This window comes from Cyprinus carpio, unplaced genomic scaffold, assembly GCF_018340385.1.
Source record: "Cyprinus carpio isolate SPL01 unplaced genomic scaffold, ASM1834038v1 S000006477, whole genome shotgun sequence".
NCBI classification, from domain to species: Eukaryota; Metazoa; Chordata; class Actinopteri; order Cypriniformes; family Cyprinidae; genus Cyprinus; species Cyprinus carpio.
The window spans coordinates 169,724-313,297 of NW_024879152.1; the positions used below are offsets into that span (position 1 = coordinate 169,724).

At 39.1% G+C, this 143,574-nt stretch overlaps 1 long non-coding RNA gene and 4 pseudogenes across 1 annotated transcript; 4 read left to right on the top strand and 1 right to left on the bottom strand.

Moving 5' to 3' along the window:
• The first annotated feature begins 14,655 nt into the window (after window positions 1-14,655).
• LOC122143642 lies at window positions 14,656-16,342 on the top strand (annotated as a pseudogene).
• Window positions 16,343-18,085: 1,743 nt separating this feature from the next.
• Window positions 18,086-27,874, top strand: LOC122143643 (annotated as a pseudogene).
• Window positions 27,875-30,330: 2,456 nt separating this feature from the next.
• LOC122143639 lies at window positions 30,331-31,810 on the top strand (annotated as a pseudogene).
• A 5,090-nt stretch (window positions 31,811-36,900) lies between these two features.
• LOC122143644 lies at window positions 36,901-64,424 on the top strand (annotated as a pseudogene).
• Window positions 64,425-88,396: 23,972 nt separating this feature from the next.
• LOC122143640 lies at window positions 88,397-91,892 on the bottom strand. The gene is made up of 6 exons (XR_006159294.1): window positions 91,754-91,892; window positions 91,387-91,442; window positions 91,228-91,288; window positions 91,092-91,102; window positions 90,410-90,490; window positions 88,397-89,919 (listed from the first exon to the last, which is right to left on the bottom strand). It is a non-coding gene; the product is annotated as an uncharacterized LOC122143640 (long non-coding RNA).
• Between the last annotated feature and the right edge of the window lie 51,682 nt (window positions 91,893-143,574).

Genomic DNA, 143,574 nt, shown 5'->3' on the forward strand with positions numbered 1-143,574 from the left:
TCATGGTGTTTGATTTGAATGTTTTGAACAGCTTTGTCTCTGCTGGTGGCCTGTCCAAATATCAACCCTGTCATCGTTTAAGGTGCCACATAACACCATGTGTACCAACGTCTTTCTAACCTTGTGAGCTTGCTGACACATCCAAATTGAACAACAATACCCCCTAACATACACGGGCCATCAACAAAGTGTCCAACTGCCACTTCAATGTCATTTGTGTGAACATTTCACCAGACGAAAAGTCAAAGGCAGCAGTAAAGCGTAGAAGCACATTTCTAGCTACAGTATGGTTGTGTAAAAGTCTGTGTCTGTTAGTATCACACACTTGGCACTTTATTACCATCCTTCATTTGAAAAGATTTCACCACATAAAGCCCTCGATATTATCCCCATCGGCAACGCCACGGGGCTTTTCTTTATTAATCTTCATGCAATTTTGTCTGAGTTGCACGATTGCGCTTATGTACATATCCATTGCTGGCACCGATGTATCCGATAATAATGTCTTGTAAGCAAGAGATATATCGATGACTCACATGACAATGGAACAATGACATGCGGCTGGTTTTGGGTATGTCTATGTGCGTGTTTGTGGTCGTGGTGCGCAGGCTGCACTCACCTGATGTTGGCAACATTGTTCCAAGGCTTCGCTCCAGTGATCCCGATCAGTTGGTTATTTAATGTGCAACCAGCGTCAAAGCGAGCAGAAAAAATCAAGGGAAAAAGAGAGAAGAGATAACCGGGAGAGGATTGTCCATTGATGTGTGGGGCATGCTCCTAAATGTCTACTCCAACGCGTGGTCCATGCTTTTATTGCTTTTCTCAAACCTCATGAGTCTAAATACCATACTGCGCTTTTTCTATTTCCATCGTAACCGTGACTGCTGGGCAGTCTGCAGCACATTCATAATTCTCTTAGGTGGACAACAGCACTCACAGCAGTACCGTGGTTTGGTGAAAACGTTAAGGCCCAGGGTAAGCTATCTAACCTTGTTCTCATTTATCTCTCAAACACTCCTGCACATAGCACAACAAGTAATTTTCCTTCATTTTGAAGAAGGAGTATCAATTCCAAACATCCGCAAGGACGCTGAGAAAATCGCGAATTTTACAGTGCAAGACAAATAAAATACAAACATGTAGGCTAAAATAAAAATCCTAAATTTACAACAAGTGACGAAATATACTTCAATGAATGGAACGGTGGGCGGCCAAAAACAAATTGTCATCATGGGACCCAGCTTTTCGCCCTTGGTAGGGCATCTTTTGTCTACACGCATGTCTACTAGACCAATACTATTATGTCCAGATAATGTCAAAACATACGGATAAACAATAAACTAAATCTATACAAACCAATCATAGAGAATCACAACTATTAGCAAAGCACCTCTTGAGGCGCGTCAGTGAGTAATGCCTTTTTTCAAATCCAAGGTACTTAACAGAGCTCTTACCGTGCCGTCTGCCTCCGTTTGAATGAGCCTCTCAGTGTGCAAAGCCGCCCACTACTGCCCTCATGAGAACTGATGACATGGTGTGTGGGGTTACTAGAGCAATTGCATATGGCTTGTATTAAAATTCACCTAAATAAGGGTTTGTATGCTAAAAAAAAAAAAAAAAAATTGTTGAGTATGAAGAGTGAGAAGGTCACGGATAAAGTCATAAAGACAATATCACATACAGTGACAATGAAAGATAGTACTATGGCTTGAGGGAAAAAGTTTGACACTCTGATTTCTGCCCACATGGTGCTCAGTTTATGATAAGCGTACTGATACTGCCACCAATGTAGGTCATTTACCATATAATCAACTGTGGCTCTTTACAGCTGCAAGTGCAATTATGAATTTGTGAGACACTGATCCGAGCGAGAAACACAGCGGTGTGTTAGTGTAAGGTGACAAGACACTAAAGAGAAAGAAAGTCTGTTGGTTTGCTTCTGGCCTTTCTCATGAGGTAAATTGTGGATGTCTGTCTGCTGCCTCACCTTATCAATGGACTCTGGCCCCAAACCTCCGTAACTGCTAGCATTTACAGCTCAAAGGTTAATGGAAGGAGCTGAGCCAGGCTGAAGGTTTTGATGGAGCTCTCAGCTTCCTGCCCAGCTCAGACTTCAGACAACAAGCACGCCTTGATGTCTCCAGCTCAGAGGAATTGCAGACTTACTTAACTGAGGATTAATGTGAGACCTCATGAGAGGATAAGATTATCTTTGGAATTTGCAACAATACAATGGTTGCATGGATAGGTTGTGATAGACAAATGGCATTTTAGCCTGGATAAAGAGCTTTTAGAGCAGATGGTAATCTGTTGAAAAGAGTTTTGCAGATTACAAAGCTTAATAAGATAGGTGTAAGCATGATGCCTTGATTTTAATTTTCAATTGTACATTAGATTTGAACCAGAGAAATTGTTGATATTTAGATTCCTGTCATTGCAGCTTTTACTGATATAGTTGCTGTCAGGAAATAGATCTTCAACTTGAAGAGGGATGATGAAGAAATGGCTTGAAATATTTCTCAAATGATGAAGTGTCTTTCCAATACTATATATCAGCACAGGTGGCTCCCTAAACCAGATAGGTTCTTGGTTTTCTTAAAGTTACTATACTATTTCAATTCTGTGTTATTATAACACACCACACACACACACACCACACACACACACACACACACACACAAACACATCCAAGCTCCAAACCGCTTACCTACATAGGACACAGGATGCTGGGCCTATCCCGGCTTCTCATGCCAAAGCAGTGAATCACCCTAATTGAGTAATAATATTTTATCTTGTAATTTAATTAATAATGCTTCTATAATGTTAATGCATGATCTTCCCTGCATGCCATGGGGGGGGGGCTGCCAAAGCGGGCACCAGTCCCACTGAACACAATGAAATATCGCCATCTGCTTGTGAGTGATACCATCAGCATCTGCGTCGAACTTTCATTCAAAGATATTATGCACATAGGCTACATTTAATTCATATAATCGAATTTTTAACAGTAGTGTACATTACATACATATACTTTGTAATTTTTATTTAGTTTTGTATTTCCTAAACACATTTTGTACATACAGATCATATGAATGGGTTTGTATGTACAAATTTGTCGTGCAAGTACATTTTTTCAGTTAACGTTCAACGTGAACTCTCAGCATTGTTAGAAATCTCATTCTCATTGCGGTCCCACTGCAATTTTCAACATTCTCTGGCGAAAAGAATGAACTAATCTGCAGCCGTTCGGTAAAGATTTGTATACAGGATAAGTAAATTGACAGATGCTGAAGTCAAAAGATCGAGCATAATAAGAAATTAAGCAATTCATTGCCCAAATGGGCACTACAAGGAACAGAGAACTGTGTAAAAAAATAAATGAATGAGCCAATATCCTGAAGTTGTGAAAAAAAACTGTTTTGAGAAGGTAAAAAGTAAAATCTGATTAAAATGATTCATTAATAATTATTATTGATAAACCAACTCCTTCTCTTATTTCTCTCTAATAAAAATTAAAAGCTAATTTTCCATCAGCCGTTTTTCCAGTCTTCAGTATCACATGATCCTTCAGAAATCATTCTTATATGCTGATCTGATGCTGAAGAAACATTTTTTTTTGTTATCAATGCTGAAAATAGTTGCGCTGCTTAATATTTTTGTGGAAACCATGATACTTCTTGTCAGGATTCTTAAATAATAGAAAATTCACATTTATCTGAAATGGAATCATTTGTAACAATACAAATGTCTTTACTGTCACTTTTGATCAGCTAAATGTCGTTGCACAAACAGCTGACTAGTCTGACTGAAATGTGAGATGGTGTCACACTAATGTGAGAAGTAAGATATAAGTTATCACAAATAGCAAATTAATGAGAAAATGGTATCACATCACCAGTCCTTTAAGCCGCAAAGGCTTTGCATATAGCTACAATACTGATCAGTAACCTGATTGCCATTTTTTTTCATTATTTCGATGCCTTAACCTACAGCTATATTTATATATTTAAAAGGAAATACAATGGTAATTTAGAACATTAAATGGTGCTTCCCCTTGGCTCGCGAAGCCATTTTAAAATGATACATACCAAGGTCTCATCCAAGCCCCAAACCAACAGCTGCCAGACGTGTGACAGACCCCTGCTTCCCACTAACCGCCATGATCCCAAAATCACATCCCTTGTGTCCACCTATTGTCATATTCCTGATTATTTAATTCTCAATCATCACATATAGGCATCGAATGTCTGTTTCCTCTATGGAGCATGAATATTCAAATGCTGAATTATAGGCCTGACTAACCCTCCAGCATCCTCCCCTCCCTCCCTCAGTCCTCTCCTCCCCCGCCCCTCCTCTCATTAATCCCCCACCCCCCCGGATACACAGACACCAGCAGAAGCAGTCTAGGGTAATCTCAGCAGACACCTCGTCTTTCTACCAGCCAGTGGATACAGCCACTCTGTACACTACAGTAAGTCTTTTTTCAATCGTAACAATAACCATCCTCAGTCCTCTGCATTGCTTGTGGGTTTAACAATGTGTGGTAAATTGGCTGAGGGGGGCAGCCACAGTGACGAGAGATAGAGGATATCTAAAAATGGATGGCTATTTTCTCCTGCGAGTTGTAGACCTGCAGTCTAGTCCTAAAAAAAAAAAAAAAAACAAGCTGCATGATGCTTAATGACATTAAGCAATATGGAAAAGAACAAAGACATAGACATAACAAAGAAGGCACAATCCAGTGAAATAAAGAGGGAATCTGGCTGTTAGGATAGCACTGAAGTTGGCTAGATGTGCGGATAGCATCCGAACATAACACATGCAGCTGGAACAAGTGGCTACATGCACCATCACACACATTACAGGAGAGAAATACCATTTCTTCCAGACAGAGAGAACATTTCTCCTCTTAGCTTCTGACTGACTTTTAAATAACAAAAGCAATAGCACTCTCTTTAAATATAACATTCTGATGGTTTAACATTTGAAATACCTGTAATATTCTCAGCTGTAATCAAAAACCTTTTAAGACCTTTGCTGGGGAAATGATAAAATGAGTGAAGAAACCAGCATGCAAGATTCCTTTATGGAACGCCTACCATAAGACAAAAGCAAGGTCAAATGCTCCGTAATTCACATCTGTCATCTCTATTGACAGCAACTATGTCTGACAAGCCAGACCCCAGAGAAACGCCTGCCAGTTTGACAAAACTAGCCTAGCAGAAGACTGAGACAAAAAGAGAAGAACCCTCTGCCCACCAAATGAGAGTGAGTGTCCTGTTATATACCTGTGACATTCAGTGTGTCCAATCGGAGTTTGGGTGTGGTGTAGGTTTCTCTAACCCCCCCCACCCCTGCCCCCATCTCTTTCTTGTCTCTGCGGTGATCTGTCTTACCTACCTCCCTTATATTTAACTTCATTATTTTTGTTTTCAGGCCATCTTATTTCTCTTCTTGTTTCTCTTTTTTCTTATATACCCTTCTCTATTTTTCTTCCACTCTCACTCTGCTCAGTCTTTTTTTCGCTCTTATGTTCATCAATGGGTCTCAGCTCAAAGTCCTCCATCAGCATTGCAGTGCAGACCTAAGCATGCTCGCAGAATTTCCCATGTGAATAAGCATCTTATTTGCAATAATGCCACGCTCCCTCATCCTTCAAACACATATCTCTCTTAAAGAAGCTTTACTGGCACAATAAAGGTATTTACGCTTATAAAGCATTAAAAACGTTTACATTTCATCTTTTTCTGTTTTCAGCTATCGAGCAGGAGAGGAAGGCGATGCCACACCATGACCTAAGAGACAAGGAGAAGACAAGCATAAGACATGTTATTCTGACATGGCAGATATTACAATTCCTTTTTCTGTTTAAAGGGTGCGATTTCCCCAGGTAGATGCATGGTTACATGGCGAGTGGAGTCACTGAGCCTAGAATGGAGTGTACTGGAACGGGAATTGACTTGAACAGGTTTTAAATATATATTTTTACCAAATTCTGTTCGTGATTTTTTGTTATTATTTTTTAATAAGGGTTTCTTCTTCATGGAAATAAAGACAAATGAAATGTAAACAAGTAAAATACAACTAGGACTCCGCTTTTTAACTGATTTTTTGTTTAGGTATCGGAAATTATTATTCAAAACACAAGTCAAGTCTCTTGTGCTCACCAATGCTGCATTTATTTGATCAAACATCTAGAAAATATATATAATTACAATTTTAAATAACTTCAAAATTACTACTTTTTTTTTTTTTTTAATGTAATTACTTCTGCGATGGCAAAGCAACGCATTAATCTTGTGTCACAAGATCTTCAGAAATCTTCTAATGTACTGATCTGAGAAACATTTCTTATTATCAGTGTTGAAACCATTTGGGCTGGCTAAATATTTTTGTGGAAGTTTTTTTTTTATTATTTATTATTATTTTATTACAGTGCTTATGAAGAGAAAGTCGTTACTGTCAATTTTGATCAAATTAATAAATCCATCCTTGCTGAATAAATAATTATTTTCCTAATCATAACTGATCCCAAACTTTTGGACGGCTGTGTATTCCATGTGGCACACACTCTGGACACCAATGGTGGGGTAAGCTGTTCGACATTAAATGTGGTAATTGTTCACCATGTACACAGGTTTGAGAAGAATACAGCACTTGATTAAAAGTTTTTTCACAATAATCACCAAAAAAACTTTCACAATCTGCCAGACTTGACCAAAATAAATATATATTGCCATGCATCTTCTGGAGTAAAAGAAGGCAAAGATAGGCTAGTGCTAGAAAGCCTGGATTTAGTGCGTTGTAATAAGTTTAATAGACCTACTTTGAAAATACATGATTAAGTTTAGTGTTAGCTTTGAACATATAGTTTTCAACCTGGCATAAACTTAACAAGTAGGTTGACTCATATTTTAGTTTTCTAAAAATATGACAGTGGGTGCGGGCAGGCAGAGGGGTCGGGGTGTGGTTGGTTGGTGGTTAAAATATTGCCCAAAGTATAGCTATAATCCCAAATATCAAAAACACGCTAAATATGCCATTTCCATACCTAAAATACATACTGTTACAGTCACTGTTATGCATATTGGATCTTAAATACAGCTAAAAAGCTTCTACCAGTGGCCAAGCACAGTTTTATCATAGTAGCAATAAAAAAAATGTGTTTCAATACAAGAATTTCAGTCAAATGAGGTCATTTCATGCAACATTTTTTCAAACCTTGGTAACAGTTTTACAAAAGTAGCCCAATTCCATGGAGGAAAAAAAGGCGTCCTGCATCCAACACGAGCTGCAGGAGTCCGATATCACTGATCACGGTTGAGTGGAGAGATGGCTGACAGAACATGCTGGAGGATTGGCGGCTCAACAGATCCTGAGCTCATTGGAAATATCTGATCATGCCTTTACACAGAGTAGGTGTGATAGCGAAATCGACAAGAAAAAGTTGAACAGTGGCATTCATTCAAAAGGATTTACAACTCTGCAGGGGCTCCGAATCGCAAAATTATATGCAATATTAGAAATGCTTGCGGGAGCAGGCGGAACTGGACCATACGACTGTATAAAAAAACATGGACGTAGTGTCCATGACGTCACCCGTAGACTCCTGAAGAGCGTTTTTGAAGCTCCGTCGCCATCTTGGCAGCAAGCCACCGCACGACTTCTCCGGCTATCGAAGGGGTTGAAGCTGGTTTCTGACAGCCACGCCCACCTAGCTCGACGGGCAGTGTCAGCAGCGACAATCCACCCTCGTCACTCAAGGTGGCTACGGCCTTAATTATGCAGAACTTTTAGGCTTATTATAATTTATAAATGGATGAGTTATAAAACAAATTCTACCCCCCTCACAGTTTGTCAGTGAAGGCTAGCTATAGACTAAAATCGATTTGTTTTGAACCAGGCTTTAAACATGTTTTTTCTGCTTAAAGTTAAGCATTTTAACATTGGGATCGATGGGACTGCCTCCCTTTGCAGCCAGCCTCAAACGGCCCAGTCGATGAATTACAGTTTAAGACACTTCTTGTTGGCTTCACGAGGGAGAGCGGGAGGTTGCCCGCTTGGACTGGACACAAAGTCTCATTAAGAAAACAGTCCCTAAGCAGGGATCTAATGCAAAAATGCACACAATGAATGGCGACTTTATAAAGTCCCGGCGGTGGACACCATTTTTTAGGCAAAACGGACATGTCCGGGAAAAAATAAAACGTATGGTCACCCCGATCTGTTAAATTCAAATGTGCTAATAGAAGGACAATAAAAGTGGAAACATTAAACGGTTTGTCTTGTGGTGTGGGCCAGCATGGGCGCCACGATTAATAATAGCCCACGCCGTTCCTTAATTCTGGTCCTGGGCTCCAAACATCGCTGATTATCCGATACTAGGCCTACGGTTGTATTTTTACATGGCTATTTCTTTGTTTTTACAATTTACAACACGCTGCTGATGAGGTGCTAGAGGACGCGCCTAGATTCTCCTTTGAACTCAATTTATGTTTGAGAATGTTATGAGAGAGCTGGCCTGCGCTCCTTGGCGTCACTGTTCTTGCCACCCATCACCCGCACTCTGAACACCAGTGCTTCTTCGACCCTTACGTTCTTTATTGCCAACTTATCTCTCTGCAAATCTGACATAACTAAAATCCAATAAGTAAAACTGATAAAGACTTACCAAACACAAATAAAAGAAAAACTTGTCTTATACGTTGTTTTAAAATAGACGTATGTTGGCTCGTGCAGTACGACCTAATGAACAGTTCGTGATAGAAAGGATTCGGCGCTCTAAGGTTTAAGCCTATGGATGACGTTAATTCTCGAACCTATCTCTTCGAGAAACCATTAAGTAAAATGTTTTTTTCTCTCTATAACGAATGTTTGATATTCACTTAACTGTTTTGGAGAGTTGTGGCTTCATTAAAAGTCTAAAATACAGAAAAAAGAAGAGACAGCGTTGGCACATAATTGTTTCTTACATCAACAAATAAATATTCACATAATTTATATGTTATATTTTTAAAAAAAACTGAAAACAGTTTAATCGTGCCAAAAAACTATGCAGAGGATATTTATTCCAGGTCATAAGATAAACTTTTATTAATTACCCAAATATTCGACCATTTTATGAAAAGGCGCGTTTTGCAAAACAACACACATTTCAAAGAACTGGTCATATGTGTTTTTATCTTGTCCTTCCTTAATCACAAACACAGGCGAAAAGGAACAAGCTTAACATCATAGACTAATGAACTGCACCTGAGGCCTATGTGAGTGACTAGTCAAAATTGGATCATCGTGCAACAAGTTGGAGCCATGTTCCCCTGGGTTTAAGTCTGGACATGGGGAGTAAACGCTGTGGGTGATGATTCATTTATAGCCATTTGTAATTCCTACTGTGTGATTATTTCTTTATTGCACATATTTTGTTAGTAACATGAATTAAAGCGTGGAAGTAGGCGATGCTCCCTTGCCCTCAGTTTGTTACCCCCATAAAACAATTCTGAGATGGTCTGCGAAGAGAACGTTTATGGCAAACGACGGTCTCATTTAGGTTAGTTTCTGCTAGTACCAGATCATTGTTTAATACTGGTTTTTTTTGTAACATGTAGGTGTGGGAATTTGGGTTTCAGGCAACCGTGTAGACTTGATAATGGCCGATGTTCAAATTAGTGGGGATTATCTTCACTTTGCACGGACCCTCTATTGTCTTTTCAGCCAGGAGCATTGGTTAAACCATGTATCCGACCATCAAATAAATGCTGTTTTGAAAAGGGATTTTGAGTTCCTACCGATTTGATTCGAAGATGTCAATACTTGGTTGTCAACACTTAAATCACACACGAGCAACAATTTCTAAAAATCACAGCTGCCATATAGCGTATTAATTAATCGCAAAAGTCATCGAAAGTAAGAAATTGATGGAAATATAATCGTTCTCATGATGATTCCTCTTGTTTACATTTTGATCCCTTGGTGACACATAACTTGGTGTGAACTGTCCCTTAATCTGTTTTGAATTAGTCTTCATTTAGTGACACAATGATGGAATTGTCACACAGTAGAACTAAGTATGAAAATTGCCCTATTATTAAAAATTTATGATTTAGGCCTATGTGCTCATAATTAAAAGGGAAAAAAAAAAAGAAAAAAAAAAAGAAAAGACTTTTTTTTAAAGCTTGATGTGTACCTTTTTTTGATACCAGTGACATTGAACATATATGGGCACCTTAAAATAAAAAAATACAAATTTGTATACATTTGACACAAGCTCATATGGTGTACATGGGTCAAATGTGGAAAAATCGTTATGGAGCATTAATATTTGGGGACTTAGTTATTATGACATGTGGCAGTCATAAATGCACCGGATACATTTCCAGATCATTTGTTCACCGCCAGAGCTCTTCCCAGGTTGGTAATCAGCCTGGGTCTTCTATTTACACGCAGAGTGTTAGAGGCGCAGACGTGTAATGGTTCTTTGCATGCCCTTAGCGAAACGGAGCCGAATGATTGTTTTAGGTTTGTTTATTACAGCATTAGGGCAGCCCCTAACATTTCAGTGTTATTTCCCGTTGAAAGAACTATCCCAACACGTGACGCGATCATGACTCAAATAAAGAACATCTATAAAGTCAAGACATTAAAACAATATTAAATGGGCTATACTACTATACGGCTAGATATGGTGGAGAGGCTATTTATGTTTTTTTGTGTTTTTTTGTTATTGTGCCATAGACTAGTCTGAGTATTATCTAAACTAATAACCCGAAATTTAGAAAGGCCGATAAAAGGGCGATTCTGATGCAAAAATGCAGGTCCAGTGGTACATGTCCAAACACGGACCTCAACAATCCGCGTATTAATAGCCCTACAGTATAGATTATAGCACTACACAACACCTTTCAACAGATCACTATAATGAAATAGGCTATTAGGACGAACAGTTTGATGGGGGTTGGGACAGTCAATTTCATTCACAATAGTACTTTCAAATCCACAAATATAAGACATTATAAGTTTGAAAGCACTAAATGGTTGAACGGGACAGTAACTTGAGTAACAAACTAAATGAACAAACATGTCGGGTAATAAGTTTTTACTGTGAAACATACTGAACCACCCTCATCATGAACGATGGCTTAACTGAAAGCTAGGCCGGAAGTGCTTAGGGGAACGTGTTTTACGCTTTGAAGTGCCGTTAAGGCCACATAATTCCAGTGACCCTCCTCGACGTTATTTCACAGCGAGCCTTGTCCCGGTTTGGAAGATGCCTGCAGTCAACGTGGGCTGACAGTTACATAACTGCCTTGCTCGTTACGAGGCACTCAAGTCACTTGTCTTCTGTGGTGCTCTTTCCTGGGTATCGCCATCTCAGTGTTTGGTATGCCTTGCATCTCCACAAGAAGGGAGCATCGAAGAATCATGGGGTCGCTCACAGCCAGCAATTGACCCCCTTCCGGGCTTTTTGCATCGTTGGTGATGTCTATATGCTGTAACAGTACTGTCCGACCCCAACAAGCCTGCCGGTTACAGACCTCTTTACAGAACACTTTGAAATATTTTATGATATTGTTGGTTGTTGTTTTTTCCCAACTGGTATTTATTAATACAAAACTTATGTTAATGTCATGCTTTTTTCTTCCTCTTTTGCAGGTACGGTGAGAAAATTCCTGGCTGACAGGAGACCAACGGTAATTGTAGGTTTGTGGTCTCTATGTAGGCCGCGAGGACTTCATTATTTGACAGAGTCCTGGACGTAACCAGTGTCTAATTAATGCCCGTATGTTACATTCATCAGGCTTACCTGACATACCCCAGCAGTGTGCAGGCAGGGGCTACAGAGTGGTATTGAGAGAGTGTGAAACATACAGTTCACCTGCGGACAGGGTGAACTGTCCGGAAAGCGCACTGCAATTATCCTACACCATCACGGCTCTCGGCGACAGTGCGTAAGCACTATTATCGTCGTTGTAAGCAAAATCTGCTTATGTATTGCTGCTTTAATTTTTCTCGTCTTACACCAATGACGCATGCTTAGCGCCCTTGGGTGTTAGGAGAACATTTTTTCAACCCCACCAAGATGTATTTTTTTTATAGCTTGTGGTCAGAGAAACATCCTATATTGGTACCCCCGCGTAAAAGCGCAAGACATCAGGAGAAGTACTTTACGACCCCCATTGGGTGGCATGACCAGGTGTGGGCTAAGAATGCACACTTATTACTTGTCAAGTATGCATCTTGCATTAGCCACATGTGACCACATAACGTGCATGCCATAAGGCTGCTGGATTTTTGTAAACTTTTGATAAAGAAGCTGTAGCACTGGTGGAGACTTCGCCACACTGGTGGCTGTGACGGATGCCAAGCGATAGGAAAAATGGGTAAGTACCATTTTTTTTATTATTTTATTCGCTTGTACTCGTACTCACTAAATCACTTCTAGCTCGGTATACATTAAAATTACTCGAATGTATCTTCCAGACCAAAAGGACACTAGCGAATTTTGATGTACTTGTGTTTGCTTACTTTTGTTGATCAACAAGAGGATAGGACGTTAGCAGGTTGGGTTTGGGGAGGGCTTGCCGTGACACATGTTGAAGGGCACTTTGAGAGACGGCATGCCTCCCCGGACTAAACCACTTTGTGGAGCACTGGAAAGGGCACATGGTCACACGACTCGGCGCTGCGAGTGGAACCTAGTTATAACTGTATTCTCTTATCAACTTTCTCTAGTCAAAACGAAACACATTTTATTGAAGCTTGTGAGTGCATATGGCTAAATGTGAAGCTTTATTTATTCAGGCTGTCAAAGGCACACTCAAAAGGACATGTAAGTGTGTCATGGTGTCTCTGGAAGCTGCAGTATTCAGACATGTTGGATGCAGCTGGCTGATTTCAGAGAAATCGGTACCTATCTGAAAATCAAGTACGATCAAGCACAGAAGCTGGAGATGGACAAAAAAGAAATCGGATGAGGGCAGGTAACAGCGCGGACAATCGCGGCGCAATCGCGACGACACGTTCAGTCTACCGTTGCGCGCACAGAACGCCATTTATGTGGAAGATTCTCCAGACTACTGCACGAAAAACCTCAGCCTGGGACTACATGGAACAGAGGCAGGGAATGCCTACAAAGCGGAAAGAATCTTTCTTCAGTGGGAGAAGAGAAGCTGCAGGCGTCTCTGCCACGAATGTGGTATGAAAGTTGAAGAGAGGATGATAGAGACTGTGAGCAGCTGTAACTGTAAATTTCACACTGGTGTTGCACAGTCAAATGCGAAACATGCACTCAGACTGTGACCAGTATTTTTTGCGGAAAAAAGGCACAAAAACCGTCGGCCGGCACAACAATTCACACAAAAGACAGACCAGCTGCGCGTTACTAGCTGAAGTTCATCACTTTGCCCGTATATTAAGTGTATATTCCAATGTAATCTATTTATAGGAGGATTTTAGATATGCTGCTTGTTCTCTTACTGTATATTATTCGCACATGCTCTAAGCGAAAAATGTTAATTCGAAACCTTACTACATAAGGACACAAGGGTTCTCTTTCCCATGCACTGTCATGTGAGATTGAATAACATCCTACGGTTCTAATTTCACGAAGACCTAAGGTCCTTATTTGCACTTTTTCGTTATCTCCATTAGACACAGATTTACTTACAATTGGTGAAAGAGTGTTTTTGAATACTTGCACCATGTTTTGTGTTTTTCTCTCTCACACAGATCACTTGACACATGTCTAGGATAAATATTGTTTTCACAAGGGCTTGGAAGTGTTCTATGGAACTTATTTAAAGGCAATTATTTTTAAACTATCCCATTGGGTTTATATGATATTACATTGACTTATTATTGTCGTGGGAAGCATTTAAATATAGTAAAAATAAATTAACAAGTCTCCGAGTGGATACAATTTCAAGATGCGCATAGTTTGACAAACTGTAATTCGAAATGTGTTATTGGTGAATAAACGGTGTAAAATCACTCCCAACCACACGTGGATTATGCATCAGCTCCACGACTTTTTAGACCCTGACAACCGTGGAGAGAGAACGCTGTTATGTAGGGAATCCATTTGACGTATCATTGGGAGGCTTTCCTTGACTTGAGCTGGTACTAGGACCAATAGCATGACAAAATCCTTACCAAAAGGGACTACATTACCCCCCTGGTAGGAGATATAAAATACTTACGGGCACATCATCGATCAGTACATTGCCCGATTTAATCCTGTGGATCATAAATATGGCTTATTATTTCTATGGGGCAAAACAAATAAATTTTAATTCTTAAAAATAATCAAATATAAAACGACAGCTCTCCCTGGGACACATGGATGATGCAAATACGAATATATCATACAGTTTGTAGCCGAATGTAAAAAAAATACTTAACGGGAATTTTGTGTTACCTTTTGACTTCCATCGGAACCAAAAATAGAACAAACAAATATGGGCTGATGACACTGACCAAGGGTACTCGATTCTCCTATAGCTTCAAAAACGGCCCCCTTCGTTCAATCTTTACGTGAGATAACCATCGATCTGGTTGTTTGTGGTGCTGCGGGAGAATGTACAGAAAACTCGCATCAAAATCCTACAATATCTGTTTCCTTAGCTCTTCTATAGTCGTGTCCCTTAACACCTATGCAGTATGTGGCAGGTCGGCGCGCAGAGCGGGATACGTGAGTATGCAAGCATCAGTTTGCTTGGGACCGTGTGGAACTGCCCGGACAGCAGCGCTGCAACTTTCTACTCATAAAGGCTTTAGAATTGGTTAGGATATGTGTCATAAGTTGGATCATGTGTATCTGTAAACACTGAAAAACGAAGCCAGAAAAATAAAACTCTTTGTTAGTTTCACACACGACTTTCTCTAGCTAACTCATAGAGACGTCATTTTGTCCTAAGCCAATACCGCGCAGCTGGCTGTACTGTACACTTAAACCAGAAACTGCAGTCTTGGAGATCTGGACGACTGCGGATGTGACAGTTCGAGGAACGGCAAACTCGGTAAAAAGCATTACAGATACACTCACGAATAAGCTCAATAAATCTAGCCAATATAATATGAACTGATTCATTTAAAGCAGAAATACTACAACTATATTTCTGTATTAACAATGCAATAAAAGTATTTGCTGCTTTCAAAACAGTCACGACGCATTTATCTAATGGGATAAACACTGTTCATTTCAGGGGGTCGTGGTTGGCTTTGGGGAGGATGTAGCGCACAACGTGGATTTTGGCGAGAGCATTTCTAAACAATACGTGGATGCGCTTGAGACTGGAAAAGACTCTCGAGCTGCAGTTAATCTTCATAATAATGAAGCTGGACGTTTGGTAAGTTGATCTGAGAAAAACTTTTCATACGTCAAAGTTTTCATACTGTTCTGACAGATTAAACACACCCGACACCTGAAAGTAGAATAAATGATTCTAAAATCCAGTATTAAAAATAAACAAATAGTTTATCATACGGCGACAGAGTTCGCTAGGGGCGCCAAAATAAATTTTGTGTTGTGCAAAACGAATCTCACTGTTAAAAAAAGAAAAAGAAAAAAAGTGATATAAGCTAGTGTTTATATGGCAAACTGTATTAGGGCAATTAAGCAGCTGCTGTTATGGTTACATCTTCACAAAAAAAAAAAAAAAAAAAAAAAAACTATGCAGTAGGCTATTTGTTTAAGAAACTACCTTCTGTGGTTCCTTATATGTATATCGAATACATACACAAAAGATCTGTACATTAACAATACTTTGTGTTTTTAGGCTGTAAAGGCTGACCAATGAAGAGGATCTGTAGGGTGCCATGGCATGTCAGAAAGTTGCACAATGCAAACGTGATTTGGATGCAGCCCTCTGATTTCCAGTGAGATTGGCAATTACCTAAAAGTGAAGCACGACCAGGCCCAGAAACTCGAATTGGATAAGAGACGAATGCGCGCGGGCAATAGCGCAGACAACCGCGTGGCTATGGCAGACGTTGCGTTCGGCTCCATCGCCCGGACTGAGCTCATATATCTGGAGGATTCGCCGGATTATTGCGCCAAGAACCTGAGCCTCGGGCTTACCCTGGCACGGAGGGTCGGGAGTGCGTGCAACATGGGAAAAGTCTCACTCAGTGGAAAGGAGAAGCTGCCGCAGGTTGTAGCCATGAGTGCGGTCTGCGGGTGGAGGAGAGGCGTACAGAGATAGTGAGCAGCTGCAACTGTAAGTTCCACTGGTGCTGCACAGTAAAGTGCGAGAACTGCTCTCAGGTCATTGTCAAACACGTTTGCGCCCGGAGACACGAGAGGCCACAGGCACCACAGACACGCAGACCTCGAGGACCAAAATAAAACACCCCCTGACAAACTCTCTTTTCTATTGAGAACACCTCCACCTGCACTTTTTCTTAATATTTCCATATGTCTGTACATAATTATATATTAAAGTATTTTCATAAAACTCAGAAACTGAAATTGCTTGTGGTCTCGTTTAATGATTATGAACCCAAATACGTCCAATTGAGTCAAACACTATTGAACAACAAAACAACAAATAGGCATGTCCAAATAAGAAATTGCAGTTTAAATCGAAAAAAAAAAGCAACATAAATTATGAAGAAAGAAACATAATATTATAGTTTAGATAAATATAAACAACAGTAGGCTACATGCATGCTTTTAAATCAAGGTTAGAATACAAACGGATACAATTATTAACAAAATAAGCAATTAAATAAGTGATAATCAATTGTGATGGTTGCTACTTTCCTCCTGTCCATGGAGTCATTTGAGCGTTGTCCTATCCCAGACACGCGCCGTCAGAGCGAGAGAGACAGAGAGAGAGAGAGAGAGAGAGAGAGAGAGAGAGAGAACCTAGAAAAGAAAGTATAGGGATCTCAATTAGTACTACAGTATATAGCGTTTATTTAATGAATACTCTTGAGGGGATTAACTTTGGCTCACTTGGCCCTAGGCGCCTCCCTTTCCTAGAGTCTGGCCCACTTTGATATGCGGGCAGTACTGGTGACAAAAAGTGTAGACAAAGCCCGTGGGAAACACGCCACCGCTGGAAGGTGTTTAGCATGTTAATCCGCGCTATCGCTGTGTTGGTGTACATGTAATCACACCTGCGGAAGTCACCGCAATGCATGCAAATAAATCAAATGGAAGGATCTAAATTCCATTATTAGTCACGCTAAGAGGTTGAGAACCCATTTAAATTGTAAAACCAGTCCTACTTCGTGTGTCAACATAGTGATTATGTTTTTTACCAAATTGGATGTTAATGCCTAATCATGACATTTGTCCTTATAGAATTTATCAGCAGATTCTCTACTTGGTTTGCCTATTACCATGCTGCATTTACTCAGTGGGACATGCCATAAATCTGCCAAACTGTCTGGCCTGATGAATGATGGATATTGGCTCCAGTGGGGGTCCTGACTTCGAGGACAGGGGTGGGATTCTCTAGAATATAGTATGTGTACAGTGACTTCATTTGCTTCCCTTGGCGCTACTTCCATGTTATAAGACAAAAAAGTAATTTCACCTTGATATTTAAAAATAGGCTACTTGAGCTTAAATAATAGCTTTTATAACATGTCTATATATATATGATATATAGTTATATATATATATATATATATATATATATATATATATATATATATATATATATATATACACACACACAAACACACACACAGAAATATTACTTCAAAGTACACCAATCAACAGAAACAAACCATTCAACTGGCATTCCACAGAATGCCTATTTGCCTTTCAGGATGCTATGTTTTTTTCCCAGGCCACCCTGCTGAGCTGTGATGATAGGGAACAAAGTGGCCATCCCTCTCAAATACAGATACTATGTTGTTGTCATCTCGGAAGTCATGACCCCCTGTTCCCATCCCTCCTTGTCTCTTATTTTACGCGACCTTATATGGATAGAATCAGGTTGTAATCTAGTGCAGCCTTTGGTTTTATCCACTTCAAAACCCCAGCACTGATCCCAGTCTGCTCCCCTCCACAAAATACCTATTTCCTTTTAGCTTAAGGATTCAACATTGCGCATGAAAAAAGAAAAGACCAGGAATGCGCTGTTACTTCATCAGAAAGACTGCCACACTCTCCGTCAAGCTACAGTAACTACTGACTTTCTGGCACTAGTTTATTGGTTTTCTTTTTTACAAGGACAGGTCAGTATCGCTGACATCATTATTTGATTAAGTTAAATTATTACAAAAGAATCATTCAGTAACACTGAATCAAACATTAAATGTCGAAGCAGAAAGATTGCAAGACACACTCCAATTACCTTTTATTGTTTTATTTAAAATTTTGAAAATCTTTTGAGTCTTGGGGTTTCTTAGATAATGTTATACATATTTTAGGATATTTAAGTGTGGAAAAACAGTAAAGCACGTTATGTTAAAACCACAATCATGAAAAATGTACCTAGAAAAAACATTTTATGGCAACCTATCAAGAATTCATTTAGCACCAATGATTATAAGGTTGACCATAAATGGTGTAGCAAATTAAGTGTGATTCATCCTTAAGATATCTTTAACACCTAAAAAGTTTTGCAATGAAAGTTCCTTCTGCTTTTTATTGGCTACAAGCTGCCAGCCCTATGTAAAGCACCCTGGGGGAAGCAGCTACTTCACTTTGGCAGTCCAGCTGGCCTGCTGTGTTTAACTGCACCTCTCACCTTGGTGTTAGAATGCATGCTGTTCTGTTCCCAAAAGGGATATTTCCTCTTTTTGATTGAAAAAATGCAATGCATAACAGGTGAATAGGTACCAGGGATTGGTTTATTTACAATGATGGAATGCATTGCACTTCCTGCATTTTTTATGTTGTCTGACTGTTTATTTGCCGTTATGGCCTATTTATTTGCTCATTCTAAGAACATGTGAGAACTAAATTTGCTTTTGATAGTGTCCGATCTACAAAGTGTACTGTTGTAACCCCTGCAATGCTTGTAACCTACACATGCAACCATTTGCTTATAATTAAACATGCACAATATATTCAACATGGTATGTTTCTGATACATTTATGTTATAGAGCCTCAAAAGTGCAGTTATGTACCAATATATGTCCTAGTTATCTGAAAGTTTTGACATTCACATCTTTGGTGATGAGGCACTTCCTCTATACAAAGTTACAGGAAACAGAAAGCGCTGAGAGCCTGCTATTCTGTGTCAACAGTATCATCACACTCAGTGTTAGACCACTAGGCTACAAGCAAGAACAAGCGCCATACAATTTTCCAGCAAAGCTGTATACTTTAATAGGGCCAAGCGTCATAGATTCTTAAACAAAACTCAACAGCAAGAAACACCTGCAATTGTAGAACAGTCAATTTACACCGTATTGGAGAAACAACCATTCCAATCACACTGAGTTTTGAAGTGTACCATCCAAGTCAGAGGTGATGGGCTGGAACTCTGGAAACTTGGCGGATTATCTTAAAAGAGAGTGAGTATGTGAAATTCATCTATACTCTTGTTTTCTTTTGACAAGCCACATCAAATTAAATGCATTAAAAAACATCTGTCAACCTTACAAAGCATATCATGTAACCTTCGTGTTCTGTTAATTAGGCACAGTTCTTTTCCTCACATGTGACAGATTATTATTTTTTTTTTTTTATAATGATGCCCTTGACATTAAAATGTCAAATGTGTGACTTTGAATACTCTTTGAGTGGGTAATCTTTTAGAGATCATTTTTTTTACAGTCACACTTGTTCTTCAAGTTGCAGCACTTCAAGTGTGGCTGATTGACTTCCATGCAATGTGGTTTTCTGAACTGTCTTTTTGAGAGTTGTGTAAAGTTTCTAATGAACTCAGTTAATTTATTGCCTTGTTTTTGCAATCATTTGGTCAAATGCACTGTCCATGTCCAAACTGTCCAAAACACATGTAATTAAAAAAAGATAGATAGAAACTTATTGTAAAAAATCTGATTTAAAAGCTCAATTATAGTTGATTTAGTTTATATAAAATTCTAAGCTTTATTTTATCTTGGATAACACATTACTGTAGTATCTGTCCGTTTAACACAATATAGAGTGTTCATCAAATGTGAGTGACCTAGTTTAGTAAATGCAAAGTGTAACTGCATATCTGTTTTCAGTCATCACACCTTTTTTTCTGTTTTCAGTTGAAACTGTTGGGGTGTGACAGAGTGGTGAAAAAAAGCAATATGAGTGGTGCAAGATTCTTGGTAAATTAGTTTTTTTTTCTCTATGACAAATACACTAAAACGCCCAGACCATACTTACCATCAAAACAGATTTCTGTGTGCACCAAACCATCTGTTGTTTGACTTCTTGTGCATACAAAAATCTTACTGGATTATTACAACTAATGGCAAAAAAGAATGTTTGGTAATTTAAACGGAAATCCTACTTGCACACTAAAAAAAGACCTTCTTAAAACATTTTTTGGTGAAAATCAAACAGACTTTCACAGAGCACTGTATAAAACTATGCTCAGACAAGCCAAATCACAATATAGAACAAATAATCTCATGTTTCTATCTTGTTTAGAATATGACTGATAAGGACTTTAAGTTTAGTTCCCCGCAAGCACATATACCGTAAGTTTTAAGCTCAAAACCAAGAACAAAAATCTTACAGAGAAAAAAAAGTGTATAAACTAATATAATGCCAAAGTGCATGTGCCTTCTGGCTCTGCTATGTCTGATTTGGCAGATGCCTTTATCTACAGCAACTTGCATTGCAAGGCTGGAAATTGAATTTATTAGAAGTGTACATTTCTTTTAGTTCATTCCATTGGGAATGCCTTGCATTGCTGTCACAATGCTCTATAGTCTTTTGGGCTACAGAAACACTAATATAGACTATAGCAACTGTCCAGTAAAAAACACTAAAGAGCCTGCAGATAGAATTCTAAGTGAAAAGTCACCACATTTACACAAAAGTATATGTAAATAACACTCGCCTTCAAATATTGGTGGGGGGGGGGGGGCTTTTCGTTACATTGTTCTATATTTATTCTTGTTACATTGTTCTATATTTATTTACTTCTGTTTTTCTATTTGGAAGATTTATCACAAAGATCTGCAGAATATTAATCAGAATACCAAACAAAAAGAAGGGTCTGTTTCATAGGTAAGTAAGATCATGCTTTAAAACGCTTCAGAAATCCACTTACTGTTATCTCTGTAAAAAACAAAAAACTGAGCTGTCTCTGCTTGATTGAGAATTTGCCATTTTAAAACCTTTGCCTTGCCTAGATCAGATCATCGGATGCCTCCAAAAACCAAGGTAACACTTGTACATTTTACATAAACAACTGTTTTTACACTACTTTTAACTCATATGCGCAAAACCTAAAATGTCTCATAATGTCTCCTATATTATTTTCTTTGAAATAATGTAGAACCTAATCCAGGGGGTTGGGATTCTGGATGAATTTGTAAGTCCCCATGTTATATTAAAAAAATAAATTCTCTCACCACTCTTTTTAGGGACTTATTAGGATTAAATGCAAAATGTGCATTTATATTTCTAGGACCAAGAAGGAAGTGACAACGACTATGAGGAGCCAGGCAATATGTAATGAGTGTGAAGACAATTACATATGTGCAGCATCATGTGGTAATGAGGAAGACGTGAATACTGATGATGACTATGAACCACCTCCTACTGAAACACCTTCTGAATTACCGTCTCACTTTCGTGTTGCCAAGCCTCTTGGTTGATGGTGATTATTTAGGTCAATTCACAATACTAACACAAATCACTAAATGGATATAAAGTAAAGAATCCATGTATTTCAATTAGTAAGGTTCACTCACACATTCTGTCGGTATGGTGTTGTGTAGACAGCGGCCCACGTGGTTCTGCAAGACCACCCCCAGGACAACACGGGGTCAGGATCTCTTCCCAGAGGGCTTTTGAATGTAAGGTAAAACTCTTTTTTAGTATAAACATATCCTAATGATTCTTTTTACTGTAAATGCTGTAACTGCAAGGTCATACTGCATAAGATGACTGTCTTTACTTTCAGGACCCCTAAGCCTCCATCGTCGAATAACCGGATCCCTCTCCAACAGGCATTTTCATTCCCTCCAATCAATGTGAGTGATGTTCCAATTTAAATTCCCCTCTAATATGAAGCGCATGATGTTCTGAATGTTCTGTGCAAAATCATATCCACCAATAGGCAAACCTAAATGTGTGCCAAAGGTAGATCGGAGTAAGAAACCATGGCTCCATCTGCCACTGCCAAAAACAAAATATCAGCAAAAGACAAATCAGAATTTACCACTCAGGTTTAATTTGAAATCTTCTTTAAACCTTTTTTGTGTGTGTATGGTCATATCACTTTAAACGTTTATTTATTTTTTTAAATTTCATTTTGCCAGTACTTACAGAAAATAAAACACAAACAGCCTTAGCCCATGGCTTCCAAATAATCAGCAGCTTTACCCACACACAAGGTGTGTATCTCTTTATCAAAAAACTTGCATTGATTCCTATAAAGTAAAAGAGCAGTTAGTGTAGACACCTCGTAACTTAATATTTTTCAATCTCCAGCACAGACATCACATTCAACAGAAGGGATGGAGTTTCCTCCTCCACCTGTAGATTGTGAATGTGATGCAGTGGGGCAGGTGTAGCTACCTATGATGGCATCTACCCTCTAATGTCAAGATGAAAGCAAGCATCTCACAAATACCACAAAACCACCAATGAAACTTGCCAAGCATGCAGATGGACCTGAACAACCACAAGATGGCGGTGTGGTTGACACAGTGGTCCCGTGGTTTCCCTTTACACAATTGACATCTAACACAAAAGAATCACCCAGACCCAGTAGTAGGTGCCTATAAACTCAGTGGTGCATTATTTAAAATCATAGAAACTATAAAATATACTATATTTCCTGCTAGGTAATAATGAAAAGTGAACAACTATACTCGTCCCCCGTGTAAAAAGACTGTCTTAGTTGATTTTAATGCAACCAGGATTTAATGGATCGGCGAGTGTTGGTATGTAGGGGGCAAATGTCACGCTGCAACAGGCCGAAAGTCTCTACTAAGACGATAAATGAATGCAGTGAGTTCCACCACCGCTAAAGCCATAGAATGTTTTAGAGATGAAGCTTAAAGCATACACCCCGGCCTTCAGAATAATTCTGATAATAGTTGAGAACAAATACGCTTTTATGAGAGACGATTACATTATGTATTTGTAAAAAAAAAGTATAGAAAGAAACCAGGCCTTTACCTTAGGTATGATGCGGAGAAAGAACACTACCACTAGCTAGTAAACAAAATAGAGAGAGCAAGGTGTGTATGAAGCCGCAAGTAACACCATTACGTGACGTGCCGCACATTATGTTTTTTTAGGATGGCAGTTTCTTTGGTGAAGAGAGACAGTTCAAAGGTGTACTGCACAGATGCAGCCATACACGCTCATGGTGACCTCAGCACCAACAAAAAGTGTACAGAACATCCAGATCCGTTTCCTTGGAAACAAGATGGTATATTCCCTGGGCACAGGCCCCTAAATGGGTGTCGACGATTGGTAATGGGCATCTGTTCATAACTGACAGATGTGAAACAAGTCAGTCCATGAATGAGGATCCTTAGTAACCCTGTAAAGCCTGGTTGTATAAAACAGTAGTCAGAAAAATCATCGGACTAGTGTATTAAACCTTTAGCCATAAACGATTGTTTGAAAGTGTATTTCGTATTCGTATCAAGGCGTTGATCGTCTCATATGTATGGTACATTAATATAGGACAAATATGAAGCTTATATCTTAAGGTGGGAACAAAATGCTCAGTTATTAAGTCAAAGGCCAAACAGAGCAAAAATGAGCAATTTGGTCGTTGCTGAATTTATATATCAAAAAATAAGATAAAAATTCGGGATAGCGTGAATGTAATTCAGTGAGATCTTTATAACATAGCATAATGCTTGCATAAAATTATTAGTTTATTAGTTTCATACGTTCCTTATTATTAGTTTCATAAGCTCTGGACCAAAACATAAAATGCAAAACGATACAACAGATGATTGGAGAGAATGCAAATAATGTTCCCTCATGATGCCGCAAGACAAACAAAATTTAATCGCTGGTCAAAAATGATATTTAGTATTACAATCACAGTATGTTTGGTGCACACACTTTTCATATCCAGCAGCACAATTTCCACCATACCATAAATATAAAAAGGCAACGAACATCTAGAGATTTCGGTTGGTGTAACAATTTATTCATAAGCAATTGATTTTCATCAGTGTTCTATCAAGCTTTTACATACTTAAATCGGCATGTTTTTAACATATTTACCCCAGGATTTTATAAATGCCAATACTTTTTTAACTTGATATGCATCCTCTTTTATGTACACAATTCTACAATATATCTTAATATAATCACACTTAGGGTGATTTACCCAATGTAATTTCGAATAATTAACCACTGCAAAATTACAACTGCAGGAAATAATGTCATGAGATTAGGGTTTTAAATAAAATCCTTGAATCATAATAGATGTCGGGGGGAAATGCATACTTGTAACACACAAGACTAAACCACCAGATAGCGTGGCGGTAAGGCGACTTATTCCTTCAGAACCTTGCCTCCGAAACTCCATAACAAAACTAGTTTTCAGTGTTGCTTGCGAGAATGTGCCATTCTTCTGTTCGGATCTTTGGAAACTATTTTCGGTGGTGAATGACAATAGACACAAAACATGAGAGCTCCCAATGGTGTCATAAAATGTAACTAGTAACATGTAGTATAGCTATAGTGTCCGACCGAGTGTATTTTTTATTTTGTGTGGGTGTCTTTATTTGCTGCTACCGGCACTTCGTTCTGGTGATCACATTAAATATCGTGCATGTCAGTCAGACTGGAAAAAACAAATTGTGTCTAATGTGTGACCAATTAAGTATTCTAAAAAACCCACTGCCATGCTGAATTTAAAACATTTCTAGGCATCCCCCACGGCCCTTTTTTTTAAACTAGGAAACAACTGGTCTACACCCTGATGAATGAGCCTCTTTTTAAGGACCCGCAGACACCATGTGAAGTGACATTCTTTGGTACTAATACTTTAAGGTCTTTTAGCTGTTTAAAAGTAATAAATTACGGAGTCAAGGATGAACAGAAGGCATGTAAACAGATTGTGTACAACCAGGTTAGTTCTTGATAATTTTAGACGTCTTCGGAAAAAAATAGTTGTGAATGCACCAAAACACATCAGGTAGGCTTTATATATGGGTTAAATTAAAATGGCTTTATAGGGTTCAAAAGTGAGGATTGTGTTTTAGATGAATCAGCTGTGGTGATTATATTGGATTGAGTGATATTAACTCTAAATTAATCGAACAGTATGTGTGTCCCAGAATTTCTCCAGTGTCATGGACATGATTGCACATCACATTGTAGGGGGATCCCCAACACTGATTCGTGATAAGGACGGAACTGTGAGCCCGCCCGGTGGATCAGGGACCCTAATTCGTCACGTGCTGCCTACATGGTACCGGCGCAGGTTTCTGAAACGCCAATATTAAGCAGGCAAGAAGACATTCTATGTATATGACTGACTGGATTCCCAGTGTCAAACAGAGTTACATGGAATTCAGACACTTCGTTCTGGTGAAATGCACAACAATTTTGAACGTTTAGCAATAAAACACCTGGGGACGGTGGTTGCATGTAAACCTTTTGAGCTAGTCAGATCTAGAATTTTTTTTTTTCTTTAAGACTGTGTTACGAATATCTTTTAAGGTCAGTTATAAAAAGGGGAGAATGGGGTAATTTGAATCCAAAAAGTAGGTTCTGACTTTACGTCTTGGAAAGATACTAGTTGGTCAATAAACTAGTTCTTAAGAGCACGAGTCATGTCTTAAATACGTGTTGTTTATGACTTGTTCTATGCCGGGCTGGCCCCCTGCGGGACTAGTAATGTCTTGGCAATATGAAGTCCACTGGACTAAAGTAATAAATAATTTAATCAGTTCATGTTTAATTCGAGCCAAAACAAGACTGTCACACTTTTTAAATTAAAAATAAATGTTTTGTATAAACAAAATTTGCGGTGTTAAAATCGGTGTTCGGTGTGTTAGCTAGTAGGCAATTTTACTATATATTGCCACATTTTTACTTACTATTAAAAGTACAATGTGTCCTTGTTCTATTAATTAGTCATAATCCTAATGTGTTGGTTTTCATGTTTTGAACCTGATGTTTTTGCTATTTAATTGTGTAAGTTTAAAGTGTAAAATAGTCAATTCTCTTGCGCACGTTACATATTCAGTAGGTGCCATCAGTTTTTATGCTGGTTTGGTTAACCCAGTTAGGGTTTTCCCACCGTGTCCAGTGTTCTGGACTGCACCAAAGCCATTTTATCAGGGTGTGTGAAACAAACGACGCGTCCAGGTTACACATTGCAGCCAGCATTCTGATCGTCACTGAGAAAAAAAAAGGGTGTAGTGGGAATGAACATTTACAGCGAGAAGGAACACAAGCGAAGACAACCCTCTGATGTCATTCTGACGGCCAAGCGAAACCATAACCAGCACACACAGGTTGTGGTTTACTGTAGCACCACAGTACATAAATAGCACAGCATTCTGTTATGTATAGAATGCAAAAGGTTACTGCTAACCGTCCACCCAAAGGGAAAAATCATATTCAGGCTCATTATCATTTTACAGTGTAATCAATCTAAAAATGCGAGCTACAGCAGGTCTAATCCAAAAGTCAACTGCTGCAATATACAACTATATTTAGTTCTACTTAATGGATACTGCAGGGCTCGCAAATAGATGTAGGCGTACATGTCTTAACAAATACTGCATGGCTAGTATCGGAACCAGTCATAAAAACCGCCACTTATTTGACACAGCCTGGAGGATTTGACGGGATGTTCTGAGCTGGTGTACTGGTTTTGTGTTAGCAATTGACGGCGGGGCACAAGATTAATGTCTTAGCAGGTTGAAGGTCAGCCTCGTTAACTGTGCCACACCCTTGTGCAAGGTGATGCCATGTTTTCCCTCGAAATTGCTGTTCACGCAAATACCCATTCAAAGCCACCAGAGGAATTTCTGCCAGCCACTCAAAAAAAAAAGGAGGGACTTTGAATTAAATCTGCCAGCACAATTTCAGAATTGTCAAAACATCATGCGAGTGTGCAGAGGGATAACTTTCACAACTGTGTATGTAATTATTATGTATTCATATTCATAAGATAATTTTACCAATACTGGTGAACAATCTAAAGAACATAAGGGTGCGGATTAGGTCCAACAGTCACTGAAGTATACAAAAAAGAAGGTTTTATAACGTAGCAAGTTTTACCTTCCAATTGGGTCAATCAATTCTCGACATTAACTCCAACTGCTTCAAGATTATAACTCCAGGCCATCTGAGGTCCATTGGTCACGCTTTTCTCTGTGGAATTTCCCCCAGACTCACATCTGTCAGACAAACAGAGGTAAGGATAATTATTATTACCATTTATATGGTATATCTTTCGCTATTTGGCTCCCAACACTCTGGGAATAGCCTTCCTGCATATGTTCAGGGTAACAGAACCACTCTTCTCTGTTATAAATCTAGATTGAACAACACACACTCTTGTGGCCAAGCATTCAAATAATGCCATCTCATAATTTTGGACTGTACTCTATATCTGACTCAAATGAACCAAGTAAGTCTTCTTCGCCTTAGCTTCACACTAAATTAAGCGTACTTGGCTGAAACATCAGCTATTGCTAATTATGTCTCTCTTTGTTTCTCTGTAGAGAGACGTAAAGCGCCAGTCTGGATCCGAAACACCTGAGAAGAGATTGAGCCCAAACCATCAGAGGACATCAATGTGATGCTAACCTGAGATGAGACAAAGGACAGAAACTACCACATTGTTGCTCTAAGTATTGATTGCACACTTGCTCCGTTGATAGTGTTAATCTTTTCTGGCTTGTTTACCTTTTTTATTGATCTTGTCGACTACATTTCTGCCGTCACATGCACATATAGTGACCGTCATCAATGATGAGCTACTGTAGAAAACGTAATTTTCTGTAACGTTGCTTTGCAATGAGTTTGTATCGCTTAAATGAGTATATATCAATAAACTTGAAGTGAATGTGAATATGTGGTCTCCGGTCTTAAATGGATGGCCACCATACAATCAGGAAAATCTAAAAATGGAACAGCAGACAATATTTCAGAAGCCTCCATTTTTGTATTTTATTGGTATTGATAATCAGATTCACAAGCAGTATGTTTGGCTTGGTTGATGATTTTTCTCATTTGTATGAGGGGAATAAAACCATTGCTTGAATCACAAATATACAGTGGCCACACAAAAACTCTGGGAAGGAGCGAACTGCAATCGTTTTAACACATTAAATTCATCTATGATATGCCTCTGTTCTACCTGAAACTTGACTTTATTTTGGGGTGGGGATATTATGTTTTTCGTATAGCAGGATGACATTTTTATCTTGTCATCTGTGGGACCACAGTGACAGCTTGCACTTGAGGAAATCATTCTCAGGTCGTGAAGGATGCAGCAAGATCTGGATGTTCGGAGCACCACCATATCATAGGCCAATCCAAGGAACAACTTCACTGAGGACAAAGAAAATGGAAATTGACCACAGGCGATTGTTCATTACAGCATTGTATTTATATTTAATGCTAGTATTAGTATTGTTTGAGAAGTTCCTGAAGAAAGCATTCTCCTGTTGTTCAGTCATCTTCTCCAAATGTTGGTTAAGTTGTAAAACTCTACACCAAGTGATGTTCTCACATAATTGCGCCATCGAAATATAGTGACCGACCCATCTAAAAAACCAGCAAAGTCCGTAACTCCCGCTGGATGCTGTTATTTAATCTTAATGTTCAAATTAGTGATATTTTCATTGACAATAAGAACAAATTTTAAACGCACTAATCTGTTTCTAAACACGTTTTTCTTCCATCCGTTTTCTGTCATTCAAAATGTAGACAAGCGGTACTCAGATACAAAAGCGACGCCTGCTTTGAAAATTACGTTAATAAATGAAGTATACATGTAGGTGTGAATAGAAATCAGAACTTAATTAAATTACCTTGCGTTGAGTGTATCGAACTGCAGGACAATATATATAAAGGTTTTGTAAAAAAAATTTTTTTGTATTGCTTGTTTAGTTGGCACTGCTGGAGCAATGCGCGCGGACACGTAGATTTAACGGCTCTCGCTGCAAGTATCACTGACGTTGAAATACCTCGTCCGACCTTGTGGACTCGCTTATAAAACTCGCTTTCTTTTATAGCGCATGAACCGCTAGTTTTTACACGGAATCCGTTCTCTGAAATGTCTTCTTTTCCTATTGATAACCTACTTGATAACACGATTCATCTGATTCTGATAACGGTATGACGTCCCTCCCTGATTGCCCGGGCGCGGCACTGCTTAAATAAATGAAGGAATGGACAAATAATCCAACACAATTTAGAGCAAATGATAGCACGAAGATGTCGATTTCATAATACAATGTAATAACAGTTTGTGCACTTATACCGACAAGCACATCGCGTTCTTGGCTAAAATGTTATTGCATGCTTTTAATAATTACAACCAACACTTTCGCTAAGGGAAAAATGAATCTGATGGGGAGTGGTCGTAACACCTGAGCGCGATAGTCAGTCAGTGTTCTCACAGAACACGGTGAATGACAAGACATGTAAATATCAATTCTACTTACAAGCTGCTGTTGAAACTTTTCCGTCAATGAATTTGTGCTTGTTCTCATAAGATATTTCGAGAAGTTTTAAAGTTATGAAAAAGTTTATTCATGCACCCACACCATGTACCAACACACACCACACACACAACACTACAGACACAACAGTACCTCACCCACCCAGCACACCCACACACACACACAATATAGAATTTATTTTCAGTAGTTTATGTGGTGTAACTGAAGAATGCAGTGTGTTCAGGCTGAAATTGTGAATGCCGTCAGGTGATGCGGGTTGCAGCTCGGTTTTGGTAAGTTGGGTGGTGTGTATTGGGGGCTGTGTCAGGACTGAGTACGCGCAAACACGTGCGACGGTTTTCAAATAGGCAGCGGGACTGAGGGAGCTTGCAGGTGCTACAATATGCACTAAATAAAACTGGTGCAACAGGTGATGATGTTGGATACGTTGATACCGCAGAAGAAAGCACAATAGCACCTGAGAGAGGACACACGCGGTGGACAACTCCGACTGGAGAACATCTTATTACAGGTCATCAGGGAAGAAAAAGAGTGTTCCAAGAGGAACACATCCAGATCACTCAGCAATGGCATCCTATGAATCTCAAGGTACAGTCTCCGATCGAGATGTAGAACCCTCAGCTCCCAAGCTTGGGGATGGAAACCTCCAGAACTGAGTCTGTACCGCTTATGGCTATATCCTACGGGGCACCATCACTGCCGGTCCACAGCGGCAAATCCGTTCCTCTATGACGGCATCCGGCCTCGGAGACTACGCCGCCTTCATCGCCTAACCCCCTCTACCTGGTAGGTTCAACAGCCCAGGGATGAAACAGCACTCCCCATCTGGGTGGAACCCCAGACCCTGCAGGACCCTCCTTTTGTTCCCCAGCACTACGGCATGCAGAGGGGGGCTTATTTGGGTCCTGGGGGGACCAGGTGGTACCCATGATAGGGTGGCGACACCTGAGCTGGTTCTCCATGCCTTCTCAAGAGGATCTTATGAAGTTGGTCAGGCCACCTTATTCATACTCCGCTCTTATTGCCACGGCCACACATGTTGCCCAGATCAGCATCACTCGAAGTCAGATGTATCAGTATGTTGCCAGGACAAACTTCCTTTTTATAACAAAGAGAAAACAGCAGGGATGGCAAACTCTATTCGTCACAACCTTCAACTAACGGAACTGTTTCAAACAAGGTTCCACGTAGATGAGAGAGCAGGTGAGTGTTAAAACAGTTAACACTTCTTTTAACAAAGTATACCAAATATAGAGCGTAATAATAATAAAATATATAAACATTAAACATTGATTTCTTTATGTAAATATTTATTATAATAATTTTATATATAATTTTAAACTAAATTTAATTTATCATTTATATTCAAAAAGAGTTTTTTTGTAAAAATTTTAATAATTAATAATACTAATACCTAGATAATTTTTGATCATAATAACTGTATGTAATAGATGCAATTTATCCTCATTTTAAAGGGAAAGGGCATTACTGGACCTTAGATCCACATTGTGAAAACTTGTTTGAACGGTACTGTCAGACGCAGAGGAAGAGGAAGAGGAAAGTCTGACAGTATCCCTAGAGAGAAGAGCAGTTCTGGTGGGAGTCTGAGCATCAGAGGTCGGAGAGACAGTAATGCAGGGGCAGTCCAAAAATCAAGCTAAAGCTGTTTGACATTTCCTCCACTTTGCTGGAAAAGGGTCCTTCAACCCGACTCCTACGGGTTCGTCACCCATGCTGGAAGCACTTCCTGGGAATGAGATCGTCTGGCGTAGCTGGTTCTCTCGACATGGAGGGAGATCCCCTGAGTCGTCCCTTTACACTGCAGTCCCTGCCAAATAGGAGATGGTGAGCACAGAGAGCTTTGCAGCAGACCCGTAGGGTTTGGCACTTAGGCTCCCCAAGCTCCACGTTGTCTGAGTGGGGCGTCACCTCTGCCCCCACCACCCCCATATTTCCCCATCAGGCGTCCACTCACCACTCCACTTTAGGCTACTGCGGGCCTCGACTCTCAGTCATTTTTAATGGGCCCATTTCTACCCTGGTTGAGCTCCACATGATATTCGTTACCCTCGGGAGGGCAACCAGAGGTGTAGGAAGAAAAGCGGTTGGGACAGCCGAAAACAGAAAAAAAAACTGATGAGTCAATACACGCTACGTGTTCTCTGGAGGGCAAGAAAAATTGAGAGAGTGTTCTCCTGAAAAACTATACACTGCTTGGTTGGCCTAACCGAAATCCTTCTGAGTCTCTGTGGCGCACAAGATACGACGTATTGAATTCGCCTCAGTGAATGGGTCTAGTCACGCATTGAGATAGACAGGCTGACTCTAGCAAAGTCCGCTGTTAGCCAGCAGCTCTGACCTGAGGTCAGCTGCTGACATCAAGTCGCATTTACGAACATATCTGATGTCTTACTTAGCTCATTATTTATGACACTGAATAGCAAAGCACAGGTAATGAAAACAGAAACAGAAGAAATCACTTTCTTATGTGTGGGCGGAGAACACTCCATGCAGTGAAAATATATACGATATAGCCAGAAATTCTTTGCTGCATGCTGGTATTGTCATATGATAATGTCAGTCAGTCTTGTATTAGAGACATGATATATGTGTTTATGTATAGTTGTATCAGTTGGGTATGTGTGAAGGATGGAGTGGTTTCTTTATTGTATTTTACTTTACTATGAGGGGTGCGCGATTACGGGTGTACATACATGCTTCTTTTTTCTAAATAATAATAAATGTAAAACAAAGTGACATGGTTATTCAAACTGAATAATTTTATTTAAAAATAAATTCTGTTTGTATTTTTACTAAAAAGAAATTCCTTTTTATTTTACTAAAAGCAACGTTTATCTCAGATTTAGAGCTTCCCATGAAAAAAAAAAAAAAGAGCATGACCCTTGAGAGAACTAGAAACTAGTTTCACCAGGTCACGCTCTAACTGTCATCACTCCTCCCTTTTTTTTCTTGAAACTTTCACTTGTATTATGTAGGCTACTGCATGAGCCCACAGTTTTTGGCAGTTGCTATCCATAGTATACTTAAAATTTAGCAGCATTTGTATCCATGTGCTGATTACATTGGAGATAATGTGTTGTCAGACAGTACAGTAGCTGCTCGAGATAAGAGCTTGATATTTTTGTTTAGTATTACAGAAAGTATTGATACAGCCAGACCGTGGACAGATCAGTTAAGAACAGTGGTGGCGCCTTCGATGTTGTCTGCGGTCTATGATTTCTGTTCTATCTTAAATACTAGTAGGCCTCAAAGAGCATTTGGGACATTTACTGCCGTTTCAAAACAATTAATAGATTTCTAAGGTTTGAAATGAAACACTAATAAAATATACAGTTTTTCTCATAGAAAAATAAAGTATTTGGACACTTCTGGTTGTCCAAATGTAAAACATCATGGTATAATGGTGATTTAGCTACAACTCTAATAAGGTCACATGTCAGATTATAAACAGAGTTTTTGCACTCATAGAGTGACATGCAGTGAGTGGAATGACTATAAAGGAAAGTGCTTTTTGCGAGGCTTTCCTTCTGTAATACATCCCTTCCACGATTTGAATAAATGTTTTGTTTACATGCTGCGCTAAATGGAAACAACAGCCAAAGGTATGCTCTGCCAAGATTTGGCAATGGACAATTTGCATTCTCACACTGGATTTGAAGTGCCACTAAATTGTCCTTTCCATGAGTCAACCTTCACGAAATTGCAATGATTGACACTGACACAGCGATAACCACTATGGTAGTGATCGCAATCGGATGGACAACAAAAAAATAAATAAATCAAAATATGTCAAATAGATTTTGTGCAGTTTATTACTTTATTAACGGAAACTTTTATCACCTTGACCTTGTTAAGTACCATGTTATTTTTAACTGTGAAAGTGTGGCTCATACTATGTGTTTTAAATGTAGTTATTATTTTCAATTTGCAGTCACTGATATATTTAAAAAATGAAATTATAGACACAAAGAATTGAACGTTGGCCTAATTAAACTACCTAGGGTTTAAAACACTTTAAGTGTCTTAGTGTTGTTTGAAGTGTACAGGAACTGACTGTATGATGCTGAAAATGAATGTGCTTAGCAACCAGAAAATAGAGATCACAAATGAATAAATAATAAAATGAACACTAGAAAAAAAAAAAAGAAACCCTTTGGTTCAGACAAGTAAACCTGAATAGTTTAGTGAGACTTGAATTGCTGTTAGTGGGGTCTCCTATGCCCGGACAGTTTCTAGAGTAGTAGTAGCCCAATGCATTTGTACGATTTTTACTTTCAAGAATCAAACCATAAACAATGTACCTACATGATGGAGAGAACTTTGTTGTTGGTCGCACAAATTTCACCACGGTTCACCAACAGACCAGGTGCTCTGAACTCAGATTATCCTGTCAGAACTGAATTCCCTTTGGTTTGTTGTCTTTACCTGGACTTAACGGGATAACTTTAAATGCAGTGTGTTAGAAGTTTACCACGCAACGCCCTCAACATCAAAAAATCATCATAACCCACTTGTTTGCATACACAGTCTCACAAAACAACGCGCCAGGAGACCAGTTAATTGTCGTCATTTGCTTAATGAAATTAACAACTCTGGGTTCATGATTTCCATTCTTACGATTTGTTTCATGTAGTACGGCCAGAAGCTTCATTAATCGGAGAATGGAGCCCTCAAGCAAATTCTCGCCCAAGAGGCATGTCCTCTTCAGATGAGAAATGGCATTAATAGGGCAAAGTAAGTATGGAATCTGTGGATTTATTATAAGGCAATCCTTAGTTAAAGTAACAACGACCAAACACACGTGCCATTATTTCGGCAACAACTATAAGTAAACATTTTGCACTATTGGTTTATCTTATGAGATGCGTTATGATAATTCCTGTTCGGCCTGTGAACCTATATACAGCGATTTATTCACAGCAAGGACGCATATAACAGACAAACTTACAAAGAAGAAGAAAGTTTAATAGAAAGGTATGTCTTCTTCTAATGGTGTATTTTGCACTATCACATGAGATGCTTTGCTTGATTTGTGCCACTGTTTCTTTTAATGTCTAGGCAGCATGCATATATTCCAGTGGATTTAGTTTAAGTAGTGTACATGGTACCGGCAAATCGAGCACCAGCTGTGGCAGGTGAAAGTTTTAGGGAAAAGCTTTGTTTCTACATCTGTACCGTACATGCTTCCAGAATGTTGCCAAACGCAGAACAGAAGGAACACTCAAGTCTTACAAAACCTAACAATAAAAACAAATGTAAGGAAAGCACGGCTTTTGGTTGAGAAACTCTACACCCTCAGTACACTGGATGTAATGATGCAAAGGGATTACCAACTGCTTATTTTACCGCATTGGAGAATGCTCAGTGCTTTCTTTTTGGCCCATGTATATCTGGAGATCTTTGTGGACTGTTTCCCTCAGACAGCGCAATTTACAATTGATCTCTGATCTCTCCTGGATGGACAAACCAAAATACACTTTAAATGATAAATTGAAATTAATTGCGTAGAATGAAACATGGCTCGGATCTATCTATATTATATAGGGATATATATATATAGATATTATATATATATATATATATTCTTCTGGGGGCTGCCAGGAAACACAGACAAAGGGAGGTCCCTCATTTTAGATTTAGACAATTTCAGCACGCCGACGTAAAGGACAAATTTAACAAAGTGAGATCGCGCACCCAGGCTTATGCAGGGCTGATATGAAAAAATTAGTATTTATTAAGTGTGTCTCCTCCTCGCCTGACTGCTATATTTGCACAGCTAAGCGGCCGACTGTGATTCAGGTATTTATACTTAACAAATAAACACCAGCAGTAGGAACCAATTCAGTGCCAAAGGCTATGAGGCAGAGATACGAGAGAACATTATGGATTGCTGTGGTTTATTGCATCGCACATTGGCCTACAGCCTCTCATACCAAGCGGATGGACCACAAATAACTGAAACAAAACAAAACAAACAACAATACCATAACAAAGCACAAAGCAGCAAACACAGATTGCCTCTGTGAGAGGGGACTTGTATTTTACGGCAACAGAGGCCTCAACTCCAATAACCCGACTTGATTATCACAAATGTACATTTTTGTTGGACTAATTTGCTGGGTGTTGACTTATTTGCTAGATCTAGGCTCAATATCCCTCATCAACCACATGTTTCCTTTACCCATTGGGGCAGATTATTTCTCAAGCAATATATGTGATTAAATCTATAAATCTTCTTGACAGCCTCTGCCGTTGTGTGGCCAAACACCTGTCCTTCAAACAGAATCTGCCAAAATAGTGTTCTAGATGCTTCTGATATATTAGCAGGACAATTTTATGACCAGCCAATGACAGTCGTACTGGACTCCATTTACTACTTGTCATTTTAAAATTGTCCCTTAGATAATAACAATTATGAAACACCACAACAACAAAACCATAAATTTTCAAAATCATGTTTTTTGAACTGCCTTTCGATTTTTAAAAGTATTAGAATATCCCAACATGGGACTGAATATTGTTATCCAGGGCAGCAACTATCCCAGGGGTTACTGCAGAAGGTCCGACATTTACGTTGCTGTTTAAAATATCCAAGCTTTAACAAATTTTTTGTTAAAGAAAAAAAAAGCTAAACTTCAGATTGTCCCTCCCATTTAAATGTATTATGTGCTATAAAATTTAACTGTTTTATACAGATATGACTCATCATACGTGAATATAAATAATGTTTTTTTTTCAGTAAGTTTGGGGTCAGTAAGAATATTTTTTTAAAAGAGAATTAATACTTCTATTCAGCAGGATCCATTAAACTGATTAAAAAGTAGCAACATGGTAAGTTATATAAGACATCTATTTCAAATACTCGTCCCGTGTTAATCCGTCTACTTCCACTGCTCTCAACAACTGTTGACATGGCGCTGAAGAAAAGAGGTTATAGCAAGCTACCCCCCTCTGGAAAGAGGCAGTCACTCTGCGCATCTGTGAGCTTCCATCAGCCCTGGGGTTAAAAGCCCAAACAGTGCATCCATCTAAGCTATGCAGGACTACCTCAACCCTAGCAAACAGGGCTTATTCAGCAGTTTGCCCGGCCAGGCTGGCTCAGTGCTGTTCACAAGATGGCAGGTGCTTCAAGTGTTCCAGTCCAAATTTCCTCCGCACCATGGACAAGTCCAGCCAGAGTTCTGATGCCTTTAGAGAACTGCGCGCTAGCGACTCCTAACCTGGCTCTGCGCACTACTAAGGTCACTGCACAGAAGCTGAACGGCAAGGCCATGGCCAATTTGGTGGTGCTGGAGTGCCACCTTTGCTGAATTTGACAGAGATCAGGGAGTCTGACAAGAGTCACCTTCTTATACTCACCCGTCTCTCTCTAGGGACTTTTGTCCCTACAGTGGATGGGCCACTTCAGCCCCGCCTAAACCTGAACCTGGGCCCTGATGATGGTGAAACACTATCCTGATTCCGAGCACCAAGGTGCCCCAGAGTGATGTGAGCCTCAGGATAAGCCATTCTGATCCGAATGCAAAGAGGAAGAGGGAGAAGGTCAGTTCTCGTTTTAGGCCGGAAAATTCTCCTCAAAGAAAGCTGCGCCTTGCTCTCCATTCCCTTAACACTGAGCCAAGGAAGCTCCATTCATGTTGGGACCCATCTCCCAGTCTCAGGCTAAGAAAGATATCCCGGATGGGTCAAGATGTGTTCTAAAAACCATGGGACGAGGTTAAATGCTTCAGTTCACTCGCAGGTCACCTCACTTCAGAGGTTGTAATTCAAACCTCGGTATGGGACAATGATGCTTATGTTCTCCGATCTGGAGTACAAACACTGTTTGCAAAAGGAGCCATGGGAAACAGTTCCTCTAGTAAACAGCAGAGTCAAGGATTTTACAGGACGCTACTTCCTCGTCCCCAAAAAAGATGGTGGAGTCAGATCCATTCTCGATCTTAGACATCTGAACTGCTCGTTTATGAAAAGGCCATTCAAGATGTTAACTTTGAAACAGATTCTCATGCAAGTGTGTCCCGAGGACTGGTTTCTTTCAGTGGATCTGAACTATGCTTACTTTCACAGCCAGGCAGCCCCCCATAACAGCCTGTTCTTGATATTCACATTCCAAGGGAGTGGCCTAGCAGTTCACAGTCCTGCCATTGGACTGTCCCTGGCCCCCAGAACACACACTTCTTTTTCTTCTTGTTTCGTCCATCACAGTTGATGATGACCATGGCACGTTTTGTCATTTTATTGGGTTTTGATGAGTGCGCAGATGGCTGAAGAGGCCAATCCGAGCCCGGAATTCCCTGTGCTACACTGGACAGGTCAGGGAAGATGTAGAGCTCTGAGGTACAGCCACATGTCCTTCCTTAGTAGATTTGTGCTGCTGCCTCTTCAAAGATAGCACAGGGGAGCTTCTCCTGCTCTCACAGAGGACTGCACCGTCCTGGACTTTTCTTCTCCAGGCAGGTCGGTCCTGTGCTAGGGATTCCCAGCTTTTCAGAATCGAGTCCAAGCTTCAAGGAAACTTTAAGGGTACCGTGTAGCGCTTTTGGGTCAATTGCTGTCCTGGGACAAGGTAGCTCCGGAATGGGACTACATTCCCAAATGGTTCAAATGAATTTGGTCTTTCTTTTGGATGGCAGAGGTGACCTCTGTACATTAGAGGAAACCATACTTTGACTTGCCCCAATCAACTTTCTGAGACAGTGAGATGCCCTGGCCAACGATTGGCCCAGCATTCACCTGTATGCCTTCCCTCCCTGTTGCCCTGCTTCCTCAGGTCATCAGAACTGGTCAGGCAAGTCAGACGCTCAGTCCTTCCTGGTGGCCCCACTCTGGCTGGAATCCAGAGTGTGGTGTGTGGTCCGCCCAGCACGATGTTGATTGTTCAGAGTATATGCTTTTCATCTCCGTAAAACTAGCTGTGGAAACTTCAATGTTTGGGGCCCTCGCCCCCGAACGGGAGTCTTTTGCAGACTCCCTGTGCGTGTAACTAATACCATTGTGGAGGCTTAGAAACTCAGTCTACAAGACATCTTTAAATGGTCAGTCTCTCTTGACTGGTGTGCAGCATGGAACGAGGCACCTTGAGGAACGTCCCTCTTGGTTACATGTCCCACGTGCTAATCTTTCTAGGTGTGAGGGCCCACTCCACCAGAGGAATGGCCTCCTCCTGGGCTTGATCCAGTGGGATTTCTATTGGTGATATTTGTGCGGCCGCCGGCTGGTCGTTGCCGTTTACCTTCACCAGGTTCTATAACTTGGATGTCTCTGCCTTGCAGGCATGGATTTTGTCCACTTACTCAAGCTTCAGTATTACAGTAAACAGGGAGTTTCCGTTTCCCAGGCCATAAGCGTGTCAACACAAATAAAAGAATCCCACCATCATGGGCTTAAAAAAATGTTAACCATCAATTTACCATGGTTAAAGCCATTGTACTGTTTTGTAAGGGTTATCACTCTTAGCCTTAGGATTTAGTTCAACCCTGATCATAAAAGTATTGCTTCTCATTCTTTAAGCCATTACAATTACAAGCAGATGAATCCTTAGAACAACCAAACAATAGGGTTTAAAATTCATAATAGTATGACTTTTGTAGTGTTAGTGTGGGAGAGGGGTTCATTATGGTCAAGGATGAGATTAAATTGGGTGCATTCCAGCTGGTTTCTGTGCAGTGTTGATTAGCATCAAACTTTAAACATCACATGAACACAAATCCATCACAACAAATGACGTTTTTCGGGGAAGGGGCCGATGAGCTGACAAAAGATCGAACGTGTTAAAAGGGTTGATGCACAGAAACTGATAAGCTTCACGCTTTATGGCTGTTGATTTTTCTCTGTTAATACATTTATATTTTAAATGGGGGACACTGGATGAGACTAACCCCCTAAAGGGCAATGCACCCCTGCCCTGCCAACTACTACCAACACCAAAACCAAAACAGCAACCACGTTGCAGCCAATGTTATCAGTTAAAAAAAAACACCCCCCCCCCAGTATTGACTGATTAGCAAATGTTTAGTAAACTCAATGTGAAACATGTCAGGCAGAGTAGATGAAGCTCTGATTCACTGAATCAGGTCATAAGAAAGACCAATCCAGCACCCTTCCAGGTTACTTGTTTTTGTGGCCCGCGTAAACTAATCTTTACACACGTTCATACACATGCTGATGAGGGAGACAAAGATTAAAGATGCCGGGGTCCTTGAATTATTGGTGCTCATAAGCAACAAGCTAACCTTCTCCTACAAAGGTCACAAATGAAACCGTACTTTTGACCTGATTAAGTTTGAATTGTCACACTTTAAATTAAACTAACATTTGTCTGCTTGCTCTATCTCTCCTTCTCCGCTCTCACACACAGACAGCACACACACACACACCCACACACACACACAACACACACTCACAACTCACACTCACTCACACTCCTATGTAAAAATATTACATGCATCTTAAGATTGGAATATGCAAAAGCTTTTAAACACACATAGGACAAGTGTATTTTCTATTAATTGTATTAATAAAATAGACTAAGTTTTTGAAAAAATGTAACATTATGACGACTAGACATTAATTATGTAACATAATTAATCCCATAATAAATAAATTGCAAAATTCAGTTTAAATTGTCCATATCTGATTCAGTTTAACTGCTTTGATTCAAACTGAATTGTTGTTCCGTGAATTTACCCAGACAATCTTTCTACGGAAAGACAAGCAATCCATATATCCAACACTGACTACATCAGAAAAAACACGCCTGTTCAAACACACATGCCAAGAACAGGTACCATTTTCATCCTCTTGGTCCTTAAAGGAAAAGAAGTACATTGATTCATTTCCACAAGAGTCACAAGAGAGAAAAATATAAACAGAAAGACACAATTATTCCCATCTATGGTCCAAATTCCATTCCCAACATGAAAGCATCCATTCTTTAGGACTGTTCCAAATGAAACTAGCCTCTGTATATCTGGAGAGCACAGTGCTCTAAATGAACTGACATGTACCAGGGCTTATATAGAATATTTAGTGAAAATAGTGTTGAGAGACAACAAACACTTTAGTGTAATGGACTGTTCTGTATTATTTCCCCCTAAAATATTTGACATGTCAACATGACCAAAAAACAAAACTCCATGAGTGTTAAGAGACATTTGGCCCCAACTCTGCCGGTAGCTGGTTTCCAAACATCATGGCTGTTTATTAGTTTCAACAGCTAAAAGCTGAGATGTTTCATAAGCAAATACAATGTCCCACAGATGCATCACCACATCCTTGAGTATCAGGCTTATGGTTGATGTTGGAACTTCAACCCCTGATATTCATCTAATAACCCGATCTGATCATTCCAGCTGGTTTGATGTGGGAACATACAGCAAAAGCCAGTGTGATATCCTCGTTGTATGTAATCAATATTCTTTGGAAAAAGTCAATGATATTAAGATTCATTAATGTGTTTGTAGATTTGGAATTTAAACCTCTTTGCATGAATTTTAATCAAATTAACCTATCAAGCCATCAGGATCGGAGAATATCAAATAAAAAGGAATAAATTTAATCAGCCAGTTTGCTATTTAACAAAGTATGCTATTGGATGTGAAAACCATCTGAATGGGAAAATACTAATCATTTATTGCTTTTACTATATAAAATAATCTAGAAAAATAGCTAAAAATGTAGAGCATATCAATGGAAATATAATTTTACAGCTTAATAAAGATACCTTCTTACATGTTAGTCTTCATTCATGCCTGATGACCTTTAAATTATCTAACGTCATAAGTCCAGAAGCAAGTATGCACCCGATGCATGCTGATCATGCTGGTATCCTCACTCTAGTGCACTTACTTAGCCCTAAGGTAAGATGTGGCAACCCCACATACAGCATTCATCAGCATATACCAACATGCCTCCACAGTGGGACTGAAAAAAGTATGGAGGAGGAGGATTGTAATTTTATTGTATATTATTTATATCACTACTAATCTTTAATTTCTCAAACAGTTGATAAAAATAAGCAAAAAAAAAAAAAAAAAAAAAAAAAAAAAGCCATCAGGGTTTAGAATTCATGAGACAACAAATCTGCACATCAATTAAAAAATATGATATCATTGACTTTAACAAGAGTAATTTTGCGAATCCCAAATATATAATATGATTGAAATAAAATTGCTAAGTCAAAAATAGGGGCTCTTAACAAAGCCAAGACTACACTACTAAAAGCCCTAAGGAGGCAATACACTGCCTCATTATACTGCTATGGAGTTTTGCAATGGCATAAGTCATTAGTCATGGGTAATGCAACATAAACCATTACAAATGGAAAGGATTTGCTAGAAATGAAAGTGCATGAGAGAGAGACCCAGAGAATTGAAGTATTCACCTGGGGAGAAAATAATAGATTAAACTGTCAACAAAACGGATGAGATTATGTTGTTTTAACCTTGACTTGAGTTTGCCAGGCTACTGTCTCTTACTCCAGTGACCTGGCCTGCATACAGCCTAAAGGGATAGAAACAGCTAGTATGTGGAGAATACAGATGTGTATACACAGGGGAAAACAAGTAAATGAAGCTTGGGGGGTTGGTAGAAAGTGCATTTGTATGCAGGTAGGTTGCGCTGCTTAAAAAAAGAATAACATATTATAAACACATAATTGGGTGAATAAAGTAATTAGTTAATAAGTAATTTAATAAGATTAATAAGATTGCAAGGATGCAAGGAAAGGTGTGGTATATGTTTTTTATGTAATATATTTCTATATAATGGCTTATTCCTATACATGTGTGTATTTATCTCTCTCTATATTAAACTGATATTGCTAATAGGAGAAACAACTGTAGTTCATTTTGCATCTTCTGAAATGTAAGCTTTTCTCTGTGTCGGTCAATTAAACTGTTCACGGAGAGAAACATAAATGAGCTATACTGTGCAGGCATCTCCTATGCAGCACTAATGGGGAGAGGTGTCAATAGTGTGTGCCCAAGGTAGAGATCTGTTGCACTCATCTTTTTTCCAGCTCGCGTAACATCACACACACTACCAGCGCACTGGGTACTAAAATCCCCAGCCCTCATCATCACCTCACCTTTTTTATTTAGCAATGTGTTTGTTCATTTTCATTCTGTCTGTAGAGGCACATTCCTTTTCCTTTGGCAGTACTAACATCATCATTCAACATATCATTTAGCCAACTGTCTGCTCTAAAAAGCAAGTCTTATGTCTGATGATGTTTTAAAGTGTTAGCAAGTGTGTGTTGTTGTGTGTGTGTGTGTGTGGTGTTGTGTGTGTGTGTGTGCGTGTGGTGTGTGTGTGTGTGTGTGTGTTTGCAATCCTTTTATGTTACATATGCAGGCACATTACAGAAAATAAAAAAAAATAACAAAAAAAGTTAAATGCCTATGAGTAAAGACAGGGAAGATGATTAAAGGAGGATAATAAAACCTCGAGAAAAAAAACAAATCTCAGGGGTAATCGAGTTAAATGTCCGCAATGGAGCCACGCTCCAGAGATGAATTTTTAAATAGGTGGAGAGAGTATGTTGTTAGTTTGTACACTGTATGCAAAATCCGCACTTGCCTCTCGTTGAGTAATGGTGGATATGAGGGAGGTGGTCTCTTGGCATCATCTATCCTGATGATATGCTGATTGGCGGCATGTTCAGTTGCTTGGTCAGCGCACTGCAGAGATTTTGAGTGGTGTTGATTCGCGGTTTACTTTGTCTTATTCTATTCAGGATAATGATGTCAGCCTTGTATATAAAAGGAAAGATAAAGAGTCAGTGTCCACAATTGAAAATGGTAATGCTAAATATTACTAACCATTTACCAATAAGTATCCTCACTGCGCTGCCACTTCAGCTGTCTCTGCAGGCCATAAGTCCGTCTATGAATACTAAATTCCAGTGGATGTAGTAACACACACCAGCGCGTGCGATTACTAATCTCTCCGATTATTACACATTTGATTTTCTTTGGCCTTTTGAAACATCTGCAGGAAGCACTTTAGATAAAATGGGTCAAAAACAGCTAAGGCTTCAGCTGATGGTGGCTGAGTTGTTTTAATACCCGACGCGGAAAAATTTGTGGTTTCTCGCAGCCCCACAGGTGAGTGAGCCTGGCGATAGAGCTCAAGTCGCCGCTATATACCATGTGTTCATCCACAGTCATCGCGCTATGGTTTGGCATGGCAGTACAAGAAATAGCTCTCTTCTTTCACTAAAAACTGAAGCACTGGAGTACATTCCCGCCCGTGATGAGAGGGTTAAATGAGAGGCGGAGCAGAGTAATAAAAAATAGAGACAGACGAAGAAGAGGTGAGTAACGTAGGGAGTACAGACACAGATATCTGGCACACATCCTCATCAAGGGCCTGCAGCAGCGGGCGAGCTCCCTTATACCGTGCACAACTGTACTAAAGAATAGGACCTGAGACTGAGAATCTAAAAACAAAGGTGGAGTAGCAGCAAATCTGGGCCACTATGATGGTTGTCGAGAATTTTAAAGCCTGTGATGAAAGGCAAGACAGAAAGGATACCAAATAATCGGCCTTCTTTATGATTCATAATAAGAACCATTTCCCTCCGTACTTGCGCTGGGTTTGTGTGTAAATTTCTTTTTTTTTGTGGGGGAAGATTAAGGTTCTTGATGTTTATAATATGTTCATTAGATCAAGAATATTGGTTCGTGGTTCTTTCTTTAAAAAAAGGGGGAAAAGCATCAGAAACACTACTGTAGATGATCTTTCTAATCATAACTATTGAATGAGAATTCTATGGTTGTATTATGGCAGGGTGCACAATTCACACAAAAATGAAATTTGTGTTAGTCAACATTTACTCACCATCATTGTCATTCCACTACCTGTATGACTTTTCTATGCCTCTATAGGTAACGATTAAAATGAAAATGTGTTTTTTATTTATTTATTTATTTTTAATAATTGGGGATGGAAGCACTAATAATGGCACCAGTTTGATTTCGCAACATTCTGAAATTCTTCTGTGTTTTGAAGAAGAAAAGATTACAGATTTGAAAAAAATTGAGGGTGAGAAAATGATGACAGATTTTTTTTTTGTTTTGTGGATTGGAAGTGAACTGTCCCTTTAAGAAAACACCTTCAATGACATCAGGCTGTCAACAGTTATGGGGTCTTATTTTTAATAGATATTATAGGAGCCTACATGTAGATGCCAAGCTGGAGTGAATGTAAGTCATGTGATGACAAATGAGGTCATTGAGGCACATACTTCTCATCGTCATTTCAATTTTCGCTCATTCATGAGGGCTGCACAGCCAAAACGCTATCAGGAATTATAAAAACTGTCTTAAGTGATCTAGCTAAAAAATGGATGGAGAGGAGACAATTACAAGATCGCAGGGCATCATGTGAGCGGTCTTCATCGCAAAAATGGAAAGATGGAACAGACGACCAGACGAAGTAACATGAATTAAAGAGAACCTGAAAAGGAGTGGCAGAGGGAGGAGAAAGGAAAAGGGGGAACGGAAGCCTGGGTCATGTTGATTAATCTGTGGCAAGTGGATTGCGATGGGAACGCAGGTATTGGCGGGAACAAGCTATTCATGAGTGCCGAGACGATTGGTGGTGCTGGGTTCATTCATCTGGCGGGTTTTCGATTCAGGACATCCTCGTCTGCTGGATTATGCAGGTAGTTCACAATGACTCAGTCAAGGCTGGTGTCTTCAGGTCCTAAAGTGGAGAGGATGACAGGCTCATTTCCTCTCATCTAGGGGCACACCATGGTACCAGGGGCCCGCTCAGATCTGAGTTAGTACTCAGTCCGTCAGATTCTTAACAGGCCGTTCGTCAAAAACAACAACATGTCTGTAGGTTTCTAAGCTGTGAATGCATTATTAAGAAAGTTTTGCTCTTTCAGAAACCGTGATTTGCAGCGCAGAAATTAATCCAAGAAGTAAGAAGGAAATCAGGCTGCCTGTAGGGCCTAGAGAGGCGATGAGGTTCTATAATGGAGGCTTACCCGAGAGTGCTGACGCGATGTGTATGTGTGATGTCAAACATTCATTTATACAGTCAGTGTGAATCCAGCGCCTGTTTACATATGTTGTGTGGAGGTTTAAAGCCGGAGGGGACGATGGAAGAGTTCTGGCCAATTAATTATAGAGAGACGCGTCATATCCGCAGCGGACTATGATTATTGGAACACCCCAGGCACTACAGAGGATGCCCAATCCCTTAGGGATCGATTAATTAAGACAGGGCCACTGTCCCTCTCCTGGCAGCATTCCATCTTGACACCCTAATCTCAAATGGCAGCACTGCTGCTCAAAAAGCGAAGAAAGGGAAGGACCACACCGCCCCCCTGGCCCCCCCCTCCCCCCCCTGGACCCCTGCACCAAAACAAAAACCCTGCTAGTCCAACTTGACCTCTGTTACCTTGAGCCGCCGGTGTGTGTCCTGGTATAAAGCAAGGCTCAGCCTGAGAAGTGCTAAACTTACATGAAGAGCCATACCCCGGCCGGTACGTCCGGAGGGGAATCCTCCTGTCGCTTTTTTTTTTTTTTTTGCCATTTTCTGCCCTCATTTGCCAGCAAAGCACGACAAATGTCCCGGCATTCCAAGATTTGTTTTTTTTTTTTTTTTTTGTTTTTTCCCCCCCCCCCCCCCCCCCCCCCCCGGACGCCCGAATTTAACACCGGGTGGTACCCCCACGGCGGAGCCCCAGCCGGAGGCCCTCCCACTCGGCAAGTTTCCGGGCCCCCTGCGGGCCCTCCCGGGCAGGCTTTTTTTTTTTTTTTTTAGAAACAGTTAACGGTGAAGGAGACAGGACACCGCCCAGGGGCTGCGCCGCGTAGCCGGCCCTCCCCTCCACCGGGTCCCATGGAAGCAAGGGCCGTTCCACGACTATGTTTTCATTTGATAGTCGGGGTGTGTGCACCAAGGCCCCTCACGTCGCGCCCTTATTCTTTTTTTTTTTTTTTTCCCCCCCCCCGCGTCGCGTCGCCGGATGTACTAGTCGCCTCTGTGTGTGTCCCCTCGCCTTTCCAGTGGCTATTCAGGCATACCTCCCCGCACAGAATAGAGGGTAAAGAACGGACAGAAAGGGAGAAAATGATCGAACTCATGCTACTTCCAATTGAACAGTTGTTGAATTGTGATCCAATCGGCCAGCTTTTATTCTGTTCATGAACGGCATCAGAAAGGAGGATTAGGAAGGACAGTTGAGGTGGACCGATTAGCATTGCCCACACAATGTATCAATAACATGAGCCTAGCACATGCAGTTACGGAGAAGATAGTCTGTACACGGTATGTCCAAGGAGTGTACAATTCGTCCTCAATAGTATAGACAAGACTTTGGATATCCACAAGATCTGCTAAATAATTAAAGGTAAGGATGTAACAGCCAATAGGGCCAATATGGACGTTGTCTCGACGGAACTGATAAATGACACTTAGTTTTGTGGATTCTCTGGTATTTTTCTGCGTCTCCCCTTCTTCCTTCACTGGAGCCATTACACTCGAACAACCGTTACAGCCACATCAAGTTTTAGCGTGTAATGATCTCCCTCTTCTTTTCTTCTCATCTGATTAGACGACCCCAAATTAAGAAATCACGCTTGTTTGACGCTGGGTGTTGCTAAGATAGTGGCTGAAAGATAAACCAATTGCAGCTTCCAGTCCTACTGTGGTGGTTTGGAAACAAGTATGAATAATGTAACAGAACATAGCACATACGTATCACCCTGCTGTCGTGCCTCCATCACATTCTCCCCCAGTCCCCTACCCGCGCAATTATTTGCATCCGTTCCCTGCAAAGGGCCATCCTCTATACCTTTTCACAAGGGTCCTTTCTCTTGTCTCTTATGATACCATGTGACAAGTCTGTGTTTCCCCACTTCCATCAGTTGGCACCTTGTAGGTTTAATAGGATGAATCTCCCATCATGCCTAGGCCTCCCCTATCAAATCAACATGAGGAAGTCACATGCAAGATCTAATCGATAGTGTGATTCATGACTGACCCTATTTCTAAACTCACTCCATCACTTATCCTCATCTGATGCCACTGAAACCACCCGTCTAGTTTCAATCACGATGCTGATTTGTTACTTGTTGCAAAGTACAAATAACAATTTTGTATTGGCAGGGTTCGTTTCATTTCTTTTGCTTTCCAGTTTGTCCACTTTCACTTGGTTGACACAACTGTAACTTGTTGAAGGTTTCTGTGAGATGATATAAATGACATTTTATTTCCCCAAATCTCCTTTCTAATCTCCTGTCTCTTGTACATGCTGTTTTCTGCCCTATCTTGTCATCACTTGTTATCAGTATTTTATTAGGAATTCTCGGCGGAGGACGGGAAGGCAAGACGAGAGTGTTAATCATTCCAGGCGATTTTTCACTGCCTTTTCTATTGCCCAACTCTTCTTTGTCATTGACCAACTCTCATGTGATTATAGGAAGCCAAGCCAATGAAGAGATTCATCTATAAAACTACAGGATGGCAATCAGAGGCATGTGACACAGGATGTGGCCACATGTACAGAGAGAGAGAGAGAGGGGGGGACGAGCAGAGAAGAGAGCGAGAGAAGAGATAATTGGGGGGTGGCTGGGGGACATGGGTGACGGCAGACGAGGGGTTATTCCTATGAGGCCAGTCAAGTTGACGAGTACGTGAGGGAAGCCATGCTTGGACGGAAGAGACACAACTGTGTGCGTGAGACATTAAAGTATACAAGAAACCAATAAGATATTTAATGTTGAAAACATAGGCGATCCATGAAAAAAAAGAAGAACAAAGAAAGGATTGAGAACAAACTGGATACGTTTTTGCTGGAACACATAGTTTGAGAAAAAGCGACCAAGAAAGAAGGCGTGAAGGGTTAAAAGCCACAATGTTATTCCTGCATCGCAGATCTCCACAGGTAACGGCGGTTTAAGTGTGCTGTTCATGCGGCATCCTGGACAGAAGATGGGGACAGTGATGGAAGGGTGGAGGGAGGAGGTGGAGGAGGAGAGGGAATAATGCAGGGATGGGGGGAATAGAAATGAGGAACGCAATATGTAGTGGGGGAATGAGATGGGGTGATTAAAAAAATATTCAAATGCATACCATGTTGAAAATTGCTGAACCGTGTATAATCAAGACTTGTACTCCGTCAAACTAAGGGGGGGCACAAATGTCTGGATTTATGTGGACTGAGGTTTATAAATAGAAGTTGTAATGACATTTTTGACGACTTGCTCTAATCTAAAAGACCCATTGAGGAAAAAGAGGATGAGGAAGGAGCGGAGGAATTAGAATAAAAGAAAAAAAACGAAGAAATGTGTTGGAGGGGCTGATCTGTTGGTAAAATGGTCCAGGCTTTTCGCATTATGAATGATTTTATCGTTCAGGTCCCATGACAATAAACTGCCCAGTGGTATTCATGCTGGTGTGTCTGGAGGCAAAGGCAATTCAGGCAAATACTTGAATATTGAAGTAAAGAGGGAAAAAAGTGAATGTGGAAGTGTGTGCGTTAAATAAATTGGCACATTAATGAAAAGCTGTTGGTGGTGCAGTAGGTGTGGTGGGCAGAGAGGACTGCTGCCATATTGTGGTAAAGTTCTGGGACATTAAAGTTTGCCCCATGGTTTATCCGGGTACCTGTCAAACAGGACTAGTGACCCAGAACCTGAGCTGAGAATTGTTAATTTTTTGGGTCAACTTTCCCTTTAAACCAACGAGTGGTTAGTTACTCGTTCCCAGGCGACTTTTGACTATACACAACTCCATTGTAAGAAATAAAGCCAGGAAGGCTAAGACATTCAAGACCAAAAATGGAAAACACAAAGGTCCATGATTACAGGTCTTATTCACTCATTTGTTTAATCCCTGAAAAAAAAAAAAAAAAAAAAAAAAACACGTGTGTGGGCTGACAAGATAGCGACCATAAGCAGCCAGCTGGTGCCCAGGGTGTCGAAGGGCCGTAATCCCTAAATGATGGGGGAAAATTGTAACATCTTTTTCCTAAATACTTTCACAGCCCCTGCTCTCTGTAGCAAATTATCACAGAATGATGCTGTATCGTATGTTGGATGAGTCTATTTCTGTTGATACAAACGGTGTTGAGTAAAGAGGGTAAAGCATCTGACTGAGATAAGAATCCCCGGAATCCACACTGTTAACATTCTCCCTGTCCTCCCAGTGAAAGAGGATTTTATATGGGAATCATTTACGGAGAGTGGAATGATTCGCAACTACAGCCCACCATACAGAAGCTGGGATGAAAGGCTACAATCGATACCTAAGGCCAAACTTCAACTTGAGGGCCACCTGAAGCTAATTAAATATTGATAGAGAATTTAAAAACACATAGTGTATAGTTATTTAAATAATTAAAACCCAATAATAAAAACAACACTTCTTTGTTTCCACAGAGGGGGCCTGTTGAAAATTGGAATGAGTCTGGATATTGCCAGCATTGATGCCATCTCTGAGATTAACTTGTTACTGGTTTAAATTTATAAAACTTACTTTGATAAGAGGCTTCAGGTAAACAGATAACAGGATATCGATAAATTCTTTTCATATATACTTATAGGACTACGAACAGCCACTATCTTCCTAAGACAACGATGGCGAGATTCTCGCCTGTTATTCCCTGGAAAATGAAAGTCTGAGTCTGGATGGCTGCGGCTGGTTTCTTTGCTGTGGATCCCTGATACGTTCATCCTGATTCTAAGCGTTCTTTCCTCCATGATGTAAACTGTGGAGAACCGTTTGATCCGCATCTTCAGCAACGGGCACTGTGCTCTACGGCTCTTCGGTAAACATTGATTCTGAATTTAGAACTTCTTACCAAAGGCTGAACAGGTGCTCCCAGGGGCAGATGTATGTGCATCTGGGGAACCTTCCCACTGAAATGTTTCAATCAGATATTCCTCCTTTTCTCCACAGCATAACAGCAACCATTGCCTGCAACATGGACCTCACCAAGTATCCTATGGATAGACAAGAGTGTACTTTGCAATTAGAAAGCTGTAAGCATTTTCACTCTGCATATGCGGTTCCTGTTTTCTATTTTATTGCATTATTCAAGAGCAGGCTCTACAAGCACCCCTTAAATCTGTGTGGGTGTGCATGCATGTTCAGGGGGCTATAATTTACAGGATGTGGTGTTTTACTGGACCCGAGGGAATGACTCAGTGAAGGGGCTAAGAGATACACTGCGGTCTGGCCCAGTTACAGTGTGGGAGAGCTACTACACAACCGTATCTGAAGCTGTGTATGAAACAGGTAAAAACATCTAATTTCATTGTGAATATCTTAGCCACTTTTACATTTTATTTTTACTAAAAAGTACCAGTCAGTCTTGGTCTTTCAGTCACATTTATATATTTATATTTCGGCATTTGGCAAATGTCTTCCTTTTTAAGTGGCTTACAGCACTTGCAAATCATGGGTTTACAAAATCCCAAAAAAAGAATTTGGACAATTAGGCCAGACTTAAAGATGTATGAATGCCACTCCATTTGATAACAAAAGATCGTCCAAGTGACATTTCAAAAGAAAATAGCACAAGCACAAGCAAACTATTCCAGAAAAAGAGGTTTTAGGTTTAGAATGATAAACCAAACAACTGCAATAGCATATATTTCTGCAGATGCCCACTTGGTGTGATCATCTGTTTATTTATTCATATTATTTATTTTAATAGATAAATGTCATACTACGTTTTGGTCCAATGTACATTTGCGTCTTAAAAAAATCTGTTAAATTTACAATTAAAAAAATATATTTGGTTTTACTTGGAAATTTTTTAATAGATTTATATTTAATGCAGTGTTAAACATTTACAACCATTTCTCATTGTATATGATAACAATTATCCTACAGTTTATCAATTAATATTTTAAGGTAGCATTTTTTAGTCCTTTTTGCTGAAATTGCCAAATTAATTATTATCTTTTTTTTTTACACTGAATAACTGCAATATTCTGGACTGTTCAGGTTTTTATACCGAAGCTCAGTTCTGCACTTCTCTTTACGTAGAAAATGTGCTGTTCTCATTCTGGAGCGTATGTGCCTCAACATGCTGGTGGTTCTGTCATGGGTGTCTTTCTGTGGATCATGCACAGTCCGTCTTGTTCCAGCTAGCACCTGCATCGCGTCAGGATTCCATCAGCAGCTTATTATTCAAGCACAATTATAAAAAACAAAACATATGCGTGACCAAAAGATTTCTAGATTATAGTAAAAACTAAATGATTCTCGATAGTCAAATCCGATTTATTTGAGCCAGGGGTGACACACTGTTCATTGACCATGACCCACACTAATGATGGGTGCCAGGACCTTCGCTTCCCAATGCAAAAACTGAGTTCATTAAGGCTAATCGAACGACGTCTCTATCTGGTCATCATGTTATCATTGGCACACGATTCATGGCTTTTTGGTGTCTCTGCTGGAATCATCGCCTGTGCTCATTTCTGCACCATGCAGCACCATCCCATTGTAGATGTGCAAAGGGTGGAGTAAACCTCTTAGATAGTGGTTTAAAATTACACATTTTTACAACTTGTTGTATTTTTTAATTTTACCCATTACAATTTTCACATCAGGGAACTGACTCAAAGAAGTTTGAGGAGATCAAATGGTTATGTACTCATTTTGGCAAATTCACCGTCACCCAAAAAACAGATGCAGACCTCTTTTTGTTTTTTTTTCTTTTTCCTTTCCTTTGTCGGCTGCCAGTTCTCCCGCTTCCTGTCTCCAGTTTGCGCGTTTCCTTTTTTCTCTTACTCTCCGCTACTCGTGCCTTGCCCGTGAATTGCACAACCTCTGGTCCCTAGACGTGTAAATCCTCGTGTGATCCCCTCCGAGTTGCCTGACTCCCCCTAAGTCGGTCGACTGAGCAATCGTGGACATGCGAAGGGAAAGAGGCCAATGGTGACGGTTTTGTCCCTCTCCGTAAAGACAAAAGTTCTCGTACCTCCGCGAAGCAAGACATCCATGATGAGTGTCGAGACTCCTAACACATCGACAGACATGCAACGTCGTATTTTTCTGTCCCAACATGGTATTTCTCCTTGTCAATATTTTCTAAGGAGCTCTAGACTATCCTTTTTATTCTAATGGATATGAACTCTACCTCCCATCTCCGATGAAGGACAAAGTATTTGCACAACATGACTGTAAAAGTGAAATGGAATGCTCTGACTCACCATCGAGTTACAGTTACATAGTGGCCTATATACAAGGAGCTGGACTTGGTTCATTATTGCATTGAAGAACGAAAGTGTTTCTACACAACCATAACAAGTGAAGATCATATGGACACACATTAAATCACCATAACAGACTCTATCTGCAGCAGGACAACAAAGAAGTACGACTGTTCTACGCATCCAATCTTTCTACGCACATTACTGATTTATTTAAGGGTTCAATGCTTTACCTGCTTTGCTTTGTGCTTGTTTTCGCTATGTAAATGTAATGGGTGCTGTAGGGATGCTGTAAACTCCACTAAGTACTAGACCATAAATAAAATGGCATTAAATCAAACCACATCAAATGGTCAGTGTAATGCATGTAAGTCTGTACTTAGTGGGCTCCGCACTCGCTTCCACATTGTCAAATCTAAATTCATGCCTGTAAATATGAAGGCAAATAAGAAGTTTAAACACATGAAACAAAAACCCGAAAAGGAATACAAGATACATTGCCGAGCTATGTTCCGCACTACGCGAAGTACTTTCTGGTCGCCTACTAAATCTAATAAGTAAGGGCTTATTTGTACATTTTCAATAATTACTGGTTAGGATCAAATACAGATTTAGTACGAAACCAATAACTGACTTACTTAAACACACCCAATTTACCCATGCAGTGGATTTACCAGTTTATCCCATTTTAAGTTTATAAAGGCCTATTGGGTGGAGATTTCATTTTGACTCTTTCGCGTTTACTATCAGACTGAACGCCATTCATGGTGCATCACCGTGCCAACGTTCGCACTGATCATCTATGATGCCTATTGCTTTACTCACTGAGTCTGGGCATTAAGGTGGCACTGTTCGCGGCTGAACTAAAAGGAACCTAAGGAGGACATCGCCAATGTCAGAGAGGAAAAAACATCAGCCACTCAGAATCAGGTTGCCTTTTAAACTCAGCGGGAACACGGGGGAACCAAACCAAACGGCATTCTGCTGTGTAGAAAAAGAAAGACCTAAAAACAGAGAAAGGTTAAGTTTTAACTTTTTAAAAAAACGACTATGTTAAGTTTAACCTGTATGTAGGTAGTCGATTAAATCACGTTATATTCCGCGGTTCAGTTTTTATATAATGTTAAAATTGGAAACGGACTGGACACCAAGTTCCATTTCGTTGTCTTGATTTTCACCCTGGATGCGTGCAACGATAGAATATTGGACCACGGTGATTTACTGGATCAGGCAGGAACGGTCCAGAATGACCCACTCCAGCCCGTTCAACACTCTCCGCCAGGAAACAGGACTGCACTCTGCTCCAGGTCAGATGCCAAATATAGGTTTTGTCTCATAGACCAAAAAGGGACCACTCACAAAGTCCCTAATATACGTCTGTCACATTTCAGTCAGTGCTTGAGGAAACCTCTGACAGGAAAGGCACGTCTTGGAGCTCCTCTGCAATCGGGCAGAAAAGCTTTGGGAGTCAGTAAATAAGGTGGTTGCCACTAACCAGCAGAATCTCATAAAGCAGAGGAGAAAGACCATAACCTGCTGAAGCCAAGGTTTGTTCTTTGATAGTCTGAAGAAACAATAAAACGGTTATGGAACGTTGTATGCTAGGTTGATCTTAATGCATTTTTATTTCCATCCAGGTGTAAAGGTTTCCTTGGCTCAGCCAAGCTAAAACGTAATAGTGATGGAGAGATCGGACAGGGGATTTGGAGAATGTTTTCAAGACAATAAAAAAGCGGTAAAGAATCAATGACCTGACGGTTTTATGGCTTTTAACTCTAAAATTTAGACTTCAGCGACTTGACAATTCTGTACGAATGTTAAACTTGTAGAGTTTGCGACATGACAGTTGTTTCCAGATTGACAGTATAATGATACTCAGTTGTTCATCTATGACTGGTCTGGAGAAAAACAGGAGGCTGTGGCCAGAATCGTGCGTTCACCTCGTGGAAGTAAGCTTATTATGGACAGGGTGTTTGCCACTCTCAACCATTTTAAAGATTGCCCATATGGTACATGGATCTATTTTAGAAAGGTAGATAAAGGTTGGTTCAGTGAAAAAAGTATTTTATGCACAAATTAACTTTGTTTAACAAGTCTCATTTCCTCATGCAGCCGGATTTCATTTGTTTGAAGCTGTCTGTATGAAGTGGAGGAATTCCTACAGACTCCATCAGTGAGTGGACTGTTTGACCGTGCCCCCATGGGTGTGAACTCTAAATTGTTCGCTGCTGGAATTGTAAAACTTTGTATTTTTTTTATTTAATTGTTTGCTTTTTCAACGGTTATTAAAATGTTATGGAAAAGTGTGTCAATTTTGTGAAGCGGGACCACTAGGAGGATTTATTTCTTATTTATTTTTTATCTTGAGGGGGGTTAGTTCCTCACCGGGCAATTAAGGATACTACTGAAGGGGGTGTACTTTAAGACAATTTAAAACTGGACAAGTCTACTAATCCTCTTTCTGTAAATACCAGTTGATAAGGAACCTGTTAGGTTTGGTCAAGGTATTGACAAACACCTAGTTTCGCTATTTGTTCTTCCCGGTCCGTGTAAATTTTTTTTTTTTTCCTGTCCAATCCAGTAAGAACTATGGTTCGAGGAGCTTTGCCACCAAAACCTAGGCTGATTAGTTTGCTTGTTGTTGGCCTACTGTCCATTTATTATTATTTTTTGCGTCACCTCTCTTCCGGTCCACCTGGAGAGATTTTGACATCAATTTCAGCCAAGAGCTGTATCACTTGCTAGCCACAATCATTAATTCGCCATGCAAAGTATTGTACACAGGAAACAAAAAAATCACCCTACCTTTTTGTTTTACTTTTTATTTATTATTGTAAAAGCTTAGTGCCCATAGCAGCTACAGTTCTACAGACAATTTTAAAGTGCAATATGGTAGACTACATAAAAAAGGTTGGGATGGGAACAACAAAAAGGATAAAAACAGATATAAGCTATCAAGTTAAAATACAGTGACAGGCTGGATTAAAAAAAAAAATAAATGAACTAGCTAATCGTTACAAATTATTTACATTCAGTAGTGAATTGCTACAATGTTTAGCGCAGGGAGTTACACCAAGAAGTACTGGTACGTCACGTAATCGAGGTAACAAAAAAACACTTTTGTAACAAATCAGTAACCATGCCTTCTAACATACTATCTTTAGTTGTGAGTTTGTCCTCACAATGGCATTCCCATCATTCTTTTACAACCTAACCCACAAACTCTTTTGTGCACTTTTCAAAGGGGGAACAAAACTGATTTCCTCATCACTTATATCAAATCCTTTAATTATTTTGTACCGTAACCTTGCCCCGGCAACAAGACTTGAAATGAGGAAATCACGCATTTGACTGCAACCGTCTTATCACTAGAGAAGATGCTTTGTCGTTCTAACCCCAGTATAAAGCTACAGACAGTAGGCATAGTCGTAGACAATCTATATGCATGTACAGCAGTCTGTGGTTGGAGAGCAACCGGTCAGGCTGAAAAGTCCGCATGGTAAACCCCTGACATTCCTCTGATCAGCCGTTAAATCAATGCTTTTCCGTGCTTCCATGCCTGGGTAAAAATAAAGCATTAAGGTTGTCTAAAGTTTACAAACATTACACGTGACAACATACCGGGCCATTCATGCCAATTAACTAAGGACTTGAAATCAACAGGTACCCCAAAACAAGATGAGATGAAACTCAGTAGAGAACTGACTAATTAGAAAATATACGGACATGTGTTTTACTGTGAATATCTATTTATGCAGGAAAAACAAATCGTGTTCGCTGTGTGGCATTAATCGGTCTTGTGATGACACTGCAATGGATAAGGTTGAGGAAAAACGGAGATGTGTTAAACGTGGCTTTTCTGCATAACGTTGCACTTAGTGGATGCATAGATGGAGGCGTAGGGCACCTTGGGTGTGCATTTCAGAGGTGCAGTTGACCAAGGAAGAAATGACCAAGCATACTGAGCTCCGTTCATTTGGGTCTGTAAGTAAAAACAAGGTACAATATCTTCAATGTTGATGCAAAAGTAATTCTAAAGAGTAGACTTTGTTTAGGGTCCAGTCAGTACCGCTCTGTTCAGTTAGTCTGTAGGTACTCTTGTAGGTGAACCCCCAGTTCGTCCACAAAGCCAATGCTGTTTTGATGGTCTCTGCACCTGACGTGAGTGTGAGCTCTAGGTCCACACGATGCAGTGCGTTCAACCCGACAGCTGCTCCTCCTAACTGGGGCTCCCAAACACGCATCCTAACAAGCAAACTTATGCGATTCTGCACAACATGGGTATGAGATTCAGTTGACATACGTGCGAGTTATTGGTCGATCCCCATATTGAAATGATATAAAAGCAAAGATCAATGAGCGTAAGGAATTATTATATACTAAAATGTTTTGAAAACATTAGGATATTATTACGAGTGACGAAAAATAAGAGGTACAACTATATCTATTATCAATAACATTGACAGTAATGGAACTAGATTTCACTGTAGATAATAACCAGAATTAGAGACAACTGAAATATGAAACGACTAATGAAGAAAGTTCGACTATTGGTATTAATGCTAGTTTTTAATTGTAAAATAAAAAAAAGTATTCATGAAAAAAAATAATATTAATCATTGTCATTTTACCAGTACAAACTGAAAAGTTTACAATTCTATATAAGTGATAGCCCCTTTATTTCTAAAACGCCATTATACTAGCGATTTAAAAATGTTCTGTGTTATGAGTAATATTGCTGGGTTTTACCCTCTCCAAGAGAGAACAATTAATGAACACTATGCATCATCTAAACATGGAGTAGTAAAAAAAGAGAATATGAGAGACATCCATATACGTGATTGAAAATAAAAAAACTATTTTGGCGTAGTAAAAGTGATCAGAACTATTGTTGATTCTGATTAACTTTTACAGTCCATGAGTACGCTCATTAAAAAAAACTAGGCGAGCGGATAAGCTTGCTTTCTCACCCGCCTGCACCATTCATCTTCTCCTTTGGCCTCTCGTTCTTTTTTCCGCAGTGGACTAGGGCAACTCCTCGATACTATCTATTTCCATTTTTCAGGTCTTCTTGTGCTCTTTCTCAAGTATGCGGCCGGTGCGTCCTCCCTGTGCCCGCGTTTCCATACTCCCGTATGATGTGCATCTGAAATGTAAAGGTATGAAGGTCAGCGATCAAGACCATAATAGAATCGTGGGAACGTTTGGCATGTTCTGTTTCAGCACTTATCGGGTGACTGAAGAGATTAGATAGGTGTGAAAATGCAGAAAGCTTGATAGAATTAAAACCAAAGAGTGTTAAGCTCCCGTTACATCATTAGGAGCTTTTGACCCCCAGTGACTAAGAATCTCACAGCCATTTTAAACATGGTAAAAAAAGAAAGGGGGAAGGCAAGCGAGGCGCAGAAAAAAAAAACAAAAAAGGCTGAAACCATTGTTAGAGGAGGAGAAGTTAAAAGAAAAAGAGGGAAGAAAAAAGACGGGCGGGGAGGAGCAAGGAAGAGAAAGAGCACCAGAAGGGAAGAGGGGGCAGGGGACTCAGGGAGAAGGCGTGAGGGGTGAGAGGGATTTGGGGACTGGGCTTTAAGGGGGAAAGGAGGGAGAAAGAATGAGAGGGCGAAGGGGGGTGGGCTCACTCAAGAGGGGGGGTTGGGCAACCAGCAAAGGGAAAGGTGAAGAGAAAATGGGCAAGGGAGGGGGAGAACGGGAGAGAGGGGATGAAAGAAGGAAGGTGCAGGGGAATGCGGAACGAAGGTAAAGGGACAGGGGAAAAGGAACGAGGGGGAGACACTAAGAGAGAAAAGAGGAGGGAGGGAGTTTTAAAAAAGAAAGCTAGAGAAATAAAGAAAAGAAAGGAGAGACGATGTGAAGCAGAGGGAAAGTAATAGAGAGAACAGAAAAAAAGCGAGTGGGAACAAAAAAAAAAACAAGAAGGAGAGAAAAGGAGGGGGTAAAAGGAGGAGTAGGAGGGGAGGCGAAGGAGATAGGAGGGAGGGAGAACTGGAGGAGGGGAGGCGGTCTGCGGGTGTATGAAGGGTGCTGCCCGGGATGTTAAACAAGAACCAAATCAGAGGACAGAGAGCCAGGACTGAATGACGCCGTTTCTCCTCGCCCCACTGCAGGCCGAACGCGCTGCACTTGGACCGGAGGGGTCACGCGCGCACAGCGGGCGCGGCGTCGCGGGCCGGCGCCGATGCTCGGGGCGCCCCGGGGGTGCGCCGGGCCGCCGCCCGGGGGGATTAAAATGCAGAAGTAAAGCCACATTGCCACACAGAGGCACATTAAAGGAAAGGTGAACCCCTCTTCGACCCCCCCGGTCGTGTCAATAGAGACAACAGTGGTCTTTTGGACCCGATCACCAGGGAACAGGGTGTTGAGCCATATTGGCTGAGTAAATAAGGGTTCTCTTAGAAAAATCAGCTTGGAAACCAACTAGATGGTCTGGTTCGTAGGTGTCGGAGAGTGGAAAGGCACGTTGACCAAGAATGTGGGTACGTTCATCGGCAGCACCTACAAAAAGCCATCGAGCGGAATGCCTAGGCAAAAGTGCGAAAGTGGGGACCTAGCATAGGCGTTTCTGGAATGCGCAGTTGGAGGACAACTTGCCCAATCTAAACTAAAACAATGTTGTAACAAAGAAAACGCCTCCCCCACAAGAACAGGGGTGTAAGGTATGGCAAAGTCAACCATCTAAAACCCCAGCCCGTTTATCTCACTTCCCAGGCAACTCAATTAGGACAGCGGAACGGGGACATAAGACTACTGTACGGGATCTTGTTAGGCAAGAGTTTTCCACATGCGATCATCAGTTACATAAAAGCCCCTGAGGGAATCCCCCCCCCACCCCCCCACTTATCCCCCCCCCCCACACCCCCCCCCCCCCCCCCCGGGGTCAGTCAAGAGTTTAGTGGCGAAAACGCGGAAGTTTCTGGGACCCAACAAGACTCCTCCAGCCAGCGGCCCATGTCTCATGGGACGCGACCGAACAACTTCGCCTCCCCACACAGCAAACACACACAATGGAAGGAACCTACATGAGCTACAAGCACAGAAGCTGACACAGCCAAAAATATATCGACACACAGACATATCCAGTATTTTAATCTGATCTCAATAATCACACATAATCAACGCGTATTAAAGAATTACAAAACATGTTTTTAAATCCTTCTTGAGCTGTTTGAAGTTTTGATATCGTTGATGGAATGTATGATGTATAAGTTAGGATACATTGATGAGACATCACTGCATAATAACCAGAGGATGTTAGCTGTAACAAAATTATTAAAACTTTTTGTTAAATGAAATAAAGTAGAATTTAAAGATAGATGGAAAAAGTCTCAACTAAAAAGTAAACGTTGCCCTTGGCGGATTGATCCTAATCTACAATAAAATAACAACGATAAATAATGAAAACGAAAATTGAACGTTAAAAAAAATAACCATAGTAAGTACAATGGGCCCTTAATAATCCTTACATTTATATTCTCTCATATATATTATGAATATGAGTGATAAAAATAATACTCATTGGGGCTTTGGCATGGTGGAAATGAAATTGGCAGAGCCCAATGGTTATTCGTCCCTAAACCCACCATCATTATTAGATATGTACGAGTCCAATCAGTGTCAGTCTAATATTGATATATTTTCTGTATGTATAGTCAAGCCAACAATCTGCAGAATGAATATAAATTTTTTCTAATTACTCTAGGAATGATATAACGAGATTGCCTATGTCCAGACAGAGTCACAGAGATGTGTTTTAAGCTTCTTTTGGTTATTTTAGCTGATTTTCGAGGAAACAAGGAAAGTCATTTATAATATCCAAATAAAAACATGTGGGCTTGTATTTATCAGCAGAATTTGTATACATGGCTCTAAATTAGTAATGTAGCATGTGTGCTACTGCTCGAACTACCAGCCCCTATGACTAGCACTTGACGTTTTCTGAAAACGTCACACCAAAACATCTCAAGTTACGCTAACGCTGCCAGCCTCCTGCACCTCCTTTCAAGTATACAACTAAGGGCGAATATGGCCGGTGGTTAGGCCTCGCAGGCCTGGGCCAACCTCGCATACCTTCAGGAGGACACAGTGGTCTGTGGGGATCCCGTCCCTGTTTCCTTTCGCATGGTAAAGGTAAAGATGATCCGGCCTGCCCAGCATTGACACACAGTTGTTCATTCACGCACTGATTCAAACGAGTCACTCCTACATAACCTGGACACACCTCACACAGCCACACACACACTACACACACAAAGCACACACAAAGAATTTGCTAGCACTTATTCCAGTATCCCACCGGGTGTTCATGGTGGAGATTTATTACCACTTCACTGTTCTTTAACATCAACAGAGCTACTCCCACAGAGAATGTCGAAAATAACAGGTGGAGGCCAATGAGTAGTATGGGCCCTATTGTAATATGAGAAACCAACGAGACAGGGATAGGCATTGGAAAGACAGAAAAATGGGTCTCCTATCACCCCGAGGACTCATGGTCGAGGACGTGCGCGGTCGCGTCTCCTGGCAGTGGAACAGGCTTTTTTGGCGAAAAGAAGAACTGATCATTATTGTGATTCTTTCTTCCTTGCCACGCTCGGTTACGGTGCCAAGTTAGTCCGCCTGGACAGTTGGCAACCTCGCGTGGGTGGTAACTCCAAGTAAATCAGCACGTTTGATGGTTCAGTGAAAAAACTGTCAGAGATATGAGTACAAACGTTGATGGGAAGGGTCTACCCAGACCCATGACCACAATCTGTGGAATTCGGCCATAGTGCCCTAGATAAAGAGTTTCCCTGGTTCCAACACAATGATAATCACCACAACAATCCAATCCATGCATAACAGAGAGTTCTGCGTCGTTAACAGACCAAAAACCTTGGGTGACCAATAAGCTCAGGATACCCAAGATATGTCTGTGATCCAAGAGAGGGCGAGGGGAATAACGACAGACTGCGAGGGACGGGGAGAAACAAGATTTTTTCCATTCAGAAGGGATTGTCGGAGAAGTTCTTCTGCAACAAGAAAAACTTTTTTGAGTCACGTTGCCCGGGTGGGTTGCTATGCAGGTTTTTTAAGATGCGCAATAGGGGGTATGATGGCTGCATGAGGGAGTTGCTTTGTGGTGCGAAATAGGGGCATGGTCTAGAGTTGATTGTGTTAAGTTGGAATTGAGGGTTTAAGACTGTAGTAGTTCTTCTAAATAAGTTGCATATGTGGGTTGGCCAAAGGTGTTGCTATGCAGGTTAAGGCGTAAAGGCTGATGATTTTCCCCTACTATGGGGTTGCTTGGCTTTTCACCAAGTGTTCTGGAGTTGCTTGGGGTTTATAAGTCGATTTCTGTGGTGTCTTGCGTGTTTTTCAATAACTATTGCGGATGTTGGTCGCCAACGGCGCGTTTGGGGTGGTATCCAGGGTGTTGCATCTGCCAGTTCATTAGGTGGTCACACAAACAACGTGCAGGTGACCTATATATACTTTCCACATTGATCGTTTGGAGTACGTAAAGAACCTACTAAAGTACAAGCAGTCGGAAGAGAAAAAGATTTGGTAAGAATTGTATGTAAGGCGTCTCGCAGCAAAAAACTAAATTATCATATCAGGAAATTCACAAAACCACTACAACTACAAATACTGAGCATGAATTAAACTGGAAGAGCGCCACCAGCTTTTCACCGTACCATCTCGCCTGAGAGCACTTTCTCCACCTTGGCAGACTGTCAGGAGAAGAACTCTGGAGGTGGGAGTTATACGTAACACTAGAGAAGAATGTTTACTCTGAAGGAAACACCACTACCAGCGGACGAACACCTCAGTTCAGCGTCGGTCTTGAGAAAAGCAAACCTAAAACAAAATGTCCAAAATTTTTACAGCAATACAAAATCCAATACCCTTATCTCACCATGGACATAATGGGACGTGATACAAATAGGCTATGAAGATTATTGAAAAGTGGGTGTAGAGGGGATACCATGAGCAGTGACCCGCACAACGGCCTTGCCAGACAGCCATTACCACAACAACAGTCCAAGTCATTATTTACAGGGCTGCTTGAGGCAGAGGATTATCACACTGAGAGGTATGGACCAACCTGTATTTAAAGACAAGAGTATGTATGGAATATTGGCCCCCCAGAACATGATTGATTGAGATCGCGTCTGTTGTACACGTTACACAGCAGACCGGAACATTCACTAGCTCATGGCACTGGGGCAGATGGTAATTAACATGACATGGATCAGAAGGACAGACTCGCATCTATTAGAAATCAACAAGTTATATGCAATACTGTTGCACCCATCAGCCTTGAGGTCAGTTAAGATTGTGTGTTGTTTAAGTGTTGAGAACCACATCAAGGCTCCATTATGCATACTTTAACAGTGAACAAACAAAAACATTGACAAACAGACAGTGTTGTAAATCAAATGATATTTTGGAAAATGTTACCATGTATTCTTGTGAAATAGTCAAAGATATCATAAAGCATTCATTACTCCAAGTCTTCTGGCGTCACCTGGATCGTCAGAAATACTGGCTGTATATGCCTGCCTGGGTGTTCATAGGAACATGTCGTGTATTATGTAGGCAGTGTGTCAGCAAACGCTAGGAGACAACTGGCTTTAGGATGATTTCGATGTGAGACAAGAGTAGATTGTTATTCAATAAAAGAAATCTTTGGGTACCAAATACAAGCGTGTGAAATGTTTTACTGTCACTGTATATGGTTGGAGCAATGACAGTTGTGAAAAGTAATGAATTAACTAAGTAATAATTTTCTTAACAAAAAAAGTGCTGATAAAGTTCAGTTGGTGACATGTACAAGTACAAATTGGCAATAATATTATTTGTAAAATCTGCGTATTTGTTTTGGTTTTTTAGCCAAGTATAAAGTCAAGTCGAGGTATTCATCTTACATGTAACAAGGTGGGAACTGAGTTTCCTGTACCAACTCTCTGTCAACTGAATTTTACACAAAATTGTGACAAAAAAGCATATCCCCAAAAGTTTTTTCCTCCAATCCATCATGCGTCAGGCTGTATATGTTCCGTAATATGAAGATTGAGGTGCCACAGATGTCATGATATGTAGGACAACGGTGTGCTGGAATCCCACCTTAATCCAGTATCAATCTTCCTAGGAATGCATGGCGCAGAAGATTGGGCTGTCCAACACAGTGCCCCGACCCTGTAACTATTTCGAACCACCTGCAATCACACCAAAAGTACACACTACATGTAAACATCGCCTCCTCCAACAAAGTGGGGCTCTGCCCTTAACCAAAAGCTAATTTTATCTTGTGAAATCTTGTTTCTGGTAGCAGGATCTATCTTATGTTGTGCACACAGGTATCAGGGTGGTCATCCAACAGGGTGTTCGAGCGTGGGGACACCTGTTGTTACCTTGGAGCCATTCTCTCGGTTCCTGCTCCTTGCTTCTTGCCTTAAAGGTAACCACACACCAAGTGCATCCCCTCATCGGGTCGGAAAGAGAAACGGGAGGAGCTCTCTCTTTCTTTTTTGGCCATCTTTGGGCACCAGTAGAGGGACGTTTGCACTGCCAGGCTGAGGGGACGTGTCCTGGGAGTGTAGGGCGACTCGGTTTTCAGCGCTTTTATAGCACTACTAAAACAAGTTTCCAAGGTTTCCATGTATCACTCATACTCCCCGCCATCAAAGAAGACTATCAAGGCTCACTGTGTATCCAAATCAGCTGGTCTTTGGAAGCGCACCCTTGGAGTCTGTTCTCTGAAGCGATGTTGCTGAGCACAGTCGATGCTGGTTTGGACCACTGGCAGATAGAGTTTTTTCAGGCTCAGCTGGACCAGGCACAGCTATGGCCGTCTATCAGATACATGGTGGGTACCGGATGGATAGCGGTCTCTTTACTGCGGGCACCTGGCTGTGTGTGTCCCCAACGCTTGGCCCTTCTCTTGCTCTCTATCACTGAGGCACTCATAAGAAACCGGCTTCTGGCCTCCGCCGTCATTATCTGCCGGGGGTAGTTAAGGCCCTTATCAATACTCCTGCGCCATGACATCCCATCGCTGGTAGTCGTCAGGCGCGGGTTCTCCCACTTACCGGAGTTTTTGCCCAGTGTGCTACGTTCACTTTGACGTGTTTGGGTATTCTTCTGCAGCATCTTCATAATTCTCCCTCGTTCAAGGGCAATTCGGCGGCCTTGAGCTGCTGCCCATTCTTTTTAGATATGTCCAACAGAGATGATAGCCTAGGGGCCCCATGCATCCTTGTGTGCCCCAAAAAAATAAAAAAAAATTCTGTATAATCTGGCTGCTCCACAATTTTGCCACCAAATGTAATTGTTTTTCTCCCCTTTCAGAGTTTTTTCTTCTTAAAAAAAATTATGCTATCCACAACTTGGATATTCCTATTCATTACAAGTGGACTCCGGAAGTCTGATATCAGGTTTCTGTCAGTACTCGATATATGCACTTTCCTAAGGCACCTATTGTATTCTTTTTCACAATTAATGGACCGTTGATTACCCATGAATAAACAATTTGTCAACCACAGATAAATCGTTTATCTATGGTGAATTTTCCTTTACAACTGTCGCGCATTGCACCTGAACCACCTTTTTAAGATGAATTGTCCATTTTGTTTCAGTTCTTGGTCTAATGGTTCTATCGTTGATAGCTATTATACAATATGTTTTTGTAACGTCACCCTTCCAAGGAATGCTCCATTTCTTGGGATGAAACAAATTTGCCTTTCCCACAATTCGGCCCCCCTCTCTACGCATTCCAAACCTCCTAGCCCTTCCTTTAGTTCGGATTTTTTCCTTTTGAAAATATACAGTTTCATCTGATAGTTGTACAATTAAGGAACAAATGGGTTAATCAAAAAACATGCTTCACCTTTGGATTCCAAATGGTACTGGTATTTCATATGAAGAATCTGTCAGTCAAACGCTTATGACTCTGCTACACTGCATCTCAAATAGTTTGTATCATCCCCTTCTACCCCAGTTATATGATCTCTCGGACATTTATTTCGCCTGCTCCATTTGTTTTCCCCAGAACCGCCATCCGCAACCAGATTATTCCACCCGCGGCTGGATTGATATATCTGGCCTCTTTCCAGGGTGATGTGGCCACCGGTTTCTCGTACTCTGGATTTGGTGGGTTCTCGTTTGTGTTGGGGGTGGGGCGGTGCATCTGCTGTGTTCTGGTCCCCCCCAACTGTGGCCCATAATGATTTACCGTCACCCTGTCCCCATCCCTCACATCCTTACACATCTGCTCAACCTTGCTTTTCCCCGTGAGTCTCACTCTGCCAACGCTTATGTGGCTCCGTTCACATTGGGCCACGTATACCCCCTCACCCCTGCTCTGTGCACCCGCCGCCCACCTACTCCCCCCGCCCTTACCGCTCATGCCCACTGGCTGCCGCGCTGTGCCACTCCATCCGTCTATTGGCCCCGCTCGTTTTTTAGGTACTCTTTTGGCTGATCTACTGCACATCCTTCCCCCCCTGACCCTCCGCAACAGCAAAATTCTGACGTGGCAGCGTGTGTCGCTCTCTTAGAGCATGTGCTAGCAGCTGTGATGGGGACTTTGTGTGACGGGGCGACAGCTGAGGCGTGCCTTACGGTCATACGCCCTTGCTTTGCACTTGCGCTGCATGCCCCCAACTCGCACGAGCCAGTGCAGGTTTCATGTCACCCAGCAGGACTCAACTCTTGCTGCACTCTTCGTACCCTTGCCGCGGACACGCTTTCTTACACCACATGACCTCGGGGTCCCGCCCTTATACTGCGCCCCTTTCTTCGCGTCTCCGGCGGTGATACGGAGCCAGCGATTCTGGGTAATCCTCTGTATTGCGAAGTTTTCCTGGCCTCCTTGGGGGACCCTGTGTGCGCCAGTGTGTTGTGTGCTCTTAGCTCCCTCTTCCGATCCTCCATTTCACCGTCAGGTCCCTCGGTACCTATCTGTCAACCACTGTGCACAACCACACCCCTTTCTGAGTGTAATATTCCGGACTTTACTATGGGAGGAGTCTTTGAGCGATGTCACTTTTCTTCGATCTTCCTCACCTTCTCCGCCCTTGTCTCCCCCCCACGGGCTTCTGACAAACGTCCTGGGTGGTTTGTATACTGCGGTGTTCTCTGGTAATCCTACCGTCCTTTCCAGTCCGCCCGCCGCACCCCTTCGCACAAGTATGAGAACCATGTTTTTGAAACCAAGGGAAATTGTGTTTTTTGGACCAAGCTGCCAACAGCCTTTTTCAGGGCTTCATTTATGCAGAACAAACACTCGCGCCTCCATGTACAACGCCTGATTGTAGTATCACCTAAATCTCGTCCTTGTCACTTTCTGGTCAAGCCATTTTTTTTCTTTGTCTAACTTGGTCTCAGCATTTTTCTCTTATGTTTCCTGGTCAGACTGGTGTTTAATTTGCAATTTTTGGGCAGTTCTCTGCTGGAACCACAGTTCATCGAGGTCTTATTTCTTGTGGTCACTATCTGATGTGAGACCACAGGGCCTAACACGGCTTATCCAAGGGGCTCTACCAGATCGTAACTAAGCTGACCAAACGTGGTCTACAATCCTGTTCTTGGAGGAAGGAAGGAAGGCCTTTATTTAATAGAAAGATGCTTTCAGGACATCCCTGGACATACATGGTTCTACCAGGTGGTGGTTCAGAACACTGAACCCAGTTTGGACCAGATAATAACCAATCGGACACTGATTTTCCGGTATTTTACCTGAGGGCTGAACGTTGTCTGAGAAGGTTCTTCTCAGCAGCTGTTTTCTTCTTTTGTAGCAACAGCCTAGGGTCTCCTGGTCCAACAGCTTCAAACAGCACATTCAACATCCGTCACCAAGAGCTCCATCGCTGAAGGTCAAAGCTCAGGGATCGAGGTTGATCGCGACCAGACTACATCAAACTGTCAGTGTTTGTCACAACCACAGATCCCGATACGCCCAACCATCAACCCAGTCAGCATGACTACGCCCTTGAACAACAAGTGTCAGTTGCCCGAGGTTTTTGGTCCAGACGTGGATCCTCATTGTATGTCCTATTTGTTCTGTTTTCGGAAATACATTCAAAATTCACACATAAAATGACTTGACTCACATCGCTTAATATAACTCTGTTTTTCGTTTTGAATAACAAAATTTTTGGTTGGAGCATAAATTAACCAAAATAAACATGAGTGCCCATTCATTATTGTATACAACCATGTCCTACCACTATGCAACCCTCCGGACTAAGACCTTCGTGGACCCTAACCATCGAGTTTTAAAAGATTTTTCTGTTTCTTGATCGGTGGGCACTCATTGATCGCCTTTTGCGGACGAAGGGATAGCGTGCTTTAGATCAACACTCGGTCTTATCATTAAATCATCCATCTCTGACTTTCAAAAGCTTGTACCGCTAATATGACTAATCACGAAAGGATCTAGATGCATAGTTCTTTGTAACATTATATTCCACAGAGTGTCTTCCGTATGGGACACACATGTCAGCCGACAATATGAGTTATGGGCATGGGGGGATGATGACGGGTCAGAAGAATTATAAATTGGAACAGGTTTGGAGCTCCCAAAACTTTACGCTGGGACTATCAAGATCTCTTCCAGGTCTCTGTGGGATGAAAACCGCCCTGCTGGAGAAACCCAAAAACCCCTGTGTAGACTCAAAGACCTGCTCTCTGATCTGTGGCGAGCTTCCCATCCCACCTAGCAAGCTCACAGAAAGCATCAGAGGAGGGTCCAAGCCCAATAAATACGTGTTCAAAATCTGACATCTAAGATCCCTCAAGACAAGTTAAGACAGTGGGTTAAGGCCTCTGGTCTCTTATGTCTAGATTAGTCATAGGACTCAATGACATTGCTTTGAGCCTGCATGTGGATTGTTTTAATCTGAATGAGGACGGGCTGACATCCCTAGGATATCTCAACAGATACTGCCTTCCACAAACTGAAGCTCACACAGTGTTACGCACCAGCTAAACCACATTTCTCTCCCAAAACCCATTACTAATGATCCACTACTACTAATGCTGAGTGTTTGAGTTTGAGCAAATGCACGGTCAGCAAATTAGTAAAAACATGTAACCAAAAACCTGGACTGAAAGTATGTTTTGAAGGATGAAAAGACAGCATTAAAAACAATAAAAAGCAGATTTGTACAGCGATCTAGCAGTGTGTGCCGGGCAGGAGGTTGCTGATTTGGAAGGATCTGGACTGTTTTGTTCCAGGAAAGTAATCAAGCCCGATAAGAGAAACACATCCTCTGGTCCAGTGGTTATGTAGATCATGGTCACAGATGAGTACACTCGTGACCAAACACTGATCACGAGCAGAAGGCTGAAGGTGGAGGGACAAAGGGTAGTGTAAAGACAATGGACTGACCAAAACATCTATGTCCATCACACAGGAGGACAATATCAGGGCTGTACAGCCCCTGCAGAATTAGCAAATCCAGACATTTCCTCATGGCCTCTGGGGCTCATTATATTAGACAGTTGTGGTGGGTCAAGACTCAGATAGATCACAACTTTCAGGCTGTCGCATACTCCACGATTAAAGTAATTAGTATATATAAATTCCTTCAAAAGCCCAGACAGAGAGAGAAAATGCTGAAGGGAACAAAAAGAGGATATGATTGGGCATTAGATTGATAATTTCACTACTGAAACAGTGCAACCTAGAATGAAATCTTCGAATGTGGTGCTAATGATATTCTATATACTCTCGTTAAAAAAAGTGTTGTGGGGTCTTCAAACTGCTAGGCTATTTATTTTAATCACAAATGCACAAAATAGAAAACAGTGATATTTCCATGGGAAATATTATTACATGTTTTACTACACACTCGCTTTCTCTAATATTGGAATCTATTTTTCATAAGTTATGTTTTTTTTTCTTGTGATGGCAGAAAATTTGAATTTTTCTTTCAGCAGCTATTACTCCCGTTCTCATTGTCACATGATTCTCCAGAATTCCATTCTAATAGGAACAATTCGGTCTGCTGCCAGAAACATTTACACACACATTTTTAAGGCGACAAGAATCATTGTATCATAAGTTTTTAATAATTACAGACTTTCATTACAGCACGGCAATATCACCGTATCGTTATCCAGATATAACATAAGTTTATTGTTTGGGCACTAATTCTCAACCACTGTTTCAAATCAGTCTGTTTTCCACAGTAACTAGGATTATTATCTTCGACATTCATAGCTGGGTTGTTCTGGGCTACACTTCCAATTTCCGCAACAACTACCTTTAATTCAGCATGTTCCGTCGTAGAAGTGATCGAAAATGGCAATACAAAACCGTGTAGTAAGCTAATTGTGACATATAACCTCATGTTCACGGGAGTTTTTCCCAATGAGTAAAGAAAAAGTGTGTGAGGTTGCGTTGTCAGGTATGTTTTCTTAAACGGTATTTCAGTCCTCTCGGCCTCTCTCTATTTTTCCGTGGCTTCAATTAAAAATCAATACGCCACTCACCTCTTTCCACCTCACCATGAGAAACCTATTGAATTGTGTGCTTTCTCTCGTCAGTATTGTGCTGTGGTTCCGAAAAATGTCAAAAAGCTTCAGCATCACATCTCTCCATGGGGAAGGGAGAGTTTTTAAAAGCGCCACAAAGTACACACAAATTATCAAATTCACATAAACACAATTAGAACGACCCACACGCACAGCATTACTCATCTGAAATTTGGCGTCAGCCATTATGCTTTGTGACAAAAGTGTTTGTTTCTTCTTCTTAGCTTCACCACAGTCGCAGAAACCTTGTTATTGACTAATGTACTACAAAAACTCTCACTTTCTTTCATCGTTTCCGCCAGCTGCCTTACGGTCACTACCCACCGGTGTGTATTCCTGAGCATTTCTCTATTTCAGTACTTGTTTTGACATCAAGGCCCCTGTGAATCACATAAAAAAAGCACTGAGTTTACTTTTGTAGGCGTGTTTTCCCATTAACATTACCTCCTTCGCCAGAGAGCTCCATTTGGGGTAGCAACTAAAGTGGCGACAAATGTTTTGGCAAGTGTCCAGAATATGCTACATGTTGCCCTCTTGGCAAATTATTTAGTGTTTAAAGAATTAGAGTGGTAAAAAACCAGCTGTACATGTATTAACACCAAGCCACACTGTGTGGAAGTATCAGTATAGTAATGGTGTTTAGCTCTTGTTTTAGCCAATCTGATGCATCTAATAGTAACTGAAGTGACAAAGATCTACATAATTAGTCTTCATTCTTAAAGAAGATAAACACTTTGGACAGCGGGAAGAATTGTATGGAAGTTCATTGGCGGAAAACAAAAGGTACATAAAGCGGTCACTAGGGTTGTACCCCGTTCAAAAGGTATAGCTTTGTGAGCCTTTGTTACCCCTTAATGTTTAAAAATAAGTACTTAAAAGGTACAGATTAGTTACCTAAAAGGTATACATATTAGTACCATTAATAGTTGTAGCTTTTGAAAATTTGACGGCACCCCAATGACAAGCTTTTGTACCTGTTTTTCTAACGTGATATGATTTTACCAGACATTCAATTTGTTAATAGTAATTCAATAGCTTTGAACATTTTCTTTACAGCGCACGGATTAATAATTTTAATTTCCTACATATACTAAAACATAACTAAAAATAACAATACTTTTTTACATCATTAAGTATCCGTTTAACTTCCTGTAGTTCCTTATACATTTTTTACTTCGCACTAAATTAGCAATAGTTTTTTGTTTTTTTTTTTTTTTTGGTTTTATATACATGAACAAACATGATTAAAACAAGTTGTTTATTTCCTAATACATTAAAAAAAAAGTTAACAAATGTGATTTTTTCTTATGGAACAGTTCTGATATTTCATATGTGAGCTATTTAAGTCAATGTAGTCTTGTAGTTAAGCCAAAAAGTATGAACCACGTTGCACAACAGAATGTACATTGCAGAGGACCTGCTTCCGACCATCAACATAATGCTGCGAGTCAAAGCGAACTAGGAAAACTGGGTAAACCTAGTTAAAAAAAAAAAACGCACCCGCAAAAACGTGTAATTGATTTACTTTGTTTTGGTGTATTTCCCATACAGAATCACAAGAATCAGATGAGGTTACCAAAAAATTTAGAAATCAGAATGAACAAAAGTCTTCAGAAGCCATTAGCCAAGCTTAAAACAACATGAGCACAGTGAAGCAATATGATTCCTACAGGAAGATACACTCGTTACGTGGAGATTCCAAACACAGGTGTCGCTTGCTCTTTATCTTGAGCTGCCTACCTGTGGCGTGTCATTTCCAAAGCCAAGCAAAACACAGGGCTACATGCCCACGATCTTCCTCCAGATAGCCGCAAATTGTGGCACTCCTCTGATAATACCACATCAAACAGCATACCTGGTATACACAAGACATCCCCACCGCGCTCCAAAGTCCGATCAGTTAACCTGCAGGGTTTCCTTATTGGCAGGGGTGTTGTGCCTTTCTTTTGGATACCACCTTTGAGATGTTTTTCATCTTTGTCTCGAAGAATTCTTGACGGCAAATCAGGGTTGATAATTTTATTTTTCATTCACCTCACTTGAACGCACTTTACTGACCGTCTTATTGTTTTAACATAAGCTAAAAGCCATGTGATGAGGGTAAGTTGAAACAGTTGAAAAGATGTGTTTTTAGAGAGGACACTGGGGGTTTTCCCATAACTGCACCAGTGCTTTAGCACTCAGCACCTCACACATTTGCCGCAAAGCGAGAAAACATTCCTCACGCTCATTAAAAGTGCGCAAAGATGCCTGACCAGAATAGTACTGTATACTCGGTTGTGTGAAAACCCCAGAAATGTGCGCTAAACACCCTTGGTGAGATCTTATATTTTAACAAGCGTATTTGCTTAAGACTACAAAAACAACACCTGTTCACACTTGTACATTTGAATTTTTTTACGTGTGATGCTGCTATATAGATTTACTAATACCGGCAATACACAAACTCATCACTAAATGTCTATGAACTGACTACAATACAGCTACAGATACATTTATGATTGCTTAAATTCAAGGTGACCCCACTTGCCGAACTGACTATGGATTTTACTCTAAAACTAATCAATATGCTTTCCACGTTACCACTATAGCGACATCTATTCAGACAAATGCCCAAAAGAACAAGCAGAAGAACTGTTCACTAATACAATTATCTAGCTTACCCAAGCGGGAAAAAAAGAGCAAAACTTTGGCTCAGCTACAAAACACCCTATCCAGAAGAAAAAGCTTGCCCCCCTGAGGAAGGACAGCCATGGCCACCCACCATACTCTTTCACCTAAATAGCCTAGTAATAGATTGTAGAGCAGTCATACAGGTTGCTTCTGCAATCAAGTCACCGCCACAGCAACTCCAGGAAGAGTGGAATCAGACTATGCAAGATACGCACTCATCAATCCTCCCCCCAATTGGGTGCATTTCCTTCACAATTTCTTTCCTGTGTCCTAGATTAAAAAGTGACTTCTGAGAGCCGATAGCCTGTGGGAAATCAGGAATTTATAACTATGTTTCTGCTCTGTTAGATGATGTGTCTGGGTGGTGCGGGAATGACTCAATTGCTGGTTGACTGTGCTCGTGATGTAAGGGTGGTGTGGTTTGGGGCGCTTTGTTGTGTTGTGTGTGAGTAAGGAGGGCACGATGCACTCCAGCTCCCTGATGTAATTAATCTGGAGAGGCGTCCGTGTAACACACCCATCGGCGACAGGACTTGAGGCTAGTGATGTACACACATCCCTCCCCCCGGGAGATATGCAGATCACCAGTCCTCAATTTAGCTCTCATGCGAGTAAAAAAAGAGTTCCTTCAAAAAAAAAAAAAAAAAAAACAAAAAAAAAAAAAAAAAGAAAGCAGTTCTTATACAGATAGAATGTCCAGGGCTCTGCGCAAAATATCCCCGTAACTAAAGGCATGACTTCTTCTCATGAGGACAAGTTTTGCCAGACGAATACATTCCGTCAATATGCGTGAAGAGCAATTATACTGATGGCAAAGTCTGCACCTAAAGGGTTAGAAAACATGCTGAATTTCACCGGTTTTTCACAGCGAGTAAAAAAAACAGCAAAGCATTTGCTTTGTTTGTGCTTTAATCTCACATTGCCCACGTTCTTTTATCAAACACAATTCACATTTGAGAGTGCTTACTTTTTTTTTCCAGCCAATCAAATGGCCCCCGAAGCCAACACATGACCTTTTTCACGACAGCTTTACAATATATCCCATTTCCCATGTGCAAACTGACACCGTCATCAAACAATATACGGTCCTTAGTCCTGCAACAAACCTCCCTATTCATATGTTGAAAGACAAAGTTGCACTTTGACCTAGGTGTATGACACAATAATGTTTTTTGGGGCAAAATCTTGTGACATAGCTTTCCTTACAAGTGCATCACAAAGGAGTAAATCATCAGATTATCATATTACATTAATTATATAATAATAATAATTAATAATAATAATAATGAATAATATATAATAAATCACAAGCCTTTGGAAAAAATTAAATGAAGACTCACTTGAAACATGCATATATTTCTCTGGATTACTATAATTAGTTGTTGTTTTTAGCCTATGGCTAAACATTTAATCTTCCAAAAATTTCAACTTAAAATTATGTTATTTAGAGCCTTGGTTTTTTGCACAAGTCTTGATTCAAAAGTCAACAAATTGAGTTTTTTCATTGCTGGTGACACTGAAAAATCCGGTTTTATTCCCACCAAATATTTCTTAACTCTTCAATTTCAAACAGTTGGAAATGTGAGTGTCTAAAAATGAAATTTAAATTCCATATCGTTTTTTTTGTTATTTTGATACACTTGGTCATTTCTTATGACCCACAAAGTTTTTATTTTAAAATTTGTAAATGTCCATCAGTAGGTTTAGCAGATAAAACTAAAAATACATTTTACCGCAAACACATAACTATAAATTCAAATACATCAGTAGTGAAGGGAAATCAAGTAGTCTCTTATTTTTTCAGAGCTATCTATATATAGTTAATTATAATAAGCCTAGTGTCACTTTATTTCAACTTTTTAATTGAATTAATAAACATAATGTAGGGGGAATTTTTTTAGCACATTAAACTGGGGATAGAGAAAGTATTTTTAAACATAAAAAAACAAAAAGTTTTAAGACACACATACACCTCATTGAACTACACAACACCTTCATTTTTTTTTCTCATTCATTCACATTTTCTTTACCTATGGGCAAACCCTGCATTATTGCTCATTTACTCCTAAGAGACCATCATATGATTTGTATCTGTTGAATCTGCACTGTTGCTCAGCCAGCAGTCTCTCTTCTGTGTACAGAGTGTATCCTACATTATGTTACAGTGCCCTAGAGACTGTAGTTTAGCGCACAAAAGCAGCCATTCCTGCGGGTGTTGCTCAAGTGAAGAGGTGGGGTCTATCTAGTTCTCTTCATTGGTGTTCACCACGCTCCAGAGAGGACGTCGGGCTGCCGACATGCACATATTCACAGTGACGTTTACTACTAAGCTAAAGGCAAACCCCTAAGACCAAACTCGGCAGGATCTGACATGAAATATCTCAAACCCACTCACTACACTCACACCACGACCACAACACACACACACACACACACACACACACACACACAATACACACACACACACCACACACACACACAGCACACATCATCATGTTTCATCAAACAGACACACTTCTGTGGCAGATAACAAGCAGGGCCGTATCAGCAGTTCTATCTCCTCGCCAATGAAAGCGGACACTTTTCTGTCCATTTTGACACCGTTAGTTGGACAGTTCCTGAGGGGCATGTTATGTCTTGCGAAGACAAATGAGAAAGCTGAAGGTTTGTGATGTGTAACTTTGCTAGACAGCCTGCGAACTGGCGAAATAAAAGATGGTCAAGACAAGACGAAGCCTGTTTAGTCTGCACTAAATTGATCACGATACATTCAAACCACAATTATTGCATTCAGGTTTGCTCATTAAAATGTAAAAGCCCTATATAAATAGAATCCGTTCTCAGCATTTTAAATGTTTTGGTTGTTTGCAAAGGCAAGCATCAATACTAATATGCGCCCTGTTTGAATGCTGGGTATTAAGGGGTCCGTCAGTATACTAAAGATTGTACAAAACATGCCCGCTTCAAAACGTGTGTAGAAATCCAACACACTGAAACCACTGATTGACCTGGTTGAGAGTAGAGTGAGCCAGAAACACATCACATTACAGCTTATTATTATTATTATTTATTTTATTTATTTTTTTTGTGTGTGGGCTGTGCTGTAAATCCAACACAATCCCCCATAATATGGATCGTAATACCAGGTACAGACTCTGAACAACTATTAAAACAAACTTCACATTTTGTGCAGAACTTGTTACTCAGTTTTTGTACTACCAAAATGCATTATGTCATGAACAATAAGGAAATAAGTAAAACCTTAGCAGCCAACCACCCTGGCAACCACACAAGACACCTTATCATCACAGTAGCAACGTTTTTTTTACAGAACAGGGCACCCTTTACATTTTCTTCAAGAAATCAAATCTTTGTGGAATTTATGTAAGTGAACATGAAGTCTTTAGCAGAGTTATGTGGGTTTGTAATGTTCTGTATATCCCACAGAAACATAATAGTTTTTCAGACAAGACAAGCCAGAGTAGATCAGATCATTGCTCACACCCAGTGACATGGTCCTGACTGAACTCCACAGACACTTGTCTGGCTGAGATACAAGTGACAACAGATACAGCCCTGACGGAGCACTCTGACATTTGACCCCACTGTATTGTATGTTTTGACAAACACTGGAAAACAAATCTGTTTGTAAATACATTAGCCAACACACACAGTACACCGCAGGAATACAAGGACATCAAAAACTCCAAGAGCTACAATTCTTCCATAATAACAACAAGAGCTGGAGGGCATTACGAGAAGGCCTCAAACTCACTCTCAAACTATAGCGTAACCTCATATGAGTTTTGTGAGAAGACAGATGGCAATATGCTCCCAAAGTCAAATAGAAAGAGAGGGCCCTTCCAACATATATAAACCATCCAACTGTCCATCAGATATGAATATCCTGTGGTTGCACCACAGATTTTTTGCGGTGCTGTTTCAGGATGAATTTTATTTACCCCGCTGATCTGCCGCGTGCCGCCCTGCATGGCTCAAAGCGAGAGTGATACTGTGAGGTCTCAAATATCTAAAATCATCAATTTTATCAATTCTTAGTTCATAACATAAGAATCCTTAACAGTAGACAGGTTGTCACTGGACTATGTGCAGCACCACAATCATGAGAACATACACTGTGACTCATAACAGGTAAAGGAGAGTGTGACAATCTTATCTTGATCCAACTGGAATGATACTAAACATCAGCGATCCTCTTCTAGCCACATGCCTAGCAACTCACAAAATCTCCCTCAGAATTCCCAGGCATACTCAGATCATCAGTGTTTCAAAGCTCCACGGGGCGAATTTTGGGGAGCGCAGTTCACGGGAACACATACACTGATGATGTCACACTAGAATTCCCACAATGAGGGGATAAACAAACACAAAACCTCATTTGTTTGGACAACCTTGGAATATGATGTTTGCATGAGACGCACCTCTGGATCTGATGGGACGCCGTGGTAGGAAGCACATTTTTGGGTTGCAAAGCCACAAAGTACAGAGCCTGATAAGTACAGTTACAGTGCTTGTCAAATGTTACAGTCAAACATCTGTTAACACGTACTAAAATGTTTCTCTCAGTCAAAAGAAAACAAATCATGAAGAACAAAAACAAATCATGAGAATTAGAAAAATGTGGCAGGGGCTATACTGATGAAAGGCATTATGAGTTGGACGACTGGAACAAATTTCAACAAGGCAACATAGAGATATGTGGTATTAAATCTATTTCTGAGACAGTATTTTGCTTATCACTATTTGCATTTATTTACAACTTCTTATCCAGGTTGGAAAGTAGTAAATCATAAAAGTAGTATATATCTTTATCACTATATTCCAACTCTTCTGAAGTCTTACTCTGTGTGACAAACAGACTGAAATGAAAGTAATTTGTGATTTGACTGGATATTTAAAGCTATGATGAAACAGAAGCAAGTGAATGCAGATCTGTTCTTCCATATTGTGAAGCAAATCTGAGTGTTATGGATTATCAAAAAAGAAAAAAATGTAGGGACAGGACTTGGTTCTATCTATTGGACAGGGTTTAAGCGGACAAAATGATTGGAGAAGTTCTGCATACATTCATCAGAAGATTTAACTGAGGTCAATTTTTTTTATTTTAATTACACATTTTACATACCATTTGTGCCATATGCTCTTGAACTAAAGGATAGGACTGCAGTGTTTTTTTTTGGAGGGATGAATGAATTAAATATTTATTTGATGTGATATGTGAATTGTATTGATATGAGGATTGTATTGTCATTGTTGAATGTTAAGTGAGACCAAAGACTAATTTTCAGGTAAGGCTGAGCAATAAAGTATAACAAACAAACACATACACACACTCATGGATTAATCATTTACAATAACAACAGTAACATGACAAGAAAATAGATGTGAATTTTCATTTCATGTCAACTTTAATTCAGAAATCACCAACACAAACCAAACCTAAACCAAAACTAATCATCCATAAAAAAAAAAAAAAATCATTCAGATTGGTTTTGTAAACCAGATCAAATGATTCAGTGAAAAGATCTGACTCCAGAATGTATTTGTGAATGAATCAGTCATCATTATTTCTTTTATGAACAGGCCATTGTTCACAAAATAGGAAGTCCAGCCCTAAACTCAGTCTATCGGTTGAGCAAGAACATGTCAGATTGTTCAAACAAACAGATTCACATAGTTTACACTCTGGGAAATCAACCCAATGACTTACTTCTAGTTGTCTCTTCACATTAAGCTAAGACAGGAAAAACACATTAAATCTCAAAGGGATAGTTCACCCTAAAATAAAAACTCTGTCATCATTTACTCAACCTCATGTCGTTCTAAACCTCTATGACTTTCTGTCTTCTGTGTAACACAAAAAGAGATATTTTGAAGAAGATTGGTAACCAAACATTTTTGGGGACCACTGATTTGCAAAATTATACTGTTCTACCAAAGATATTAAGTCCAACAGGTTTGGAACAACACAAGGTTGAGTAAATTATGACAGAATTTTCATCCCTGGGGTGAACTATCCCTTTAACTACCCGTATCTGAAACTACAACATCTACAATATAGAACTAAATAAGAAAATCCTACACTTCCCCTTATCAGTGCCTCTTAAACCACACACACACACACACACACACACACACACACACACACACACACACACACACACACACACACACACACACACACACACACACACACACACACGACCACACACACACACACACACCACACAGGTAGCAGGGTGAACATGTGGAACAGCTTAGCCTATAATTCTCTCAGAGATCAGACTCATATACAGTACTAAAGCTCTGAGCACATTTGTGTGGAAAAAGGGGAAAATTACATGTCACTCCTGCTGCTTTATGATAGATGAGAACATGCTTCAGGTTATCATAAAATGAAGCAGCGCACATACACAGTCATAAACCTGATTTCCAGTTGAAGGAAAAGCTGCACTCACTTACAATCTCTTGTTTTGGGAGCTTTCAGTGATCCCTTAATGCATTTTTCTATCTAGAAAACTCGAACTCTTCTGTTTTGTTTCATAGATCAGTTATGTCAAAATGCAATGCTTTGCTTTTCATATACAGAAAACCCTCCTGGCCGGTTCACAACTAAACAACACATCCAAACATGGATAAATAGCTTCAAGAAAAACAATCTTCCACACTCCAGAGCCTTTAAAACACTCATTGAGGACATGAAGTAAAACAAATAGAGAGAGGCAAAACACAAGAGCCCATCTTTAATGCTGCAGTGCTTTGTGGGGGAGCCAATGTGGTTAATGACCCCTGCTCCAGTGATGGGGTTTGGCTGCTGCTTGAAGGAAGCGGGGGGGCGGTTGGCCATTAGACCAGGGCCTCCCTCAGGTCACAGCGCTCCTTGTATCTACTCACTGCGGCAGAGTTATGGACCCCGAAACTCCCACTCACCTGTTTAAGCATTAACTAGCTTTGAAGGCAAGATTTTGGCTCGGTGGGGAGCAGGAAGCTTTTATGTTAACACTCTCCTTCACTCCTCTTTATAAACCCTTTTGCCTGGGGGCCTCAGTGCCAGGTGACTATTTGTGTATGTCTTGTACTGTGTAAGCATTTACAGGCTGTATATCATGGTAAATAAGATGTGTCCTTGTTTTCTTGTAGCAAAAGTGTTTGATATCTATATAAACCTACTCTAATGTTCACTATGCCAGTTCACCCAGACCATATCCTGTAAAAAAAAAAAAAAAAAATTCGCTAAAAGGGTCATTTTAAAGCAGGGTTTATATATATAAAAAAAATAAATAAAATTATATATATATATATATATATATATATATATATATATAGATATATATTATATATATATATATATATATATATTATATATATATATATATATTTTTTTTTTTTTTTTTTACCAGACTCTACTAGGTGCCCTCAGTAAACAAACATCCAAGGGGGCTGAAGGATGACTTAAAAAATTAGTATAGTAATTATTATATTAAAATAAACACATACATTCACAACTTATTCCCTTTATTTGCTAATTTTTTTTATACTATTATTATTGAAGAACATGCAGTCCTATGGTAAAAAAAAATTGCATCTTTTTTTTTTTTTTTTTGCTTGTTTGTTTGTTTATTTTACTGCAGGGCGTATTGTACTTTTAATTGCTGAATTACTTTATTCAAATTTATTGTATTAAAACTCTGAGGTTGTATAATTTAGAATTTTTATATTTATATTTATAATACAATATTACAATATTTATATATTGAGGTGAAATTATATTTCATTTAATGTGTGTGTGTGTGTGTCTATGATATACATTTATTTACTATAACAGCAGTATACTTGGGAAGAAAAAGGTCATGTAAAGTTGAATTTCCAACTAACTACCAAAAAAAAAAAAAGAAAAAAAAAAAAAAGTGATTAAGTGAGACCAAGCCCTTTAGCACTATGCTCTCCTATTCTGCACTGGAGGAGTGAATGTGGGAGAGGTGACTCAAGTAAAGACTGATATCAAATCACTCACCACCATTTAATATCTGGTCTAAGATTAAGTTAGGGCAGAAACAGGAGCAGACGAGGTGACTAGGGTCATGATGGAAAAGTGGAGTCAAGATAACAATCCTGAAGCCTCTGCATGTGTTTCCACAACAGGCTCTGTTACACTGTCGCCTACAAGTAGCAGCAACTCTTGAGGTTTGAAATCTGGTCACAATTGTGGTCACAGTATCTAATACTCTTTTTATTATAGTCATTGCCTCCGTCTAATATCAGCCAGAGAAAAAGAGCAGTGGGAAATCCCCCAACGGCCCATCTGAGGTCATCTGAGCTATGGAGACCTGGCACAAACAGTGAATGGAAGCAGCGAGTAAATGGGTTAGGCAGGTGCTGGAACTCACACCAGCACAGTAAAGCAAACTGTTCCTAGAGCAGTGGGGTGAGCCGAAGGGGTCAGGAGTGGATAGGATGTGGAAATAAAAGCCGCTCACTTTAATACAGCCTGGTTGTGAAGGGCAGCGCTCCAGAAAAAAACCCGGACATCAAACCCCCGCCATATGGCACGAAGAGGGTGAGTCAGACCATCTCCAATACAAAGAATGCCTTCAGTCCTGCCAGCTTAATTCATATTGCATATCACCCGAAAACCCCCATGATTTCACTCTGCAGCTATGCCTTACTTTAGCCCTCATTTTTTTCCACAGTAAAGAGATGCAGTGTTTCGCTGGCACTGTTAAGGCCAATACACTATTGTAGCTGCTGAATAACTGGATGCTTTGTCTGGGAATCCTCATGGACTGGATATTAATTGGAGTGTGTGTGTGTCTGGGTGTGCAGAAAATATCAGAGAAAAAGAAAAAACTTCCAAGAGTTCGGGCAAAACCCTGACCTCTGACCTCTGCCTATCCATCAACAGGCAGACACAGAGCTGAGAAGCTTGGGGAGGAGCACTGACACCACTGCTCTGCTTCAAAGCCTAGTGCGTTGTCTATAGAGGCAGCATTTTAATATGTGATTTTTATATTAAATGCGCACTCCTGTCCATGACTACAAGACTTTTTCCAAAAGTTAGATAACGGTAAAGCTAATGTAAATGTAAAAAATAGATATTGCACAACTAAATATCCGATATCACTCAAAAAAAAAAAAAAAAAAAAAAAAGTTAACCTGTAATATGCACTAAAAGAAATTATTATTTTTATTCAGTAATTTTAAAAAATCTGCTCGTGTACTTCATATGAATTAAAAAACCCTTTAAAAATGTTCATAGTTTCCACAAAAAAATTAAAAAAGCATAACCGTTTTCAATATTGATAATACTAAGAAATGTTTCTTGAGCACCAAATCAGCATTTTAGAATGATTTATGAAGGATCATGTGACACTGAAGACTGTATGAAAATTCAGCTTTGCCATCACAGGAATTAACTAAATTTTTAAATATATTAAAATTTTTATATTTTAATATTAATATTTAATATTAATATATATTTTTTTTATCAAATCAATGCAGCCTTAGTGAGCATTAGAAATTTATTTTAAAAATATTTCAAAAATCTTACTGACCTCAAACTTTTGAAAAGTAGCTGACAGCCAATATGCTACCATCTACATATCTATTAATTATAGACTAAAGTTATATTTCATTTGATTCTTAAAAGTACCAATATGCTAAGATTTCTCTTTTACATTCAATTACATGCCAAGTCTCCATGTGATTCAAGTTAGGAGCATTATTTGTGTGGAACACAGAGTTGTCGCCTATTTAGAGCTTTCATAAGTCACTTATGAGGTTCTATGATTTAAAAGGCAGTTGCCAATGTAGGCTCAAGTGAGCTCATGAGTACCAATGTAAATTCCTGGGTAAGCAAAAAGCGAATCCATAAAAGAGCTAAAAATGTACTGTAACAGTCAGCAAGATTTAGCTTCAGATACACAACCTACAAATCAGGTTTTGTGGGTCGCTACTGTGCAACTCTGCTTTGATTAACAGCCATTCTGTCTGATCCAGGTAGATAAATCAGGCTTGTCACGCCAACACCATCTGCACCTGTATGAAGATGTGCACGGTTAACAAATACAGTCTGGGCTGATAACTTAGAATGCATTGCCTTACTTTCGCAGCCATCTAAGTACCATTTAGTACTCAATGAACGGTCATTTAGGCAGATGCTTTATACCAAAGCAACTTGCACTACACACATTACACTGACAGACCACCATGAACAACCTGAGGTTAACCGTGTGCCTAGCAGTGTTCAAAAGCACCCATTATAACCACTATGCCACACAAATCATATTTAAAGCTCACTTCACCTTACACATATCTTCATTGCCAGAAGAACATTTGCATATGGTACACAGAAAGTTTTCCATCAAATGGTGTCACTGTGTAAATCTCAGAACTCCACAAGTTCACCACGGAAATCAGTGAGCGCAGCCTGCACTATGATTCACTGGAGACTTGTTAAAGACCCTAAACAATGACACACACCTTGTTAAATGCTTCTATTATCATGCATGAGAGTCTGGTGGGTGTGCATTTTCTAGTCCATTTCAGCTGGTTGACTTATCATTGCCAAGAAGGCAGACGATGCTCATAGAGATTGAATGGGTGGTCCGAGACGTAAAACGGTCAAAGCAAACAAAGATGTTTTTAAGCCAAGTCAACTCTGTAATCACAAAAGCATGCATGCTTTTCCTTTGTCAGGGCTAAAGTTGAAGTCGATGGCTGACAAACAAGTCGCATTATTGCACTAAATCCTGCTATATCCATGTATTTAAACAAAAGTGGAATTCCCGTAAGCCGGAGGGAACAGGTTGCTTTGTACTGACTTGCAACCGTGACATACAACAATCAAGGCCAGAACAGGCTTGCAGATTCTGCATTAACAAGAAAACACTGTTGCTATTCATTTTGCTGATCTCAAGAACTCTGGATGACAGCGGTAGTGCAAATTCATGTTTCATTATAGGATTTACAAGACAAATGATCTTTGTTCCTAACACACTCCTAAACACTTCAACATGCTCACAGTCTGAAGGAAACAATAATCATGATTCAGTGCAGAGTCTTACACAAAGAGACGATCCCAAATACTCAACGAGTCAGTGGGGAGAGGTAGAGCCCCTTCACGCCTGCCTGATTCTCTGGCTTCAAGCATCTTTTTCTCTATCCACATACAGTTTGCTCTCAGAACCATCCAAAGTTTAATGATTCACATTAGAGCAAATTACTTAACCAGTTAAAAATGCCCTCACTCTAATCAGTAATGTAGACAAACCACATCAATATAATGTTAAAACTGGAAACGGTCAAAAGGTCGAAAACTCAAAATTTGATCATGAAAGTGACCTAAAAGGGATAGTTCACACTCAAGTCAACCTTCTTTTTGCTGCTTATCACTAAATATGATATTCTGAAGAAAGTTTTGACTGTTTTTGTTCATACATTAAAGTAAATGGGGACCAAAATAACTCTTCACATTCCCAAACACCAAGGAGACATTCAGCAGCAAGATAAAGAATAGTGAGAGAAAAAAAACATGTTTGCTCTGAAGGGGATGTCTGCTGGATGTCTTTTTTTTTCTTTTCTTTTTCCTGTTCTTCGTCCCTTGTGTTTGTGTAAACACTCACATTCTGATAGATCAGGAATCTGGCAGGGAGTGAGGAAGAACTTTGTATCATCTAAAAAACAACAACAACAAATGACAACACCTCCACCACTTTCTGAAAACAGATGAGGCAGGTGGTTCCGAAATACACCTGTGGAAACCTAATAACAGGATGGCAGAAATAAATAATGCTGGTTTTAGTGATGGACTGAGTGACTGAACGTCTTAGGAGAAAGTGGAAGAGAGCTGCACATACATTGTTCGAACACAAGCTGAGGTGCTCCACTCCTGTAATTACTTACATGTGTCTACCTGGTAGTTGTCCCTGTTTTTTTTGCATGTAAAGTTGTGCGCATTTTATGATCCTATACACAATCCCAGATGACTAAGGAATTGTGTCATGAGTTAAGAGAGCTTTTTTCCTTTATTAGAAGATGAATGTGCATGTTTAGAATGGAAAACCAAAGACAGTGGCATGCAAAAAGAAGGTAGACACAAAGTGTGTCATGCTCAGATAAAAACATTTGCTCTTATCTACAATGGTAATATTAAATCTTCTATTTCTCAAAAATGAACTAATGATGTCTTTTGCAATTTAGTTTTACCTTTTAAGGAATCATTAAATAGGTAGACTAGGCTGTGATTTGAACAGGAGACCTACTAATCTTTCCTTTTATCTTTGATATGTTGTGTTAACTCAATCTTTTTAGAGGTAGACGACTGGGGTTTAACTTTGCTGGGAGTAGTGTTGGAGGGAGGAACTGTACAAAAACATGTACAGCAATGACCACTGCCTGACCAGACACAGTCGGTTTGTTCTGAGAGAGCCAGCAGGATTCATCTCATTGTCTCAGTAAGGGGAAAAAAATACAAGAGCCAACGCCAGAAGCAAGTAGCAGCCCTCTCATTCCTGCACCATGCCAAAACAGCAACTATCAAAACAGTAGGACTTTCAGGATATCAAGAGAAGTACTACCAGCTCACCGGAGGGGTCCTGTTAGAACTCAGCTCCTTATAAAGACAGACTTCACTTATAAACAAAGAAGCACAAGAATAAGAAAGATCTCAGAGCCCAGGTCCAAGAGAAGTGGAAAACTAAACCTTGCGACAAGCCTCTGAATCACTATGCCACCCACAGCAGGCTCATGTTCCAGGTGTAGAGTTTTTCCTGAATGTTTGAAGTCAAAGAGGATCAGTACGAAATAGATCAACAGAAAGTTGAAAACAGTAAATTCCTGTAGAAAACGATGTGAATCATTAACTCATATGAGAGAACAACAGCTGCTGCTCAAAGTCAGAGTTTTGATCATGTACAGCGGATATCTATGGGTAAAAGATACGGCACTGCAGAAGAGCTGATGGGAGGAGTACAGGAAGTATGACTGATAACCACGAATCGGTTCTTTAGTACAATGTGTTACATCCAATCATTTGGTAACCAATTCATCATTTCCTTTATGCAATGATGTATATGTCATGAGTCAAATCCTCAGTTCATTAGAAATCACGAATTGTAGGCCTACACATTCGAAAAAGAGATTTCAAATAGTCAGTCAATTGACTAAGAACCACTCGGACTGATGGACCCTTTTAACAAAACTGTGATGACACGTTTCAACGGTTATCAGCATCTAAATCCTCCAAAGTATTTTGTATTTTACTTTTTTTTTTAAATGTATGTACATTTATCACACTATAATTTGAATTATATTACCTTTGCATCAAATTACAATATTAATAATAATAAAAAAAAACAGTTCAAGGGGTCATATGACGTTGCTAAAAAAATAACATTATTTTGTGTACTTGGTGTAATGAAATGTGTTTATGCAGTTTAAGGTTTAAAAAACACATTTTCCACATACTGTACATTATTGTTTCTGCTCTATGCCACACTTTTCTGAAACACGTTGATTTTTACAAAGCTCATCGTTCTGAAAAGCGAGGTGTGCTGTGATTGGCCACCTATCCAATGCGTTGTGATTGGCCGAATACCTCAAGCGTGTGACGGAAATGTTACGCCCCTTACCATATTGTGATGCTGTTTACCAGCGCGATGAGACAAAACCAATAAAACCCATTATAAACGAGGCATTTGCTGCATCCAGTGGGGACATAATTACTGATTATAATGACTTATACTGTGTTTTTATGTGTTGCGTTGCATCACATCATGTAAACAGAAAACCATGTCTGCATTTGTGAAACAACAAACAACAAGCGCTACTCTACACTGCTCAAAACTCTCGTCTGAATAATCAGTGGCAATTTCTTTAAATATGAAAACATATTTACAGGTTGTGAGTCAGGACAGCCGGCATTGTAGTTCTGGAACAGTGCTGTAAATACAACTTAACTGATTTCTAGTCGTGTCCTCTTTTGGAAGACCAAACAAGTATTTTCGCTTTAACAACGAAACACAGCATCATGGCAGCGGCAGAAACAATACTACAGCAAAAATCAAAGTTAGGCCTTTTTTCTTTGCGTAAACATTTGGGCGGTGTTATGCAAATCTTCCCACAAAGTGACGTAGACATGTGGGGGCGTGTTTAAACGAGGCGTTTTTAGGTGGGCGTGGACGAGTCTTAACTTTTAAATCTCTTTAGGTTTGAGACTTTAGTTTTTGCAACTTTATGGATCTTATGTATTCACAAACAGCTTGTAACACTACAAAGAGAAAGGGCAATTTGAAATTGCATCATATGACCCCTTTAACTCTAATGCCAGAGTGTTTCTAATACAGCTTTGATGGGACTTACGTAAATGTAAATGTAAATGTGGCATAGATTCTCTCTAAGAACTGCTTCCATCAGTTTAACATTTATGTATATTTTTTTTGAGTCATGAAAACACTACCACGGAGTTCTGCTTTTGCTATTTGAACAAATGGGAATGCAAAAATATATATGTGGTACCCAACTCTGACGACTTCTGCTGCTGAGAAACCCGGAAATGTTCGAGTAATAAATGAATCGTCCAGTGCTTTTAACAGGTTCAATTGTATCAACAGATCTGACTCCAAAGAACGATTCGTTCGAACATGATTCGAACATAGCTTAAATGGAAACAGGAACGCGTTTGGTGCAGTGCACCTTCAATAACAAATTAAAAAAGTGGATTTAACTATTTATTTGAGCTCTCAAACCATTGTTAGCCTATATAGTCCGTGTGAAACAAGAGGTGCAGTCGTGGCTATGCATAAAATTACTAGACAAAAGTTTATCCTAAATTAACAGTCTAAGCTTATCTAGCGTCATTAGGTTTTTGTTAGGTTAGGTAAAAAAAACTTTTCACGCAATTATTTGTTAATGATTATTTAACCACAATACAATTTTACTTACGTTTGCTGTTTATTTCCATTTTAGAAGAATCACACACAACAACTCCGTGGCGTGTTGGAAACACTCATTGCAGCCCGTGCACCCATCGATGTTATGTACTTAAGTGACAAACACTCTGCATTGAAAGATTCTCAATGAAGTTACAGAGACCGACTTCCCTCCATTATCCTGCTGGGTCCTAATGCTCCCTCTGACCGGGTTTGATGACAGACTGCCCCTCATGACTACTGATGCCACTCATCACACACAAAAACAGTTTTACAGAAGAAAACAAACTTTTATTGCAATAAAAGATGTACATAGTCTGTTGAAACGGACAGATAAATAAAGTTAGTAAGGTAGCAGTAGTGATTAAAAAAGAGAGACTCAAAAATATGGTTATACTCTAGCTCTCTTCCTTCACTATGAAATTAATAGAACACTTCATAACAATCTATTGGGCAAACAGGTTGTAAACACTACACACAAAGGCAGAAAACATGATGGTTTCACCTGTTTGTCAGTGAGGTACAAAAACTAAGTATCAGTATCCCTTGGCTTGAAAGACCCCACAGTTACTGTTAGGTCCTAATCAGGGTTACAGCTTGTTATTTGTCACTTGCTTCAGTGGTGTGATAATGTGTTTTTCATCCAATAGTATGAGTGCGAACATGTTATCCCTATTATTGGCCAATTCATGTTTACTCCCTCTGCATTTATTTAATTACCAAATCAGGTGATGTTATCGCCCTGGCATGACCCAAAAATATATTAAACCCACTTAAGGTATCACAGCATTTGCTGATCCATCCTAACAGGAGTGATGAAAGTAAACTGGTCTAACCTAACCAACAGATCTCTTTTTTAAGAGCATAACATCTCAGAAAGAAAGAAAAACATTGCACCTTAATTTTTTCCTAGTATCTGTTTTGTCTACATCATCTGTATCAGACACAATCCATATGTATTTCTACCATCACAATATACAATGTGTGTTTCATCAATATTACTCTAATAATCCTAAAGTCTTCTTGTGAGAAAAGTGTACATTCAGTATGCGTACTCCTTGGAAATGACCTGAACAAAGTACAGCACCATAGTGCTCAATTTCATCTGCTAACTTCACAAATAACAGTCAGACTTTGGTATTCACTGTCAAGCAAATCAGCGCTCATTTCAGTCCACCTAAGCTTATGTAGTCCTTGTATAATAGTGAAATAAAAGGACTGAAAAAATATCATTTTATAACCTTTAAAATGAAATATTACTTAATAATGTACTTGATGGATGATGTCGAATGATTCATTCACTCTCATTATAGTTGTATTAATCATATTTACATTCTGTTCACTCACTTTGCTGGTGCATAAATTAATAGAAAACATAAGGCAAAATTCAAAATCTTGACAATTCCTGATTCCTCCGTTTTGTCATTCAGAAACAAAATAAAATTTGTCCAAGAACCACTTTACACTCAAGTAAAACTAAGATATTCCCACCATTCTGTTTATGTTATTTATTTCTGTTTTTCTTTGTCAATTATTCTAGCCTGTCTGATCATTTATATGCATTTGTCACAAAGAACAGTTGCACAATTTCTAGGTACAGACCAGGCATGACTATGTGTCTGAGGATGTTAGACTGGAACAGGTATTCAGGTCTCTGTGTGCATGTGGGACAGAAATGTTAGAACAGCCGGGCTTGTTTCTTCATCTCGTTCCTCTTCCACAGTGCCAGACGGTCAAACTCAACCATCGTCATCCCAAACACCTGATAGAACTCCTCCGGGGAAAGATGCCGCTAAAATTAAAAGGAAAATGCAGTATGTGCAGTATCGTGCAGTCATCCATGTGCTCATTATTTGTAAGCAATTATTAAATATTGTTATAATATAACATATTTACTATATATAGAGAGAGCTACATAGATCATATGCTCTCCTATGCACACCAAATCTACAATTATTTAATCAAAAATACAGTACAAATAATAATATTGAGAAATATTATGACAATGTAAAATAATTGTTTTCTGTTTTAATACATATTTTAACATATCATTTATTTCTGTAAAAAAACAGTTTGTTTTAAAAAGAAATCTTTTTGTAACATTGTAAACTTCTTTACTGTGACTTTTGATCAATTTAATGCATCCTAAGTATTATTTTTCTTTCAAACAACCAAACATTTGAACAGGAGTGTATTTATACAATATATCGTTTAGAATTTAATATAATATTCATATATTTATGAACATGTTACATGCTGTAATAATATAATAAACAGTTTACCTCCAATCTGGCCCGGTCTACATCCTTTGGCAACCTGTTACGCCCCCTAGTGGTCACAATAAGTGCTTCATACGGGTAGATCTGTAATGAAAGTTAGCCATGCATTTCATTGTAAACTTTAAAATACGTAAATATTGAAACTTATATTCATTTATTTACAAATAATTGTCCTGACTCTGTGACACTTTCTTTCATAGATTGGTAATGGAAAGCTAAGCATTGTTCTCAGAGCAGGCTGTGCAATGGTGGACCTCATATTCCTCTCACTTACAAAAGTGAAAGGAAGTCACAGAGCCTCTGGCACAGAAGCTGTAACCGAGACAGGAAGCAGCACCAAGCAGAACAATATAGTTCCTGACCAACCAGAAGCAAACGGGTCAGACAAACTCCTGCCCTTTCCACGGCCCCTGCAGTCTCCAACTCACTAAGGGCCAGCTGGGGAATGACACAGTGACCTTATGACCTAAAGGCACTAATTTCTCCATCCTCTGGTTTCCACATGCTTTGACCAATAGGACATTGCTTTGACCCATCAGGGTTCATTAGACTAACATACTTAGGCTAGGCTTTCCTCTGGAGTGGAGAGTGGGCTAATGTTTCAAAGGTGCCTCTGTGTCAGGATGTGTTAGTGTCTCTCTGGGCCCTCTGTAATCCTCTGGTAATGCTAAACCATCATCCTTACCTTGTACTCTGCTGGGAAAGAAAAAAAAAGCTTTTAAAGTCAGAACTAATTTCTGTACAAATAATTGTATTCCCAAATATGTCAGCAAAATAAGCATTTTGTAAAAAGTAGAAGAAGAAAAAACTCCTTTACTTACCTCTGATTCCCCAGTTGACTTCACTGCCACTGTCATACTGATAGTAGTCTGCACTTTGTGGCTGGAAAATAAATAGACAGGCAAACAAATTGTGGCTAAAGGTTTAAATGACATTTCCAACCCATCTGCTTTGAGTGCTCTGTTTACAGTGAAACTTACCCTGTGCAATCCATTCCTGCCATATCCGGGCAAAGAGGCTGACTTGGATATGTAGTCTTCAAATAATATTAAGACAGAACAATACACATAAATTTATGAATCAACCTCATTATTTAAGAAAAGGTTTGTTAAATTTCGTCTGCCTTGTCCATAAGTGAACAGTAGAGGGCGCTAGTGACCAGGCTTGAATCTGTGTTGATAACTGCAAATATTTATCTGTTCTTTTATTAATGCAAAATAAATTAACTGCAGATTACAGACACAGTCTCTCTGGGGTTAAAAGCCTTGCCAAAAAATTACGAGAATCATATATCTTGCCAAAACCATATGAGCACCCAGCAATTCTCAGGAGTATATGGCCACTCACCATTCTCCGGTGCAAAGTTTGTCCGAGGAGCTGAAGGAAAGAGAAATAAATATTATAATCTCTTCAGTAATCTGATAATTAATTGTATGTAAATAATAAATTCAAATCACTAATTTGGGTCAAATGAAGCAATAGCAGTTCACTATATGAGAAACATTTCCCCTTAAACAAACTGACACGTGCATAGTGTGGAACAGGCCAAATATGCAGTTATTGGTACATAATGTTCTGCTGTGTAGACTGGTACTAAGCTCCTTATGTCTGCCATCAGGTCAGACCTCTGTGTCTGAGTACCCTGAGTTTTGTGACCACTGAAAGAACCATCGGAAAAGTCTCAAAACGGTCAACAAATAGAGCAGAGAGTAAGCTGCTCACGAGCCTCACTGAAACACGGCACATCAAAGTGCTCAATGAGCCTGAAGAATGCTGATCAATGGAAAAAAAAAGCCATGGCAGTGTAAAGAAAAAAAGGATAAAGCAAGGGTAACAAAAGGAAAGTTATGGATGAAAAAAAAAAATAATAATAAAATAGTAATAATAAAAAAACTTTAACCTGTTAGCGCAAATAAATTAAAACATATATTTCATGCATATACAAATTAAATATGAGATTAAATGTTCATTATGTGTCTGTCTTAACCTTCTAGGACAGGGGTAGGCAAGTTCGGTCCTAGAGAGCCGCACAGAGTTCAGCTTCAACCCTAATCAAAGACACCTGAACAAGCTCATCAATGTCTTCAGGATTACTAAGGCTACAGGCAGGTGAGGTTTTTTTTTTGGGTTGGAGCTGAACTCTGCAGGACTGCGGCTCTCTAGGACCGAACTTGCCTACCCCTGTTCTAGGATGTCACCACTGTAATCCAGCATATTAACTCAGTTGTATAAATTGGATCTACAGTGTTACTCGCAAACTTCCCCTTGATCTGTTTCATGTGCTGTGCAGTAAATACTACCCATTTCTATTCATGAATAAAAGAAGACTTGTCACACCAGCATGGGCTGCACCAGGCATTGTGAAGTGTAGCGATGAATATGGGGGAGGGCAGGAGCAGGAATAGTGAAGCCAGATCCATGTACAGACAGGGGAGGAAAACAGGGAACTAAAGAGAGGGAGGGGATGAAGGGAAAATTCCAGATGCTTCATGCACTTTCCCATGAGATACACAGAAATAGAATTAAGGAGAGCAGCCCGCTCAAATGCACATGAGGAGGGATGGAGAAAGAGACATGAAATGTCTCATTTGGTGATACCTATATACTGTACATCCCTAATTTCAGTGCTTTTGTGTACATCTCATTTGATTTACAGTTGTGGTCAGAACATACTCAAAACATTACACTTTGCAGTGTAAGAAAAAAAAAGACAAAAAAAAAGAAAAAGAAAAACGCTGCATTAAGAGCCTGGAGGTGAAAACTTTTTGAATTTAAAGATCAGAAATTGAACATATTTTGTCTTCTGGGAAACATGTAAGTATCTTCTGCAGCTTCTGAAGGGCAGTACTTAATGAAAAAATAATAATAATAATAATAATAATAATAATAATAATTAGTCAAATTTGTTCAAAATGGCTGATTCAATTAGAAACGAAACATTGTGGACCACTAAATCACTGGCTCATTCGTTCAAAAACACATTCATTAAAGGAAAAAAAACCCGCATTGCTCTGCATTGTTGTATAAAATTAAACACGTGCTGATATTCAGGAAAGTACATTTTTTTTGCGATGTATATAAAAACATAATCTCATACATGGGTGTTTTTTCTTTTATTGCTTGAATTATAAGGACAATCGAACTGCATTCTAATAGGCTTAATCGTGCAGTGCTTTTGGATTCTCAAGACGTGTTTTTAGGTTTTTGCAAAGTCGGTAACACTCGATAATGTCAGCTCTGGAATTTTCACACATACAGCACAATAACAATATGTTAGGGGAATGTCTTTAAAATTCTAATCAAGGAAAAATCATACCTCCCTATTGTCTTCTTTATAATGAAAATTTAAAATGATGTTGCGCTTGAACCATTTTGCGCGACAAATTATGAAAACTTGCTTCAGCTTGTGCGCAGCTTGTTGAAGTACTGAGTTCTGATTGGGCAATGGCGGTTATTTAGTTCGTAAATTATCATACATAGAGAATTTTTACATTTCATTTGCATAAGTTTTACATAATACTCAACATTAATCATCTAAAGGGGATGGTAAGGGGGATGGTGGTTTAATTAAGTTTTTTACCTCAATTCGAGCCCTGTATATATATACACACACACACACACACACACATCATGCATATAATAAAATATTAGGTTGTTGGATAAAGAAAGGTCAGATTGAGTGTTAATATAAGAAAAACAGCAACAGAGAGATGTGTGTGTGTATGTGAAAAAACGGGAGAGACAGAAATATCCAGCACAGGTGCACAGCTCCGCATTGCTGTAGTGTTGTAATATTTTGTTATTTTTTATTTTTTTTGCTGTGTCTGCACTATTCCTGAAACCCCCCAGAATCCCTCTCCCAGCATCACAGTCCTATATCATCATATGCTGGCTGTGTCACCACTGACTCAAGTCTGCCTTCACTGTAAACAGCATTTCCAGAGCTCCACTGCCTTAATTAGATGGCTCTGTGCCACATCTTCATTGACCAAGCCGCCCTACGCTGAATAATGACAGCCATACTGAAGGTAAGTAAAGCAACTCCCATACTGCATGCAGTCAAAACCACACTGGACCTGTTGCTGTAATGCATTTTTCTCCAGAGGAATTTGTTGGAAAGGAAAAGCTGGTCTTAGACAGACACAAACAGTAGGTTTGGCTTTGAAGGATCAAATGCAGTGACCAATATGATATTCCACGCTCTGTTTTTGATGACCCTATAGCAACCCCCTCAGAACACACATCTCTATAATCTGCGGTCATACAGCAGCTCAAGTGGAGTACATACAGCCCTGTGTACAGCCTGTGTTGTTGTGGCCCATGCTGTGCAACATCTCCCTGCTCCCACTGCGGGAGTTCCGTGCGCTGCCCCAGGGGTCGTTGTCATAGGAACCGGAGCGGGCTTTCATCTCCTCCTTCAGGATCATCCTACCAATACCACCCTGAATCTGAGACACAGAGAGAGGGAGAAAGAGGAAGACAGAAACAAATGAAATAATGTGTGAGCATCCTGCGATAGTAAGAGTGATCAGCACTTGACGCTTAATGGCTAGATTTCAAAAATGGTTAAATGTAAATCTCTGAGTAGACAGATGGGCTATAACTTGATTGACTGAATGTAGATTATCAAAACCAGGCAAGTTATATGTAATTATTTAATTGACATAAGCTTTAATTACTGGTTAGAGGGCACTGTGAAAATAGAGAGACAACGTGCTTTATTGGCTTACTCTTTGAAGGCCGTGACTCCAGCCATCTTCTTCTCCACCTGATGAGTACCTTCTCCGAATAGCACGTAAAGCTGAGAGCGGAAAGATATTAAGACAGAAAGCAAGAGTGAAATAATTTGTATTGATGAAGAAAAAAACAAAAGAGTTTAAGCATCTAAAGGGAGATACAAAGCGTATTATACAATAAAACAATCTTGAATGACAGCAAAAATATGCTATAAAAATGTATATGTATATATATATATATATATATATATATATATATATATATATATATATATATATATATATATATATACATACATACATATATTGTCACAGTTATGGACTGTCTGTTGTGTTTTTCATTTCCCATGTGCTTTGCGTGACCTAGTTTCTGTCTCCCCTTGATTGTGTCATTATGTTCAGGTGTTTCTTGTCAATTATCCTCATTTACGTTCCCCATATAAGTTGCATTCTGTTCAGTGTTTGGTTATCCGGTCTCGTCGATGTATACTTGTGTTTGCTGCCTTCTTGTTATGGCGTACCGCGGTGTGGGTTGTTAAATACTGTTTATTGTTATTCTTCTGCTCTGTGCATTCACTCCTGCACCACACCATGACATACAGTACATATATATATACATATACATATATATATACATATATATATATATATATACATATATATATATATACATATATATATATATATATATATATACATATATATATACACACACACACACACACAAACACACACACATGCAATCTCTTATAAAATTTTTACTCTTGCATACTTCTAATATGCAAATTCACTTTTGGCTCATATTTAGTCTGGTATTCCAAATAAACAAGAAAAACAGACACAAAAACCTGAAGGAATTAAGAAGCCTTTTGATCTCAGAAAACTGCACGTACCTGTAATTTAGTGTAAACAGGTTAAAATATTTTGTATTAAATCACTACAATGCATTTGGGACTGCTCAACAGGAAAAAAAGGAACTGCTCTGCTATATAATACTGTTATGGCCCCTGTTTAGTTTCTTTGCCTTTTGGTTTTCCTGGTTCCCGTTTGCCTGTGTTTCTGCTAGTTAGTCTCCTTGGTTGTTGATTAGTTCTCCAAATCTATTCTGTTTCAGTTAATTATCATCTATTTAAGCCCTCTGTTTTAGTCACTTTGCTGTCCAGTATTGTTTGCGGTTTATGGTGTGTTGTATTTATTATTAAAGACTGTGTTGGAATTCTCCTAGGTTGTGCGCTTGATTATCAGCAACACATAACAAATACATTATTATTATGACATACTAAATGCATTCCACATTCAGAGACTATAGGATCTATATTGACATCCCTGTCATTTTGGAATGATTGTGGCTGGTGGGAGGAACACAGGAAAGCGCTGTGAGGCCAGTGAACTGAACACATAGGACATTATGAATACATTCATCACTTACATTTAGGAGAGCTGGTGTAATGGTAGTAATCAGACTCTGAGTGCTGGTAGTGTTCAGGCGAGTAGGCTGATGGGAATTTGGAAGATTGGACAATGTCTTCACTGGTCTTGCTCTTGGTTGCTGGATTGCAGTGATTGTCTGTGGGGAGAGTATGAAAAGATTTTACCTTTGGAAAAGCTTGAGATATAACTGCATATAGTAGTACAATCAGGCCCCCTTTACATCTAACATTAGTATGCATTTTCAGTGATCGCACAATCCACATCAAAAACCAGCTGTAAGTGCACCCAAGATGCTTTGTGTTCATGAAACATGACCTACTGTTAGCAGGTCCCAAAATAGATCCTCATCACCTGATTTGAACAATATTCAATGCATGACTCCTCTGAACTGCATTTGGAATCTCGTTTTGCTTCTCAAATCCTCACTAATGCTTCTTTTAGTCTATTATTACATGGACTCTTCACCTTTTTATTTTATTATTTTTTTTTTTTTTTTACTTTATTTTCTTCCATTCTAGCCCATATTAACATTATTTACTGGTGAGGGGAAATATTTAATATAGGTGAACACAGCAGATAAGTTTTTTTCTGTTCAAAAATAAAATAATACTGTTTTTTGCCTTTTCCTGTCAAAAACATTGTTTTGCATTTTGAATGATCCATTTTAAAAATTCTGTTTGGGAGACTAGATCTCTATTCAGTCACTACAGACAAATTTGGAACTCAACCTAGATAATGCTAATGCTAATGCAATGCTAGGCGTTAAGGGGGCATCACGAAAAAAGAAAGAAAGATGCAATGCTCACAAAACATGTGAGGAAATGACTTCAACACAGTCCACAACACTCAATATTAAGCATCTGTATTTATATAAATGAGGTATTGAATAAGCACAGAAAACATTGTTAAACTCTTTGTATTATTAGAAACGACATGGATATTGATAAATTGCCTTCAATGCTAAAGCAAAACCAGTCAAAAACAGCACTGAACTCCCATCCATTTAAAACACACACAAGAAGATTCAACACAAATACAGAAGCAGAATATTAACAATCCCTAATGAAAAAGACTTCACAGGGATGAGAGACGGAATTCAAGTAAGGGACTAGAGATCAATCGAACAAACACACAACCCAAAACGCAGACTGACAGATGTGCAGGGAGAGAGAATACTTACAGAGTGAATGGTGACCGAGGAAAGTAGAGGTGGAGGAAATTGTATTTAAGGTGGTGTGGGGAAAAAAAACAAGGGAAAAAAGAATAAGGGAAGAAATATTTGAATCCCAAAGAGTCTTCAGTGAGATTTTAAGTTTGGTACCCATATGGTAGAAAAAGCAAATTATCTGCATGACAACATTATGCCTCTTCTGCAGAAATACAGCTAGACATCTTCAACAATACAACACTTTTCACTTACAAATGCAGATCCACCATATGGGTAGCATTGTAAAGTGTTCATTACAGGCTTGTGACACGAGGATACATGCAAATACTCACTTGACTACACACAAAATGTAAACTGATGTAAAACTGAGCCAACAAGCTCTCAGAGATGGTTCTGACCTTTCTTAGAGATAACTTGAGGGACTGTGCAAGTATCTGAACTGGCCAGTAAATAAATCTGCAGTATTAGTGCAGCTCTGTGCAAAACTCTGAAACAAATTAATCTCCCTACACAGAATCTCGGCCAGAAGCTTTGAAGAACTCAAACGGTCATCGTCTACAAAGTTCTATAAATCCCCTGCCCGCCATGTGTTTGTCTTTTAAAACATTTTAGTTAATTTGATGCTGTTAGCAACCAATAAATGTCTAGTGCGCTTCATTCCATTTAAAACCATTTAGTATACTTCAACTCATTCCACAGATTTTATCCCTCAAAAAATTTCAGAACTGCACAGAACTATTAGAATAGAAATACACAAGTATTGGAAGAACTATTATTGACACAATATTGCACACTATACCACATTTAAAGCCTTTTCATAATTTCCCCTAAAGAAAATGTGGACAAAGATTATATCTCATACTAGATAAAGTATATATTACAGGACTTAATAGTTTCAGGCTAGCTATCAGTGTTGAATAATCAGCACTAATAAAAGTAATACATTATGATACTGCGTTACTCCATAAAAAGTAACTAAATGCATTACTTAGTAATTTTTTTGGCAAGTATTGCTCTACATTGCTTTTGCGTTACTTTTTGTCATCTGGGTTGGGCGTGGTTATTTGTTTTTTAATAACAAAAACACTAAAGTTCTATTTTGGGTAACTGTAAGGACCCTTTCACACCAAAAGTGATATTATTTATTTCAGTGAATAAATGGGAAAACAAAGTAAGTTGCGTTACTTATTTCATTGTAAATGCAAAAGTAACATGTTAGCAATCTGATTATGTTACTTGTAATGTGCTACTCCAACACTGATTATTATTATTTTTTGGTTCTGACAAAAATACATCAAGTATCAAATAATATTTTTCTGGATTACATTAAAATACATAACTTTTTTGGTGGGGTGAAAACATTGGCATGGCAAAAAATCTGAACTGTTGAGCCCAGATACAATCATTAATGTTGAACCCATAAACCCACTTTATTACCTTTAAAATATATCAGGTATAATGTTATTATTTATTATTTTGTTATAATCAAAAACAAGGATAATAATTAATCATATGGAAAATGGCACAAGCCTGTAATGCACATTTATACAGAATATACACATATAAATACACACACACAGACATGCAGTTAAGGGAAAGATGTACTATTACTATTGTTGAGTTAAAGGGGTTAGAGTTCATGGCATTTTGAGGACATATTAACCAATGTACTTGACAAAAAGTTGTGAGATTGTAAATTTATGAATGAACAGACAAAGATATGCACATAAACAACAATCTATCAAAGGATTTGCCACCAAGTCCCTTCAGTACATGTAACATTCAGTGTGTTATCCAGAAACAATATGGCTGCCATTTGAACTCTGTGAACTACTGTAGGTATGTTTAGACTTTCACGCTTGCTCATTTCATGCTTAAACAGGTTTGCCTTCCTAACAGCGGTTTTCCTCAACAGGGTGAGCATACGTTGAGCATAACTTCAGTGGGGCTTCTCTGTGGCATCTAATGCGGCCACTTCCCAGCTGATCTAAAGCAGAGGGGGGGACATGGCCAGTTTAACCATGCCTCAGCAAGCCTCATCCTTTTTTCATCATCCTCCTGTAGAAGCAAGGATGCGCTCGTGCCAGTTCTACATTCTTCTGTCATGCAAGAAATGGAAAGCATGATGCACTCTGATGATTGAGCAGAAAGGACAATTTCTTATCCTTTTTTTACCTAAGACATACAGTTCCAAAAAAATAAGAATGTGAATCCTTTGTTTTTATATGGATTTCTTAATATATGGTCATAAAATAGTAGATAAACACAGTTTGCTTAAACAAATAGGCACAACTTATTTTGACCATTGCAGATCTGCAATTATAGAAAATGTGGTAGTTATATAAAAGCATTTATTTTATATAAAGTATTTACATTTTCTATTTTGCATTGGTCGCTGAAGATGTATAATAGTTTATCTACTATTTGTTTAAGCAAACTGTATTCATCTATTCAAATTCAATGACCAATTTATATAGAATACTAGTTAAATCCAAAAAGGTTCACATACGTGTTCTTGCAACTGTATTAGGCTACTTCTAACATGTGTACCATGGTATATACTAAATGAGCTGTTTTTGTTCCTAATTTGCATACTACTTCTCTTAAAGTATTTTAGACTAAAGGGTTTGCTGGAGGACAGCAATGGAGGACACTAACACTAATCAGACACATCTTTCCCATGAGCCCACACAGCCTCAGGACTGAGTGTGAGGGAAAACAGGCCAGAGCAGGCCGAGTACACTATACCATGTCTCTTATAGATGGGAGGCTTCCTGTAGATGTTGGGCTCCCCTGTGGCTGAGAAGAAAGGGAGAGATTAGAAATAAAACATGGAGGAGATGTAAGTGACAGGCAGAAGAAAGCAAAGTAAACGGGGCAGGAAATGCTTTTTTGTTCTTCCTTTTCAGGCTTCCAGGGACCTTTAGGGTAAGGTGGAGGAGAGTGGAATGGTTGAAGAAAACACATAAAAGGAGTACAGCCACATATAGATGTATAGCATAGACAGATTCAACAGTTACAGAGACTTTGATTCATTAACGACACTTTAATTTATATTCATATTTACTGCTGGATGAATATGTAATGATGAAAGCAGCCAATGAGGTGAATGTCGAGGCCTGGCCTACCTGGCACATGGAAATGCTTGGGAGCTGGGTTTGTGGTGGGGTGTGCTGGACCGGGCCATCTAGCTGATTTGTAATAGGGTGAACTTCTCTGCCACTCTCAGTGCCTGTAGCCAGCCCCAAAGCCAATGACAGTAACAGAACCAGAACATGAGTGCACACTTCCTGTGCGCCCTAACCACACACATTCAATCATCACACCGGCGAGAGAGCATCATCAGATCAAAATGATCCAAGATTAGCCAGAGCAGGGACCACGTATGCACAGTTCAAAACAGAAGAAAAGACATGACGTGCACAAACAGATGGTGATGTTGATAGGAGGGGGTGGAATGGCGGTACACAATCTCCCAAATAACAGCCAAAAAAAAATCCCACATAACAAAGCCTTTAAAGGCTTATATGTTGGTTTAAAGTCATCATGAAATCCTACTTTACGGTGCTCTTGTGTGTAATAATCAATTATAATAATCTTATTATTAAAAAACAAAATGCTATTCATTCAATAATTTAATATAACGTGTGGCTGACATCACAAGCTTGAAGATTCACACAGCGGGAGTAAGCAAATTGGGGAATGCCCAGATTGAATAAAAGTGTCACTGGTCTTGCCCAAGTGATTGACAATTGCCCGAAACAAAGTAAATGTAGAATATTATAGGGGTAGGGGGTCCCGTTAATTGAAATAAAGCGGAAAGATTTAACATAAGAAAGGTAACAAAATTATAAAAGGATGTTTAAAAAACATCAAGACCCCAAATTACTACTAAACTCAAACCCCCCAGCACACTGAAATAATATGTAAAAAAACAAAAAAGCTACGCATCACAAAATATGTATAAAGTATTATAATAGTATATCAGATAATACTAAAATAGCACTTCTCTTTTCGCTTTTGTGTTCACGAACGTGCCCATTTTACTTGTAATAAGTCCATGTTACAGACGGTAAAATACAGCGTTTCCGTTGACTATAATTTCATGCTGACTTTAAAATCCACGATATCAGTACTCACCACCTCAGTCACTACACACTCATAAACAAAGATACAAAAGCCTCTGTACTGGCGTGGTACCTTTTCAAAAGGTAAACACGGTTGTACATTATTTAACCGTATAAAGGATGTCATTACTGCTTACCTTAAATGTACATCTCCAGTACCTAAAATGTACAGGACATATCAGTACCTAAATGCAAGGGTCGTAATGCCCCAGTAACAATCCGCTGTGAAAAAGGTTTTTGAATTTTTTCCTGAGAGTGTTTGCTATTCCTTGTTGATATAACGGCACATAACCACCTAATTTTAGTGTACACAGGCAATACAAGAATTATATAGTATAAGTCCCCACTATTACTGGCATATACTCAGTCATAGTTCCTTCAAGCCATTTCTCGGTGAAAAGACCAGCTTTAAACCCGTATGCTGATTCAAAAGTTGGTAATGCTGGTCCATTATTACATGTTGTTTTACCAGCAAGAAATGCTGGTCAACTTGCTAGTAGTTTTTCTGATGAAAGCCGCCAAGTATGCGGGGTTTACACGAGAATCCCATAACTCAGGGATGAGAGTGTTTTGTTTTTTGTTCTGCTCAGCACGGCACAGTGATCACCGTATCTGTAGTAGTCTGATGTGGAGAGCGAGGCATGATGGGAGACATGCACCTGTCTGCTGTTAGGTGGGGGTTTATAGTCTAGGAATCCCCGGACTGGAGGATCTTCTTAGCTCTATTGATCCATTTACTGTCATACATGTTCCTAGTCACATAAAATGCCATTCTCATAAAATATGTCTTGTGAGATCTCTCATTTTCATTTACTAAGGATGAGTGATCTCATGACGATTTATACGCAACAACTGTCAATTTAACACTTAATCACACACTTACGTGCCTCCATATACTTTAGACAGATTGATAACTTGCTTGCAAAATTATTGTGTGGACTCTTAAACAGTCAAAATCTGAGTCAAAACTTTTACCTGAGAATAAGGGGAGAGTGTGCCCAAACGGACTGTGGAGACAAAAAAGAAGTGAGTGAGTGAGTACAACAGTTGCATAGCTCAGAGATAAAACCTCCAGTATCTTCCATCCATGACATATAATGTGTAAGGGGAGCGTGAAAAGAGCATGAGGATGGAGGTTTAAGGAGCCACTGTGATCAGACCAACCTACTTGCATCCCTGCAGAACTGAAGAACCTCAACATTCATCTACTCAGCAAAACATAATTCAAGAGATAGTTCACCCAACTATACATGATTCTCATGTCATTCAAAAACTCTATGATTTTTTCTATCTACCACAAACAAAATTATTAGTAGCTTGTGGTCACTGTCACTTCAATTTAAAAAAACCGAGCACGCATTGACATTCTGCTAAACATATGAGGTGGTAGTAAATTATAGAATTGCACATTTTGGGTGACACGTCCTTTTGTTATTTTTGGAAGCAAAACATCACACTAAATCACTAGCATTTTCAGAGAGCTTTCCAAAAGCAAACTAAAGAAAGGTTTGGCTCAACCAAAAGCACACTCACCTATTCACTATTAATAGTGGGAGAAAAGGCACAACAGTAGTGCTTCAGCAAAAAAAAAAAGCAAACAGCCAGTAAAAAAGGGATGCAACATAGATGAGATACTCAAAGCTCTAAGCTTCGGCTAGGGACACAGGAGCCAGTAGATTCGGTAACAGGGGGAGACATGCTAGGTTGACCCCAGAGTGGCTCTAGTGGTCCTCTAGGCGTAGTACTCCCCAAAGCCTGAGCCTGTCATCGGAGCAGTATCTGTGGACTTGGCTCATAGGACCAGAAGTCTGGCCTCTGCACTTCATAAATGGCTTTAACCTTAGGTAGCGCCGCCAAGTCTTTGTTAATAAAGGATCTCGTTCTCCATTTTTGCCTGAGGAGGGAGGGACACATGACAGATACCACACACTCACACGTCAAGATGCAATATGAGCAGCAGGCCTAGAAAAAAAAAACAGCAATAATGACAGCAGGTCACGACAACCTTCATTAACAACACAATTAAGTGTGGGAATAAAGCCTAGTTGGTGCACTTTTAAGCAAGTGCCGTTAGAATACACAATTGAGGATCATGATTGACAACTGTAAAATAGCCAATAAATTGCTACAAAAGCATAACATGCAAACTGAAGTTACCAATGATACCGATAGTATTTTAAGGTTTCATTTCTATATGAATCCTCATCTCACGCTTGACCTTCAGCAGAGTAGGGATGTGAGCTGCAGGGCTTGACAGCGCGCATAGCTATACAATGCCTTATGAATACATCAATCACAACACACTGCAACAAAGTTTACACACTCGGGCCGGGCCTTTAAGTTCCACATGTGATGTTTAATGACTGCACCACTGCAGAACGCACGCAAACACATTTCATGAACAAGCCAATGAACTCGGAAGCTACGAGAGTCATACATCTTGGGAATGGCCCAATAATACTTACATTTATGCATTTGACAGATGCTTTAATCCAAAGCAACCTCAGTGCATCCAAGCTGTGATACATTTTTAAATTTCAGTTCATGCCATTCTCTGAAAAATCAACCCTGAAACTTTCAAGTGCCATTGATGTACTAGTTGAGAAACCACAGAAATCTCGATGGCACTTTACACTACCAATCCAGTGTTTATGGTTACCAAGATTTTTTAATGGTTTTGGAAAGAAGTCTCTCTTATGATCAGCAAGGCTGCATTTATATGATCAAAAACAAAGTAAAAACTTGTAATATTGTGAAATATTATTATAATTTAAATAACGGTTTTCAAATTTAAACATATTTCAAAAATGTCAATTTATTACTGTGATGGCAAAAAAGCTCAAGTTTTCAGCATCTTACTCTCCAGTCTTTAGTGTCACCATGATCCTTCAGAATTCATTCGTTCATTTATTAAATTCAATTCATTCACTCCGTCTTAGTATTATGAAGAGTGAAAAGTTTGTTGCTGCTCACATTTTTCCTTGGTTTTACCATACTAAGAAATAGAACAGCAGTTATTTGAAATAGGAAACTTTTGTTTGCTATTACTGGAAAAAAAAAGAATTACAATTAAAAAAAAAAAAAAAAAACCTTACTGACCCAAAAAAAAAAAAAAAAAAAACCTTACTGACCCAAAACGTTTTCTTTTACATCTGTAACAATAAAAGAAATCAGTTTAATTCAAAATTGGACATTATGGGTCATTATTTATATAATCAATTTTGGTAATTTGTGGTCATAACGTGTTGTGTGTTTTTGTGTTCACAAAGAGAAGAAATACAGTTCAAACAGATTGGAATCATGGATGACAGGTAATAAAAGAGGACTGCTATGAATTTTCATTTTGGGGTTGACACTGTCCCTTTAAACTTACTACCCTATCATTAACATGAAACACATTATGTCAAAAACAAATGACAAAAATGATCATAATTTAAAAATCAAATGTTCTGATTTGTGTGTCATTCTACAGATTCTGTTGTTCCTTTCGAGCGGGACAGTTCATGTCTACTTAACAGAAGTGACTTGCTGGCAGTGAACTTCAATGCTAGAGCCTGGCGGAGAGAGGAGATGGAGGGTTTCTGATGTGCGACTGAGCTGTAAAATAAAAATAAAGAAGAAAACAGAGGAGCTTCAGGAGTGAGATCTGCAGGCATCTTGTGCAACTGTACAAAAAAAAAAAGAAAGACATTTACTCTGAGTTTCTCTCTGCTCGAGGATGCTTGTTTTACACACAGGATTGCCACACCTTGCATGAAACCTGCGAAACACAGCCCAAACAAAGACGAGAATGTTAGATACAGCACATAAAACTTCTAATCCAGCCAGGTGTTCATTCAAGACCACCTTAAAATGACTTGATTTAAGACATGAAAATATGGGATTATGAGATTTAAACAAACAGGCGATTTGCGTCTGACATCACTATATATTATATGTAGCCGCATGGACACATTTCAAATCGGCAATATAGGTGACAGTAGTAAGACACCTTACATTTTACAAAAATAGTTTCAAATAAATGCTGTTTTAAAGGATTATCACAGTTTCAAATCAGTATACTAATACAACATTTCCCCTTAGCAGGTTAAACAATTATAAGAGGTCATTTCATAAATATATTTGAAGCCACTCGTTCATGGGGTGGAATTGCCACCTCTGAAGCTTTTTATTGTCAACTTATTCCGGTTTGGCATTTTAGCACCTACTCGATACCTGCCTCCCAACATTCATCCGGACCCCCACGTTGAGTGTCTTTTGAGCTTCTTACCCTCCGTCGCCTTTTGTCCCGATAAGTCCCCCCTCCGTTAACCTCCCCGTACTCCCCCCTTGAGAAGACCAAGGCTTGTCTCTTCTTTCCTCCAATTCACGCGGAGTGCCCTTTCTCTCAATCGAGGGGTTCTACCCTGTCAATTCCGCTGCTGATAGTCCTGCGTAGGTGGTAGTAGCTCATTTCTCGTTACGCTCTTCAGGGTACCTATACTGTCCCTCTCTCGTTAGGGCGACTGGCAGTAAATGTGCTGAACGGTGGCTCTGTGGCTTTAAATGCATTACCTGATGCTCTGTGTTCGCTAGCCTGTAAACACACTGCACTGCCCTCAATGCTGAACGTGACAAACTAAGCAGACAAACACAGAGAAAGACCGCGGTGCATTCTAATGGTTCGCCAGCCAATGTGGCCATATGAGAGTCATAATGGTCGCGGTCCCCCACTTTCCCGTAGGACCTCTACTGAAATGGAGACATTACTAGATGTATCAAGATGAACGTTTTCTTTCATATAAGTCTCTCATATCGAAAGCTATTATCTCCCATCATTGAATCTGGCATATTGTTTCATGATGGTCTGGAACCTAAAGCTGATATTGAAAAATTGTCATGGATTATTCCATAAAGAAGCTGCTTTTATTAGCAAAGTGCTCATTTCTGCTCTGTCACAAGGATGAAATTGTGGAATGAATATTCAATTATTTTTCTAACAAACCAAAACATGATTAAAGTCTGTCATAATTTTGTTATTATTTGAGTAGACTTACTTTAACAGAATAAAAAAAAAAAAACAAAAAACAATTTTAATCTTTCATTACATTTCAGAAAACATCATTGTCACAAGGTTTCTCATGAACGAATTGCCCAAAGTGTGTAATGACAAAAGTTAAAAAAATCTCCCTAAAGTCATTTCTTAATTTCATACTCTTACTTCTATGTTGATTACAAGGTCAATGAGTGCCTGCTTGTTACCTTTGTGTGTTCAGTTGTCTGGGACAGAAGATCTTCTTGCTCAATCAAGTGCAAAATCCCCATAGGCACCCTTGAGACATTGTGAGATTTTCTCATGTTATTGTATACACATTATGGAAGGATCACATATATGCCCAATTTCTCCTCAAAAGAAATAATATTACTTTTTTATATTATTGGGAAACGTTCTAACATTGCCGTACATGCAGGTCTACTGAATCTTTCAATTTTGATGTTATATAACTTCAAGATAAAGTCTTATGGTTTCATTTTAGAATCTGAATTGTAATATATCTATATATTGTTATAATGATATTACATCTTTATGTATTTTTAATGTTCAATTGTTACACATTTTTTGTAACTACTAGTCTTGACCATCTTTCCACTTTTAGTAATTTGCAAAGCTCTTAGAAAAGGGGCATAGAAAATAAAAAAGGTCATAAATTTGTAATTTGACCACTTGAGGATTGACAATCCACTATTTTCTGGAAAGTTTAAGTCAACTTTCAACCTGACCATTTGTTGAAAAAAAAACAAACAAAAAAAAAAACAACTTCTCTTTTTGGAAGAGTTTTCCAGAGCCCTTCTTGCACCCTATCCATGGAAAGGCCGGCTGTTGGCCTCTGATAACTCTTCCACGGTGAGATACATATCCTCTCCTTCTATCAACCACCATCTGACACCTGTGGCACAGCGAGGCACACAGTGGGGTAGGTAGTGCTTCCTCCAGGCTCCCTGACAGAAGAATAAGAACATATTAGGGGAAGTCGTGGAATAGTGGTTAGAGAGCATGATGCATAACCCTAAGGTTGTGGGTCTCGAGTCTCGGGATGGGCACAGCCATCGCACTGAGTGGCCCTTGAGCAGGCACCAAACCCCCAACTGCTTCCTCGGGCGCTCGCAGTATAAAATGGCCGGCCACTGCTAGTTGTGTGTGTTCACAGTGTGTGTGTTCACTGCTGTGTGTGCACTTTGATGGTTAAATGCAGAGCATGAATTCTGAGGAGTATGGGTCACCATGGACCGCTGTATCGCCACTTTTACTTTCATATTATAGGATGATTCTAAAAGATTTCAAAACATGCTACAGCACATACATGCAAGATGCTCCAACTGTAAGAACCCAGTCGTCATGAGGCACAATAAACACAGTAAACATATATTTGTCTCAATAGGGTCCTCCATATTAAGCAACAGAGCACTTCCTCTGCTGTTTTAATACTGTTCGAGAGCTCATTTCATTTCAACAGACGTTTAATGACTCTCTTCTCACCGTACACACATTAAAAGATGCGTAGATTCTCTCAGTGACAATAATCAGTAATGGAGAGGAATTTTCGCCTCCTGGCCAAGTTAAAAAAAAAATATGAGCTTGTTTAAGTGACGTGTGATTATTAACAAATACATATCTATATCTATATAGAGATATATATATATATATGTTATATTAGGGAGTATAAATATATTCGTAGTATAGATATATTACAATGGTGGTTTATAATTCTCGTGAGGAGGACAGGGGTAAATAGAAGAACAGAAATGTACCCTCACGTTAATGGTGTTAGAAAGTGGGCATGTATAGTGTAGTAGAATTAAACTTATACAACATTAATTAACCCCTCACAGTTTTTGTATTTATGTTGTTTACAAAGGAAAACCATGAAAATTGAAAGACTGTTCGTTATAAGTGAGTCATGGAACATTCACTCAGTTGATTTGCTCCAAAATAGGGGGATTCATCCAGGAACTACAAAAATTGTGGTTTCTGAAATGTATCATTCAATTGATTTAATCAGTGCACATGCTCAACTGATCTGCGATTCCAATTCCCCCTGAACAACACTATGTGACTTTGTAACAAGACATTTAATCAGTTCTTCACTGGCTTGGTTCAAGACTAATTATAACTGGAAAAGATTCACGACAAAAAACTGTGTCGTTAGGAATTAATCACCTTAATGAGCCACTAAAACAAGTTGTTTCAAAACACTGATTTCACTGAGAAAACAACATTTGACGGTGTTCCTGAGTTGAGTCATTGAATCCCGTCAAAGCTCACATGAATAATTTAAAAACTCTGCATTAAGCCAAGGAACAAAAAAAGTATGATTGTCCTTCCTTGATAAGTCCCCTCAACCAGCTTTAATCACTTCCGCAAAACTGATTCATACAAAACTATTAATTAAGATGGAATGAAACGTGACTGTACTTCATGAAATGGTGGAGCAGTGTGAATCATTCAACGAACTGAATTCATTACAAAACTGATTAATTTAACAATGAATCACGTTGACTGGTCTTTATGAATGAGTCGTTTAAATAACGCAGTCACGCAGAATAAGTTGTTCAAAACACTTATTCAGGAACAAATCAAGTGGCACTTGCGTCCAGCGAGTCATTTGAATCATGCACTCAAGAGGAACTGTTTCAAAAAACACTAAATGGGTCCAATGGAGACAAAAATCAGCTTATTCTGTTGGTGACTTTGTTTGGAACGATCTACATTAGACAGAATAAAAGACTCAACAAAACTAACTGACCCATTATGTAGTAAAATGTAAGTACGTAGACTAGTAGTGACAGTTTGCTATGTAATAGACAAACACTCGCAAATAACCCAAATGTTGTCTCAAGTAAGAAGCCGCGAGAAGAAGAAGGGGGATAGTAGAGAGTAGGCACCAGAAGCAGGTGGTCGATAAAGGAAGGCCAGTTTCTGAACGAGAGACATCGTGTCATGCTGTCATTTGCTCCAGGAATCCAGCAAGCTGTCAAGCTTCTAAACTGCTCAGCATCGCCATGTGTTCAATTCCACTAGGTGTCTCCTAAGGGGAAGGAATGGCCAAATACAAACAGGCAGATAAAGCTAAATGAGCCTGTGTTCCAATGCTAGAAAATAACACCCGACTTGAGCTCCTCGCTGGAACACAGAGCACTTTCACAGAACAGCCACTCAGACTGGCGGCTAAGAGCAATCAGAGCGACAGAAACGATGTTTGTATGGGTGCAGTACACCGACAGCTCCTTCAATAATGGTATGTGTACTTTAGCATTAAGCTCATCAACTCTTGAACTCTCGGCTGTCAATATTATCCTCCTTTCTGAGTATATGTAAACTACCGCATCATCTTTATCTTCTCCTGCGACCCGTCACCATTACGCAAAGCTCTCATAACAAACGTATCTCGTCTCTCTTCTCCATGACTCCACAGACCCTACCGGGAGTTTCAGGGATATAGCAAGTCCACAATAAAAAGGGTTGCCTGTGCCAAAATAAGCATACTTGCGTATGAAGGGTCTAAGGCCCATAATTATTAGTACAAGCCACTAGGAAGAGGAACAATCCTTAGACAGGGCACACCCAATGGCTCTGCATTAGCCTCGATAAATTCATTATCTTTCAGTAACTACCCATGAAATACAGTGGTAACAAGAGCACCAAACGTTTAGCGTCCAGGTCTGCAAAATGCAAGCAGAAAACACAACTGTGATTGTTTCCTTACGTTGTTTATTCTCATCAAAAAACGTTATCCTCTACTAGTCCCCTCTCAAAGGTCCATGTTTTTTGCCATCTGTTAACCATACATGGTGAACAGTGCTCTGACTGATGAGAGAAAAAATGAAGTGATGGATTTCTGAGGGAAGGCGTGCTTCAAATGGTGGTGTTTTTTTAATGTCTGTTCTGTCTGGCTGACTTCGTCAGCCTCAACAAAAAATTCATGTTCGTTTCAGGTAGAACTCACACGTAATCAAAGTAAACTTAATTCCTGCATCCTTGATAATAAAAGTAATTGATTTCTTAAATTGCATTTTAAGGTATCAATATTGGTTATTGTTAATAATAAGATGTTATCATAGGCAGACTTTAACTTCTTTATTGGGGATCTCCTGCGGCTGTCCGTCGGAAGTGGGGGTGTTGGGGGAGGGGGGCATCAATTGGACACTGGGCTCCCCATGTGATTGGAGGTAGACTCACCCTACAGCACACGTCCACTGATGCATCTGGTCGCATGTTTCACCACTATTTCTCCACCACCTTAGGTCGGGCACGGTAGTCTTGTACTCACATAAGGCACTCATCGTCTTCGTGGCTGCAAATTACGACCTCACATTAATTTAATACATTCTTATACTATTACCCAACAATAAAATACACAGGTGAGTAGATGTTGCAAAACCAGACAAAAAACCTCTACCCTTTGTTGAATCTCTTATTTTATTAGTTCTCATGACGAGTCCCCAACAGAGAGCACCGTCTTATAACACATACACCATACCGTTCACAAGTTTGGAGTTACCGCTAAACCTTTGTAAGTATCGTTGAACGAATCTCTCCTTAGTGCTCACAACTCTTGCATTATTATGTGAAACATCTAGTAAAGTGTGGAAAGATCAGTAACTCAAGTGTAAATATATAACTATTTTCATTATGTTTTATATATATTTTTAACCTACGACAGTATGTCGAAAAGCTCACGATGACGTGTGGTGAACAGGGAATGATCTACATGAAAAAAAACTGTCACTCCCCACAAATTCTGAGTCTAAATCTGAATTGTAAATTTTATCCACATATTTTATAGCCACCACCTCTATACCAATTGAATACATGACCATTACTGGAAGCAAATTAATATAATCGGGATACAATACACAAGAAAATAGCGCTTGCTTTGTGCAACAAATTCGGGTGGCTGAAATGAAAGCCAGCAGTGTCCAACAGAAGGAGTGTCACTCATTGCCTGATTGTACTCGTCCCGATCAGGACCAGGCCGTCAGGTCTGACACACGAAGCACGTTCACGTGCCACTCGTTTCGTCTAACGCGCAGCAGAGATTGACCCTGTTTTGATCTCCCTCCTACAACCTCACACACCTCTACAAGAGACGCCATAAGGAAGGGAAGAGAGGTGTTTTATATAATGCCACTTAAAGATCAAAAGTCTTATCCTGTGTCCAGTCCGGCCTTGACGGCTTTTTAAAAAAAAACATCATGAATTTTACAAATCAATTAAATCAGTATTGAGGGTCTTTTAGGTGGTAGCAGAATATACACTGCTGGGAGCTATGAGGAGGCCAGCTCATAGATGTATGAACTGGGTCAAACGGATTTCGAGCACAGAAAGGTTTCAGGGCATTTTCCCAGAATTTATTGTGGTTTGTTTTTGTTATTGGGAAGGAAGTTCAGGCTAGGTTTAGAGTATTTTGCAACTTGTGGACACAGAGCTACCGTACTTTCTTCAGTTCACCTTCACGATTCCAATCAGGGTAAATCTTTACAACAGAGACAGAATGTTAAAGTATGCGTGCAGATGCTTATCTCCAAACTATTTCTTTCCTCCTTTATTCCCGTAGCACAGCTGTGATTACAATCGTTCTTTTACACTCAAGGGTTACTCCACCGCCAAAATGAAAATTTGGGTCATTTAAGACGAACAAAGCTTTTTAGGGTTGGAACGACATGGGGGTAAGTGCAATGACAAAATTTTTATTTTGGGGTGGAGTATCCCTTTTAAGATAAAACAAGAAGGACAGCTCATTCTTGTTATGTAGTAACTTCTATAAGTAACTTGAAAAACCTGTGATAATGGATTTTGTTTTAATCTGGTAGTAATTTAAACCTGTTTTCTATAAAAGGGTTTTTGCCAGACTTTTCAGATCCTTAATCTGGTAAAGCTAGGCAATTCAATTATATTATAAACACAATGCCAAGGGGCCTATTAGAGGATTTCAACACAGGATAGAACTTAACAGGATGGAAATAAGAACATGCTGAAAGTCAGTCACTGCTCAAGGAAGGAATTTTATAGCGATATATACATAATGTTTAACACATTAATTTAAACACATTAGTTATGAAGAATAACTAGATGACAATATTTTAACACAGTTTAAAGCATTGCGACGCCACACAGAACGGTATGTCCATCTTAATTTCATACAGTTGTCTGTTGACAAAAAGGTTCAGGGCAATTACTTTATACAATATAGTTATTGCCCCTGAAATTCAAGATACTGAGGCAAAATATACCTATATGAGTCCTATACTGACGTTTTGTGTCTCATATATTATATCATATCATAAGCGATTATAACGAGCAGCGAGACCAAAAAGCATCGAGTGGTGTTTTTGTCCGCAAATAATGTTATATTTTTAAACCACATGTTGTCTGTTTTTGCTCACTTTTTACCAACACACAAATACTTACCTAGGCTCCGAAGCAAACATGACTGCAACACACACCAGTGGTGATTCGTTTTTGAATTAATCCACGTGTTGAACATTAAGGGTGAACCAATGATTCAATAGCCCCATATCTAAAGAACAGCTTTACATACATTCCTGGATTGGAATCAGCGATTTGTTATGAATTGAATTGGAAATGAAGTGACCCCTCAGTTACTGTTGTTACCGTTATTTACCACGCCACCCTAGGGGCACTTTTAGTTTATTATTTAGAGTATCATTGTCATTAAAAAAGCATGTTTCCATACTAATAAATAAATAAATAAATAAATAATAAGAATACATTAAATAGAAAACATTTAAAGGAATAGTATCACCCAAAAAAATAAACAATCTGTCATCACTTTAATCCCATCATGTTGGTTGCAAACCTGGTATGTGCTTACTTTGCAGAACATAAAGAAGGGTATTTTGGTTATGGAGAACTGTTGGTAACCAAGCACACCACACACTCAACTTTGAGAGGAGATTTTGAGGAAAAATCTTTATACGTATACAATTTACTATCCTTATTTATTAGCCGTTTTTTTACTTTGTTTGTACTGCTGGATGGTTCCTAAATCTACACGAACACACAAACATGGACCTCTCATTGTCATGCAATATTAATCGGAAAAGGTTTAATTGAGGGATGGGGACTTACGGGCTTGGCCCATGGATTTTATTGGCTCATTGGAATTAACCAGTTTGAGGGCACAGTGCTGACAGAAAATTCTTTACCATCTGAACGTCACTCCTGGCCACAATTGGAAAAAGGTTTCCTAGAGAGGATAAAGACAGGACAAAGCACAACACGCTATTAAAACTGAGTATAAACACAAAAGTAAACCAAAGTAAAATTGATAAATTCCAAATAAAAAACGATCCACCACAGAAAAATCGTAATGCTTACAAGGAGGGACTAAATCACATAGTAGAGAAAAGTGTTGGAAGGGTCTCTAGACAATAAAGCCAAGTCCTGCCCTAACAACCACACTTAACTAATACTTTAAAGCCCAACTAGAGTTGAGCGAAGGCACATACACAAGCATTCCATTAAAACAGGGACCAGTAATGACGGCCCCGCTATAGCGGCCTACCCTAAGAACCACTGTCGTTCCCTCAGACCACACTGAAGGAACAAACCACCATTGACAAATAACGGAACAAAATGTCTCACATCATTATACTGACTTGAAATTTGATGGGAGGGGAGGATAATAAGGAGCAAAGTGGACAACGGTGGGCTCTCTCCCCATATTCGTTTTGCTGCCGGGTGAAAAACATAGCTTTTCTCAGCTATGCCACCAGAATATCCAGATAATTCCAACCTGGATCCAGCATGGACATTCATGGACAGCTGGTCTTTAGGCTCTCCTCATAATTGTCAAATCTTGTACCCAAAAGGGCCTATGCAAACCATGAATGATGCCATGCTTCTAACGCGTATACACAAGATTTACCTCATATATTATGGTGAGTAGATGATGTTTTAATAACATGCATTTGTCTCTCAGCCACACGTACACAAATCTTGTGATAGCTTGCGTAATTACTTTGTGTCCACAGCATTGCGTAGCTGCTCAGTAATCAGCATGACTGGAGAGCTCTACACCACGAGAGACAATCCTATTACAGTAGTCAATTCCGCCTACCAATGCCAAGCAATTATTAAAACCATCTATTTACAGGAATAACCATGACCTTAAGAGGAGCTACCAGCTCTGGCAATTTTACATGATTTACCTGAACAGGTCCTTTAAATAACAGTGTATGAATTTTGTTGTCTGACTTCTGTCAATCGTTAATATAGATTCAGTTTAACTTAGAACGAACAATTTTATAAGAACAATGTCACACTTAAGCCAGGACACAAACACACACACTATTCACTGGGCTATGAGAAGTATGGCAATCATGACAAATCAACCCCTACTGCGAACACACACCAAGATGTTTTTTGAAAGTGGAGAGAGGAAAGATGACAGGGTAACTTATAGTAGGGCAGAAAACAGAAAGCACTTACAGAACCCCTGATAACAGACCCATGGCGCTGGACTAATTCCTTTCGTTTCTCGCAGTGTTTCAGATATTAGCTGATGCCAATGAGGACAGGATCTATGGATCTAATTCTACTTCTCATATCCTTTTATTCTCTCTTTCTCCTTGTTTTATCGCCCCTCCTCTTCACAACCTACTTCTATGCTCCAGATATTGCTATGTGCAAACCTGTGTAGGGCTTCCAAATGAGGCTCCTGTGTCATGTCTTTCCATGCAGCTCCCGTTATGACCTTGGTCCATTACGCCACATCACCACTCCCTCCGGGGACGCATACCAGCAATCGTCAGCGTGTTCTGCGCTTTACAAATTTACAGTGGTACATGTTTTGCTGCCTGATTCTGTTCATGAACACAACTCTTGCAAACTTCTTTGGACATCAACATTAGCCTGTGCCCACCACATCCTCAAAAAAGGAACTGTATTGAAATCATTGAAAATTGCACAAAAACGAAGGTCTTAATCTTGATTTTGTACAGCTAAACAAGCAAAAAAAATAACTCTAATAAAATAAAATAATAAATAAGGCATTTAAATAAGGAAAGAATGTTTGTAAAAATATATTATTTTGTTCAGACCTGCATATATTGAATTGAATATGCACAACCCCACATAACACACTTTTGTTGACTGGTCAATGTATACAAACTATATCACTTCATTTATCCAAAGATATAACTCTGATATATACATATTTACAACATATTTTAATAAATAAAAAAAACTTTTATTTATACAACTAATTTTTCACATTTTGCCAAAGTTAAATATATTGTAATACAAGGGCACTGCAGTCTTGTTGTTTTTTAGCAGACTAAAAGAAATGAACACTCTTCATCTGTCACACGTTTTATGTTCTTTTAGTTACCTTATCATGGTATAAGTGTTCTTTGTAATTGTTTCTCATCACTTTCCCCTTATGTTTTCCTCTATTTTTTCCCAGCCGCCTGTTTACCAGGAGCTTTTAAAACCCCAACACCTTTTTTCCCCTTCAGTGCTTTCACTGTTTTAATTTCCTTTTTGTTCATCTTTTTTTTTTGTTGGTATTGTTTGTGGGTAGCCCTCTTCTCACCCCACAAAAATTTTAATCTTTTTTTTGTTGGGGAAATTTTAAATTTAAAAAAAAAACCCTTTTTTTGTTGTCAATTGTTGGCTTAATTTCCGGGAAACATGACATCTTTGAAACAGTTCCTAAAAACCTTTCAAAAAAAGGGCCCAGAATTGACAGAAATGAGTCGTCCCATAATCATCAAAATTTTAATATAAAAGGGGCGTAACTTTGGACTTATAATTTAATTGCCCAGCACACGGGGATGAAACCCACTAAACTGAAAAAGGCGGTTTCCACACAGAGGTCTAAATATTAAATGTAACAAAATTTAAAAAGCTCTCCGTCAACTGTTTACTTCTGGTCGGGCCGATAAATGTTTAGGTTCCCCTTCCAAGTTTCACCCCACGGGGCCCTTTTAGTACCCCCAATTTGGCAATGCAGCCCAAAAGCAACCCCAAGTCCTCTATGAAAATGCCTTTTTCTACCCACATAAATTCACAAGTGCAAAAACTCTCTTTCGGGGTAAATGAACAAAGGGAGGAGGGGCCAAATTTAATTTCCAGTGGCAAAAAAAAATTTCGGGGGTTTTTCAAGAGCAACGGCCCAAACACAGTAAAAAAATTAAAAAAAAGTAGGGGAAAATATAAGAGGGGAAAAGAGAGAGAGCAGAGGAATGAAAAAAAAGGGCCTCCCAAATGTGAATACAAAAACCCGGTAAATGCAGAAAATATCAGTTCTTTTTAAACCCCTTTTTTTTTTATAAAAAAAGGGGGGATCAAAAACAGTGTTTCAGTTGGCCAGAAGAAAATGTGTCCTGCGGGGAAATTCACCGCCCTTAAATTTTTTGTTTGTCAGCTGGGGAAAAGGGCCCAAAAAAAAAGACAAGGATGGTTTTTTCCCCCTGCTTTTAACTACTCTTTGGGGGCTCCTTTTAGTCTGTGAGGCAAATATTCACCTCTAGCCCCAAGAAATTTTTCAATTTACACTTTCCTTCCCCTTTTCGGGTTGCTTTCTGGGGATTTCTGCATATTTTTTTAAAATCCAAACCTCAGCTTTTTTTCCCCCTTTACTAAGGGTTTCAAATCCTGCTTCATTCCGCATTGTCCTCCTTCTTATTGTGGTATTTTACTCTCAGGGCCCAATTTTGTCAAGAGGAAAAGAAAAATAGAAGAAACCCACACACAGGGTCCCAAAAATAAACCCCCCCAAACAGCAAATTCAAGTAAAAAAATTTGGGTTTTACAAGTCATTAAAGTTATTAAAGGGGAAAAATAATGTATGCATTTAATTCCCCCAAGAACCCATGTTTTTCCCCGCTTTTTTTTAATATCTGAATAAACAACCTAAAAGGGAAACAATTAAAAATATACAAAGATCTGCTAAAGGGGAAAAAAAATCATTAGAAAGGAAGTGGAATATTTCACTAACAAAAATTGAAGGACAAATTTCAAAGTTCTTCTATTTCTGGCATACAATTGAAAGCTATTTTGTATTATGTTTGAAAAAATATAATTTTTTTACTTTATAAAATGTAAATTTTGGCCATAAAAGTTTTTCCCAAACCCCGACAGAGCATGTCTGCAGAAGATGTTATAAAACGCCCTACTTGCCCTGCTTTTAAAGGGTTTGGACTGATAAGACGGAATTTTGGGGGACAAAAGTCCAAGGAAATTTACTTTTTTTTGGCCATGTGGCCATCAAATCCTTTTTAAAAAAAATTAAACTGAAATATTCCTTTAAACCTAAACCTTTTCAATTTACAGACCCTGAATTTTTTTTCCCAAAAAAAATTTATTAATATAATGGTCTAGAGTGATTGATTAGGAAAATGAACTGGAGTTAATTTCTTTGTAATAGATGGTGGGGGTTTTAAGCTGTCAGGGAGGGGGGAAAAAAAGATTCGCATCAGCACATTAGTAAATGAGCATAATTTTCCAGCAAACCATTAAGAAAACTGTCTGAAGTGTCATTTCCCCTAAGAAAATTTTTAGTAGCGTTTAGAGGGGTCCCCCGGCCCGCTGAAACGAAAACATGGGATGATATTTTGCGGCCCCCGGCAGGACCCCTCCCCTGAGATAAAACCCCCCAAAAGCTGTCACCCCTTTGTTCCCCTGGGGGTGGGGGTCTGCTGGGCAGAGGGACTCACCACTCTTCTGGGAAAAATCCGGAAATTTCCAAATCCCCCAGCCCCACACTGGGAGAAAAGAGATAGATAGGGAAGCAGTGAGGGAAAAAAAAAATTTGATCAAAGGGAAAGTTGCAAGCAAGGTTTAACTTGAAATTTCCCATAAGGGAACCCCTAGTACACAAAATAATAAAGGGTTTTTTTTTCAAGATGAGTTTTTTGGGGAAAACTTTTAAGAGAGTAACAATAAACAGCTACAGACCCCCGGGCTATATGAGGGCCTTGTTTTGTTGCGCCCAAATTTCTGTTTAAAAAACAGTCTTTTGGAAAGCTGGTAAAAGACTTGGGTTCAAATGGCCCTAAAACTATTTTTAAAATGGAGTGCCTTTTTGGGGTAATTTCTGAGGGAATGTAAGATTAAAATTTAAAGATTAAAAATAAAAACCCTAAAAGAGTTTTTTTTTCCAAAATAAATTTTTTAACAAAATGTAAAAATTTTTTTGAATCCAAAAAGATATTGAAATAAACCCCGATACTGAGAAGTGGACAATTTGAAGGGCACAGTATAATCATTTGAAAAAATTAATCTAAGCAAGATGGGGAAACCAAAATTTAATTGGGGATTAAAAAATGCACATAAACTTAAGGGGTTTGAAAAATTTTAAAATTTTTTTCATAAGGAAAAGGGGTTGTTCAGTCTACAACATGAATCAAAAACCTCTCCAAAAAACACACCCCCCATAAAATAGATCCGCAAGGTGGGCATGCAAGAGCTTCCTGCAATAATTAAAAAGTAATCTGAGGGGTTTAAATTTTATTTGCACAAAGAGGAAAAAAAAATTCCCCGGGGGAAATTTTTTTTGAAACTGGACCTTTTAAAATTTCAAAACCCAAAAAACATCAAAAACACACAACACAAAGAAAATGGCCGGGGGCCCTTTAGTTTTTTCGGGAACCTTTTCTCTTCGGGGGATTATTGGGGACCCATTTTGTAAATCTTTAAAAAATTTTTAAACCTTAAAGGGGAGATGTGACCTGCTTTTTCAGCAGGACCCTTTTCCCCTGATGCCGGGGGATTTACCTTTAAAAACATGCCTGTGAATCTCCCCCTTTTCTCCGAAGGGTTTGGTTTTCTTTTCATCTCCCAAACCCACAAAACTCAGTCCCCTCAGCCCCCCGCATTCCCTTTCAATGACAGCGGGTTTTTGGCCGTGGAATTCCAATGATTTCCTTTTAAAAAAGTGTCATGTACCCTAAATCATTAAAATTTAAAGGCAAAACCCCAACATTCACGTATTAAGTCCTGAGTTCTAAGGAGAAAAGGGAAGGGAAAAAAAAATTTTTGAGGGGCAAATTTTGCTGGGGAAAAACAAGGAGGGCATTGGGAAAAAAAGGCGGTAAAAAGAAGATGGAATCTGATGTGCCGATTTTGAGGCGCCCCTCTGGTTGGCTTTTTGACGAAAGAAAACCTAAAAATGCAGAAGTGAAAAAAACTTTCTAAAAACCCTTTCTGTCCTGGAAAGATGCTATCACAATGTTTGAACTGCTGCTGGGCTTTTTGAAAAAGCGTGGGGGAAAACTGGGCAATGGGATCAAAAATTAACTAAAATTTTTCAAGTGGATTGTGGGGAATATAAAATTTAATAACCTTTTTTGAATTTTAAAACGATTTTTTTTTCCCTTTTCCCTTAATTTTTTTTAAAAACCTGTATTTTCACCCTTCCCCCCTACCCTTTTTTTTGTCTTGGAGTATGACAAATATTTAAGGGTTTTTATATCTAAATTTTTAAAAATTAATACCAAAAATGTTTGGGGTTGTGTTTTTGTGGGGGTTTTTTTTGTTGGGAGACAAAAAGCAAAAGAAACCGGGGCAGGGAAAAAAGACGACAGACAGACAGACAGAAAGACAGAACAGCTAGATAGATAGATCGATAGATACGATAGATAGCTAGATAGATAGATAGATGATAGATAGATAGATAGATAGATAGATAGATAGAAGATAGATACGATACATTTCGAATAGACCCTATCAGAAATATTATTTGCCAGGGGGCACTAGGACGGCGGCTAAATGCTATCCCGTGTGGGCCAGCAGCTTCAACAGAACCGGAAACACTTTTGGCAGTGTAAACTCACATGTGCAGGGAAATCATAGCCCTGCTGGTGAACTGGCTGTGTGGTGTGTTGTGTATTAAAATGACCTTGTGCCAGGCAGCCGCATTTCAGACAACCACAAAACAATGGCATGGTTGCTTCAAATGGCCCAACTGGATTGAAACCCTGCAATAAAAAGACGAAAAACTCGGTAGCACACATGACATTTGAAGCTTAATGGAAAATTAAATGCCTCAAGGCCTTTCAACTCAAATAAACTTCCAGAAGACAGAAAGTATTAAGATTTCTAAGGCTTCAAAAATGCAAAAAAAGCATGAACTGTAAAAACCAAAACCTTATGACACATGAAAACAAACACTATAAAGCAGTCAGAAACAAACAAATAAAGAGCCAGCAGAAACACACAGAGTGGAGGGTTCTCCATAGGGGAATTTGCTTTAAAACCGGATCAAGTTACAACTACTCATATTTTAAACTACGTAAAAAGGCTAAGTCTTTTTCTTTTTAAACAGTAGGTTCAATATAAGGCAAACTTGTGACATATTTGTGCACCATAGCAGTATATCGGCGGATTAAATGGTAATATTTAACTCTTATCCATTTATCAACTCCGATACTAAAATGCTGGCTGATACATTAAAGCACATAATAGAATGACAGTGATTCGTCCGGAAACACTTCAGATTTGCAGGGCACTGTTTCACCATGATGGATTTTGACTTGCTTTGAAAGATGCTTGGGATCACTTCGAAGGAGAATTACAGGTATAGTGCAAACCTGTTGCAGGGCAATGCCGTCCAATAGGCCTACATGTAAAATTTATAATGAAGAAACATTACTGCAAAATATGCAAAGAGTGTGTGTGTCAGTTTTTAGTGCATTGTTCACGGGAAGGAAGAGTGCATCCACAATAATGAAAGCTACACTTTTAATGGACTATCACAGTTAAGTTGGCTTGTGTCACAGTTGCAGCCTTTTGTGCAAGTGTCCCACTTGTAATAGTGTGCTCTATTTTAAGGCATTTATCTGGATTTAGCTCATATAAGACTTGGTTGGTTAAGTTAAAGAGTGTATGAATAGAGCGCTTGAGTTTTACCAGTAAAATTCTTAAACGCAGGCCAGCAGCACACAAACAGCAGCACACAAAACCTTAATAACTATATGGGCACTGTCATAATTATAACATTATAAGAGACACACTTTTTATGCTAACCTTGTGAGTTCTTTTGTTTTTAGTTTTGTTGGCAGTGTTGTTGTTCAGTGATGCCATCCCACCACAACACAAGTACCAGGCTCTCCAAAACAAAAAATTATATAAAATTGGATTATAGAGTTTTCCAGCCAACATAGCAGCTATCAGCTGTTCAATGTAAATCATGATATGGTTATTGTTATCTGCCAAAATTTTCATATCGGTGCACCCTGAACAGAGTATTTTTTCAATATAAAAATATTTAAACAGGAAATAAAAAAAAAAACTGGTTAAGTTAGAAGGGCACCAATGGTACTTTCTTTAATTGTCTCTACTAGTTCAAACCTGAATGTCAGAGAATAGCTGCTGCTTAGTGGAACGAGGACTCATTATACCATCTGTGATTGCGCTTGGCTCATGGAGTTCCCAAATCCGACAGCTCTTCACCGAGATATAGCAAACAGACATGCACACTGGGCCACGTGGGTACTGAGAGAGGGCACAGGGTAATGAGGTGTGAGACAGCCTTGAACGAAGACACCAGAGGGCCCCGATGCTTTGTTCTGGAGCCATGCACGTTACTTCCTGTATCCCTGACCACAAGGCAATAATTCTTGAGCTCAATGGATGGATGATGACGAAGGAGCTCTTCGAGGCTCAGCATGAACAATATAACCAGAGCCTTTTAGAAAGAGATGAACCGGTTACTGCTGGTCCCTGCAGCGGCGCTGAAAGGGCCAGATAGAGTAATGAAGTTCTTGTGAATATTCAGATTGCACTGTGAGAGCACATTCACAACACCGGTCCGCACGAGTGGTGTTGACAAAATACTATAGAACTCATTATAGTTAGTGATACTGTCTACATTGGATGGGGTCGCGGCGTGACAAATCCCAGACGAAAACTACTGCTGCATTCTATTTATAGTGTATTGACACAAATTTCCAAATGATTTTTCAATAGTGGCTTTGTGGCGTCAGTGTGAACGAACTTTAGCTATCCGGTGTGAACCGCAGTGACAGATTTATTTAATATATTTATTTTTCAATGGACTGATTAACTGGTGGAATGCAAGAACAAACTATCGCCAGTTATATAAAATAGAAATTAAAAATACAGAAGGTCTCGAAGTGAGGATTTTCCCCATACACTATTTCCTATGATTGTGTCATGAGAATGAAAGAATGAAAAATCACAACAAAAATATAATTAAGCTAATATGCATTTATGATTGACTAAAATGGACTCATCAGGATGAATTTAAATGCTTTTTAAATGGAGTGGTCAAGTAATCAGTGAAGAACATTTCCAGTTTTGATAAATGGCACTTAGAACAGCAGTTCATTGGCTGATAGATTGCTGGGAGGGACGCCCTCTTTCACAGTTGCTTATAGGAAACTGAAACGCCCCGCGGTTACCCTAGAGACAGCAGGATCCCATACAAAGCCTGAGGTGTGAGATTGCTTATTTGTGTGGTCTGTCCAAGTCACTTTTAGAAAACATGTACAGACCATCTTCATGTGTCTTGGGAAGGGAAGGCCATGGGACTAATGTCAATTCTAATAGTAAAGGCATATTATCAAATTGGTGTGTGTGGTGGCTTCCCTTCAAGTCTGTTTGGGGCTGTTGGAAATGGGGATTAGGGGTTGTGATGATGGGGTGGAGTAAATGCTGACCTGTGTCGTTTAAAAATTAGGAGCACATGGAGAGCCAATGTAGCCCTCCTAAATACCAGCTCGCTTCACTAAGAAAAGTGTTGCTGAAACGTTTTTCAGTTATTCAGATGATATTAGAGCGGAGAGGATGACTGATTATGTATTTATCAAGCAGCCAACAGATGCAATTAATAACTTCCCTTCGTCAGGACTTTCCAGTACCCCCGGAACATCCCTATTGCACCTTCTCCTCTACTCCATGCTTCATCCCTCTCCTGACTTTTGTTCCTAGGGATTTTTCGTTTATCGCTATCCAAAGTGTTACAATTACGTGGTTATCATCTTTAGTTCCTCAACACATGCTGAGGTGGGAGGAGGAGGTCGGTGACAGGGGAGACATCTCTTTCTCTGTCTCCCTCTTTCTGTCACTGTTGTCCTCTTTTACTGAAAGATAAATATAATACTGTTAGTTCCACTTTACAAAATAGTTATACTTACAGGGGGTTCAAAAATTTTAGACTATCAGGAAATATTCTGGGAATGTACATTCGAAATGTAATTTCAACCTGGTAATATGTGCTATTCCTAAGGAAAAAAAAAAAATATATAACTAATTTTTTTTAGTTTTTATATATATTTTTTTTAAACAAAGCTGCATTAAGATTAATAATCATGCAGCTCAAAAAAGTCATTAAAATGTATTTTTTATATGAAATGTCTTTATGCTAATAAAAAAAACTTTTAAATTAGAAAAAAAGGTTTTTAAATGAGTATTTAAATTTACATATAAACAGTGATCTACAATACATTTTTAAAAGTAAATTGTCATCAGCTATTTCAACATCAGTTCAAGGATTATGCCAGGAATAACCTACATGGGCCATTTGGAGATGATATGTTCTAGTACGTCCCGCACTACTACACAGCAGCATGTTGCTCTGTCTAATGACAACGGTTCCTCTCTTCTTCTGCACACACCTGCGCTGTGCCTCTTTTCTACCTACCGCGTCGCTTCTGTCCTGCCTTGCTGTGCTGCTAGGGAATCTCATAACTGTATTAAGTGCTGTTTTGACTGAATGAAAGCGGGTGAGAGGTTTAGGAGAGAGAGGAAGCGAATTCGTCCCATCCGGGCCCTACACAGACCTCCATGAGCAACCAGATGGTCTTTTGGGAAATCAGTGCGTAACAGCAAAAATCAGGATTGACAACAACTGAAATTAGCATTCTTTGAAAAAATAGATAAATAAATCCAAAGGGCGAGGTTTTCCTTGAATGAGGAGTAACTCGTAGGCATCCCCGAAGTACTATCTTCTTAGTCTATATAGGCATAATTTTAATTTCCCAAGCACGAGTAAAAAATGGCAGTAACTAATGACAAGAACACACCGCGCAACACAAAGACTCCGCCTTTTGGTTATCTACAATTTTTTCTTTTTTATTCTGCTCATAAGGTCACTACTGTACATCCAACCATATACATACAAACTGTATGCATACATAAAGGTCACTGTATCCCATTTAAATTAAGTATTATTAAAGTATTAACATAAGTACATACTATATTTTATTTACAGACAGTATATGGGTTATTAAGTATTATTATACCAGTGTTATATTATTTCTACATTAATAATATAGAAATATGACATTAAAGGAGCTTTGCTACTTTAACTTGAAATAAAGCAGGACATTTTACTAATAAAAAAATAAAGGTTTATCACATGCTGCCAAATGTTAAAAATCCACCACTCGGATTCCATCACATCACTGCGATCAGTGTACATTTTCTCTACACTCAGTTCCTGCTTCCTGTTCCAACTCTAAACCTGATTTAAAAAACAGAAATATATAATGTTTTCAGCAGGTCACGGCTCTGTTTCTGTCTCGCTTGAAGGCTGTGCCTCTCCTTCAGTTGCTTTCATTAACCTACTAACCGCTCTGAAAAATGCCCTAATGATGCAGGAGCCTTTCAGGTATAAGACAGGCCATCTTCATTCTCCAATCCAAGTTAACCTGTCAGCTGATTTGAGCTCTTTTAATCTATATTGATTTAGACTAACAATTTCCTCTGACATGAGCCATTTGGCAAACACAAGTTCCATGTCTATTATTCACAGTGTTGTAGAATAAAATGACATAGTACTTTATCATAATAAATATAGCTGGCCCATTTCCAGTTTGGTTATTTTCTAGTATACGATAGGCTAATCCATGACACCCTTATCTAGATCTTAGGAAACACATAGGCAATTCAGGTCTCTAATCTGCCACTGCTGTCCTTTCATCTGTGGGAGAATGTCTCCCCAGCAACTATCACATGGGCTTAATGATTGGACGGGCATTTATGTTGCCATAGTTACGAGAAGCTCCCATCCTGCTCAATCTTCCTCCTCTAGTGGCTGACAACTCAGAAAAAGAGGGGCTTCCCTCAACACATATAGCAACGGATTGTTCTACTGACTCCATCACAGGAGGCCGCTTTATAATACACAACTAAAGTAGTTCTGACGTCCAGAGCAACTCACATTTGATTGTCCAAATGTTTGATTGCTTTACTTTCTGAAGAATTCAAGAATTTCTAGTTTTATGGATCAACAGCCAAAGAATATAATTACATCTACGCAAAACACCTATAGTATATATATATATATATATATATATATATATCATATAGATATATATATATATAATCAGGTATTTTTTTCAAATTCGATTAGGCTGATGAGGCTAGCATGTCATTATAGGAAGAGAATATGCATATGCCTGGAGAAAGAAAAAACAACATTTTACACAGCCAATTAATTCTCAGCTTTTAAAAGGGATCTGTTTTGACAGACATCTTAATGACCTGCCAGTCCTGTTCAGAAGAAGCAGTGCTGAACAGCATTATTTGATTTGTAAAGTAAACTAACTGCTCATGACTTACAGCTCTGAAAAGAATTTGTTGACAATGACAAACTGTAGACATCTATGTTATTCAGTGGTAAAATACCATTAATTTGACCCCTGAAAATGACAAATAACTTCATGCAGATGTGGATGATTTGCTTAAGAGTTTACTAGAAATGCACCAATGCACCAATAAAAACTATGTTAATTATTTTGGCCAATATCCTAAAAACTCAATATTAAAATTCTATATACTTTTTTGTATAAATAAAAAATAAAGCACAAATTAAAAACAAACAAACAAACAACAACAACAAAAAAAAACATTAATTTTAAAGGCTAAATGTTAATTTAGTCATCCCCAACATTACAATGCACGGTATGAAAAATGGATAATGGTTATAAAGATTAACTTTAAGTTAGCGTATAATGATGGCAAATGTAATCTAAAAGCAAAAATAAGGAAAGGCACATATCCAGTAAATATCCAATATTAAACAATACAATTTTTGTAATGTAATAAACATTATTCCAAGGTTGTCAGGTTTGAAAATCTATACTGGTGAGTGCTTATTGCAACAGTCACAAGTAATTGTCCATAAAAAAACTTTGGCCATTTCAGATAAACTTTCTCCCTCTTGGAATTCTAAGCACTACTTTGCCAATTTGCTCAGAACAATGTCCTTATCACACACAAGAGCAATGGAGAGAGAAAGGAGCTTAAGTGGAACTGTAACTTAAAGGGATAGTTCACCCAAAAAAACTGAAATTTCATATATTTTGAAAAAATGCTGGTAACTAGACAGCTTTGGTTACAAACTAGTCCAAAAAATGTATAAAAACACATTTTCTCAAAATATCGAATTTTTTGTTCCAGTGAGAAAAGAAATGTATACAGGGGTGAGGAAATGATCTCAGAATATTCATTTTCTGTGAACTATCCTGTGTGACAGTTTATTTGATGGTGCTCATACTTGTGAGTCAGCTGATAGAGGCTCAAGTGTAGGTGAGCTGGTCTTTTTATTGTTCCATTACATTTCATTCAGACATACTGTCAATCATTCAGCCCAAATGCCCCACACTTCGAGTTAAAAAGCAGCAGATTTGCTTACAGAAAGACCAGAAAATGGGTGATCCTCTCTTAAAGTATTTATCTTAGCAACTGTCATGCTGCCTGCTCAATTATCCACATGATAAGCATTTCAATTTCATTGCAGAACATCTGAAATTATCTGCTTTAAAAGTATAACTCATGCTACCCTTTTTATCACTTATTTTGATATTTTTTTATGTAATGCAATGACATTCATACTTTTCTAAGTGCTGTCCAAATACATTTTGGGGCCCAACCGTTTGTCTCTATTATATCAATAGTTGCGCAGATGTGTTCATTATCTGTTTGCATTTATGTAGGAGAGGGAGAAAAGCCTACTAGAAAGCTAGAAAGGAGTCAGAAGGTCAGGACAAGTGTGTGTCTTCCATTCCCCGCAGAGAGCTGTTACTCTCCAATTTGACTTTTATTTGAAAAGGGGAAATAAATGCACAACCAAATAGAGATTTAATGAGTTTTCTGTGCAGGCACATCTAACAAGATAGAGTTAGCATGTTGCTAAGCTAATGGTGCAGCACTCTAGTATGAAAATGTGAAACAAACAATAATGGGTAAAAATATCTATTCTTTTTATCAATGCATTTTTTCTCTCTCACTTTGTCCGCCACCCTGGAATTATTACCTTCTCTACATGTGACTCTGCCTTAATAATGAGTCAAAATGAGTAGGTAGCATAATATTTAAAGCAGTCTTTGCATCAGTAGTATATCAAAAATAGCTTTAAAAAGCTGTCTATGCAGGCAACTCACTAGGTTTTTTCAAATGGAGTAGGGCTGTCATGATTCCTCGATTACATTTCAGGAATCGATTATAAAAAAAATCCTCCTCAACTGCATTTTGCGCATGCAGATTAACTGAATTGGTGCATTCCATGGACAAGAATTCATGAAAAGCATTATTAAACTTTTTTCTAAGGCTGCATGAAATATTAAAACCATTTAAAATCGTAATAAAGCATTGTGCAATTTTGAATTCGCAAAGGCTACAATTTGATTAAACAAATATACGCTCTGCTTTATTTATATGCGTGTAGGTTATGTGCATCTCAGAGCGGCTCTGTTCAGAGTAAATGCTGCTCCACACAAACAGTTATCATTTAGGGACCATCTGCGAGGACCATCTTAAAGGCCATCTTTGCATTTGCTGTGAGTCTGAATTGCTTGTAGTGTTCATCTGGGAACAATGTGCACAATGCTATCAGATTTATAAGGAGAATACAGGAGACAACAGCGAAAAATACATCATCTTTCTAAATATGCTAACTGTTTCATCGTGACTTTCAAATTAAAAATTTGAAACCATCGCTCTGAACTTGCATGTTTTGATGTCCACATGTTCTTGTTCAAGAAATGACTGTAGTGGCTGTAGCACTTCTATCAAAAAATAAACGTTTAGTCATTTTTAAACAAGGATTAGATTGTGCTGTAAAGTGTAAGAACAATTGTCAGGCCGTTGGCACCCTCTGTTGGCATTTGATATAATACATAATGTACATAAGTTATGATTATTGTTTTATTACATTATGTATCCTATTTTAATTGTTTTGTTTAGTAAAGCCATATGATTACTTGCTTTTTATATTTCATTTGAACAGTAGTGGACGAAGTACACAAATCAAGTACTTGAGTAAAAGTACAGATATGTATAATAACATATTACTCCAGTATAAAGTACTCCTTTTTCAAATTTTACTCGAGTGAAAGTACAAAAGTACTCGATTTTTTAAGTACTTAAGTAAAAAGTACTGATAGATATATTTATTTTGCAATTTTATATAGACTACCTAATTTAATTTTATATTGGCACACATTTTTTTTTATAATCCTACTGCTCAAAATACCTGGAATTTTCCCAAAATAACCACTACATGGAGTCAAGATATATTTTTGTTGTTGATATGGACTGCGTTGATGAGAGTGATGTGTTAATGTTCACTGTGAAGCTTACACTGCGATGTACCTGAGAGAAAATAGATTTGTGACCCTGTAGCACAAAACCAATCATAAGGGTCAATTTTCTAAATTGATATTTACGCATCATCCGAAAGCTGAATAAATCAGCTTTCCATTGATGTATGGTTTGTTAGGAGGACAATATTTGAAAATCTGGAATCTGAGGGTGCAAAAAAATCTAAATATTGAGAAAATGATCTTTAAAATGGTTCAAATGAAGTTCATAGCGATGCATATTACTAATCAAAAATTAAGTTTTGATATATTTATGGTAGGAAATTTACTAAAATATCTTCATGGAACATGATCTTACTACTTAATATTCTAATGATTTCTTGGCATAAAGAAGGTGCTCCTGTGGGCTCAGTGGTAGAGCACTGTGTTAGCAGTGCAAAAGGTCATGGGTTTTGATTCCCAGAGAACACACATACTGTTTAAAAAATGTATAGCCTGAATGTGCTGTAAATTGCTTTGGATAAAAGTGCCTGCTAAATGCATAAATGTAAATAATAGAAAAATTTGTAATTTTGACCCATACAATGTATTTTTTGCTTTTGCTACAAATATACCCCAGGGACTTAAGACTGCTTTTGTGCTCCAGGGTCACATTTGACCATCAGATTTTTACCAGCAAGAAAAAAGGTGTTTTAAAGTTTGTTGTTTTGCAGAACATCACAGTTATATATGACTTGAGAATAAGGCCTGAAGTTAGGAAGAACATTTTTAAGGAAAATATAATTATATTTTCATAATGATTTTTTTCCTTCTCAAACGTTGTCTGTGGTGTAAACACCCCTGGCCAAATGTCCCCAGAGGGCATTACTTCCCACTTTGATAATAGCTGTAGTGACCATGTTCTGAACATCACAGCCTTTCTTTTTCCCCCAGATGTAACAATCTATATAGGTGGTTGAAAAAAATAATTGGACTTTATATCTAAAAATGACCTCAATTTAGCACCAGCAAGCTTGTTAGCTAGACAGTTAGCATCAGCTAACAATATTTACTTATTTTCAGTATGGTTATGAATAAACATTCATATCTGTCTACTTGGGTGGTTAATCCAAACAATATAAAAAATTACACTGTTGATAAACAATATAAAAACAGACGTCACATAGGGCATGCATTTTAATAAAACTGTAAACGTTACAGAAGCGGGGAATTTGAACGTGCATGAGTCATTTTATTTAATCTGTGTGATTTTAATATTTCCTGTCCTTTTTTTTTTTTTTTTTTTTACCTACGAGGCACTTATGCTGTAAATAGATCACCCTTTACAGCAGATTTAGTTCACAAACAACTGACAGTTTTGACCTAAATATGTTTGTATATGTTTTTCATTTACAATAATTAATCCTAAAATTCGACATTAGTAACTTACTTTTAGCAGCATAAGTCGCACGCACACTCACAAGATCTCCCGGTTCTTATTTGTGAATTCAGTTCACAAAAGGAGACTCGCACTAAATGGTTCATTTGAATCAGTGAGTTGTAGACTCGAGAACAGCTGCAATTGGATCATTCCAATTCGTGAATGAATCGTTTGGTGCGATTTGCGAACCGATTTAAAAGGTTAATTGAAAAGAATCATTTAGTTCTTGAATCAGACACCGCTTCTGCGTCTCGGAGCACGTGATATGTTATAAGGAGTAACGATATGCTTTATGAAATTTAGTGAAGTAAAAAGTACGATCTTATGCTTTGGAATGTAGTGAAGTAAAAGTAAAAGCTACTCAAAATAAAACTACTGCAGCAAAGTACAGATACTTGAAAAATGTACTCAAGTACAAGTAAAGCTACTGTAATTATTGCCTCATTGCTATTAATTATATATTTTAAGTCATTTTAAAGTCTATTGTTTGCTTAGGTCTAATTTTATTACCACAAAAAAATTATCAGATTACTCGATTAATCGCCAGAATAATCAACCGACTTCTCGATTACCAAAATAATCATTAATGACAGCCCTAAAATGGAGCTTATGGCCATTTATGTTTTATTGTGGATATGTGCATGCATACACAGGAAGTGAGTACTGCTATTACCCCTGGCTGCCTCTCCTTTACATAAACTAACTATCGGTGTGTCCTTGGAAACAGCTGGTTCTCTCATACCTGTGTGTACAGCACCTGCCTCTTTTCATGGCCAAAGCCTGTGCAAACTCCCCCTGAAATTGTCTCCACTGCCTCAGCTTCAGCTGTATCTGCATGACCTTGGCCCACATGTTTCTTCCTGTGCTCGAGTGCTTGCTGTTTCAATTAACTAGACTATAATTCCAAAGGCATTGATATATCCAACACATATGGATGTTATGGGGTAAAGTGCAAAGTGCTCATAATCACTGAAGTTGGTCAGTTCCATATAAGACTATAGAAGAACAATGGTACATTTAATAAGAGTACATTATATACCTTTTCTACATAAAAATTTGATTTTGCACGTTACTGTTGTTAAAAAATAAATAAAAAATTGTAACCTTTCAAACTCAAGCTTAGTGCTTTACTATCAAATGTGTATAAACATGACATAAACAATAATTGAACATGTTATATTATTAATAACTGCATTTATTAATGCAAAAACAATAGTAATTTTATCATATCATGTATACATTTGTCATATCCCTCTGAAATTAAAAGAATACTGCACATTAAGCATGGGGCGATTACCGGTTTCAAGGTATACCGCGATTTGAAATTTTCACGGTTTCAAAACCACTAATATTTACCATTATACCATTCCTGCGGTATTCGCCATTTTCAATGTCTCCTCAAAGACCGAAAGAGAGGGAATCCCTCAGGCTGAGTGCAGTGTAGAGAGTAACACTGACCCCTCCTACTCCTGTTGGTGCGAGCGAGCGCTCAGTCACGTGTGTGTAGGATGGCCAGCCTGGGTACACGTCACATTCAGCGTTCCTTTCCGTCTCGCGCACAGCTTTCAAAAGTATACTCAACCGCAGATGAGCGCAGACGGATAAGCTCGACACATGCACAGTACCACGGGGTGCGCGGCTGTCCGCGAGCCCTCTTGATGACGAAAATAACGTAATGCCGACGGTGCGCGGACGGCCGAAATACTTTGGCCTTTATGCGATCGGCAGCAGCCAGACGTTTTTTTGCCTTATTGCAACTCTCTGTTCTGGAATTGCACAAACTGCATTGCAATGCAATCATTTTCCAAAATGTCATTTATGTGAAAATATGACGTCTGTTAACGCCCGTTAACACAGGCCAGAGACGTTGAAGACGGACACTCAGCGAAAAATACTGTAGCAGGCAGATCACTCACTGTTCATGATGCACAAACTATTCTGAAAGGTTTATATGGCATAATTTCACAAAGCTTGTCAGAACATTAAGTTTTTGCTTCAAATTGGGTTATTATTAAATCAAATTATGTGTATTATTATTGTTATATAAGTAAATGATATGAAATGATATAAATTATATTTTAATGAATTATATAACTAAAACTAAATAACTGTAATTACATATTTAGGTTAAATAGAGATGTCAGTCTTTATTTTTTTATTTTTAAGAAACAAATCAAAGAAAAAAATTAACTAATTTAGTTAGTTACTAATTCTAGTAATTAGTGTTTCTAATATTCTGTATGTTGCTCAAAAACAAAATATATTGTCCAGTGGGAAAAATATATATATATTTTTTACCCAGTCATTTAAAAATAACATTTCAGTGGGTGTTGAAGTGTATCAGTCCAAAAGAAGTGAAATAAAAAGCGCCCATCATTAATAAAAAAGTGTCTCACACAGCTCCGGGGGGTGAACAAAGTCCTCCTGTAGCAAATTGATGTGTTTTTGTAAGAAAAATATCCATATTCAAAACGTAATAATCACTTTAATGTAGCTTGCACCAACAGCTGATGACATATGAGGTCGGCTTTGCACATGCGCAGATGAGTCTTGTGAAAACCAACGTTTGTTAACAGGAGCAAAGGAAGCAAAGTTTCTTTACTTTATCAAAGGAAAACCAGTCTTCTCTTGGCTTATATCGAAATCCTCCGACATTCTTCTTTACAAATCCTAGTTTTGTACTTCTAATTAGTGTATACATTGTTTTCTTTCGATCTCTCCGCTGCGTTTCCACGTGCGTCACTTCTGAGCGGCGCATGCGCTAGGGGTGTGCCGGTCTCAGAATTGGTGATGACGGTTATGACGTGAGTCAAATGTGACGGTTTATAACATAACCGTCGGGGGGGGGGCACTGATTAGCTACTTGCTCTACGTTTATTTAAAATTAACAGCAAGACAACTAGCAGTGAATGTGCTTTCCATTAAATGAATCACACACAGTGAACAAATCCTTAACAAAAAAAAAAAAAAACTTTGCAATGAACGTGCTTTGTTTTAAATAAATCACACACAGTAAACAAAACCTTTTAAAACAGTAGGCTACTTGTAACAAATACCGTTTTTCCACATATTCTGCACACAGGCTGATCAAGATTTTCTGGTTTTCCGTTGCCATCTGGTTTAAACCCGAAATGTGCCCATATAGGCGATGTAACATTTTTTTTTCGCAACGAGATGCATCGGTTTTACCTTTCTTCACGAAGTTTTAATTTGAGCCGGAACATGTTCCGTCACCTCCGAAGTTGGATCCGGAACATTTTTTATTGGATCCGGCACCTCAGTCCTATGTCACTATGGGAAATTAATCGCCTAAATTAAAAAAATTTAATTAATATTTGTGTAGTGTTAAATGTTGTTATCGATAGAGATACGCAGATGGGGTATTATTTCATCCGCAACCACATCACAAAACTCATCATCCGCGCCAACGTTTTTTGAGCAAATTTCAAAGCCGCAACCGCCCGCCATCCGCTGATTGTTTTGCGGTCTATGGACGATGCAATGCTTTGCTGATGCGAGCCGCAAAAAAAAAGCCCTTGTCTGTTCTAGAAAGGATGCAGCAAAGATATTTAATGCTAATGTATGAGGCATAGGCCTACGATGAGTTTCATTTACGATGAGATGCGCTCTAGTTCACAGTGCAGTGCAAGTGAACGCGACGCGCTGGCGCTTCCATGTCACGATTATCATTGTCTGCTATATTTGCTTTTTATTTATTAAAATACATGCAATTGGTTGATGAAACATTTATTAAAATTAAGATAAAATTTGTACAAAACGAAATTTGTTTTTAAGAAGGGTGTTCTACAAAGCAAAATTTAATGAAGTGGTAAAAACCATGTCTGACGATTTACAAAACTTCATTAAGTGGTAAAAACCATGTCTCCCGATATATTGCGCATTTTATAATCCTATCTAAAAAATGAAAATAATTTTTTGATAAAAAATGTTTGTAAAAAATATTTTAATGACACGGTTTTGGCGGTTATAGAGTTCTAATGACGGTGTTCAACTATAACCGCCGGTCTCACGGTTATATACTAACCGTCACACCCCTAGCATGCGCAAAGCCGACCTACATAAGTCATCCGCCCTGAACTGCTTCCTTGTACAACAGTGAGCGCAAGCTAGATTCAAGTGATTACTGCGTTTTAAATATGTTATTTTTCTTACAAAAACACATCGATTCACTACAGGAGGACTTTGTTCGCTTACAGGAAGACTTTGTTCATGCCCCGTTTCACTAGACATTTCACTTTGAAAGTGTCGCGAAACAAGCTAGAACCAATGTAATATGATTTTGCAGAAATGTCACCCCAAGCAACAAAAGGGCTGAAAGCAGACTGTCACATGTTTACGAACACCAGCAACTGTGACTCCAACGTGGCCCATCTGACCTCTAACAGTACATGCTGAGTGAGCTGGGATTCCTGGGGAAACACCACAAATGTTGCCTTTTTGTCCAATTAACTGGGCCTCAAAGCCCCACACCTCATCATCACACTCAAATCCAAACTAAATCACAGCACGCACGAATCTGAGCCATCAGTCACAAGACTGTAAACAAACCACCATGCCACAATGAAATGGCAACAATGCTTGAGATTCAAGCTGTTGAAGCAGCGTTTGGACTTCCTACACACATAGCACACGGTTAATACACACACAATAATATATAACACTAATCGTGAGATAAGGGGTGGGGTTGAGTTAGAGGTGAAATACATTATTGCTTGAGGTAATTTTTATGGAAGATAAGGGCAGCGCTGGGAGAGTGGGCAAATTTGAGAGAGAGGAAGCAAAGGGGAAAAGGACTGTTATTGTTGAGTAACTTCATGTGCTCCTAGACAACTCGTGATGTCATAATGGAGGGAGGGAAACTGCCATTCTCTTTCAATTGCTCCCACCCTGTCTCCATCTATGAGCCCCCCCTCATCCCCCCACTATGCCCCAGGGTTTGTTATGGGAGGCTGCTATTGGCTGTCGGTTTGATAGTGTAGCTGAGAATAACCACTAACCAGGGGCAGGGTGCCCCTCCACACGGTTTCCACAGCAACCCCTTAAATGCAATGCAGGGACCATGTGGCTACAGCAGTTTGGGTTTAAGCAGGGAAAAGTAGCACAAATACAACCTTTTTTAAAGCTCATTAAACCACAAATGAGACTATCTCTCAAGGGTTTCACGTCCACATTTTTAATCTAACATAATCTAAAGGTGACGGTACCTGGTACCATCATATTCACATTCGTTTTACATTTTAATTTCTTGATGTCACTAATGTCGCTGATAATTGAGGGCAATGCCATGGGGCATCACTGAACAACCATCTTGACAATGTGAGGCCAGTTGATCTCATTATGCAACAGGTCCCTACTTCAGATAGCCCCAGGAGCACAGCCAGCATCATTAAATCAGAAATCCACTGCTTCTAACCACTCATGTAAAACTGCTATTAGGTCAGTGGCAGAGAGGTCTGCTGTAGTTCTTAATGAATTGCCATTACTGAAAGAAATCCATTGGAAATTGTATATATGACACAAATCCAAGGCAGTATGCAAGCTTTTCCCATAATTAAAAGATGACTCTGAGAGGTCACAGAGTTTGCAATGCATTGCATATGGATAAAAGACTCTTACCTTGGCAGGTGAAGCATTTGATGTGGAAGTGCACATGCTGCACTCGTACCACCTCTCCTTTGCACACCTCCCGGCAGCGAAAGCAGTGTATTGGTCCGGAGCTTCGTTCACTGCTGCATGAGCTTTGCTGATAGGGTACTACTAGGAAAAAGACAAAAAGGCACTAAGTAATGAACATTAGAAAACAGGGGATGTACAATACATTGAGGCATTATTGGTTACTGGCTGATATTAGACTTTTTAAAATCATTTTTAATTGATTAATTAGTATTTATTATTTTGGTTTGACACTGAATCAATGTTAACTAAAAAATAAAAATAAAATAATTGGGGGGAAAAACAATGTTGGAGCACCAAAATTATTAAAACTATAACTGAAATAATAGTAAATTAAAGCTAAATAATTAAAATAATAAAAGCACTAAATAATTAAATTAACTGATAAAAACTTTAACAAAAATTGCAATGAAAACTAAAACATTTAAAAATAAGATTTAATTCAAATGATTAATTATTGCTATAAAATTATAATACAACCACTAATAATTTAATCCATACTTTTTATCTGATATCTTAAATCATATCTGTATCAGCCAGAGTTTCAATAATGGTCATGCGTTTGAGTTCAGTGTGTTTAGACAAAAGTGATGCATTTTGCATTGTGAAACCAAAAATGCCTTTACACTGTATTTGTTGTACCTGTACTACAGCTGTGAGTTCTGTGTTTGTCGTTATAATGGGCCTGAGGGTTATCTAAATAATTTCCTTTTGCTCTCTCTCTTTCTGTGTATTGATGGCTGAAGGTTTTATGCTGATTGCCCTCATATTAAAGATGCATAACAGGCATTCAAACACTCAGTCAGTGAATAAATCAATTACTGTGCAATCACTGTAGCAAGTGTTGTTCTCGCTTTAGTCTAAACGGATTTAACTGGGGGGAAATTTTGAAAACAGCAAGGGCACATGCCCTACTCTGATCTCCATTGTTTCAGCTACAATGCTGGCAGCAGGGCAGAAGTGCCGGGCCTGTGATCAGATTCATCAGCACCATGTTCCCCCACAGCTCCCTGAGAAACAGATCCAGGCAATAGCCATGAACACGTGTTAAAAAGGGGTTTGGCCTGGTAGAGCATAATGGGAACTCGGTTTTAATGAGGGTTTGTGTGCATGTTGGAAAAGACAAATGTAATCAAGTGACCACAATGTGTCAAGTCAGGAAGTGATACTGATCAGATAAACTTGTGCAGGAAAATTTCCAAATTTCTCAACAATAAATCATAATTATCAACGTGAATATTTACATTTTGTAGCAGATAACCAATACATTTCGATATATTATTTTATCAAAATAAATGAAAAACAAAACAATAATAACTAAAATCAATCATTTTAGATGCTGCAACTGAAATTAGGCATCAAAACATTATAATGATTCGAATCCAAAAAAGATTACATTCATTTTGAGATTTGCTAAAGACTACATTTAATAGTGTTATTCAACTACAAAAATAAATAAATAAATCTAAATATCTGTGCAATAAATACAAAGCACATTGGTAAGTATCTGAGAACTGAAAATAGCATTTTTCAATTCAACAAACAATGACTTATATTAGAAAATCACTTCGCATATTGTCATTCTATTGGAATAGAGAGTTTCATTGACTTTTCTTCATCCACAGCTGAAGAACAATGATCCATTAATGCTGTTATGCCTCCTCCAGTGGCTCAATCTCACACTGATAATATTGTAAGCACTTATTCCTTTGGCAGAGCGACGCACTGCCTGGCCGACTTCCAGAGCTGTTTTCTGAATTCTGTGTGTGGCCCTCAGCTCTGCGAGATGCTCTGAGCCCACAGTCTTTTGTCAGTGTTGAGGACAGTACAGTCATGATGCTGTTAAAAGCAGATAACGCCACACAAGAGAACATATTAGATGTTTTGTAATAATCACAAAACCAGGAGCATTTATGGTAATGTGTGAGAGCTATTTCCCCCAAAGCATTGCTTTTCTTTGTACCTCAAAGACTGCAAACAACCCATACGCTGTCATGTACAATAATGCACAAATAAACAGAGGTGACAGCTCAAAAGAGCATAAACTACATGTCTTTAAAAGACCATATGTCTTTCAGGCATCATTCTTCTGTCATTTGTGGGTATAAAGGAAGGTGGGTGTAAACAGGCTGTTTAATCCCTGCTACAGTATATCACATGCACAGATATCAGGGGAGGACATGCACACAGGATTAAAGGTTTTAAATGGCACCTACATTAGATACCTAATGATAGCATTCATGTTTCAGTGGAAAGTATTACTATAATAGATGCTCAAATCTAGATTCAAATGAATTTTAAAAAAGAAAACATCTATTATTAATACAGACTTGACAGTCTTCACAGTTCATATATAAACACGATCCCCAAATCCCAAAATAGGTCACTCTGAGTTTTCTTACATTTTTTAATGGCTTAAACATGTGTTGCCGCAAATTCCTCTCGGTTTTTGCACAGTTCTAAAAATTAATGAAATAAAATGCTTGATTTACAAAAAAGGAGATTCAGAGAAGCCTAGTTCTTTTGAGAAACTTCAGAGTAATAATGTTCAGCAATACTGTATATAGCAAAGGTCCAGTAACATCCGGCCGAGGTGTAAGGTGATAACCACAGGACCTAAGGGGCCGCTGCTATTTCTGCTCTCAACGGAGGAGCCTCCTGTGGATTATAGTCCACACAGGATTGTGGGAGAGTGGAGGTGACAAGCTGCTCTCAATTCCTTCATAGCCAGGCAGAAGAGAGGCGTAAGCAAGATCTTGTGGCCAGACAGAGCCCACTTATCCTTTACAGTAATGAGCACTGGGTGAAGACCTTTAAATCCAGTGCTAGAATTAATGGCTAAGTAACATTCTCGTATCCAGAGTCAGAACACTTACTTGCGACAATACTGACTAGTACAGAAAAATGTGTTTTTGGTGGTTGTTAACAGCATGGTTTACTGAAAATAACAGAAGTGTAAATGTTTAAATAATGTGTGTCATTACTTGCTTAATCTGATCAGATTAAGCATATCTAAAACGATATAAACTGCATTTAGTTTGAAATTGTTGAAACATTTGACTGAACTGTTATCAAGATATTTTATCAGTTGAAAACAGATTTTAATGTGTTTAACTGTTTAATATTTTTGTGGAAACCATGATAGAATTTCTCATTAAAATCAACTGTATTTTTGTTTGACTGTGATCATTCTCTTTAATAGGTTTAAAAAGACAATTAAAATCTTTCCACATAACCCCTGAAATCTTAAGAAAAGTGGGGGTGTTCAAAGACCTGTTTGCAGTATACGTGGGCCTCTGGAGACCCTGACCAAATATGATATATGACTACTGTTGCATTCCAGCCAGCATTGCTGTATCTAAAGTAGCTGAACTGACCGTCAGATAAATGATCACTCAAATAAGCCAAACCCAAGGTAAGACAGAATGAGGTCTGAGGGCCTCAAGGACTTGCTCCGGCCTTCGATCTGCTCTTAGGGTTACTAATGATTTGGGATTTCAACTAAGTTTAGAGAAATTTGTTGGTTCAGGGTCATCTGATGAACATCCCTAGTGTCACTCTATGAATTATCAACCTTCATGTCTTCTACAGGAGATGATTCCTTGGATTCTTTAATGAAGAGCAGCTTTAGGAAGCTAGATTGCAAACATTTACAATGACAATCAGCTGGATTTTAGCATTGCTCATTGAGCAGAAAGACAGTACTCGGACACTGTACTAAAGATATAAGCTTGGCGCACTAACAGAGCCTGCCAAAATCCCTATGATAGGAAACTGGAGACTATAGAGAAGATAAATAACACAGAGGAGCACAATGCATCCTTAACGGTTTAGAAAACAAAAATGCTGAATAATGATCAAGAGATCGGGCTGAAGAAGTTATTAAAACTATTCCCCTCTACGCAAATATGTTTGTCAAAGCTAAGTGTCTAATTAAGTAGCAGTTTCTTGTGCGTTGTTGTAATAGCAAGGAGCCACAATCCAATTAGCACATCTAGACATTACAAGTAGTACTCTATCTTTGTAAAACATTTTCTATAGCACATGCCTTGCAGTCATAGTACTGGAATGATGAAAAGGCTCGGTGTCCATCTGCTAGCTTTTACATCTACATAGTCCAGAAAGAACTCCCTCAAAGATATCATTCCCCGTATATGCAAGCCAGAGAAAATGCAAGGAGAAGGAAATCTTTAGAAAGGATCTGTAGGAAATTCAACCCAGACAAGTGTTAGCATGCTGGTGTTTCACTTTTGTTCCCAGTGCTGCTAAATCAAACCGTTGGGTTACAGGAATGACAAATGGGTGCTGACTCTGGGCCGGACTGCACTCCAGATGGGATGAGAGTGTGTTTACGGTGCCATAGTGGGTCTACGTCTGCTGACACACTAGCTCAGATCAAATCAACTCCCAGGTAAAGCTTATGCATTATGCAGATAGATGCTACAGAGCAACATCAAGGCAGATGCATAGTGCATAATATTTTATCTAGGAAGCTGCAATTATAGCTGGAGGGGGTCATTTTTTACATTTGTAACCACTACTTTTTGGGAAATAGTCATTAGACTTTAAGCCACCAAAAACAAAATTGAACCAAACAAACTCTATAGCAACCTCTTACCTTAGAGACCCCCCTGTGTTCAAAATAAAGGATGAAAAATAAGGTAAGGGTGTAGAGTTATATAAACCATTTCCATGGATGTTAAAGACTTTTCATGTAAAATTAGATTCCAATAAAGAACTTTTATTTTTAAAATGAACTAATGCGCACCAATGAGCTAACTTTAAGTCACTTAATTAATATTCATGAGCCAAACTGAAAGTAATCATGTGCCCTCCCTACCCACTTTTCAAATCACTCCTGCATATAATTTATAAAGCAATTTTTGTGATTTATAATGGGCTTTGTCATAATGACAGCAAATTAATCCAATGATTTATTTTATGAGCACATACCACATAATAAACTAATTATATATGCTAATATAATGACAGTTAATTAAATTGCTTTTGTTTATTCCTAATATTCCTTAATATTGTTTTTATTATCACAAACTCAATTAATGTCAAAAGAAAACATGCATTCATTTTACAGATGGCTAAAAAGGGTGCCACAGTTGAAGCTAACTGTTGACGAGGTCTGAACATTGAAGGCAAGCTGGCTTCCACCTCATTGCTCTCCATAGGGCTGGCATGACAGGACAGTGGTGAAGGAGACACTTCTGTAAGTGTGTGTGCTAGTGTGTGATTGATGTGAGGTATGCTGAGTAGTGAATGCTGACACCGGAGTGCAAGGTATGTTGACTTCAGGAACCTTAGCATAAACTCAGTCACATTCATTGGCCAACTGTTATGTCACTTAAATAATATTCATGAGTCAGGCTTAAAAATATATATGTACCCTTGCTCTCCTTTGTGAATCCTTCCAAAGCCCCTGATAATAAACAATCACTATCTATCATTTACTAGAATCTCTGAGGCACAGAAACCCTTGATATTAACTCAGGAGGATCAAACAGGAGAACAAAGAGAGAAAGAATGACAGAAAGCACAGGGAATGGAAAACAGGTTGTAGGAGCAGTTCCACTACTCACTTGTTTGCCTGTTCTCTCAGTAGTGCAGAAAATAGAGGGAGGTGATAATGACAGCTGACCATAAGAAATGCAGGGAGCAGCAAATGAAGAGAGACCAAGTGAACTCAGTGTAATTGCTCGGCATTTTCACTGGCTCAAAGCAATCATGCCAAATGTAGTGTACAACATGCCATTGTGCATGGTGGATACCGCTCCATTCAAATGGCAAATGTCTGCATGGGTGACTATAAGGCAAGTTCGAGACTTGTTGTCAGTCGGCCAATTTGGTAGGAACGTTCTACTGAAAAAAGAGCATGTCTATTTACATACTAAAAATTATATGATTATGCCATGTGCTTTACATACATATTCTGCAAAACACTCCAGGTCTCTTGTGGACCAGTCATGCCTGTTCATGTGTTGGTAGTTCTCCAGCTAGTCCCTTTTTGCCATGAGACACAACCTTGCCACTGCACTCATTCCCTTGCCATCTGTCTGCAGCTGAAAACACTCGCTCTCCATACGGTAGCACGCTGGTAGCAGCCCCATCCCCAGCTTTCAGACAAAACGCTTTGAAAGAGTGAATAAGGCAAGCTCAATTGGCTGATGTGAATGTTTTATCAGAATGTGCTGGTACTGTGAGCTGTGCATCCTGAACTAAGGGGAGAATAGTGGGGGAATTAGTTCAGAGAGTTGGACACGTGGACAAAGCTTGTCCATCCGCTCATCAGCTGATAATGCAATTTAGCAGCTTGCTGCAAGAATGCAAACCATTTCTAATCGCAGAACAGCACGGAATTTGGCAAGTAGGTATAACAAACAAAACAAAAACAGGTCTGTTGCCCATCAGCTTTGTTCTTAAGGTTCTGAACTTTTCCCATAAAAGGATCTTTATTAGAAGCAGCGGTCATGCCCTTGCAACATCAGCTGACTGAAGCACAAGCCTCAAAGGAGAGCTGGTCACAAACATGAGCTTGCACTGGCCGCCTCTCTGTCTTTCATTCTCTGTTGGTGTGCATCTTTTCATCTGGCAGATTTCTACAGCATGTAATCAGTAACGGTGATTTCATTAATATGATTGGATGAAAGCTGAATGAATGCAACCAAGCGTATCTGACTGGCACCAAACTGGACACCGGTCACCCAAGCATGTCTAAGTTTTATAACATTTCTCAAGACATTTAATCTCCAAATGGACATAAGTGTGTCAGAATCATTTTCTACAGCTTTGTGCAAAACGGTCAAACATATTGTTGAAAAATCAACTTCAGAATAATTTCTTTGATGACCAAAGTCAGTTTGAACAGAGATTAAATAAATCCTATTTATCAATCCTCAGCACATGAGACTCATTTGTAACTCTGAATAAAAATAATACTATCAACAATTTTATCAGTAATCATAATAGTAATTATAATAATTATTATAAACGTCACATATTAAATTATA